Source organism: Bubalus bubalis, chromosome 21, assembly GCF_019923935.1.
Source record: "Bubalus bubalis isolate 160015118507 breed Murrah chromosome 21, NDDB_SH_1, whole genome shotgun sequence".
Classification (NCBI taxonomy): Eukaryota; Metazoa; Chordata; class Mammalia; order Artiodactyla; family Bovidae; genus Bubalus; species Bubalus bubalis.
Genome location: NC_059177.1, coordinates 8,213,398 through 8,357,576, shown reverse-complemented (window position 1 = coordinate 8,357,576; position 144,179 = coordinate 8,213,398). Strand labels below are relative to the sequence as shown.

General features: G+C 44.2%; 1 long non-coding RNA gene and 2 other non-coding genes across 8 annotated transcripts; 2 read left to right on the top strand and 1 right to left on the bottom strand.

Annotated features, from left to right (window-relative positions):
* Positions 1-29,211: 29,211 nt before the first annotated feature.
* Positions 29,212-29,284, top strand: TRNAE-CUC. Its single transcript has one exon. It is a non-coding gene; the product is annotated as a tRNA-Glu (tRNA).
* Positions 29,285-41,615: 12,331 nt separating this feature from the next.
* LOC123330966 lies at positions 41,616-111,546 on the bottom strand. Of its 6 annotated transcripts, XR_006547330.2 has the most exons (8): positions 111,336-111,546; positions 107,089-107,193; positions 89,418-89,485; positions 78,875-78,925; positions 69,875-69,939; positions 62,691-62,786; positions 44,183-44,241; positions 41,616-43,154 (listed from the first exon to the last, which is right to left on the bottom strand). It is a non-coding gene; the product is annotated as an uncharacterized LOC123330966 (long non-coding RNA). The 6 variants fall into 6 exon arrangements; XR_006547332.2 differs by lacking the exon at positions 62,691-62,786; XR_006547328.2 differs by lacking the exon at positions 78,875-78,925.
* LOC112581300 lies at positions 95,504-95,608 on the top strand. The gene has a single exon (XR_003105835.1). It is a non-coding gene; the product is annotated as a U6 spliceosomal RNA (small nuclear RNA).
* Positions 111,547-144,179: the final 32,633 nt, after the last annotated feature.

Sequence of the window (144,179 nt, the reverse complement as noted above, 5' to 3'; positions counted from 1 at the left end):
TCCTGTCTGTCAGTCCATTTTTCCCTTTCTCGTGGGCCAACTCATTGTAAAAGACCCTGAGGCTGAGAAAGATTGAGGGCAAGAGGAGAAGGGGCCGACAGAGGATGAGATGGTTGGATGGTATGTATCACCAACTCATGGACATGAGTTTGAGCAAACTCCGGGAGATACTGAGGAACTGGGAAACCTGGCGTGCTGCAGTCCATAGAGTCACAGAGAATCAGACACGACTTAGAGGTTGAACAACAACAACATGGGCCCAATCCCTCTCCATCTGTCTGTTGAGTTCTCTGTGTGTAGAGGGATGGGAGGAATCTGTCTACATTTCTCTGCACATGTACACATGAGTTTGTGTGTGTGTGTATGTGTGTTTCCCTGATGCTTTCTGTCTCCTATGGCTTCTGGGCCTCTCCTTGGTCACCAATTTCAGTTTAATCTCTCTAAGTAGAAAAGCACCCTGGAGTAGGGGAAGAACTCATGTTTATTCCCTTTCTGCTTCTGAAAAGAGGAAGTGTTGGTGGGGGCGGGGTGGGGTGGGGGGGTGCATGGGAGGGGTGAGGCAGCTCCCTGGTGATCCAGTGGTTACGACTCTGTATTTCCACTGCAGAGGGCATGGGTTCAATCCCTCTTCAGGGAACTAAGATCCCACTAGTCACATGGTGTGGCCAAAAAAAAAAAAAAATGAAAGAAAGAAAAGTGGAAGTGTGGCAAAGATTAATTCAACTCAGGACACAAGTATAGAGTCTCAACTGTGTGCTAAACAATGAACCGCAGATGAACAGTTCAATTCGACAATTATTTAGTAAGGGCCTCCTATGCACTAGGCCATGTATTCACTCATTACAAGAGACTCGAACAGGAATCAGATGGGTGCATGTGCTATAGATCCCAAGGTCTGGTAAGAGAGGCAGATGCATGCAAGCTGCTACAAAAAAGGAATCTAAATCAGGCTGGGGAAGAAGTTCATCAAGAAGGGCTTGCTGGAAAAGGGAATCCTCCTCCTAGACTGTTGGTTGGATGTAGTCACTATGGAGGACAGTATGGACTTTTCTTAAATAACTAAACAGAGTTACCATATGATCCAGCAATCCCACTCTGGTTCACATATCCAGAGAAAAGCATAATTCAAAAAGATCCCTGCACCCCAGTGTTCACTGCCGCACTGTTCAAAATGTCCAAGACACAAAAACAACCTCAATGTCCATCAACAGATGAAGGGATAAAGATGTGGTACATATATGCAGTGGAATACTACTCAGCCATAAAAAGGAATGAAATAATGCCATGTGCAGCAAAGTGGATGTACCTACAGATTATCATACCAAGTGAAGTAGGTCAGAGAAAGACAACTATCCCATGATACCACTTATACATGGAGTCTAAAACATGATATAAATGAACTCATCCATAAACCAGAAACAAAGAAAACAGACTTGTGGTTACTAAGTGGGTGAGGGGGTGGGGTAGGGATGGACTGGGAGTTTGGGATTAGCAAACGATTATATACAGAATGGATGAAGACCAAGGTCCTACTATATAGCTCAGGGAACTGTATTCAATAGCCTATGATAAACCAGAGTTGAAAGCACATTTTTTTTAAAAACAGAAGTACTTCTGGAGGAGGTGATGATGAATCTGGAAAAAAGGTAGATGCTAACCAGATGAAGATGTGAGAAAAGGCATCCAAAGCAGAAGGTATGTCATGAGCAACAGCATGAAGGCAAAAAATAAGCAGTTGAGCTCTGCAGGAACCTATAGCAGCCCAGGCATTGGTGCAGGTAGAGGAGCTAGGAAGTCTGGAAATGGTCGCATCATATGAGGTCTCAGGAGCCAGGCTGTGGGGGATCCTGTTAGCAACCCTGCCACTGCCCTCAGCACCTGCTGTTCCACATAGAGTTTCTCCCCGCACATACCTGCGCTCTCTGCCCACAAGGCCAGTGGATCCCACTGGGCACGGTGCAGGGCAGGTAATTACCACCCCTGGGAATATACTCAGCCCATGACCAATGGGAATCTGGGGAGAAAACCTGGGTTTATAGCCTTTTAGTAACAGTTCTGTGGCACATGCCACAGTCCCTCAGGTGCCCCACAGGTGATCTGCTCACAGGCACATTCTCCCCTTCCCCATCGCAGGTCCCCACCTCTCCTCCTATGTTCTTGTCATCCCCCAAATAAGCTAATGGCACTCAATTCTCTGTCTTAGGGTCACCCTACCTTACTCGGGCTGATGAGCCTCCTGTGGGTAGGAGGGAGACCCCGAAAGCCTCTAAGAGGAGCAGCACAGTCAGATCTGATTCTAGATGGACACTCAGGTGGTTGGTTTGGAGAGTTGGAATGAGGTAACTGCACCAGCCCACCTAGAAAAGGGGAAAATCCCAGTGGGATGAACAGAGTAGGGGAGATGAGCAAGGGCCAGAAATGCAGAGAAGAGAGGGCTCCTATCGACGAGGTGAAACCCTTTCCTTTAAGGGCTCAGCAGACTCCCATAATGCATGTGATGAACACCAAGAAAAGGTAGGATTCAGCACCAAGGAGTCAGAGCGAGCCATCTGCCTCCCCCAGGCAGGATGCCAGGAAGGAAGTGGCAAAGGCATCCCCAAGATGCTAGCACCAGGTGGCACTAGCAGTAAAGAACCCACCTGCCAATGCAGGAGACATGAGGCGCAGGTTCGATCCCTGGGTCAGGAAGGTCTCCTGGAGAAGGTAATGGCAACCCACTCCAGTATTCCTGCCTGGAGAATCCCATGGACAGAGGAGCCTGGTGGGCTACAGTCCATGTGGTCGCAAAGAGTCAGACACTACTGAAGGGACCTGGCATATGATAGGTGAGTGGTGAAGAATGAGTCAGAGCCTGGCAAGAAGGTAGGGACTCCGAGGCCCTAGTACAGGGGGCCCAGATTGGATCCCTGGTCAGGGAACTAGATCCCACACGCCACAACCAAGAGTTCACATGCCGCAACTAAAGATTGTGTGTGCTGTGCCTAAGACCCAGCACAGCCACATAAATGAACAAATATTAAAGATAAAGAAAGTGGAGGAAACACAAGCAGGGTGAAGAATGACTGCTCAGAAACCACCAAATAGTTGGGGTGGAGAGCACAGGGTGGGAGCCCCCAGGCAAGGCAGGAGGGAGTACGTCGCAGAATCCCCACCCCTACTACTCTTGCTCAGCCCAAGTCCAAGTCTGCACTGGGCTCCACCAACTCACGGGAGGCCCTATCCTGAGAACTGAGTGCCAGGAAGGCATGGACCAGACACTCAGAGACGCCAGCCATTCCCCCCGCCCTTGTGGGGACGCGTGTGCATGGCTGGGGTGCTGACTCCTCCCCCCATCAGACTGGGTGATCCTGCCAGAGATGCGAGTTCCAGCCCCTGTTTCGTTGGGACGAGAGCATCAGCAGAAGTCAGGGAATTTCACACAGCTCAAGATGGAAGTGAAGATGAGAGTCCAAAAAGGAATCCCACACAGTCCAAGGTGGTACTAGTGGTAAAGAACCCACCTGTAAATGCAGGAGACATAAGAGACTTGGATTCAATCCCTGGGTCAAGAAGATCCCCTGGAGGAGGGCATGGCAATCCACTCCAGTGTTCTTGCCTGGAAAATCCCATGGATAAAGGAGCCTGTCAGGCTATAGTCCATAGGGTCGCAAAGAGTCAGACATGACTGAAGTGACTTAGCACACACACACACACATACACACACACACACAAATACTCAAACAGATGAAATTCCTGCCCACTGAAATGTCCCTTTGGCTAAAACACAGTAGCATTGATTTATTGATTTCTCTCTTTGCTGAGCATCTATGGAGGGGGCATAAGGGACCCAAAAGATGGCCAGGAAAAGGGAAAGTGAAGAGAAGGCTGGGTGTGGATGAGCTGAGTACAGAAATCATCCCTCATAGGAAACTCTTCAGGGAGCACAGGCAGCTCATCTCCTTCCCTGACTGGTGCTCCATGAAACGGCTCTTCACGTTGACCAGCACCAGAAGACTGGCTTCTAAGAAGCAAGGGATTCTGGGAAAGGAAGAAGTTAGCATCTGCTGACAACTTTCTGCAACTGAAAAATTGCCAAATCTGCAAAGTAGGGGCTATGAGTCGCATTTTATAGATGATGAAACAGCCTCAGAGAGGCTTGGGAACTGGACTTAGACCACTCAACTTGTCAGATGCCATCAGAATTCACACTCACATCAGTGATACTAGGGACTTCCCTAGTAGTCCAGTGGCTAAGACTCTGCACAGTAGGGGGCCCGGGTTCAGTCCCTGGTCAGGGAACTCGATCTCACATGCCACAACTAGAAGTTCACATGCCACAGTTAAAGATCTCACATGCCACAGCTAAGACCTGGCACAGCCAGATAAATAAACTAAAATAAATAAATATATTTTTAAATGGTTCTATATTGTTTTTTACCCAGAATAATAAATTTGACTAGCCCTGGATTTGGAATATTAACCATCCTTCCCAACCTGTGTTTAAAATTATTTGTTGCACAGCAGAAACTAACACGATGTTGTAAAGTGATTATCTTCCATTGCTTCCCTCATAGCTCAGTCGGTAAAGAATCTGCCTGCAATGCAGGAGACCCAGGTTTGATTCCTGGGTTGGGAAGATCCCCTGGAGAAGGAAATGGCAATGCACTCCAGTATTCTTGCCTGGAGAATCCCATGGACAAAGGAGCCTGGCAGCTACAGTCCATGGGGTCACAAGAGTTGGACATGACTTAGCGACTACAACACCACCAAAAAAAAAAATCCTATGATAAACCATATTGGAAAAGAATATTTTAAAAAAGAATGCATGAATGTGTACAACCAAATCATTTTGTTTTAAAATAGGAATTAGCAATGAAAATCAACTATCTCAATAAAAATAAATAAGAAAAATTTGCTTGTGTAAGCCAGCTCATGGTCTAGTCCATATTTGCAAATTTTGTTAAAAGCCTTTTGTTTTTAAAAATAAATATTAAGAAGTACTTCAAAGAGTATTCTCTACTCTAAAAGACAGAAAAATCAAGTCTATTTTCTACATCTGCATCTCCATTCCTTCCTTGCAAGTAGGTTCATCAGTACCATTTTTCTAGATTCCATATATATGTGTTAATATACGATACTTGTTTTTCTCCTTCTGTCTTACTTTACTGTATACAACAGGCTATAGGTTCATCCACCTCACTACCACTGACTCAGATTTGTTCATTTTTATGGCTGAGTAATATTCCATGGTGTGTATGTACCACATCTTCTTTATCCATTTATGTGTAGAGAAAAGACTTGTGGTTCCAGCAGGGAAAGAAGAGGGTGGGACAGATGGAGCAAGCAGCATTGACATACACACCCCATCATGTGTAATAGATAGCTGCTGGAAGTTGCTGTATAATACAGGAAACCCAGCCTGGTGCTCCGTGATGACCTAGAGGGGTGGGATGGTGGTGGAGCCGGGAGAGGAAGTTTAACAGGGAGGGGCTATCTGTAGAATTATGGCTGATTTGCATTGTTGTATGGCGGAAACCAACCCAACATAGTGAAGCAATTTCCCCTTATTTAAAAAATAAATTTAAGGAAAAAAGAAGAACAACATAGGGATATATTTCAGTATATAGGCATACCTCCTAATGTCCTCCAATGGTAGGATTCCTCAATGAATTTTTTCTAAATCCCTCATTCCTCTTCCTATAGCATTTTAGGAAAAGTGGGCTTTGGAGTCAGACTTGGTTAAGATTATTGGCTCTGCCATTTCATAACTCTGTGGGACATGGGACAGTCACCTACCCATTCATGTAAGCCTAGAATTTCACAGGTTTTGTTATCAAGATTGAACATGAGGACATCAGTATGTGTCTGGCACTAGAAGACTATCCACTGATGCCCTGCCTGCCTCTTCCCATTCCCCACACAACTTTCCCCTCCGTGGACAATGCTGCCGCCTCCACAAGCAGTAATTTCAAAACAAAGATGACATAACCCTTGGCTGGCTTGTCTGTGAATCCCGTGTTACACTCTATACCTAAATGTGTCTAGAGGGTGTGCCCTTAAATTCTATTTGAATGACCTAAGCTTGGTCAGGGGCAGAAAAGAAAAGCAGATGTCAGCCTTCATGTGTGGGGGCAGGGGGGGTGGTAGTGGATTCCCTGTTGCAGAAAAGCTCTAGTGGACCAACTAATGTACAGGTATCAGGTGAGAAGCGGGCTTTGGCATAAAACAGAAAATGAATCACATGACTTTGTACCAACAGTACAGTAAAACCTAATAGAGAAAGTTTTAAGTCATGGGTAAAATTCTGCTTGATTCAGGGATATGAACAAGCTTGCTCAAAGGAAAGGAAGTTCTCCGTGGGTAAAATTCTGCTTGATTCTGGAATATGAACAAGCTGGTTCAAAGGAAAGAAAGCTCTCCATTAAGACGTGCTGGCCTTTGGAGGACCATGTAGAAGCTGGTTTTTCCTGGTGACCAGAGGGTTTGGAACTCACTGGACAAGGGCTGAGCCCCTGACATGGGTGGAGCTCTGCTGGACACAGCAAATTTGTGCCAAAAAAAAAGGCCTGGAGGCCCATCGAACCCAGATAACAGCCACAAAAAGGTGGCTAAAAATTAGGAATCTAACAATATGCAGGTCATATTTCAAAAGGCTCCCTCTGCCACTTCACAACCACTCAGGTAGGGTCACTGGCCATCAAGCTTTATCAAACCTTGGGAATTCCCAAACTGAGTCAAGATCAGGAAATCAGTAAGAGCAGAGGTTGGACACATTTCCATCACTCGCTATTCATCAGCAAGATCTAAATAAATAGGCTTTTTTTCTCTCCCTAGCCTGAGTCTGGGTGATCATGCAGGCGGGCTGAGAGTTGGGGGCACACATCTGAGACTGCCTGAGAATGAAGCAAACCTCAAGGCTGTGCCCACCACCTCCAGCCTCTGCTAAGCTCCAGCATGCTTGTCCCTCAAAGCATCTTCTACGTTGTTTTGAACTGATCGTTAGGGAAAGTCAGTGTTGGAAGGTGAGAAGACAGCACTATGGAAAACAGAGAGGCTTCCATTCAAATCTCAGCCCTGAAAGTCCCAGGCTTGTGAGCTGAGGCACTCACTCAGCCTTCTGGTAGCCAACTGTCCCTGTTTATCTGCAAGCAAAAGGAAATCCACCCCGAATACTCATTGGAAGAACTGATGCTGAAGCTCCAATACTTTGGCCACCTGATGCGAAGAATCAACTCATTGGAAAAGACCCTGATGCCAGGAAAGATTGAAGGCAAAAGGAGAAGAGGGCAAGAGGATAAGACAGTTAGATAGCATCGTGGAGTCAATGGACACGAGCTTGGGAAAACTCCAGGAGATAGTGAGGGACAGGGAGGCCTGGCATGCTACAGTCCCTGGGGTCACAAAGAGTTGGACACAACTGAGCGACTGAACAACAACAACAGAAGGATTCCCAGGATCCTTAAGGATGTCCTGCTGCAGGACAGCAAGGGCCAAAACCAAAATGTCCCAGGAAAACCAGGATGAACTCACCGCCCCCCCCCCACCCTGACTTAAACTCCGAGCTCCCATCTGTCTGTCAGGAAATGGAGTGAGGAGACCTAACAAGCATGGAGACACAAAGACGGTAAAGATGGGAGGCCTCGCTGGTGCCAGAAATGCTGTAAATCCTCACTACTCCAGCCTAGAGACGCTGCCTTGCTTTTTTAAGAGAATAATAAGAGAAAGGAAAAATAAGCAGGAAAGCCCCAGAGATGGGGAAAGAATTGAGAAACAATGAGGAAAAGGGAAAAGCAGAAGCAGCAGCAACAGCCAACAGCTCGCTATCTCAGGGCACTCCTGAATCCTGCAGGAATCCTGCATGGCTTCAGTAATGACTGTGAGACATGGGGCAGTGTGACAGAATAAAAATGACTCCTTCTTGGGGCACTCAGTTCAGAAATCATCAGAAACGAGCTCAGAGCACCGTCTGCTCTGAGACCCTTCTTTTCCTCTTTCTCCCTATATATTAGCACACCCCCCACCCCCACCGGCGCCAGTTCCAGAGAGCCGGCAGGAAGGTGGAGGGCGAGGTTGTTTCCTATCACGGTTGCCCAGCCCCCTGGAGCCAGAGCGCGGCCCTGAGGGCATCCACGTCCAGGTGCTCTCACAGGCGACACCCACCCTGCGTGTTCTTGCTCTCTGCCTGAGCCTAACAGCCGTAAGCTTTACCACTGCTTGGTTGCCACACACTGTCAAGCGGAGGTTTCAGCAGCTTCCTTTTGACAGAGACTTAATTGTTGTTGCTACCTGAGTGTCGAGTGCATCTCTCTAGGCTGGAGGGCTTTTGGGAAAATGGCACTCATTCAAACAGGAAAGGGGATCCAGCTAAATGAGGGGCCTCAGCAGGATCTCAGCAAGCAGGAAGGCAGTTGTTATCATCATCCCCAGGAGCTAAGAGGTCCCTTCACTTAGCTCTCTGGATGCCAAGAGTTTCAGGGGCATTGCTAGCAGGAATCTGGGAAAAGATCACTGGACCGGCAGTCAAGAGACCTTAATTTAGGTCCTGGGTCTGTCCCTACAGGGCTGTGTGCCCTTAGATGAGTTCTTGAAATTCCCCGTGAAGTTTTCTCATCCATAAAATGAAGATAAAGATAAGACTGTAAATTCCCATCTAGTCTACCATGCAGGCTCCTTGTGGGAGAGAGGGATATTAAATCAGTTTATAGACACTAAGATAGTTTTGGAAATGTTAAGGTGGCCAAAACTGGAACCAGTCTAATCACAGTGGAATGGTACATTCATACCATGAAATACTACATGGAAATTTTAACAGAACAAACAACTGCAACATACCATAGATGCATGAGTTTTACCAACAAAATAATGCATCAGAGAAGCCAGGTATAAAAGGCTATGGGTTGCATGATTTTATGTATAAGTGAAAGTGAAGTCGCTCAGTCGTGTAGGACTCTTTGCAACCCGAGGACTGTAGCCCACCAGGCTCCTCCTTCCATGGGATTCTCCAGGCAAGAATACCGGAGTGGGTTGCCATTTCCTTCTCCAGGGGATCTTCCCGACCCAGGGATTGAACCCAGGTCTCCTGCATTGCAGGCAGATGCTTTAACCTCTGAGGTTCAAAAACAGAAAAATGAATCTCTGGTGACAGAAATTAAAATAGTGGCTACTTAGGGTAAGGGCAAGGATTGACTGGGAAGAAGTACAAGAGAAACAGTCTAGGATGTTGGAGGTGCTTCCTATCTTGGTCTAAGCAGTGGGTACCTGGGCATTCACATATGTAAAAATACGTTCAGCTTTATAATTAGTATCTACATAGTGTATCTGCTTTAGTGTATGTCTGTAACACTTCAATTTAGAAGTCTCTTTAACAAATGGTGTGAGAAAAACTGGACAGCCACCTTCAAAAGACTGCAACTGGACCACTATCTTACAGAATACACAAAAATTAAATACAAATGAATTAAAAACTTGGACATAAGACCGGAAACCATAAAACCTAGAAGAAAACATAAGCAATAAGGACCTGGTAATTTTTTAAATCTGACATCAAAAGCAAAAGCAAGAAGGGCAACAATAAACAAGAGGGACTACATTAAACTCAAAAGCTTCTGCCCAGCAAAGGAAACCGTCAACAAAACGAAAAGGCAACTTACACAACAGAAGGAAATATTTGCAAATCATATATCTAATAAGGGGTTAATATCCAAACTATATAATGATCCCATACAACTCAACTCCATAGCAAAAAAAAAACAAAAAAAGCAAACCAATTTTTAAGCAAGAAGAAAATCTAAACAGACATTTTTCTAAGAACATATACAGATGGCAAAGAGGCACATAAAAAGATGATCTACATCATTAATCATCAGGGAAAGGCAAATCAAAACCATAAAGAGACATCACCTCACTATGGAAAACAGCATGGTGATTCCTCAAAAAACTAAAAATGGTACTACCATGTGATCCAGCAATTCCACTGCTGGGTATTTTTCCAAAGAAACTTAAAGCACTAAGTCGAATGCACCCCCATACTCATTGCAGCGCTATTTACAACAGCCAAGTTGCAGAAACAATCTGAGTTTCCATCAATGGATGAATGGATAGAGAAACTGCTTTGTGTGTGTGTGTGTGTGTGTGTGTATACATACAATTGTGTGTTGTTTTAGTCGATCAGGCGTGTCCGACTCTTTGTGACCCCATGAACTGTGGCCCACCAGGCGCTTTTGCCCGTGGGATTCTCCAGGCAACAATACTGGAGTAGGTAGCCATTCCCTTCTCCAGGGATCTTCCCAAACCAGGGATCAAAGCTGGGTCTCCCTCACTGCAGGCAGATTCCTTATACCATCTGAGCCACCTTATTCAGTCATAAACAAGAACAAAACCTTGCCACTTGCAAGAGCACGGATGGACCTCAAGGGCATTGTGCTAAGTGAAATAAGTCAGACCAAGAGAGACAAATGCTGTATGATCTCTCATACATAGAATCTTAAAAATGGAAAAAAAGAAAATTCATAGGTACAGAGAACATTATTGGTTGCCAGAGGCGGTAAGGAATAAGAAATGGGTGGACTGATTTTTTTTTCCCTTTTTAGCTTAAATAAGCTGAATAAAAATAAATAAAATATAAATTAATAAAGGAAAACTATAAAAGACTAGCCAGACACCTGAATCACTATACTGGGCAGATTCACGGTTATGAACTGTGTTCTATGTGGATTTGTCCTTCTCTGTGACCTCAATACATCCTGAACATGAAAGCGCAAAAACAGACAACATTTCAAAATGAGAGGCAGTGCCATCTACTATTTAAAAGCAAACGGCACACGTGTATTCACACACACACACCAAAGCTGCTGCCAGCTCGCGGCCACTAATAAAGATGAAAATCTCTAAATGATCTACTGCCAGGCTTGATCACACTGATCTGTTTCTGATCGGAGCAGAAGGAAAGCAGAGACTGCAGGAAGATGGAAAGTACCGCTCGGTTTGACAGAGGGAAATATGATTAGAATGCACCCAGGCGGAAATAATGACTCGCCTCCCCCCAGGACAAGCCCGCCTTCCCGTCTGTACCCATGACAAGCCCTGCATTGTTAACGACAGGGTGCCGGGAGGCTGGTGGCATCTCAAATCCCACCTGACTCATCATGCAATCAAATAATACACAACCTGAGAAGCCCAGACATTTCCCGAAGGATGGTGCGCAAAGGCACGTTGCACACTCACCTCAGTGCATCAGAATCTAAAAGGAACTCTCTCATTAGATGGGTGCCCCAGAGGAGCCTGGGAGGGAGATGCGGGGTGGTGTGGGTTTATTGAGAGGGTACTCTTGGAAGGAACTCTCGGGCAGTGAGGAGAACAGAGAGGTCAGGGTAAGGCAAGAAGGATGTCTGTGGTCTCAGCTTGACACAAGCGCTAGCCTTATCCCACAGAAATTTCTGGAGCAGGAATTACATCACAGATGGTCAATCATTCACCGGAGACTGTTCTCCCGTGGCGCAGGGATGAGTGGGTTCTCATGTCTACCAGGGAAGGTGGCCCCAGCGGCAGAGGACAACTCTCTAAAAGCAGGGGCACCTGTGGGCCATTAGAAGCTGAAGTTCACAGCAGCTGAAGATTTGGTTCTGGGGCTCTGGGATCCCCAGTCAAGGGCGTCAGGGTGAGGCACCAACAGACCTGGAATACCACCTGCATGCTGACAACCTCGGGTTCCTATCTCTAGCCACATCTCTCCCCAGAACTGCAGACTCAGAAACCCTATGGCCCGCCCAACATCTCCAGGTAACTGAAACTGAATTTGCCCCACACCCAGCACCTGGAGAAGGCAATGGCACCCCACTCCAGTACTCTTGCCTGGCAAATCCCATGGACAGAGGAGCCTGGTGGGCTGCAGTCCATGGGGTTGCTAGGAGTTGGACATGACTGAGCGACTTCACTTTTACTTTTCACTTTCATGCATTGGAGAAGGCAATGGCAACACACTCCAGTGTTTTTGCCTGGAGAATCCCAGGGACAGGGGAGCCTGGTGGGCTGCTATCTCTGGGGTTGCACAGAGTTGGATATGACTGAAGTGACTTAGCAGCAGCACCTGATCCCAAACCTGCTCCTTCTGCATCTTCCCTTCTCTGTGAATGCTTGATTCGACTCACCCAGGGGCTTGACCTTGATCTCTCCCTCACTCTCTCTCCAGTCCATCAGCAAATCCTCTTGGATCTACCTCAAAATAGAAGGCAGAACTGGACTACTTCTCAGTCTTTGAGAACCACCATCCTGATCCAAACCATAGTTTTCTTTTTTTCCCCTTTCTTTTTCTTTTTTTTGTTTATTGTTTGCATCCCTCAACTAGAATGGGAGCTCTAAAAAAGCATAGATTGTTTCTGTTTCGTTCACTGCTATGCCCCAGGTGCCGTCATACCTGTCAGTTAATAGTACATGACCTATAGGAGGCACTCAACAATCGTTGAATAAGTGAATGAATGATACAGCTCAGCTTAGGGATCTAGGAAATGAAATGGTTTGAGTCAATGACCTATGAATTTTCTTTCAAATATAACATCCTGAAATTAATCTGTTGATGGATTATTCAACTGATACTTAAATGACCTGTGAAGTTATTTCAAAACAGGATGTAAGAAAACCACAATATTCTTGCCTGGAATACTGCAGTGACTTCCCAAGTGGTCTCCTTGAGTTAAACTTGGTCCCCCCAAAGCTGCCCAAGGGGTCCTGCTTAGGAGGAGGAACAGTATCCCTCCTCTGTTCCAATGGCCCCATCTCATGCAGAGGGAAGCCAAGGTCCTTAGAAACCGTAATGCCCTGAGTAACCTGGGGTCTTACCCTCAAGCCCCTCCCTTACTGCTGCCATGACAGCCATGCTGCCCTCGACACTCAGGGAGGCCTGGTCCCCACTCAGGGCCCCCGCACTTGCAATGTCCCCTGCCTGGAACCAGACGTCATCATGGCTACCCCTTTACTTCCATCCCATCTCAGCTTAAAAATCACCTTCTCAGTGACAATTTCCCTCATCACCTCAAACCCTCCCACCCCCTCATTTCATACTCCTCTTTCCTGATTTAACTTTTTTAAAATTTATTTTATTGAAATATAGTTGATTTATAATGTTTTGTTAGTTTGTGCCATAAAGCAAAGTGATTTTATACAAATGTATATATTCTGTCTAGCATTCTCTTCCATTATGGTTTATTATGGGATATTGAATATCATTCCCTGAGCTGTACAGTGGGACCTTGTTGTTTAATATTTATTCTCTATGTAATCGTTTGCATCTGGAAGTGCCAAACACTCCCTGATTTAACTTTTTTATCCTTTAGTATTTGTCACTACCTAAAATATTTAACTTAAATTCTTGCATATGGTCTGTTGCTTCCAATAGAATGTAGGCTTCTAGAAGGAGGGGATCTTTCCAGGCCCCCTCCATTACTAAAACTCCAGTTCCTAAAACAGTGTCTGACACAAGAAGGGACTCAGTATATGTTGATCAAGTGAATGCATGAATGAATAAATGAATGAAATATATAAATATATTTATACATCATTTCAGTCACTCAGTCATGTCTGACTCTTTGCAACCCCATGGACTGCAAAACTCCAGGCTTCCCTGTCCTTCACCAACTCCCAGAGCTTGGTCAAACTCATGTCCTTTGAGTCGGTGATGCCATCCAACCATCTCATCCTCTGTCGTCCCCTTCTCCCACCTTCAATCTTTCCCAGCATCAGGGTCTTTTCAAATGAGTCAGTTCTTCGCATCAGGTGGCCAAAGTATCGGAGTTTCAGCTTCAGCATCAGTCCTTTCAATGAATATTCAGGACTGATTCCCTTTGGGATGGACTGGTTGATGCTCCCTGCAGTCCAAGGGACTCTCGAGAGTCTTCTCCAACACCACAGTTCAAAAGCATCAATTCTTTGGTGCTCAGCTTTCCTTATAGTCCACCTCTCACATCCATACATGACTACTGGAAAAACCATAGCTTTGACTAGATGGACCTTTGCTGGCAAAGTAATGTCTCTGCTTTTGAATATGCTATCTAGGTTGGTCATAGCTTTTCTTCCAAGGAGTAAGTATCTTTTAATTTCATGGCTGCAGTCACCATCTGCAGTGATTTTGGAGCCCCCCAAAATTAAAGTCTGTCACTGTTGCCATTCTTTCCCCATCTATTTGCAATGAAGTGATGGGACCAGATGCCATGATCTTAGTTTTCTGAATGTTGAGCTTTAAGCCAACTTTTTCACTCTCCTCTTTCACTTTCATCAAGAAGCTCTTTAGTTCTTCTTCACTTTCTGCCATAGGGTGATGTCATCTGCATATCTGAGGTTATTGATATTTCTCCCGGCAATCTTGATTCCAGCTTGTGCTTCATCCAGTCCAGTGTTTCTCATGATGTACTCTGCATATAAGTTAAATAAAAAGGGTGACAATATACAGCTTTGACGTACTCTTTTCCCAATTTGGAACCAGTCTGGTGTTCCATGTTCAGTTCTAACTGTTGCTTCTTGACCTGAACACAGATTTCTCAGGAGGCAGGTCAGGTAGGCTGGTATTCCCATCTCTTTCAGAATTTTCCACAGTTTATTGTGATCCACACAGTCAAAGGCTTTGGCATAGTCAATAAAGCATATGTAGATGTTTTTCTGGAACTCTCTTGCTTTTTCGATGATCCAATGGATGTTGGGAATTTGATTTCTGGTTTCTCTGCCTTTTCTAAATCCAGCTTGATAATCTGGAAGTTCATGGTTCATGTACTGTTGAAGCCTGACTTGGAGAATTTTGAGCATTACTTTGCTAGCGTGTGAGATGAGTACAATTGTGTGATACTTTGAACATTTTTGTCATTGCCTTTCTTAGGGATTGGAATGAAAACTGACCTTTTCTAGTCCTGTGGCCACTGCTGAGTTTTCCAAATTTGCTGGTATATTGAGTGCAGCACTTTCACAGCATCATCTTTTAGGATTTGAAAGAGTTCAACTGGAATTCCATCACCTCCACTAACTTTGTTCATTGTGATGATTCCTAAGCCCTACTTGATTTTTAATTCCAGGATGTCTGGCTCTAGGTGTGTGATCACACCATCATGGTTATCTGGGTCATGAAGATCTTTTTTGTATAGTTCTATGTATTCTTGCCACCTCTTCTTAGTATCTTCTGCTTCTGTTAGGTCCATACTGTTTCTGTCCTTTATTGTGCCCATCTTTACATGAAATGTTCCCTTGGTATCTCTTCTTTTCTTGAAGAGATCTCTAGTCTTTCCCATTCTATTGTTTTCCTCTATTTCTTTCAATTGATCACTGAGGAAGGCTTTCTTATCTCTCCTTGCTCTTCTTTGGAACCCTGAGTTCAAACGGGTATATTTCCTTTTCTCCTTTGCCTTTAGCTTCTCTTCTTTTTTCAGCTATTTGTAAGGCCTCCTCAGACAACCATTTTGCCTTTTTGCATTTCTTTTTGTTGGGGATGGTCTTAATACAGATAAAATATTTAGAGGGACTTACCAATGGAGAGGGGCTTCCCAAGTGGCGCTAGTGGTAAAGATCCTGCCTGCCAATGCAGGACACATAAGAGATGCAGCTTCGATCCCTGGGTCAGGAAGATCCCCTGGAGGAGGGCATGGTAACCCACTCCAATATTCTTCCCTGGAGAATCCCATGGACAGAGGAGCCTGGCAGGCTACAGTTCATAGGGTTGCAAAGAGTCAGACATGACTAAAGCGACCTAGCACACAACATGCATACCAATGAAAGGGCTTCCCTGGTGGCTCAGATGGTAAAGAATCTGCCTGCAATGCAGAAGACCCAGAGTCAATCCCTGGGTTGGGAAGATCCCCAGGAGAAGGGCATGGAACCCACTCCAGGGCTGTAGTCCACAGGATCACAAAGAGTTGGACACAACTGAGCAACTGACACTTTCACCTCCATACTAATAGAACTGTGAATAATTTTTTAAATCTTCTTAGTTTAACTCTCTCTTAGGATTGTTCTAGATTTTCTAAATTCAATTTTTATTACATATATAATTTTAATATTTGTTTATACTATTTTTAGAAATAATTCTATCCCAGAAAAACTTACTTTGTAATGTTTATCATTGTTGTTTCAGTTGCTAAGTTGTGTCTGACTCTTTGTGAGCCCATGGACTATGGCCTGCAAGGTTCCTCTGTCCATGGCACTTCCCAGGCAAGAATACTGGAGTGGGTTGCCCCTTCCTACTCCAGGGGATCTTCCCGACCCAGCAATCGAACCTGCATCACCTACATTGACAGGCGGGTTCTTTACCACTCAGTCACCAGGAACTAGTTAGCCAGAAATCCTCATCCCCAAAACAGTGGCCCCTGTGACCTGCCAAATATCAGATTAGCCTGTTTCTCCCTCAGCTCTTGGGAATCCAGAGTGATCAGCATAAGCTGATGTGTGGGAGATGGCGGAGGAGATGGCCTTGGGGCAGCAGGGCTAATTCCTCTCCCAGGTCCTTGCAGGAATCCATCACAGAAGACCACGGTCCTCCCCAGTGTCCTCACCTAAAAAGACGTTAGAGGGACTTTCCTGGAGGTCCAGTGGTTAAGACTTCACCTTCCAATGCAGGGGATGCAGGTTTGATCCCTGGTCAGGGAACTAAGATCCCACATGCCTGGTGACCCAAAAAACCAAAACACAAACAACAGAAACAATATTGTAACAAATTCAATAAAGACTTTAAAAAAAAATGATCTGCATCAAAAAAAAAAAAAGCTAGAAAAAAAATTCTTGGTTCTCACACCAAACCTATGGAATCAAACACTGGAGAAAGACCCCAGGAGCCAGGGTTGAACAAACCCTACAGGTGGCTCCAAAGCAAACTCAGCAGTGAGGTCACCAACCACATCTAACTCACTCAAAACAGGACTGCAGCTCGAACAGGAGGGTGGGAAAGAGCGTGGGGTCCACACAGGGACTGGGGCGGGGGAGGTGAGGGGGGGCGGAGGTTGGGGGGAGATCAGGAGAGGAAGTGTCTTCCTTGGTTGCGGCAGGGAAAATATGGCAACTGCTTGAAATGTGATAGATTTGTCAAAAGTATGTGAAAACGCCTCAAAGACCGGCCCAAGTCTGTGTTTTGCTCACACCGTGTATACTGTGCCTGGCACAGAGCCTAGAGCCTATTAAATATTTGTGACTGAATTAAAAGTGAATGTATGAATAAATTAGCTCTATAAATTATGTAACATGACATGCTTTCATTTGTGCTATAATGATAAAAATTGCAAATCTGTCTTCAGGATTGGGAATGACAACCCAGAAAACCTCTGGCCACCTTCTTGCCAAGGTGGCTGTCCCTCGGACATCCAAACCCTCAGGGCCTCCTCCATATCTTCAATTCTCAGATGCCTGAAGACCAGGTTGCCAGATAAAACTCAGGGTATCCAGTTAAATTTGAATTTTAGATAAACAATGAGTCATTTTCTAGGGTAAGCAAATCTCGAATACTGCCTAGGACATGCTTATTCTAAAAAAATTATTTGCTGTTCATCTGAAATTCAAATTTAACTGGGCATCCTGTATTTTTATTTGCTGAGCTTGGCATCTCTACCATGGACTCAACTGGTTCCTTGGAGCAAGCCAAGCAAAGCTTCTCCATACCCTGTCATTTGTGGGAACAGGGTCCTGCTGCTTCTTTCTTGGAAAGGTCCAGGATACCTCCCAAGGCTCAAGGCTTTGCTCACTTGGATAATAGGCCTGTGTCTTTATTCTATTTGCTTTGACTCTTTGTAAAATAGATGGGGAAACAATAGAAACAGTGACAGACTTTATTTTCTTGGGCTCCAAAATCACTGAGGATGGTGACTGCAGTCACGAAATTAAAAGACACTTGCTCCTTGGAAGAAATGCTATGACAAACCTAGACAGCATATCAAAAAGCAGAGACGTCGCTTTGCCAACAAAGGTCTATATAGCCAAAGCTATGGTTTTTCCAGTAGTCATGTACAGATGAGAGAGTTGGCCCATAAAAAAGGCTGAGCACCGAAGAATGGTGCTTTCAACCTGTGGTGCTGGAGAAGACCCTTGAGAGTCCCTTGGACAGCAAGGAGGTCAAGTCAGCCAATCCTAAAGGAAATCAACCTGAACATTCATTGGAAGGACTGATGCTGAAGCTGAAGCTCCAATATTCTGACCACCTGATGCGAGGAGTTGACTCAATGGGCATGAGTTTAAGCAAACTCAGGGAGATAGTGAAGGACAGGGAAGCCTGGCATGCTGCAGTCCACAGGGTGGCAAAGAGTCGGGCACAACTTAGTGACTGAACAACAACAACAAATACAGTACCATCCCTACCTCTAGCTTCCCATCCTCCTTTTTTTCAAAAATCAGAGTATAAATGCTTTTACAATACTGTCTTAGTTTCTGCTGTACAACAACGTGAATCAGCCATATGTATACATATATCCCCTCCCTCTTGGAACTCCATCCCACCACCCCCATCCCACTCCTCTAGGGGGTCACAAAGCACCGAGATGAGCTCCCTGTGCTATACACAGCAGCTTCACACTAGCTAGCTATTCCACTCTTGGTAGTGTGTAGATGTCAGTACTCCCTCTCAATTTACCCCCCACCCCAGGGTCCACACATTCATCCCCTACTTCTGTGTCTCTATTGCTGCTGTGCAGATAGGTTCATCTGTACCACCTTTTTAGATTCCACATACATACATTAATACATGGTATTTGTTTTTCTCTTTCTGACTTACTTCACTCGGTATGACAGTCTAGAGGTCCAGCCACCTCTCTACAAATGATCCAATTTCATTCTTTTCTATGGCTGAGTAGTATTCCGTTGTATATCTGAACCACATCTTCTCCATCCATTCATCTGTCGGTGCACATTTAGGTTGTGTCCAGGTCCTCTCTTCCTTTAACCCCCTCTTACCCTTTGAGACTCATTACCTCTCAGTGGAAACCTTCCCTGGAAAGCACACAGACACACACACGGAGAGTCTGCATAAAACTATTCCCTTTGTATGTACCAGCTTCCATCCTAGCAACTGCCCTTCTCGGGTGGGAAGCAAATATAGATGCCTCTGCCTCTTTATTTATAACACTGAGCACCTGTTTATCACTGCATTCCCAATACTCTGTCCCATACCTGGCTTTCAAAAGGCGTTTGATAAATAAGTGAAGGTATAGTAACCTCTTTGGGAAACCACATCCAATTCTTTTGAAAGCAATCAGGAAATAGTGGGAAGGGGACCTCCCTGGTGGTCCAGGTGCTAAGCTCCCAATTCAGGGGGTCTGGGTTCCATCCCTGGTCAGGGAACTAGATCCCATATGCTGCAACTAAAACCTGGGGCAGCCAAATAAATAAATATTTTTCTAAACTAATAAAAAAGAACTTGTGGGAAGAGAGGAGTCCTCACAGGTGTCTTGCCTTGTAAATCTCTCTCCCTCAGGACAAGTCAGTGGCCTCCAAGCCAGGGACTCACCCAGAGGACACACAGGTCCTCACACAGAGTCCAGGGTCTAGGAAAGCACCTTGCAAACAGATATGGGGTGATTCTCCCTGACCAGTCAGACAGTGGACCTGAGACCAGGCAACTAACCTTGGCCGTGCTCATGGGCCAGCAGCATTGCCAGCGCATTCTCAGAACTGGCCTTGAACTTCCTGGGGTTTTCTCCCCCCTTTTCACAGGTACTGCAACTCGCTGTATGTTTAGTCTAACCTACTGCCCATTAGATGAGGAGTCAGGTCCTGCTTTTCACTCAGCCTCCTCTCAACCCCTAGCTGGGGAGGGCATCTCTGTTGGATGGTAACCTGAACATTCATTGGGAGGACTGATGCTGAAGATGAAGCCCCAATACTTTGGCCACCTGATGCAAAGAACTGACTCACTGGAAAAGACCTGGGAAAGATTGAAGCCAGGAGGAGAAGGGGACGGCAGAGGATGAGATGGTTGGATGGCATCACCGACTTGATGCACCCGAGTTTGAGCAAGCTCCGGGAGTTGGTGATGGACGGGGAAGCCTGGTGTGCTGCAGTCCATGGGGTCACAAAGAGTGGGATGCAGCTGAGAGACTAAATAACAACAAACCTGGGTCTCCCACCTACTTGCTTGGTGGGTCCTGAGAACCTGTGCGTTAAGCCAGTCCATGAAACATTCCCTGGTGAAAGCCTCAGAAAATAGCGAAAAACAAAGCCCACCTGCAAATGGAGAACTATTCGTTTGACAGCAACAGCAATACCAGGTCACAGGGCTTGTCATTAAATCACTGACATCCAGTGATGTACATCCAGTGCTGAAAATAAAAGCGCACTTCTGAAACATCTATGGCTGAGATTTAAAACCCCTGGAACTGAGACATTCAGAGGTGAGTGTCCCAGGACAGCCTTCAGCCTGGCTCCAAGGCCTCAGCTCAGAACCCAGGAAGGCAGCTCTCATCTCTCTCCTGGTGATACCCAGGAAAGAAATGTGTCTGGAGGGGTGACAGAGCAATCCGTGTGGCTCCAAGATGAGGCTGGAGAATGCAGACACGTTTTGCTTCCTCTTTTACGCTTTGAGCATTAATTCTCATCTGCAGAGAAGAGGAAGGGTCCAGTTATCTGTAAAAAAAGTCGGGCTCACCCTCTTCTGTGTCTACACCAGGTTTAGAATGTGGTGTCAGTAACATGTGGGCTTCCCAGTGGCTTAGCAGTAAAGAATTCATCTGCCAAGGCAGGAGACGCAGGTTCAATCCCTGTGTTGGGAAGATTCCCTGGAGAAGGGAGCGGCTACCCACTCCAGTATTCTTGCCTGGAAAATCCCAAGGACAGGAGCCTGGAGGGCTACAGTCCATGGGGTCCCAAAGACTCAGACACGACTTAGCAGCTGAGCACATGTGCACACACATCAGGGACATGGTCTTGCCGCTGATAGTGGATCCCACTGGAATTGAGGGAAAATATTCTGCGCTCTTTTTAGGCGCGTTGGCCCCAAGATTAAGCACCATGAGAGCCACTTCCTAGTCGCCATTTCTTCATCTGGTGGTGGTCCACCATCTCCTTTTCCTTGGCAGTGTCTGCCTTTCTCTTTTCACTGGTTGACATATGCAAATTGTGTAAGTCCAAAATTCACTTGCTCTGAGATGCAGGACAAGAGAAGATGAATTCAAATAACACCACTGATGACAAGATATCTAACAAAGCCTTCCAAGGCTAGCGCTGCCAAAAAGAGATAGACTCAGGAAGGGGAACCAGAGGGACCTAGACCTCTGACTGCAAGTCAAAAGCCTCTGGCCTCTCACAGTCATCCCATGGATCCCCGTGGTTGGACAGGACCTGAAGCTGGTAGGAGACAGACAGAGGAAGCAAGAGATGAACCCTTTTCTTTCTTCCCCCGTTCCTGCTCAGAATGTGCAGTAGCGAACGTGGGGCAGCACACCCCTGCCCTCCATGAATACCATCACCAAGACACCCGGGAAGCTCCTAAGGATCTCCCGGTTGTACGAATCCTTCCGTTTCTCTTCTCCATACAATTTTAAGACCTAAAAAGGACATTGCTTCTAAAGACAAGTGCAGGTGGGTTGGGGCCTGGGGAGAGAAATCTCTCAGGCCATGTCCTGCTCTGCAGGTGGAAATGTCCTGCCATCTTGGAGTCGAAAGCAGACACACGCCACATGCCCTCTCATAGAAGCTTCCTCTCCAGCAAGAGCCAGAGGGAAATTTGGTGTCACTTGCTGATGCGTGTAAACCTCCACAAATGACTCAAGCCCCAAAAGACAATTTCACTAGAGGCACTTTTTTTTTTACCCCTAATTAACTATAAAATTGCTTCAAATCTCCATTTCACATTCACTCAAGGATATGCATTCCTCTTGTTCCAGATTTTGGGAACAGAGTGTCAGTCTGCTCATAAATCTAGGCTGTACCTTTCAGATGTCAGAGCTTCAGAGAAGAGAGACACCACCTGTCCCTCATCCCCAGACAGCCCCCTGCCTCCCTCTCCCCTTCCTCTTGCTCAGATGAGACACACAGTGGACCCTCCAGCCCACCAGGGAGATATTCTTTAGCTCCTTCAGAAGATGGGAGAGGGGACTTGCCTGGCAGTCCAGTTGTTAGGACCCTGAGATTTCACTGCTGGGGTCATGGGCTCGATCCTTAGTCAGGGGACTGACCTTAAGATGGCACAAGCCATGTGACCAAAAAAGAATGAGAGGGGAGGTGATATTCAGGGGCACTGGTGATGCACCAGTCACTGTGCTGGTGCCGTCACCCCCCTGCGACACTCAGTGCCACACGGCACCAAGAGGTATGGCTTACTGTCCCATTTTACAGGTGAGGAAACTGAGACGAGAGGTCAGCACTGTCAGCTCACAGTGGTCCAGCCAGAGGCTGACCTCAGGCTGGGGTGTGAGGAGGTCCTCTCCTGGAAGGCTCACAACTTATTTGGTGATTTTCAAAAACTCACTTAAACTCCCTGTGGGAACTATTAATATTATCAGTTCTCCTAAATTGGAATAATCTTGTCTATTCATCCTCTCCCTGTTCCCCGTTTCCCGGTCCTGCAGTGCTGCTGAATTAGATAATGTCTACAAAGCTCTCTAAGTTCCTTGAAGGGAGGTTTCGATAAACACAAGTTATTAACCTTCAAAGCACCCAGAGTTTTGAATGAAGAAGTTCTAAAAATTATCATAAAGTCCTGCTGGGGTTGGATAATGAAAGGCAGCTTTATTGAATTTTCAAACACTTCCTTTTCTGCCAGAGACCAAAGGTGAACCCCTCCAGCCAGAATGGGCTCTAACTCCAACACTCGTCCCTGGCTCTTCTCTCTTCTCAAGTAAGGGAAGGTCAAGTGCCTCTTTCCAGAGCCTTCCACAGTGGTTACATGGAGATTCACAGCAGCAGCTGCCTCAGGCTTCTGAACAATGTGGCTCCATCACTCTCTGGCTCTGCCTCCCCAGGCGCAGCTGAAATGATGCTGTGACAAGGCTTGATGGGAGAGGAGATGCCACCGCTGAGAAGTCAGGACCCAGAAACTCAGTATTCACAAGACGTCTACTCCTCGGCATCCCATCTCCCTCCTGCTGACAGTGTGGTTATCATGGGTCAGAGAAGGACCTAGCGTTGTCCACGCAAGCCACACAGGTGAGTGGGGGCCAAGCTGTGCCTGTTCTCTGAGCTTGCGCTGCGAGGGGGAGAAGGGGGAGATGGGAGGAGAGAGCTAACGGAGACTCCTCTAGGGATCCAGACAGCACGAGTGGCTCAGATTATGCAAACGCAGAGCAGGGAGCAGGAATGCAGGTGTGGGGAGGGGTGGGGGGTGGCTCCAGGCAAAGCCATCATCTCACTGTCAGTGGCCCCTGCCACACCCCTTTCCTTAGCCATCAGCTTGGTCCTGAGTTCACGATGCACAGACGCGGATGGTGGCTACTGGACATCTACAAGACCAGCCCAGCTCCAGACCGTGGGAGCTACAGAAGAGCTGGGCCCCTCCCCTACCTTCAAGGTCCCACTGAGCCAGCCAAGATCATCTTCTTGCGGTGAAAGTGTAAAGAAGGCACCTTGGACTTTCCTGGTGGTCCAGTGGTTGAGAATCCACCTGCCAATGCAGGGGACACAGATTTGATCCCTGGTTCGGAAAGATTCCACATGCCAAGGGACAGCTAAGTCCACAGGCCGCAACTAACTGAACCGGCGTGCCTAGAGCCACGCTCTGCAGCAATAGAAGCCACTGCCGTGAGAAGCCCATTAACCACAACTACAGAGAAGCCCCCACTCACTGCAACCAGAGAAAGCCTGCACAGCAACGAAGACCCAGCATGGCCAAAAATAAAGAAATAAAAAAATTTTAAGGCACTCAATCATCACACCAGACTCGATAGGTCAGACCTACTTGCCCGGGACACCAAAAATCTTATTTATAACTAATTTTTATTGGAGCATCATTCCAAATGTCTTATTTTCACAAAACCTATCTGCCCTCCTAGGATAAATGGCAAAGGGCAGTTTTGTGGACTCACGTGTGAACGATTCTTGAAAAAATAGAGTGAACAAAGACATCTCCTGTCTTTGGGAGAAATATAAATAGGAGAAGGGATTTATCTAGAGTTGGGGGTGGGGGGTGCGGAGAACTGAATTCAGTGGTCTGGGCTGTTTTCCTGAAACACTGGTTTAAGTTTGGCAGAGATGATCGCTTTTTTTGAAATAAATTTATTTATTTATTTATTTTTGGCTGCACTGGGTCTTCATTAATATGCTCAGGCTTTCTCTAGTTGCAGTTAGTGAGGGCTACTCTTCGCTGCAGGGCACAGGCTTCTCCCTGCAGTGGCTTTTCTTGTTGCAGAGCACAGGCTCTAGACCCTCAGGCTTCAGCAGTTGTGGTTCCCAGTCTCTAGGGCAGAGGCTCAATAATTGTGGCACACAGGCTTAGTTGCCCCGCAGCATGTGGGATCTTCATGGACCAGGGATCAAACCCATGTCCTATGCACTGGCAGCCAGATTCTTAACCACCGAGCTATCATGGAAGTCCAGAGATGACCACTTTTGAGGGCAGTATTTGGTCCCAGTTCTTTGAGAGAGACAAAGCTTTAAGAAAGTCTAAGGGTACAAGGTTTTCCCTTGAGAAGGCATAACAGAGGTACAAATCCTCTGCCAATCACAGCCCAACTAGACCTTCTCTGCTCCCCACCAAATAGGGTCCCCAGGCCCTAACACAGAGACCTGCATCCTCAGTAGCTCTAGGAAAGCTTCCTGGGCTCCCACAAGAGCACAGATGCTTTAGAGACAGAAGAGACTGGGGCCCGAGTCATTCTATCTGGGAAATGAGTCTATCCCAGGGTCAAAGATCACTGTGACTAGACCATTGCTGCTGTTGTTTAGTCGTTAAGTCACGTCTACTTGTCATGCAAACAGGACCGTGCCACGTGGCTTCTAAAACAAATATCTTACTTTCATCACCGTTGTGATTATTATTCGTCCTTGACTGTGTATGTAAAAACCTGAGAGTTTTGATATCACACGGGTGTGGATCCAGATGTTTCCATGCCTTGAGCAAGGTGCTGAGCCTCAGTTTCCTTATGGGTAAAATGAGGGTAGTAATAGCACCTCTTTCAGGGTCACACTGTGAGGGTTTGACTTGGTTAATTGCATAGAAACCACCCAGCCCAGGACACACAGTCACTCTAATTAGTGATGAAACAGCAAGCAAGCAATACTACCAGTGTGAGAGGAGTCTGGATGAAGGAGAAAGATGCTGGCTGAGAAAGGATACCCATTCTCAGGTGAGAACAGCTTTTTGAGTCAGAAGAAAAGGATGACCAAAACCCAGAAAATATGGTCACCTGGCCATGTGGAAGATGAACCAGGCCAGAATGAAAAGGATGAAGAGGCAAGAGAAATGAGGTTGCCTTGCCAAAAGGACCTTGAACTCAGGTGGAAGGGTTGGACCAGCTACAGGAGGCCACGGGAGGCCCCTGCGGAGGTCCAGACTCTGGGCCACCTGTATTCACCCATGGACAAGTGACACACATCCTGGGATGGAAGGGCCCACCTCTGGAGCACCATCCCATTCCCCATCCTCTCTTCAACCCTCCTGTCATGCGGAAGAGCCCAAAGAACATTGGGCTCCCCAAGACCTATCTGGGGACAGGCAGGATGCTGGGCAGGTCCAAGGCCAGAGCTCCCAGCAGGAGTCTCAGAGATCATGAAACCCTTGAGTCACTGCTTGACCTAAAAATAATTGCCAGACGGCCTTTTCGACAGCGCCAGCCCAGGGAGTGAGCGCCGCCTCTTCTCCAGTAACTACACAGCTCACCTGGAAACCCTACTCCTGGAGAAGGAGCCCATTTTCCTCCACCTCCAATATAGAAAAGCCTCTGCATGGGAAGAGAAATATCCTGCAGACGAGGGTGCCCAGGAGGGGGCCGCCTTGATTAAAGCAGGTTGTTCTGCCAAGAAGCCTTGAATATGCTCTCTTGGTTTGGGGCTGTTAGTGCAGCGTGGAGGCAGCAGGCGACATGGATTGCCTTTTATCTAATTGGAAAACTCCCACCGAGTTTAGAAGTATTCATTTAGACAGGCAGATCAATAAAAGAAATGGGGAGCGGATGACCGTGGAGATGTTTGGGAACGAGCCGGGCCTCTATACATCTGCTTAATAAAGATAAACTCCTCCAGGTTGCGGTGCAAGCCTGGGCTACCCTCTTGGCTCTGGACGCCAGCCTGTCCCATTTGTTTTCCACGAGCAGACGTTTCTCAGGAGCAACGGGCAAGAGACCCCTTCCCTCGCCTTCTCTTCATCTGAGTTCAAGAGCTCTGTTGAAGGGAGGGCAGAAACACAAAGAGGGGCCTTAGGACTTTGACTAGGATTATTCTAGCATCTTCCCCAAACGGTGAGGGCTTCCCAGGTGGCACTAGTGGTAAAGAGCCCACCTGCCAATGCAGGAGATGCAAGAGACCCAGGTTCAACCCCAGGGTTGCAAGGGTCCCCTGGAGGAGGAAATGGCACCCCACTCCAGTATTCTTGCCTGGAAAATTCCATGGACAGAGGAGCCTGGCAGGCTATACAGTCCATGAGGCTGTAAAGTGTCAGGCATGACTAAGCAACTAGGTAACCAAAAAATGGTATTCCCTTGACCCAAACTCAAATGGAACAGAACAAAAAGCAGAGATCCACAGGAAAGGGATAGAAAAAAGAAAGGAGAGATGAGTGAGGAGAAAGATGAGGCTCTCTTGCCATTTCATATCATTTTATTGTGTATAAATCCCACTGCACAGTAATGAGTACTGTCTGAGCATCTGTGTTAAGAACTCCCCAGCTGAAACCTTCTTTCCCCTCCTCTCTCTCTTAGTCATCATTGAATTAGGAGCTCTGAAATGTCTTCCTCATTCCCACATCACCACCCTCGTGACCTTTTATCCATCCTTGTCCTTGCTGTCAACCCCCCACCCCCATCCCCATTCTATACACAGGAAGCTGAAGCCCTCATTTCAAACACAAGCTTTTGTTCCTGGCCACAGTATAGAAGCTGAGTCCCTTCAAAGGGAAAAATGCTATGTGGCTAAAAGTCCAGAAATAGAAGGTGTGTTTGTGTGTGCGTGTGTGTGTGTACACGTGCACTTGTATGTGTACTGGTCTACAGGTACTTCACGAATGCTTGGGGAAATGTGATAAAGTGGGGAACCCTGCTTGGAATTGCTGCATCCCTCCTCTGACTCCTGCAGAAGTTCTTCCCCAGGCTGGGGCTGCAGGAAGAAACCTGCTGCCTCTCAGCTTTAACAAAGGACGTTCTCTTGCACCATCCCACTGCGAAGGCACAGTCTCATACCTGGGCCACGGATCGGTTGCCATGGAAATGACTGCAGAGTCACAAATAAGACGGTATTATGTTCTCTCAGCAGGACCAGACGAAAGCTAGAAGCTAGAGAGAGAAAGAGGGAGACAGAGCTGGAGAGAAAGAAAGAGTAAAAATACCTTCTATCAATAGCAAGCTGTAAGGGAAACACAAACAAAGTGATGAAATGAAAGGATGATGCTTGAGAGAAAGCAGCCTTCAGACAGGACAGGGGGATGGCATTGTTTCCTTTAAGGGAGGGCTCTCATGTCAGGAAGGAGGGAGGAGCTCATGCAGCCCCCCTCTCTTCTACTGGCTTTTTCTCTCCCTCTTCATTGGGTAATGTTGCAAAAAGCTAGAAAGGAAGGGTTGGGGGGAGACATACAGAATAAGGCAGGATGCGAAAGGGGGGGGTCTCAGGAGGTAAATCAAATCATTTCTCTTTTCCTCTCTCCCCACAAAACAGAAAGGCCCTGCTCTGATTCTCGACAGAAAACTTCAAGCCTCTTGATCTGTGACCCTCTTATCCATACACCCTTCAGGATCTCAGCATTCTTATTAAGATTTTTCTCCTGAACCCAGTGCCTCTGAAGAGAGAGGGATCCCATTGTCCTCCCAAGGTCATTCATTGTTCATTCGAATCTTCTTCAGTTTCCCTGCTGTGGATGCAAGTGTGAGCATCAAGGTCCAGATTTGGACTCAAGGAGCTAATAAGAAGCACCAAGCTTATTCCAGCTAAACTACTAGACTTTCAATAAGTCAAGGAACTTTCAAATTCTCCCTCAGCCACTCTTTTTTTTTTAATGGATGTGTAAGTATAGATTTCAACAAGCACAATGCTTTCAACAAAACATAAAAAAGTTTCCTGTGATCTCTCAATCCATTATCAAAATAAGCAGATTTTCAAAAGTATTGCAATCTTACACACTTTCTTGGAGCCTCATTCTTTTTGTGGTGGCCAGGACAGTTAGCTCTGCCTTAGTCGGGAGTCTAGAAAGACTGAGCAACTTCCTCTGTAATATTGTTTGAGTAGCAGTGAAAGTCTTGCCAACTAAAATGTTCTCCCCTATCAACTAATATAAGTGCCTAAAACCCCACATTTGTGTAATCCCTTTCTGTCTTCAAAAGGTCTATTCAAAAAGTCAGAAGTTAGGACAATCTTCTCTAACTTCTCAGTGGGAATCCATTTTCAGATTAGCTTCCTGAGTGGTGCTCGTGGTAAAGAACCAGCCTGCCAATGCAGGGGACTGTAAGAGATGCAGGTTCAATCCCTCGGTCAGGAAGGCATCACAACCCACCCCAGTATTCTTGCCTGGAGAATCCCATGGACAGAGGAGCCAGGCGGGCTACAGTCCATAGGGTCACAAGGAGTCAGACATGATGGAAACAATTTAGCACAAGGAAATGGGACATGGGATGCATAAATTCTGCTGCATACAACAGTGGACAGATAGGAGTATTTCTGTCCCCCATTATATGCATCAGAATTCAGTCATTAGAATGCTCACATCTGACCCTTGAGAGTCAAGGGAATGATAATATTTGTCCCTAAGGTATCAAGCTGCTCACTCCTGGGTCCTCCCAGGATGGGACCAGGAGCAGTTTCAGTCAACAGGGAAGCACCAAGAGTTTCCAAACAGCTGAAAGATCGTGAAGTTCTTTGCTCCCCTCTATAAAGTTTCCCTGGCTTGACACAGTGACTCTAGACTCCTCAGGATCCCCAGCCTAGTCTACTTATCTCCCTCCATTGTGGAGTGGGAGACAAAGTGGTGAACCTTGATCTAACTCAAAAGGTCAACAGCAGGGTCTCGGGGAGGATCTGAGGCAGGCAGTCGGCAGCGAGCTTTACTAAGCCCTCAGTTAAGGTCTTAACTGAGTAATAGAAGCATAGAGAAATTACCTTTCTGATTGGTAATGGTAATAATTCAGTCAATCAAAAACTTAGCTAGGGACTTCCCTGATGGTCCAGTGGTTAAGACTCCACACTCTCAATGCAGGGGGCCCAGGTTCGATCCTTGGTCAGGGAATTAGATCTCACATGCCACAACCAAAGTTCACAAGTCACAGTGAAAGATCCTTTAGGCCACAACAAAGATCAAATATCCTGATGCTGCAACTAAGACCCAGCACAGCCAAATAAATAAATATTTTTTTAAAAAAAACTTAGCTAAAGCAGGGAATTGCTTTTTAAGAAGTGATACAAACACCCTAAATAGCTCATTGTAACTTAAAATATAAACATGCTTTTTTCCTGCTAACTTTTAATGTGGAGCCAAGATGCTTTCTTTGAATATTAGAACACTGATAAAAGTTCTCCATCAATTTCTTCAAAAGCCACATTCATAATTCACATCTACAATTTCCAGTTTCCATTACTTTCAAGCAAAGTAAAATTTTAAGGACAATTATGAGGTAATCTGAACACACAATCCTTCCAAATTGTTTTGTATTTCTGCAGTCATTTATAGTTGTCTCACCCACACCCAATTCAATAGCAATTTTTTATCAACTCACATTTATTGAGTCTTTTCAAAGCATGCAATTTTGTTTTCATAGAAATAGCTCTCTTTTCATACTCAATGTTCATTGGTTTACATAATATTTAATTAAATTATGGATTGATGTAGTGAATTGGTTGAGTCAAGGTTTTTTAAAAGAGGCCCCACTACTATTTTTCCTCTGAAGGCAAATTCTCCTCCTAAGGAGTTTGCCTGAAATTGACCTTCAAGGAAAATCACATTTTAAATATCAGAGGTCAATTATTATACATTGATAACTCTTTGTGCAACAAATAAGAAAATAGTTTCTCAGGATACAAAAATAATTGAGGTAAGGTAGACCTCTGGCATGAGAGGAGGTCACCAAAGCCTCTCCCTGAAAGCAACTAAAATACAGAACGCTAGTAACAGCTCTTTCAGCACCCTGGACAGCAACCGAAAGCAAACAACAGGGACTGATGCTTCAAAAACCAGTGTTTTTGGAGAACAGTTGGAATCTACAGTGTATTTTCCCAGGGCTGATCCCATCAAGCTCCCTCACCCTCTCAGATCAGTTAGCATAGTTAGTTCTAACAGGCGGAACAGACTGGATGGCCAGCAGCTTCACTGCCAGAACGGGATGATTTAGTTTGGAGCTAAAGGTGAAACCCTGGTGCTCAGTGGATGACAGGCGACAGTCTCAGTGGTGACCACACAAGGAAGGCCAGGCGTTACAACAGTCTTCGAGGCGGCGATTCTATTTGGTGCAAACATCAGCCTAGCGGACTAGCCAGAAATTTAATAGGGAAATGCAAGAAGTGAGCACTCACGGAGGTACCTTATAACATTCCGCCTATCTCTGGCTGACCTGGAGTTGGTAGACATGGTGGGTTGGGGGTGGGACCAGAGGGAGGCTTATGAAGAACAAAAGCCAGAGCATCCTGAAAACAGCACACAGATCCATCAGCATGAGGTAGAAACCTGTCTGGCTAAAAGTGTATAAACACAGTCTCTGAAGAATCACTTGCTGGCCACTAAATCATGCAGACACAAAAACAAGACCTGGGAAACCAAGCTTAGAAATAATACAGTAACATGTTAATTTATTGTTATACTCATATATGTTTTTTTAAGTGAGAAAATATAGCCACATACCACAAATGAGATAGAATTCATAAGAAAGTTACTAAACAAACAAAAACCCTGAGGGGGAAATTCAGAATCCAATTTTGCTACTATATAGTACCTAAAATTTCAAGGTTTCAACAAAAAAATGATAAGACATAAAAAGAAATAGACAAGTGTGACCCACATGTAGGGAAAAAGCAGATAAAGATAACTTATCTTTATTAATTTGTATAATTAATGCACTATAATTTATTAAATTATGGATTATGTGCTATGGTGAGTGAGGTGTCACCAAATAATAAAATATAAACTTTTACTTGAAATTTAATTTTCAGCTTTACGTGAAATAGAATGGTGTGGATTCCTATAGTCATATACATAATGTGATGAATACTTTGAGCTAGATATTTGGAACTCTATAAACTCTGCAAGAAAATTAAAATGGTTAAATTTAAATTAAAATTGAAACCAACACTTTCTTGCCTTGTAAGTTTGTTATCCTGGTTTTTTTCAAGTATTTTTATTTCTGTACTTTCAAACTCTAGACCTAGATTTTTTTTATAACCTGACTGAAAGTCAAAGATATATACACACTCCTACAACAAGCCTCCCTTGGAAAACACAAGAAGATTAAACAGATTGTGAAATAAAAGCCCCATGTGTGCCAAACATGTGGGTGTATTCACTTCTTAATTTGGCATAACCGACACAATTTCGTCTAAGGTACAATTTCAGTGTGGGGAAAATACCAAAGAGAACTTCAAAGATACTCAGTACAGTCTCATCAGTTGACTGATAGTATTTCTTATGCTTTCTGTTGCCTTCAATAGGAAGACTTCAACTTTCTTCATAGTGTGTGTTGGCAAAGAAGAGAACATATTCTAATTACATCCAACAGAAGCTTCGAGACCGGAAGTGGGCGTGCAGATAGTGCTTCAGGGGCCAGTGCAGAGCTCAGGCCTAACCACCCTGCGAGTCTCCCCAAGAGGCACAGTGGCTGACCAATCTCTAGTCAGCTTCTCTCATTTTTTTAATTGGAGGATAATCTCCAATAAATATAAGCAGCTCATATAGCTCAATATCAGAAAAACAAACATCCCAATTAAAAAAAAAAAAAATGGGCAGGATACCTAAACAGCCATTTCTCCAAAGAAGACATACAGATGGTCAATAAACACATGAAAATATGTTCAGCATTCCTCGTTATTAGAGAAATGCGCATCAAAACTCCAATGAGGTATCACCTCACCCGATCACTCAGTTTCCCTTTACTAACAGCCCGATGATGCCCTGTGGACCTGGCCCCACCCTGCCCCTTCCACAGCATTCCTGCAGAGAATGACTCCCTACTCCTGCCAGAGACCTGGGCATGTGCACCAGTCACCAGGCTGACTTCCTCCCAAGCTACCAGTTGTAGCATCCACCTGCTGCTGCTGCTGCTAAGTCGCTTCAGTCGTGTCCGACTCTTTGCGACCCCAGAGACGGCAGCCCACCAGGCTCCCCCGTCCCTGGGATTCTCCAGGCAAGAACACTGGAGTGGGTTGCCGTTTCCTTCTCCAATGTGGAAAAGTGAAAAGTGAAAGTGAAGTCACTCAGTCATGTCTGACTCTTCACAACCCCATGGACTGCAGCCCACCAGGCTCCTTCGCCCATGGGATTTTCTAGGCAAGAGTACTGGAGTGGGGTGCCATTGCCTTCTCCGAGCATCCATCTACAACTGCTGATAATTCAACTACAGTAGAGAAACAGTTTCTCTTCTGTGATTCATGATTGATGAAGACTGTTCTAAAACACAAAACTGCCAGGCAAATGGTTAAGAATACACTCATTTACAAATCAAGCAGATCAAGAACATCCATTTGAATTCCAAAAGTCAAAGTGCTCATGTCAAATGAGTCCCATGGAACCATTAAAGGAAGTCTGGCAGCTCTCTATCAGCCATCAGGAATGACTGCAAGTTGGAAAACTCAATTTTTTAACAGATGTCTTGTGGTTTGGACTGCTGACCCAGGTGGGCCCTACCCACAGCTCTAGGAACCAGCTATATGCCTCTGCACAGCCCCTAATATTCAGTGAAACAACCACCCCTCTGGGTAGAGAGCTACTAGAGCTAATAAATAACTATACTGGTGAATGAGAGCCTCCCCCCAGCCCTCCACACATGGGCTACCCAGTCTTCTGCTTGCCAGCCTCACAAACCACTTAAATGCAGGAAAGTGAAAAGTGAAAGTGAAAGCCACTCAGTCATATTCAACTCCTTGCAACCCCAAGGACGATACAGTCCATGGAATTCTCCAGGCCATAATACTAGAGTGGATAGCCTTTCCCTTCTCCAGGGGATCTTCCCAACCCAGGGATCGAACCCAGGTCTCCCACATTGCAGATGGATTATTTACCAGCTGAGCCATAAGGGAAGCCCAAGGATACTGGAGTGGGTAGCCTATCCCTTCTTCAGCAGATCTTCCCAACCCAGGAATAGGACCGGGGTCTCCTGCATTGCAGCCGGATTCTTTACCAACTGAGCTATCAGGGAAGCCCTTAAGTCCAAGAAGCTCTCGGAATTCTCTTGAGCTGTCAGGCAAGCAGTCATCTCCAAATGAAGAAAGCTTAAATATGCAGCCTAGATCTATATTTTACTGAAATCCCCATGTTCCACTCAGAGCCCTCCTGGTTCCCCTGAAACCACTAAAGCAAATCTCAACAAACCCAGGGCAATGACGCCTGGATCACTTCATCCAAGTTTCTACTTTTCCTCCACAAACCTTTGTGGTAGGGTGAATTTACATGGGCATTTTTAAAAGCAAATGTTTCATAATTTTCAGATGTCTATACAATTCTCATTTCAAATAGTCTCTGAGAATAAATTGCATTCATTTGCAGATAGAAATTGTAAAAAGCTTTAACTGCTTAAGTTTATAGGATTCCCAGGAAGGAAGAGGAATGTCTGGGAGACAAACCAGGCAGGAGGCCCATCCCTGGCCTCCTCCACTCCTGCCATGAGTTCGTTGATCAGGGATTGAACCAGGGACCCCTGCAATGGGAGTGAAGAGTCTTAGCCACAGGGCCACCAAGGAATTACACATTTTAATAGCCACAAAAAATTTCATTCTATGGACATCCTGTAGTAATTGACTTCATTTCATTACACAAGCAATATTTGAAGTACATATTTTAAAAAGAGAAAAAAAGAAATAAGAATCACGCATTCTGCCAACACCAAGTTAGTATATTGGTAATTGCCTCTCTAGATTTTTTTAAGAACACAAAAGTACAAATAAAGATAAATGTGGATTCTTTATTTCTTACTTTGTCATCTTAACAACCACAACTTGTTGATCAGCTGTACTCCCAATACAAAATAAAAAGTTTTTGATGCACGATACTGGATGCTTGGGGCTGGTGCACTGGGACGACCCAGAGGGATGGAATGGGGAGGGAGGAGGGAGGAGGGTTCAGGATGGGGAACACATGTATACCTGTGGCGGATTCATTTTGATATTTGGCAAAACTAATACAATTATGTAAAGTTTAAAAAATAAAATTAAATTTAAAAAAAATAAAACAGAAAAAAAAAAGAACATACACACAAAAAAATAAATAAAGAAAAAGAAAAAGAAAAAAAAAAGTTTAAAGGTAAAAAATTTTTAAATAATGTATACTAAATGTTTTTTGTTTCTAATACTTGTTTTTCTTTGCTATTATTTTAGTTAATTATCATATTTCATTGCATGGACAGACTATGCTATCCTTTTACAGATATTTAATTGGCTTCAATTAATAGCCACTATTAACAATGCTCCATCTTTATACATAAATCTTTACATGCATACTCGATTCATTTACTAATAAAAAATCCTAGAAATGATAGTGTCAAAGAATACTTTTCATTTGTTAAGTATTCTAGGTCATATTGCCCAACTGTCCTTCCAAAAAATGACTCTGAGTCATTTGCCATTGATCTGCCATCAACAGTACTCAAATGCTCACCTTCTCACCTCTTAAACAACTCTTAACATTATGTTCAAAATTTTTTTCAATCTGATAGCCAAAATAAGGTCTTTCGCTATTTGAATGTGCATGTGTTTACCACGAAGATTGAGTTTTTTCAAACTCTTCTTCTTATTAAAATCATCCAATTTGTTGTTAGGTTGTCCATCTTTCTCTTGTTAGATTATAGACCTCTTTCTCATTGAGAGACGTCACCATTCTATCTTGTATATTACACTCCTTTGTCATTTGCCTGCTACATTTTTATGGCTTCTTTTTTAGTATTTCTGTAATAAAAAACAAATTTCAGGACTTTGGGTTCTGGAAACTGGGTAAACTAAGGCCTTCTCCCAGCTCCACTCAATACAACCCACATAGAACTTATAGATCAAAAGAATACAATTAAATATACAGCTTAAGTTAAAAGACAAGAGAAATTCCTTGGTGCCAAAAATGAAGGAGTAGGATAAAACCATGTGCAGAGTCACGACACTTGAGAGGGATGTCAAACTGAACACAGGCCTTAAGGGTCTTGTGTTTTAATAGTTAAATAACGGCACCCCACTCCAGTACTCTTGCCTGGAAAATCCCATGGATGGAGGAGCCTAGTAAGCTGCAGTCCATGGGGTCGCTAAGAGTCAGACACGACTGAGCAACTTCCCTTTCACTTTTCACTTTACCGCATTGGAGAAGGAAATGGCAACCCACTCCAGTGTTCTTGCCTGGAGAATCCCAGGGACGGGGGAGCCTGGTGGGCTGCCGTCTATGGGGTCGCACAAAGTTGGACACGACTGAAGTGACTTAGCAGCAGTAGCAAGAATGGGTGATAAGCTTTAAATCCACAGAAAGCAGAGAGCAAAAGCAGAAATTATTCCCTAACACCACACCATGGAAAAACTGTTAACTTCATAAAAGAGAAGACTAGCTCTTAAATGAAAATATACTCTGTAGCAACTCTTTCACAATCAATAACCCATGAAACTGCCACAAGAGGAAAGAAAGAAAAAGTAAGAAAAAGTTTTGCTGAAAATGTGCTCAAAATCCAAAATTACAAGCCATACTCACTATTTACTGTTACAGTATACAGAAAAAATGGCCACAACTGAACTTATGATAAAGAACAGTCTTAAAAGACTCCTGGATTATTATCTTTTAAATGATTAAAAAGAAGAAATACAAACCTACAAAAATCGAAAAATATGAAAAAACTTATTGGCAAATGAACTTTTAGAAACTAAAATTTTACTGTACAAGATCAACATAAGATTAAACATAACTGAAAAGTTAATTAACTGGAGGAGAGAGAAATGAAGAAATTAATGAGACAAAGAGGCAGAAAATGTCTAATAGAACTTTTTAAAAGGAGAGTGGAAAATAAAAGTAGGAACTCCCCTGGCAGTCCAGTGGTTAAGACACTGAACTTCCGCTGCAGGGCCTATGGGTTTGATTCCCGGTTGGAGAACTAAGATCCTACATGCCAGGTGGCACCGCCAAAAAAGGAAAAAAAGTAATATTTTAAGAGATAATAGATGAGACTCTTCTAGAATTAATGAAAGACATGAATCTTCAGTTTAAGTGTAATGAGCTTTAAAAATGATACATTTTTAAAACTCTACCCATAGGCTCATATAATGAAACCAGAACATCAAAGTTAAAATGAAACGCCATAAAAGAGACTTGAGGGGAAAAACAGATGATCTGTAAGAACAAAGAACAATAATTAAACTGACAGCAGACTTCTCACCAGTGACAACAGAAGCGAGAACACAATAAACAAAAACCTTTAAATGACTAAGTGAAATTATATATCACCCCAGAATTCCATATGCAGCTTATACATGCCTCAAGGAAGAGGGAGAAATAGTCACTTTCAGATAAAGACTGAGATTTACATATCATAACAGAAAAGAAAAAAAAGTAAAGAGAAAGTGTTAGTCGCTCAGTTGTGTCTGACTCTTTGTGACCCCTGGACTAGACCACCAGGCTCTTCCATCCATGGAATTCTCCAGGCAAGAATACTGGCATGATACCTGCTTCCACGGACATCACGGCTCAGTTTCTGTTGGCTGAGTTTATGCTGTGGTCCCACCATCTAGTCCTACCCAGCTCCATCTGTTAGGGAGGGGTCCTCATCACCTTCACTGACCCATTCCAGAATCTCTGGAGTTGTCCTTGAAATAGTCACTCAGCCGTGCCCAACTCTTTGTGACTCCATGGACTATAGCCCTCCAGGCTCTTCTGTCCATGGAATTCTCCAGGCAAGAATACTGGAGTGGGTAGCCATATCTATTAAAGGGAATAATACAGGGGGGGGAAATGAACCCTAAGATAACAGTGGGAAGAAAGAAGCAAGGATAAGTATGGAAACAGATAAATAAATGAGTAAAATTATGCAAGCATTGAATGAAAAAATAAAAGGTGTAACAATAGTAAGGACTTATTTGGAGGACTGAAAACGAGTAGAACTAAAATTCTATAAAAAAGAAACATGGGCATGGGGAAAGGAAAGATCAGAATTAAAATGTTCTAAAGTCCTTGAATTATTCAGGATAAGGTTATTGTTGTAGCTGTTGTTTTAATTAACTATGCACGTTAAAAATTAAAGTGTAACCAATAAAAGAATAGAAATAGAATGAATAAATTTCAAAACAGTTGAAGCTAAAAAGGGCAATAAAGAATATTTTATTAACCTAAAAGAAAGCAGGGAAGAAAAACAGCAGAGAAAAAGCATGGTAAATAGAAAACAGAAAATAAGATGGTTGGTATAACTTCAAATAGATTCATAATCTTATAAATTAATCAGATTAAATGTATTAAATGGAAATCCGCTGATTGAATGCTTATCCATTTGACCATATGCTATTTACCAAAGACTCATCTGAAACGTAATGACATATAAATGTTAGAAGTCTATGAATGGGAAAGATATGCTGGGCATATTCAACTAAAAGAATGCTGGTGTAACAACATGAGTATCATAAAAGGAAGACTAAACAAAAAAATACAGATATAGAGATATACTTATTTAGACAGAGTTGTTATCATTTACATAAGGATAAAAGGGGCAATTCACAAGTAAGAATAATAACTCACACTTATGGAACACTTACAATGTGCCAGACACTATTCTAAGTGTTTTTTAATTTCATTTTAATTTATTTATTTATCTGTGCCAGGTCTTAGGATCTTCAATCTTTGTTATGGCATATGGGATCTCTTTAGTTGCTGCATGTGGGCTCTAGTGGCTAGACCAGGGATTGAACCTGAACCCCCTGCATCGGGAGTATGGAGTTGTAGCGACTGGATGAGGGGATTCCCTCTAAGCACTTTTTATATGTATTAATTTATTTAATCTTCACAATCATCCCCAAAGCATTGCCCATTATACAGATGAGAATACTGAATTACAGGAAAGATCCAGAGCTCATCAACAATATAGTCACCATTCAAACCCAGCCAGTCTGGCTCCAGGGTCTAAACTCTGCATTTTTCGCTAACAGCATGACTTCAAAATATATGAAGCACCCACTTACAGAACTTCAAAGAAAATTAGCAAATTCACAATCATAATAGAAAATTTAATATGCATGCCTCAGTATCTAATTAAGCTAATAAAAAATTAGTGAAGACATAGAACACAATTAAAATACTTGACATACTGGCTCTATATATAAGGCATCATTCCCAACAATTAGAGAATACATATTCTTTTCAAGCAGCATGAAACATTTATAAAAATAGATCACATGAAAGGTTGCAAAGCCATTCGCTCTATAAATCCCAGAGAATGAACAGCACAGAGGCTATGATCTCTAACTACAGTGTAATTAAACTACAAATCAATACCAAAAAGATAACCCCAAATAACCCATATATTTGGAAATTCTGAAAACACTTTAAACTATATTAATGGTCAAAGGACAAATTGCAATGTACATAATAAAATCTTTAGAAAAAATGATGACAAAAATACTGCATATCCAAAGTTACAGAAGTACTAAGAAAGTGGTGATTCTATGGTCTTAAAAGTCTATATTAGAAATAAAGGAAGATTAGAAATTAATGAGCTTCACTGTGCAACTGGTTCCAAATTGGGAAAGGAGTACGGCAAGGCTGTGTATTGTCACCCTGGTTATTTAACTTATATGCAGAGTACATCATGAGAAACGCTGGACTGGATGAAGCACTAGCTGGAATCAAGATTGCCAGGAGAAATATCAATAACCTCAGATATGCAGATGACACCACCCTTATGGCAGAAAGTGAGGAAGAACTAAAGAGTCTCCTGATGAAAGTGAAAGAGGAGAGTGAAAAAGTTGACTTAAAGCTCAACATTCAGAAAACCAAGATCATGGCATCCGGTCCCATCATTTCATGGCAAATAGATGGAAAACAATGGAAACAGTGAGAGACTTTATTTTGGGGGGCTCCAAAATCACTGAAGATGGTGACTTCAGCCTTGAAATTAAAAAACCCTTGCTCCTTGGAAGAAAAGTTATGACCAATCTATAAATCATATTAAAAAGCAGAGACATTACTTTGCCAACAAAGTAATGTCTTTCTAGTCAAAGCTATGGTTTTTCCAGTGGTCATGTATGGATGCGAGAGTTGGACTATAAGGAAAGCTGAATGCCAAAGAATTGATGCTTTTGACCTGTGGTGTTGGAGAAGACTCTTGAGAGTCCCTTGGACTGCAAGGAGATCCAACCAGTCCATCCTAAAGGAAATCAGTCCAGAATATTCATTGGAAGGACTGATGTTGAAGCTGAAATTTCAATACTTTGACCACCTGATGTGAAGAACTGACTCATTGGAAAAGACCCTGATGCTGAGAAAGATTGAAGGCAGGAGGAGAAGGGGACGACAGAGGATGAGATGGTTGGATGGCATCACCGACTCGATTGGACATGAGTTTGAGTAAACTCCAGGAGTTGATGATGGACAGGGCAGCCTGGCGTGCTGCAGTCCATGGGATCGCAAAGAGTGAGACACAACTGAGCAACTGAACTGAACTGATTGTGTAACTAAAGGTAGAAAAATTCAAGAAGCTATAAAGGAGGGAGAAATGATAAAGTAAGAGTAACTAATACAATACCCCCCCCCCAAAAAAAAAAAAACACCTCTCATAAGTTGTTTCTAGAAAGTTTTATAAAATTTGTCCTGAGGAGGAAGAGTACAAGTCACTTCAAACCCAAGCTGAGAAATCAGGGTCTCCACTCACCACTGTGTGACCCATTGCCAGGTTCCTTAATCTCTCTGGGAGCAGTTTGTGCATCTATAAAATCAGTCAGTTAGGGACTTCCCTGGGGGTGCAGTGGTTAAGACTCCACAACCCCAATGCAGGCGCCCTGGTTCAATCCCTGGTTGGGGAACTAGATCCCACATGCAAGATCCCACATGCCACAACTGAGAATGGTACAGTCAAATAAATAAAATAAATAAGAAAAATAAGAAAATAAAATTAGATCAACTCAGAAACTTTGCTCTTCCAATGCTCACAGAGATTATTTACTAAAAAGAATATATATATGGAATTGCAAAGCAAATGGCCGTTATAGGAGAAAAGTCTTCAGTCCTGATGCAAACAATCTGAAAAAATACAATCAGAAAGTGAAGAAATGCATTCTGTGGGCAGCTTCTCCCTTGGTACCACCAGAGACTGAGCTAGGAAAATGTTAGCAAATTCCTAACTGAGTGAGGAAACCATGTTTATTCAAAAAGCCTGCTCCTGGAGAATTCATAACTCCCAACTGTAGAGGTTCTAAGACTATCGGGTCCATGTGAGTGTGAAATCCCAAATGTATGGCAAGTTTAGGACATTCACAGTAAAGAATAAACACTCAAAAATATTTTTTTTAATTTTATTTTATTTTTAAACTTTACATAATATTTTTGAATAAATGAACTAAGATGAATATGCAAGGTAATGCATGAAAGGAAGTGCTGATCCAGATTTCAGGATAAAGACAGTTTAATTAATCACTCAGTTCATTTGTTTAAAAAAAGAAAAAGTTGGACTAAAAGCCTAAGAGCCTACGGCTTTAAATTAGATTAAATCATGGCTGACAATGATGGATACATATCCTGATTAACTAGAAAAATGGACTTAGGTCTTTCCCATGTGCTTGTAGGTATCAGGGCAGGAAGGGGCCACAGACATCGCAGATAGTATGAATACAGCCCCGAAGTTTCTTATGACCTCTCTACCTAGAGAATGACAGATGAGTAGAATCCACACTTTGAGAAAAAGACCCTGACCATGTGGACAGGTTATTTGAAAAGTGGAATATGCTCTCGCTGTGTTTTATTTTTTCAGAGTTGCAAAGATCTCTTCTTTATTTTATCTGAGTATGGTGGATTTACAATGTTGTGTTAGCTTCAGGTGTACAGCATAGTGGATCACAGTTACACATATATCCACTCTATTTTAGATTATTTTGCATGTAGGCCAGTATATAGTATTAAGTAGGGTCCCCTGTGCCACCCCACTCCAGTACTCTTGCCTGGAAAATCCCATGGACGGAGGAGCCTGGTGGGCTGTGGTCCATGGGGTCGTGAAGAGACGGACGTGACTGAGCGACTTCACTTTCCCTTTTCACTTTCATGCACTGGAGAAGGAAATGAAAACCCACTCCAGTGTTCTTGTCTGGAGAATCCCAGGGACAGAGGAGCCTATTGGGCTGCCGTCTATGGGGTCGCACAGAGTCGGACACGACTGAAGCGACTTAGCAGCAGCAGCAGCCTGTGCTATACGTGCATACTCAGTCACTAAGTCATGTCCAGCTCTTTGTGACCCCATGGACTGTAGCCTGACAAGCTCCTCTGTCCATGGGATTTTCCAGGCAAGAATATAGGTCCCCATTATGAGTGCATCATAGCATCTAATTTGATCTGTGTTAAGTCAGGTTTGTGATAGGTCTTGTTTTCAAAGGAATAAGAAGGAAAATGTGTTCTAGTAGCACTGAAGTTAATCAATGCCCTGTTACACAGATTGGTGCACAGATGTGCAAAAAGCTCCAAAATGGTCAATCTATAATCTTAAACTCATAGAATAATGACAAGCATCAAAAAATGTAGGAATCGTGTAACTTCCCTGGTGTCCAGTGGTAAAGACCCCATGCTTCCAATGTAGGAGGGCACAGGTCAATCCCTGGTTTGGGGAACTAAGATCCCATATACCATGTAACAAGGTCAAAAAAAAATTCTCTTTTAATTTTTTTTAATAAATAAATATAGGAACCTATACAGAGCATAAAGTGGGCTTCCTGCCCTTTGCAAAAACATGAGGAAGCCCAAGTCAACCCACAAAACTTCAGCTAAGGGGGCTCGTCTTCTGCATGACTTACACGTGTGTGTCCTTCCAGGCCAGACCACTCCCCAGCTGTCAGTATTAACCACGGGGAGAGAGGCCCAGTTCCTTGTACCCTTAATGCTTCCCCTATGTCAGCACTCCCCTCGTTACGTGTGAGCTAATGTTAGAATGGAACATTTGGGGCAGAGCAAGAAGAATAAATTTGGCAGTTTTCAGTTTCCTGTCTAAGACCAGAACTGGAAAGTCAGAAAAAGTCTCCAGGGAAGAAGGCTGTGTAATTGTTTGAGAGATGGTGTGGCAGCTTCCTGGAGACTTAACCATTTAAGAAAACAACTCCTATCACTTCTATGAGGATTCTAAAATAAAACACAAGTGAACATATCTAAAAACAGACTCGATGGACATAGAGAACAGATTTGTGGTTGCCAAAGGAGATTAGGGGGGAGGGATGGAGTCGAAGTTTAGGATTCACAGAGGTAAACTAATATATATATATATATATATATTAATAGAATGGATAAACAACAAGGTCCTACTTATAGCACAGGGAACTATATTCAATATCCTGTAATAAACCATAATGAGAAAGAATGCATATATATGTGTATAACTAGTCACTTTGCTATGTGCCAGAAATTAACTTGTAAATTAACTGTACTGCAATAACATTTTTAAAAATAAATAAAACAGGCCTTGGTTGTGCCAAGCTTTCCTGAGCACTCAATCTACAATGGGTCAGCTCATTTGGAACATTAAGCAGGGGCCAAAGCATGCCACCCACCGCCCCTTCCAGAAGCCCGAGGACCAGCTGCTTCTTAGTGACATGGGTCTTGGTTGAGAAATGGGTCCATCTTTTCCTTTATGAGCATGTCTCTCTCTTGCTTCCTGCCAGCTTTGCCAGCTCCTCGAGAGGAGGGCTCCCTCTGCCCAGTGATACACGATCTCCTCTGAAATTCAGCCAGGCCAGCCAGAGAAAACAAGATCCAGGATTTCCTCATTCGAGAGAGAGAGAAGACAAGAGCTTGAAATTTTTCTCGTTCAATAAAGCCCATAAGTCAACATTCGCCCTCAGTTCCCTCAATATCCCTTCAAAATGCTGGAAACTAACTTGAATTCGTTTTTATAAGGCTCATTTTCTTACGCTAAGAAAAAAAATTCAAGTGTGAGAACACAAAAGAAGGGCGCTTGTTTGTGTCTCTGAGGCTCCCACTCAGCCTTCCTGCCTCCCCATCCCTTTTATCTCCAGATGTGTGCCAGGCAGCCAGCACAGCTCCAAATTCCATGGAGTCATGTATTTTTTAAATGTCGATCTTTAAAGGGCACCACTGCCAATGCTTCTGTCGCATTGCGGGCATTTAATTACGTAAATGAAGTACACTCAAAGAAAGGCATGTTGGACTTTTTTTGTTTGCTTCTTTCCACAACTCCACTTCAATTTGTATTTTTCCCCTTCTAATTGAAATTAATTTCCCTTGCTGTTTTGTGTTACAAAACACCTGGATGGGGTTATTTTTCTGGAAAGGTAATTATAAAATCAGAAGGCTAAGCATGAGGCAGGTTTCCTAAATCGCAGGTGGCAGCAAGCGCCGACGGAAGGGAAAACGTTCACAAATGCAGGTGAAATGCTCTTGCAAAAAAATCCCCCATGGGCCTAGCAACGCCCCCAAATCAGTCGATCTCTGAAGGCTTCCTTTGGGAGACACTGTCTCCCTGTAGGACTAATGTACACATTCCCCCTCCTGCGTGGAGGAGAGCTCCCGGCAGGCCACGCTCAGCTCTCGGGCCCCTGCGGCGACTGCCTCGCCCATGGTCACGCATACTTTTAAGAGCAGCTGACTCCACTGGCCGATCCTTCTGAACCTTCTCCTCCGATCTTGGGACAACTCTGAGGGGCGATCCCAGCTTCAGAGCTACCTGAGGCACCATTCTGAGGATCACTGATACTTCATCGCAGCTCAGCTTCCCCCTCTGCCCAGCCCTGCTCCTGCCCTTCCACAGGTATGGATCCCAAGAGCACTTACTAGAAAGCCCCCTGCATCAGTCAGCAGCAGAGCAAGCTTCCAAGGGAGCACTCTTTCCCCTGCAAAGAGGGGAGACAGAGATGGATTAAAAAAAAAAAACTGACCTGACATTCATGGCATCTTCCAATCAAGTCAATCTACACTAATTCACTTATTCCATGGCTAAGAGTTTTTTTAAGACCCATTAGTATCAGTTCACTAAAGGCTGCTTACATTAGCCCCAGCCTAAAGTCCAAAAAAAAAAAAAAAAAAAAAAAAAACAGATGACAGCCCTGGGAAGTCATCAGGAAAAGGAAAGCTAATTGGCAGCATGTAAGAACAGCCTCAAAAGCATTCACATCTTTTGACCCAATAAATCACACTTTTTATGGGACATGCTTGGATCCCATCTAGTTTCCCAAATTACTGGAGGCAGCTTACAAGAGTGCTTATTATTCAGCAAATCAAACTAAATAAATCAACAATTGGAGACAAAATAAAGACAACATAAAGGCAGAAATAAGGTGAGTTTACAAGAGTCGCTGTAAGAAGAGGCCAGATAAAGGCCTTTAGAGTCCCCCATCCCCAGGCAGGCAATTCACACAGACAATACTAGACCAAACACAAAATGTACATCCTGCATGGAGAGGAAAATAGCTCCTTCTCTAGATGTCCTGCTATTAAATTCTCCATGGGTATACAGAAAATGAAAAAGCAGTAAGTCTTCGGGACACCTAACTGTGTATGAAGGACCTGGTGGATAACCTAGTCTGCTGAGGTTTTATGTTGTTGTTGTTCCGTTTTACCCAGTCATGTTCGACTCTGCAACTCCATGGACTGCAGCGTGCCAGGCCTGTCTGTCCCTCACCATCTCCCAAAGTTTGCCCAAATTCATGTCCATGTCCCCCTTCACGGATCACTGCCTTATCGTGGTGAAGGGGCTTGCATAGCTCGATGAAGCTATGAGCCATGCCATGCAGGGCCACCCAAGACACATGGGTCTTAGCAGAGGGTTCTGACAAAATGTGGTCCACTGGAGGAGGGAATGGCAAACCACCCCCGTATCCTTGCCGTGAGATCTGCATGAACTGTATAAAAATGACAAAAAGATACGAGGTTTTATGCCACTGCTAAAGACAATCTGACTTTGGGAAGAACTCTGGCTGGTTAAGCAACACCGTGTTGGGTATCATCAATGAAAACAAGATGGTGGCTGAGAAGTGGCAAAGCTGCTCCAGAGGCTGTTGCCTGAGGAAGTGCAGGAAAGCTAGAGCCTCCTCTCCCCAGGGGGCTAGGAGCAACATGCCAAACACAACTCAGAGTCATTTTAAAGGAACCAGAACATAAACAATGAGGTCCTACTGCATGGCACAGGCGGAGAAGGCGATGGCACCCCACCCCAGCACTCTTGCCTGGAAAATCCCATGGACAGAGGAGCCTGGTGGGCTGCAGTCCATGGGGTCAGGAAGAGTCAGACACGACTGAGCGACTTCACTTTCACTTTTCACTTTCATGCATTGGAGAAGGAAATGGCAACCCACTCCAGTGTTCTTGCCTGGAGAATCCCAGGGACGGCAGAGCCTGGTGGGCTGCCGTCTATGGGGTCACACAGAGTCAGACACGACTGAAGTGACTTAGCAGCAGCAGCAGCAGCATAGCACAGGGAACTAGATTTAATGATATCTATTCGATGACTATCCTATGATAAACCAGAACAGAAAAGAATATAAAAGAAAGAATGCATATATGTGTATCATTTTGCTGTACAGCACAGGTTGGCCCAACCTTGTAAATCAACTATTCTTCAATGAAATTTTTTCAATAAAAAAAATAACTAGAGAGACCCAGAACAAGTTGGTGTAAGCTGTGGTGGTCCGACTCCATCCAAGAATAAAATGGAGAAATCCTAAAGGCGTGGAAGACCTGCACATTTGCCTTAGCTCAGGCTGCTCTGACAGAATCCCATACACTGGGTGCTTAAACAACAAACCTTTATTCTCGCTGTTCTGAAGGCTGAAAAGTCAGAGATTTGGTTCTTGATGAGGGTCCCTTTCCTGGCTTGCACTGTATCCTCACGTGGAAAGAAAACAGGCTGCCTTCTCTTCCCACAAGGGCACCAAACCCGTCTTGAGGGCTCCACTCCCACGACCTGACATACACATAACCACCTCCCAAAGGCCTCACCTCCACATACCATCATGCTGGCAGCTAGAGCTTCGACATATGAATTCTGGAGGGACACAAGCATCGAGTCCATGATAATATTCTTCGAGCAATCTGAAAACACCAGGCCTTGGACAAGATTTGGGCGGCTGAGTTTCCAGTTACATTTTCTGCCAAATAACTGGAGAGCAAAAGCCATCTGTCTGGGCAGAACTGGGCACGGACCTCAGGAGACCTGTGGGTGAGCTTGGAGATTCCAAGGAGAAGAGCATCTGGCTAAGAAAGGGCTCTCTCTTCTCCCAATTTTCCCAGCATGAAAATGAATGGATACTGCTGCTACTGCTAAGTCGCTTCAGTCATGTCCGACTCTGTGCGACCCCATAGACGGCAGCCCACCAGGCTCCCCCGTCCCTGGGATTCTCTAGGCAAGAACGCTGGAGTGGGTTGCCATTTCCTTCTCCAATGCATGAAAGTGAAAAGAGAAAGGGAAGTCGCTCAGTCGTGTCCAACTCCTAGCGATCCCATGGACTGCAGCCTACCAGGCTCCTTCGTCCATGGGATTTTCCAGGCAAGAGTACTGGAGTGGGGTGCCATTGCCTTCTCCGATGAATGGACAAGCAGGGTCTTAATACATACGGTCATGGAGTTCTATGTCACAGTGATTCATGGTCTCAAAAAAGCTTTGTAAGTCAGAATTACAAATTGTTAAACATGGACTTTAATGTTATTTATTTAGAGCTATTGATTAAGAACTTTAAGGTTATTGACGTATCCTTTAAGAAATCCTCCTAATGTTATTAAATGTTATCGATTCAGAACTTTAATGTTATTGATGTTAAACATCAGTAAAGCACCTATAACCCATAGATTATTGAATTTTTACCTCTAGGAATATATCTTTCAAGAAATCATCCTAAATGTCACAACATAATGTACACAAAGACATTCATTACAGGTTATAATAATGATAATTTGGAAACAACTTGAATAACCTTCAGTTGAGGAACACTTAAGTAAATAAAGTATTTAGTAAGCACAAATCAGATCAAATCAGATCAGTCGTTCAGTCATGTCCGACTCTTTGAGACCCCATGAATTGCAGCACGCCAGGCCTCCCTGTCCATCACCAACTCCCGGAGTTCACTCAGACTCACGTCCATCGAGTCAGTGATGCCATCCAGCCATCTCATCCTCTGTCGTCCCCTTCTCCTCTTGCCCCCAATCCCTCCCAGCATCAGAGTCTTTTCCAATGAGTCAACTCTTCACATGAGGTGGCCAAAGTACTGGAGTTTCAGCTTCAGCATCAGTCCTTCCAAAGAAATCCCAGGGCTGATCTCCTTCAGAATGGACTGGTTAGATCTCCTTGCAGTCCAAGGGACTCTCAAGAGTCTTCTCCAACACCACAGTTCAAAAGCATCAATTCCTCAGCATTCAGCCTTCTTCACAGTCCAACTCTCACATCCATACATGACCACAGGAAAAACCATAGCCTTGACTAGATGGGCCTTTGTTGGCAAAGTAATGTCTCTGCTTTGGAATATGCTATCTAGGTTGGACATAACTTTCCTTCCAAGGAGTAAGCGTCTTTTAATTTCATGGCTGCAGTCACCATCTGCAGTGATTTTGGACCCCCCAAAAATGAAGTCTGACACTGTTTCCACTGTTTCCCAATCTATTTCCCATGAAGTGATGGGACCGGATGCCATGATCTTCGTTTTCTGAATGTTGAGCTTTAAGCCAACTTTTTTACTCTCCTCTTTCACTTTCATCAAGAGGCTTTTGAGTTCCTCTTCACTTTCTGCCATAAGGGTGGTGTCATCTGCATATCTGAGTTTATTGATATTTCTCCTGACAATCTTGATTCCAGCTTGTGTTTCTTCCAGTCCAGCATTTCTCATGATGTACTCTGCATATAACTTAAATAAACAGGGTGACAATATACAGCCTTGATGTACTCCTTTTCCTATTTGGAACCAGTCTGTTGTTCCATGTCCAGTTCTAACTGTTGCTTCCTGACCTGCATACAGATTTCTCAAGAGGCAGATCAGGTGGTCTGGTATTCCCATCTCTTTCAGAATTTTCCACAGTTTATTGTGATCCACACAGTCAAAGGCTTTGGCATAGTCAATAAAGCAGAAATAGATGCTTTTCTGGAACTCTCTTGCTTTTTCCATGATCCAGCGGATGTTGGCAATTTGATCTCTGGTTCCTCTGCCTTTTCTAAAACCAGCTTGAACATCAGGAAGTTCATGGTTCACATATTGCTGAAGCCTGGCTTGGAGAATTTTGAGCATTACTTTACTAGCGTGTGAGATGAGTGCAATTGTGTGGTAGTTTGAGCATTCTTTGGCATTGCCTTTCTTTGGGATTGGAATGAAAACTGACCTTTTCCAGTCCTGTGGCCACTGCTGAGTTTTCCAAATCTGCTGGCATATTGAGTGCAGCACTTTCACAGCATCATCTTTCAGGATTTGGAATAGCTCAACTGGAATTCCATCACCTCCACTAGCTTTGTTTGTAGTGATGCTTTCTAAGGCCCACTTGACTTCACATTCCAGAATGTCTGGCTCCAGGTGAGTGATCACACCATCGTGATTATCTGGGTTGTGAAGATCTTTTTGTACAGTTCTTCTGTGTATTCTTGCCATCTCTTCTTAATATCTTCTGCTTCTGTTAGGTCCATACCATTTCTGTCCTTTATCGAGCTCATCTTTGCATGAAGTGTTCCTTTGGTATCTCTGATTTTCTTGAAGAGATCGCTAGTCTTTCCCATTCTGTTGTTTTCCTCTATTTCTTTGCATTGATCGCTGAAGAAGGCTTTCTTATCTCTTCTTGCTATTCTTTGGAACTCTGCATTCAGATGTTTATATCTTTCCTTTTCTCCTTTCCTTTTTGCTTCTCTTCTTTTCACAGCTATTTTAAGGCCTCCCCAGACAGCCATTTTGCTTTTTTGCATTTCTTTTCCATGGGGATGGTCTTGATCTCTGTCTCCTGTACAGTGTCATGAACCTCAGTCCATACCTCATCAGGCACTCTATCTATCAGATCTAGGCCCTTAAATCTATTTCTCACTTCCACTGTATAATCATAAGGGATTTGATTTAGGTCATACCTGAATGGTCTAGTGGTTTTCCCTACTTTCTTCAATTTAAGTCTGAATTTGGCAATAAGGAGTTCATGGTCTGAGCCACAGTCAGCTCCTGGTCTTGTTTTTGCTGACCGTATAGAGTTTCTCCATCTTTGGCTGCAAAGAATATAATCAATCTGATTTCGGTGTTGACCATCTGGTGATGTCCATGTATAGAGTCTTCTCTTGTGTTGTTGGAAGAGGGTGTTTGTTATGACCAGTGCATTTTCTTGGCAAAACTCTATTAGCCTTTGCCCTGCTTCATTCTGTATTCCAAGGCCAAATTTCCCTGTTACTCCAGGTGTTTCTTGACTTCCTACTTTTGCATTCCAGTCGAGAATAGTCAGTAACAAATATTAGTTACAAAGTATGCTATACTGTTTAGTAAAAAAAAAAAAAAAACTTACAATGAAAATTGCATTTACTGTAGAGACAAAATTGTTTTAAAAGTTAACAAAGTCCATGCACATAACAATGATTAGAAGGAGGACTTCCCTTGTGGTCCAGTGGTTAAGACTCCACCCTCCCAATGCACAGGGCCCAGGTTCAATCTCTGGTCAAGAACTAAGATCCTGCACACCTCTCAATGTGGTAAAAGAAAAAAAAAATTTACAAAAGTAAAGTAAAATGATATCTATTCACAAAAGTCACCAAAAAATCATTTTAAAAAATGATTAGAGGGATATATCTAAAAATGATGACAATGTTTAGAAACAATAATTATATATATTTTTTTAATTTCACATCATCTTTCTTAAACTTTTATTGCAGGAATATTTATATAATAAATTTTATTTTTTTTTAATTTTATTTTATTTTTAAACTTTACAATATTGTATTAGTTTTGCCAAATATCGAAATGAATCCACCACAGGTAAAAAAACAAAACCAGGAGTCCTGATGGATTCACATACTTTCCAAAATGGCATCCAGAATGGGGTATAAGGAGGAATTCGGGAATGACCCACTGATAGGTTAAGGTCAGCTGCAGTGCCTCGCAAGGCCCACCCACCTCAGTGAGAGGACCCACATTCAAGTGAGAGCTGACCTCCTGACCAAGGGAAGGATCTTCCTTCCCAAAGAAACAATCCCAGGATTGGATTCTAGGTTAACTGGTACCGGAGTCTCCATTTATTTCCTAAGCTATTGTCTGAATTGAACCATTGCTGCATTTCAATCTCACGAAAGCCTCTGTCTTCAGAGGAGGGGGGAAAAAATGCAGTCACTATAGAAGAAAAAATAATAAATGAAAAGGGCAAGTCCCACTTTCCCTGTGTGAAATCTCATAGCAATTTCTGGAATGGAAGTGGCAGTGTCTCTAAGTACCCCTGGCGAGCCTGAAACAGGGATGAAGTCCTTGTCCCTACAAAACACGAACTGCCTCCCAGCTATGAAGATATATTTTCAAAACCAAACTTCAGAACCTCTGCATTTGACGGTCAGGATGGACTATGTGCAGCTGGAGCTATTTCAGGGCTTATGAACAACCAGGACTTCTGATTCACACAGCTAATAGCCCTTCCTTGGTGGTGATCCAAGCGCTGCCCGTGGTGCTATATACGAAAAATCCAATAGCTGTATTTCTCCAAACTCTATAGAACATAAACGGACAAAAGAGTTTTCCATTACTTCTAGGTATGAGACAATGAGTGGTAGGACTTAGATGCCAAAATGGCAGTGCTTCTAAAATATTTTCAGGATTTGTGTGGATGATGCAACAGAAAGTTTGAGAGCTGTTAAGGGAAATCCGAGCTGAGGAGTTGTGTTAGTCTCAGCTCTCATTACAGTGCTGTAACGGGAATGGGGAACTCAGGCGATGCTTGAAGTGCTTCCTTAGGGCTGAATTTCTGAGGCAATGAGTTCACTGTGAACAAAATTTATCCCCCAAGTCTCCACCTTTTACATCCAGAGTTCTCCGGTGTGTGCTTGCGTGCTCAGTCTCGTCTGACTCTTTGCAACCCCGTGGACTGTAGCCCACCAGTCTCCTCTGGATATGGAATTTTCCAGGCAATAATACTGGAGTGCATTGCCATTTCTTTCTCCTGAGGATCTTCCCAACCCAGAGATTGAACCCATGTTCTTGCATTTCCTGCCCTGGCAGGAAGATTCTTCACCACTGTGCCACCTGGGAAGTGGTCTCCTTCCATCAAACTATTGTCTCCAAACTCCTCTCCTAACCACTGAGAAGCCAGCCTTGGTGTTTGGATCTTTCTTGTGATGTAAATCCCCTAGGTAAGATACCAGTTTAAACTGTCACTATCCCCTTCGCATTCAAGATTTCTGAGAGGTAAAGAGGAGATATAATGAGAACACCAATTGTCTGAGAGGCTTGTGGACACAGAATCACGGAGGACACACAAAGGGTCCCATGGTGGGCAGGACTGGGGCACTAATTAGGCTGGCTCTCACTCATCCTGTTGCTGGACCTGGCTTCCCCACCCTGCTCATCACAAGCAGGGAAAGGACCTCTGGGCCTGCATTCGATACCCATCTCCACCAAGACTCTGTGCTGCTTCCTTCCAATCTGCCTCTGGGGCAAAGTAAATACGGGATGACTAACGACTCAGATGGTAAAGAATCCACCTGCAATGCAGGAGGCACAGGTTCAATCCTTGGGTCGAGAAGACCCCTGGAGAAGGGAATGGCAATCCATGCCAGTATTCTTGCCTGGAGAATTCCATGGACAGAGGAGCCGTGTGGACTACAGTCCATGGGGTTACAAAGAGTTGGACACGACTGAGTGACTATTTCAAGAACTCCAAAGATTCTGGAATGGTTCAATGAAGGTGATGAGGACCCCTTCCTAAAAGATGGAGCTGGATAGGACTAGATGGTGAGACTACAGCATAAAACTCAGCCAACAGAAACTAAACCGTAATATCCGTGGAAGCAGGCATCATGCCTATTCATGCACCACTGTACCCACAGCTCAGGGCCCGCTATGGAGAAGGGTCCCTATGGAGCTACTGCAGGAAAGGATAAGTCCTCTTGGCCTTCAGGGTCGGTTACAGCTTCCTTGTTGTCCCTGTGGTCCCTGCACCCACTCCAGAAGCTGCTGCTGTTGCAGAATATAGATGCTCTTTGCAGAACACCAGTCTGCTTTGTTGCCCCCAAGGAGAGACCCAGTCTTCTTTGGGGGATTGTAGAAACTCGAATACTGTGACTCGGAGTTACAGGGACAGGGTGAGAGTCCAGACCCTTCCCAAGCCCAACAGAGGACCTACAGACCCCAGAAGATAGAGGTGGTCCTGCCACAGCCCACCTCTCAAGGTTGCCTTCAAAATGTCCCCAAGGTTCTGATTTCCCAAGGTCTCAAGTATCATCCCCACAGCCACCATCCAGCAACCTGCCTGCACTCCAGCAAAGTTCACACAAGACTTTGTCTTTTCTGTGTTTTTTCCAAATTTTTATAATAGGCCTGCACTGATTTCATAATGGGAAAACCCACTCTATTTTAAATTGTTTAAAATAAATTCAAGTTTTCTAAGGTGAAAGAGAAACTTTGCTCCAGCCTTACTGCTCCTGGCTGTGAATCCAGGGAGTTTATTTTGGTCCCATCAACACCCACTCCAAAGTCCCATATGGTCTGTGCATAAGTAAATACGTTCTACTTTTTTAAAGGGCCATACACAGTTTCACTCTGCATTTCAAATAGAAATATAAACTTCTCAGTTGTTTTAAGGGGAAAAAAAAAAAAACTACCCAGGATCCATGGAACTAACCCTTCCTTTCTTCCATGTTTCCTCCCAAGGACACTAAAATCACTTTTTCAAGGATTTGGCCATCTATTTATCTGAACTGCTTCACTCTGACCTCTAAAGTGCATACTCAGTCGCTCGGTCATGTCTGACTCTTTGCAGCCCCCTGGACTGTGGCCCGCCAGGCTCCTCCATCCACAGCATTCTCCAGCCAAGAATACTAGAATGGATTGCCATTCCCTTCTCCAGGGAATCTTCCCGACCCAGGGATCGAACCCGAGTCTCTTACATCTCCTGCATTGGCAGGTGGGTTCTTTATCCTAGGCCACCTGGGAAGCCTATGACAGGCACCCCCTACAGAGGCTGCCACAAGCCTGTGAAATGCCCAGGATTTGCTCCCAGAGCTCCCCTTCCACACCTAGCCCCCTTATGATGCCCCTTCATTGTTCCTGTTTTTTGTTTTTTTTTTTAAGAAACTCCTCTCCTCTTTATTTTTTTTTAGCGTTTAACTTTTTATGTTATTTTAATTTAAGAGGCCTCACGATGTGGAAGGTGGGATCTCAGTCCCCCAACCAGGGATCAAACCTGCACCCCCTGCATTGGAAGCGTACAGTCCTAACCACGGTACCACAGGGAAGTCCCTCCCCCTTCGTTCTTACATTCGTGCAACAAATGATCCAGTGCCAGCTCCTGGCCAGCCTCTGGGGACACAGTAAGGAATAAACTAATCAAAAACTTCTCCACCATACAAAAGCCTGAATCAGAGACAAGAGAATTTCCCAGGGAGAAACCCTCAGGGATATATAAACAGGACAGCAGGCAGCTAGGCAAGACCCAGGTCTGTCCAAGGTGGCTGTGTGTTGGGAGGAACCCTTATCCAAAAAGCTGAGTCTGTGATGGAGAAATTTCAGGACCAGTGTCGCCCACCAGGGCCAGCATTCAGGACACGGGGCCTAGCCCACACACCAGGCTGCCCTCCAGGCTAGCCAAGTCCAGGCTTAAGGCTCACACAAAGCAAGGATACCAACACTTCATTCTTTAAAACATTCACAGCTTCTATTTTAAAAGAAGCATTAAGGGTCATGTGGAAAAGCAGAGCTTGGCTTGACTTCTTAACCCTAACTATAATTTAATTTTTTTTCTTTTTATTCAATTAAGTAGAAGAAAAATCATACACATTTTAGCTCTTTGGGTATCCAAAATTACTCTTGATATGGCCTTCGTTTCATATTAACTCTTAAGAGTGGAGGATTGTATGTCATCTTTCACTTTTAGGTATAAAACCGACGTCCCCAACTACTGACTACGTTATTTTAATTTTTTGGACTCGCCAAGTGGCATGCGGGATCTTAGTTCCCCAACCGGGGATCAAACCCACGCCCGCTGCTTCCAATAACAAAAAGCTTAATACTTCTCCGTCTGCCCTAACAGATGCCCTCCCAGCTGAAGCTTTGCCTTTAGCCTGGCCCAGACAGCTGCCTATCTACCAGCCTGAAATGAGAATTGTAAACCCTTCTTCCGCTCAGACTCCCTCCTCTCAGGAGCTTATATCCTGGCTGTTTTCATTTGCATGCAAATCTTAAATAAATAGCTTGCCTAGAATAAACTTGGCCTTTAAAACACACAGATATTCACACTTTTCCTCAGTCCCTCTGCCTCTCCCCTCTTCCTCTTCCCTCTCCTTCTTCTCATCCTCCCCACATGCCTGCCTCCCACTCTGTGCCACCCTGTCCCTGAACATGGAAGAAGCATCCTCCGGACGCCTGGCCACCCTGCCCCTGCTCATCCACAGCAACTCTCCAGTCTCTCCCTGTCCTTCTGCAACTCAACTTCTCAACCCATGTGCTGCCTTTCTGGAGTTGCCACACACTCACTCCTTACCACCCTCACGGTGGCCACCCCCCACTCCCGCCACATCCAGGAAAGCAAGGCCATCTTGCTCATTCAGTGGCTTCCTGGCCATTGAATCCAGCACCTCTACTCAACCCTGAAATTCTCTGATAATCCTGACACAACCTCGAGTCATGACAATAGCCACTGTTTACTGAGCTCTTATGTTCTCCATGGGATGTTAAGCCTTCCGTGTTCATTATATTATTTACTCTTCAACAATTAAAGAGGACTTCAGCACACTCCTGGTGCTCCAGGGGTTAAGAATCTGCCTGCCAATGCAGGGGACACAAGCTCGATCCCTGGTCCGGGAACTAAGCCCGTGCACTGCAACTACTGAGCCCGTGCTCTGCAGGCCGTGCTCCACAACAAGGGAAGCCCAAGCACCGTAACTACAGAGTAAACTCCGCTTGCACAAGTCCCACGTGCAACAATGAAGACCTGGTGCAGCCAAAAATTTAAAAAAAAAAAAAAAAATTACAAAAGAGAGATACTCCATTGAGAGGTAAGGGTGTGTCTCCTTCCCCTGAATCAAGAGCTACTTTGGCCAATTGAACCCACTGGGAGTACAACTACTCCAGCTCTCAGCCCTTGACCTTAATAGACCGGCAGCCTCTGCTTTCTGTCTCCTGGAACTCTCACTCTTGGACCTCTGAGGGGCCATGATGGAGGGAGCACACAGGCAGGCCCCCAGACCCCAAGCAGAGGGGTGCCCAACCCACCCAGCCTCTCCAGCCAACCCAACACAGGGCTCAGATCTTCTGGAGAAGAGACATGTTGTCCCCCCCTGACCCAGCCCAAACTGCAGATTCACAAATACAACAAATGAGCATCGGCCTTTTAAGACATTAAGCTGTGAGTAATGCATGCCATGATAGATACAGAGCATAGAAATTACTATCATACCACTTCCATTTTTTTAATGATTTTACTATTATTTACCACTGGAAATGGAAGTGTTAGTCACTCAATTGTATCTGAAGTCACTCAATTGTATCTGACTCTTTGCGACCACGGACTGTAGCCTGCCAGGTTCCTCTGTTCTTGGATTCTCCAGGCAAGAATATTGGAGTGAGTAGCCATTCCCTTCTCCAGGGGATCTTCCCAGTTGAGGGACAGAACCCAGATCTGCATTGCAGGCAGATTCTTTACCATCTGAGCCACCAGGGAAGCCCTTATTTATCACTATCTTATTTATTTTATGCCGAGCAAACAGAACCTCAGAGATGTTCCAGTGGCTGCCCGAGGTCACAGAGCTGGTCCTCTCAACCGTTCAACCCCATCCTTGCCGGAGCATGCTCCACTTTGAAGCTTTCCCTCTCTCCATCCATCTTTCTTTGGGGTGTGCTGCCCTGTAGGGTGAGGACAGAGATGAATACTGCCTGGCAGCTATTCCACACCCGGTACCACATAATCAGCAGTGAACAAAAAGATCTGCAGATAAACATGTCTTTACCCTTGTTGATTGCATTCCATCACTTGGCCGTCTAATTCTAAGGAGAGATGATCCAGGTGCCAGCCCACTTGCCTCTGCTGAGCAGCCAGGGAGCTCTGTCCACTTCCATGCTCAGCTTCATCCCCACCCTCCACCGCCAACCGCCCACTGAACAGATCCCCTGAGGATGGTCAGGTCGCGATGCACAGACGAGAGTCTCTAGACTAGACATCGGTCCCAATCCTCTTCAGACTGGAGCCTGCCTCTCTGGCCCATTTCTCTCATCGGCAATGCCAATCTTCCCATTTCCATGCATGAAAAGAAGGCAAGTTGGTCCTTATCAGTCATCTATTTCATAAGGACCTACTGTATAGCACAGCAAACTGTACTTAATACTCTGTAATGGCCTGTATGGGAAAAGAATCTAAAAAAGAGTGGCTATATGTATATGTGTAACTGACTCACTTTGCTGTACAGCAGATGCTAACACAACATTGTAACTCAAGTATACTCCAATAGAAAGGAAAACAAAATAAGAATAAACCAAAAGAAACAAGGCAAGTTAAGCTCTTACATCTTTTTAAGCCCTGATGTCCAGACACCAGGTCTGTTTTGCAGCTTTCTTTGCAAAATCTATCCCTCTTCATCTCCCCATCTCATAAGAATGCCATGTTGCTGGAACCATCACCACCCCTACCTCTGGTACCTAAGTCTCTGTCCTCCTCCTTCGGCCCCACTTGATTCTAGTTCCTTCACAGAGTCACATAACTAGTCTCACTAAAATATAAGGTTCTTAGATTGCAGCTGTCCTCTAAAACCCCTAGGGCCAGACCCACAGATTCCAGTTCAAAGTCCTCAACTTAGTGCTGAAGGGACTCCTCTCTGGACCCATCTTACCTCCCCTGCCCATGTTGGCCTCACTACTGTTCAGCAGGTCCCTTCTGTACATCCCCACCGGCCTTGCAGAAGTCCCTTGTTCTTTGGCAGGATGCCCTCTCCCACCAAGACAAAGTCATGTTGGGGAGATGGCAAGAGCTAGGGTGGAGCCCAAGATCCAGGACACCTGTCTACCTCATTCATGAGGCTGCCGTCCACTCCGCACCTCCCTGATCAACCTTCCCTTGGACCTAGGGAATGTGGAGTGCCAGGAGAGTTCATTTTGCCACTTGGCACACACACTCATCTTATCTCTAATATCCAGAGAAAACATGACTCATTGTTTTTTCAACTTAGTACCTTGGACAATAGAACTAGGCAAACAGCAGGTAGTCCATGTAAAATGAAATGAGAATTGAAATAGTCCATCCTAGTCTGCCATCACCCCTATTCATTCTTATCTGGAAATGTGAAATAAGTCAATGGATGTATATGCACCTGATTCAGACATAGACAACTGAGTGGGAACGAAGAGTTCTCTCTCCTACAAGGAAGAGGGAGGCAGTAATCAAGAACACTGATCATAGACTCAACATCCTTATATTTGCTGCCCTGTACCCTCAGCATATATTTCTTCCTCAGTTTCCACTATGGTTGCCCTATGCCAGCTGACGCATCTGCATCCCATCGGACAGGAATGAGGGAAGGAAGTACAAAGCATGCCCCTTCTCTTTCACTTACATCCCACTGGCCAGAACTTAGTCATACCGATATCTGCGCTAGAGGCCAGAAAATGTAATCTTTATTTAAGGAAGTCATATGTCCAACTGAAAACTAAGGGCCTAGAACTAAGAAAGGAGGAGCAGATGTTATGAAAAAACTAGCATCTCTGCTACAGAATCCATTCCTCTCCTTTAGAAATCACATGGTTTGTGAGGGAAATAAGCATCCCTCTATCTGTGCCACTAGAAAGACTTCCAATCCAGGAAATCCAATTAATCACATTGTATTCACAAATTTAATGAACATTTAATAATAGAATGCAAGAAGCACATAATAACTAGAGAATCAGACATGAGTCTTTCCCTCAAAAATCTCACTTTCTTGTGTTTGTATCAGCTAGCTATCACTGCACAACAAAATATCCCCAAACTTAGTTGTTTAAAACAATGCGTATTTACTATTGTTCATGAGTCTATAGGTTAATGGTTCTACATATCTGAGTCAGGCTTATCGGAACTTGGCTACACTCACTCATGTGTCTATAGCTGGCCGCTGAGGAAAGTTTTGTTGATCTTTGATGGCCTCATCTGAAATGTTCAGACTGACTTGGTTCTAGTCCACACTCTTTTGCATCCTCCAGCAAACTAGTCTGGGCTTGACTACATGGGTGGAAGATAGAATCCAAAGAGGAATAGCTGACAGTCCAAGAACTCTTGAGACCTAATGGTTCAAAACTGGCAACCATTATTTCTACCAAATTTTACAGGAAAAATGAGTGATGAGGCCAGTCCAAATTCAGAGATGGGGAAATGGACTTCATCTCTCAATGAGAGGAGTTGCAAAGTCACTTTACAAGGGGTGAAGACACAGAGAGAGGTGGGTAATAGGGAGCCTTTTTGCAATCTACCCCCAGAACTGTATTTCTTCATTGTAAAGGTCCTCCACCATAATAATGGAATCGAATCAAAAGACTTGTCTGCTCCTCTAGGAACCAACCCAACAGCTGATTTTGTTTTTGTTTTAATCCATTCTGTCCTGTCCTAGAGAAGGGAATGACAACCCACTTCAGTATTCTTGCTTGGAAAACCCCATGGACGAAGGAGCCTGGCAGGCTACAATCCAAGGGGTTGCAGAGAGTCGGACATGACTGAGCAACTAAGCTCATACTCTGTCCTGTACATAAGAGTCACTAGAATCCTCAGGGGACTTGTAAAACAACAACGACAAAAAATTAAGCATCATTGTTGTATCGAGTATGAACTCCTACATGGGAACAAAGTACACCAGAGTGGAACTAATGATTTCTTCTGGAAGTCACTTAGATATTTCAACCAAGACACTAATGTTCCACCAGGGAACAGTTTTCAAGCTCATATATTTTATGCATGCTTATTAAACATATTTTATTCATGTACATATATATAAGTAACCATATTTGGTACAACAGGACAAATGTCCAATCAATATAAAAGCCAAAGGAATAAACAGAAAATCAATCTTTTGTGCTAAACCTTTGCCTAAATAACCATGGATAAGATTCTGGAATAAAGAGGAATGAATGCCTAGTTTCAAGATATACTTTGTTACTTGACAAACACCATTGAAGTTGGCATCCATACTAAAACACCCATTCCAGTTTCAAGGCTATCTCCAGTTTTCCCATTATCCATTCCAGTTTTCAAGGGATAATCATTTTTCCAAACAAACGATGCATAAAAACTAAGATTAGCAGGCCCAGGACAACTTTCAGAGAAAATTTTTTCCCTGTTTCATTTATCATTTTTTATAAATACTCTACTGAGAAAGAAAAAGTTGCTGTTGTTTAGTCACTCAGTCGCATCTGACCCTTTTGCAACCCCATGGACTGTAATCCACCAGGTTCCTCTGGTCCATGGGATTTTCTGAGCAAGAATACTGGAGTAGGTTGCTATTTCTGTGTCTCCTGCATTGCAGGCAGATTTTTTGCTACTGAGCCACCTGGAAAGCACCCCCTCACACAACGAAAAAGACAATATATAACCCTTTAACTTGGAAAGGGGCTTCCCTTGTAGCTCAGTCGGTAAAGAATCTGCCTGCAATGCAGGAAACCTGTGTTCGATTCCTGGGTCGGAAAGATCCCCTGGAGAAGGAAATGGCAACCCACTCCGGTATTCTTCCCTGGAGAATCCCCATGGACAGAGGAGCCTGGCAGGCTACAGTCCATGGGGTCACAAGAGTCGGACACGACTTAGTGACTAAACCACCACCAAACTTGGAAAGGATGAAGTCTGCTTAGAGAAGTGAGTGGCTTCTGAACACAATAAATATTCAGAGAATGAATTCTAAGAGGAAGAACGTAGACCAGAGGAAGTAGAAGGGACAATAGTATTTGCAGGCTGACCTCAAAAACAAGGCCCAATGTGCCGAAAATCAAGAGTCGGCTAAACTATAGAGGAGTGGAAGTTTGGGGAGCGACTTTGAAGTCATTTACATGAATCAGAACTAGACACTTGTTCAGATCCTTTCTCCCCACCTTTCTGGTAAGAGTGGAGTAGTCTAGCCATTACAAATAATGAAATAATGCCATTTGCAGCAACATGGCTGGACCTAGAAATGATCATACTAAGCGAAATAAGTCAGAAAGAGAACGACAAACACTATTTGATGCCACTTACATATGGAATCTGAAATACGACACAAATGAACCTGTCTATGAAACAAACAGAATTAGGGACATACAAACTAGACTTGTGGTTGCCAGGAGGGAAGGAACTGGAGGATGGGTTGTCTGGGAGTTTGGGATTAGCAGATGCAAACTATTATATAGTTTGAGAACTGATAAGTAACCAGGTCCTAGGGAGTTCCCTGGTGCTCTAGTTATTAGGACTCGCTGCTTTCATGCTTAGGCCCAGTTTCAACCCCTGGTTGGGTAACGGAATGAGATCCTTCAAGGCCCATAGCACAGGAAAAACAAAAACAAAAACAAAAAAAAAACAAGGTCCTACTATATAGCACAGGGAATTATATTCAATATCTGGTGATAAACCATAATGGAAAATATATTACATATTACATATATTACATATATACATAAATGCTGAGTGAATGAATGACTATCAATTAATATAAACATGGACCCGGCACAGGGAACTCTACTCAGTGCTCTTAGTGATCTAAATGGAAAGAAAATCTTAAAAAGAGGGGATGTATGTATACATGTAACGGATTCACTTTGCAGTATAGCAAAAACTAACACAACATTATAAAGCAACTATACTCCAATAAAAGTTAATAAGAGAAAAAAAAGAAACATGGATCCAGTAAGAGCTCTGGAAATTTCCAGTTTGCAGGAAGTTTGTGTTTCTCAAAAGAACTTGATATGATCCCATTTTACTTAATGTATACATACTGTATGGATGAATGAATGAATTTGCATATCCACACCCAAAGGGAAATTGTCAAAGACTGCAAATGCCAAAGTCCAAATGCTTTCTGATGCCAGGTACTCAATCTCATCCCCTTGGTAATAAAGAACCAAAGAATTTCTCATCAGGGACTTCCCTGGTGGTCCAGTGGCTAAGACTCAGAGCTCTCAATGCAGTGGGCCAGAGTCCCATCCCTGATCAGGAAACTAGATCCCACATGCCAAAATGAAAACCCAGCATGGCCAGATAAATAAATAAAAATAAATTAAAAAAAAAAAAGAATTTCTGACCAGGACCACCAACCCAGTGGTGGTCCAATCAATGGCCTTCGCAAAGAGCTCTGCTGAGAACCAGAGAGCTTGGCCAACAGCTGTTTTGGAACTTCAGGCAAGTTCCCTCTCTGCAAGATTCCCATTCTTCCCTGCAGAACTAGCACATTGGAACTAGATTCTTTCTGAGATTCTTTCCACCACTAAGAAGCAATTTGGTGATTCCAGCCACTCATAAAATCCCACACTTTGACTGAAAGCTGCTCACTGCTCCTGAAGGAGCACCCCCTCAGCCACCAGCCCCTCCCACAGCTGGAGTCTCAAGCCCCAGCCTCCCTGCCCACCACTGCAGCGGGGGCGCCCCATGTGTGCAGAGCCCTCCGACCCTTCTGGAGCTCCATCACCTCAACGTACATTCACGCCTTTGTTTGGCTTTGTGTCTCCTTTGTGTGGCTCGAAAGAGCACTTAAAAGAGTCAAACTCGATGACAAAGTTTTCTTCCTCTCATGGAGGAAAAGGTTGGCACCTGGTTTTTCAGCTGACCTAGAATTGCTAATTTTGCTGATTTTCTCCTGTAACTGCCTCCTCATTTACCACACAGTGGAAATCGGATTCCTTCCTATTGAGACAAGTAGTTTTGGCTGCTCCTTTGGAGTTTTAGTATTCTTTCAAATTATTCTGATTGATATAGACCTCTATCCATGCTAATTATGCAGAGCTTCTCTTATAGAGTGTGGTTTCCATGGCAACAGCGGAGGGAGAGCAGGTGTGCGGAAAGCTGTGATATATTAAATGACAGTTACCCTCTGCCTCAGCCATGCAGATTGCTTTTCTCTGCGTTTATTTATAGCAGGCAGTAATTAATCTGTGTGAATCGTCACTGGGGGGTGGGGGTGGGGAAGGGGATCCAGAATGATTAACAAGAGTCCTAATTATCTGCATACCTTTGAATCCGAGAATCTGGTCACCCTCGGATAATTCCAAAGCTGAATTGTCGGACTTTCACTTGCACAGAGAGGCCGCTGCCTCCACTCCATCACCTGGAAAAGGAAGCATTCTTCCAGCAGCCCTAGGGCTGAGGTGGGCACCTGTGTCACGGCATTCGGCAGAGGGCTCGCAAAGTGGACCCTCGGGCTCTCTCAAATGACCAGTCAAGGTTGAAAAGTACAGCAGGTCAGTGACCCAGAATCCAGGGAGAGTCTGGCCCGACACATTCTGCAGCAGAAATACCACCAGGAAGCAGAGAGCAAATGCAGGAAAGCATCCTGCAAGGCCAGCCTCCCTCTGGGCCCAGGGTGCTGTGAACAGGGGAGAATGTCCAGGAAGTCAGCCAACCTCAGCTCCAGCCACTCGCCAAGACCCACTCATTATGACCTAGGTCATTTCCCCTGTCAAGTGGAATGGTGTTAATGGTGTTAAATCAGAGAATCTCCCCCTTTTTTTTTTCTAGTAAGCGGCCTGAGATGACCTCTAAAAATGGTTCGCAATTCACTTTGCCCAGGAACCCCCCAAAATCATGAAAATCAAGAGGTTCAAATCTTCGTGTTCACTTTAAGAACACTCATGAAACTACCCAGGCCTGTAAGGGTGTGCATATCCAAAATGCCACCAATCACGTGGTCATACAACAGAAACTAACACAGCATGGTAAAGCAATTATGTGCTGGGTGTGTGCTTAGTCACTCAGTCACGTCCAACTCTTCATGACCCCATGAACTGTAGCCCTCCAGGCTCTTCTGTCCGTGGGGATTCTCCAATTTAAAAAGGAAAAACAAATGAAAAGCCACCAAATAAGTGCAGGATGTCCCTTTAAGAAGCAAAGGGTGCCATTCCATTGTTGCAACGGTGGTATAGTCACTAAGTCGCTCCGACTCTTGCGACGCCATGGACTGTAGCCCGCCAGGCTCCTCTGTCTATGGGATTTTCCAGGCAAGAATACTGGAATGGGTTACCATTTCCTTCTCCAGAGAATCTTTCTGACCCAGGAATCAAACCCAGGTCTCCTGCATTGCAGGCAGATTCTTTACCTACTGAGATATGAGGGAAGCCCTCATACAATGGTGGGGTTGTCCAAACAGTGGGGCTGGATGCAGTGTCAGTGACCTAAACAGAGTGCTGAATTTTCCCTGCACACCTACTCAAAAATGCAGAGAGTGATGCTGAAGAGCTTAGATGTAGATTCTCTGGTCACTGAACATATCCAGGCGAACAAAACCCCTAAGATACAGAGGAGGACTTACAGAGCTCATGGTCAGATCAAACAGCCACACTAAAATGATCCTTACTGAAAAAGAGTAGCTCTTCCCTAAACCAGAAGAGGAGGCTGCACAGAAGAAAAAGATATCCCAGGAGAAACTGAAAAAACAAAAACTTTTGTCCTGGGAATAAATGCCACAAAAAAATTAATGCAAATAAAAGTAAAAAATAAAAAATAAATCAGAGACTCTCCCAGAAATAGCAATCTACATCTCCAATTGAGTTAAAGTTTGCTGCAGAAACAGATAGGCCCAAAATGTTAACAGCTGAAAATAAAGCTTTTTTTCTCCTACTTCATGGCCGTCATGGGTCTCTTGGCTTCTCTGCGTCATGATGTCACTTGAGGACCAAGGGTGGCGGAACAGCCATGGAGAGGATGTTCTGAGGGATCAACAATTAAATGATCATCGGCCAGTTCTGGTCACAAGTCCTCACTTAACCTCCAGGAACTGTGAAGTACAATCCCAACAGGAAGGCAGAGCGCTGGAAAAATGTTGTGAGCAACATTAATGATTAGGATTCAGCCCTTGCTAAGCAACTCTGTCCTCTGGGTGGACCACTGTGGTAACAATAAAAATGTTGTCAACCTCATCTAAAAATAGGAATGGGGGAAAATGCATGACAGAATACACCAGTGACTGGAACAGTGTGCTGGGGTGGTCAATTTATGAGGGATTCTTTCCCTTTCTCCATCTGATATTTATCAAAGCTTAGGACAATGCAGTCCAATTGTGCCTGTCATTTACAAGATCAATGTCTTTGAACTCAACATATATGCATTGAAGGCCTATTTACCCTGAGCACAATGCTAGGGCACTGTGGGAAATGCAAACATGATTAAGTCAGGCTCACTAATGACTATTTTCCACATGTGAGTGTGTGGAGCTGACAGACTGGCAGAGAAAAGTTAGGCTGCTGGAAGATAACAGTCAAGAAACAGACAGTGGGGCAAGAATTGTCGAAATACTACAGAGGTGGACCCAGAGGCAAAAAAGGTAAAGAGGACCATCGAAAGGGGAAATGAAAGGAAGAGAAGGTGATTTGGGGGACGACAGTCTTGGTTTGGATCCTACTGATACACCAAAGCCAGAGTGAGTCTCGCCTGGAGTACACATTACCGCTGGATGTGAGGATATTCACAAATAGTAGATGCGCAAGGCTCCCAAGGGGAGGAGGACGGAACAGGATGTCCATGGGCAGGACTCAGGCAGGGATGGGCAGAAGAGTCAATTACATGGCCAGGAGAGATGGAGCCAGGAGAGCTCTCCACCATGGAAGAAGATAGACAGGAAAGCTACAAGTGCCCTGGCATGGTTTTATTGTTTCAATTCTTGATTCTATAAAAACCCTCCTGGGGGCATGCACAGCTGGGGCAAATTCTGGACAAAAGATACAAAGAGACCAAAATCCCAACTGGCACTTTTGAAGAGCCTGGAGCAAAAGCAGGATGTTGGGAGCAAAAGCTGGGTACTGGGTATGCCCCCTGCACTCAACGCCACCGGGGGGGGCCACCTCTGCCAGCCCTCCAGCCCTGGACACACCCATACCCTCGCCGCATATAAGGAAAAACCTCGCCACCCCCACACTCTTGCCGCTCGGGGGAGTGAGCAAGTGAGCAAGGGAAACTGCTGTTTGTCTTCGATCCTCTCTGCTGCAGCAGGAGCCCCAATAAAGCCTTGCCTGAAATGAAGGGGAAAAAAATGCCCTTTATTTCTATAGCTTCTTTAATTTGGTTCCATAAATATAAGTAAAGTTTATATATACTCTGAATTAGATTATAAAGAATTTTGTCTTTGAACTTCAAATCTTTGGGGGCTCATGTCTAGATGCTCTGCATATATTTTCTCTAGTTTTAAAATAATACACATGTGGTTATCTATTAATTGTCTAGAACTGATCAACTACACTTACTTTACCAGGATATGTGTCATGATATAGTAACTTCTGTGTTGTATGCAACTGAAGGGCAAGATGGGTTTTCATTTTATCCTTCAACTTTAAATGGAGTGAATATGGGATAAATCAGCAGGATTTTTTAAGTCAGGCCATGGAAGTCACAGAAGGTGCAAGTTTCAAAAGGGGGTTACCCCAGTCTTTTCAAGCTGTGAGCAAGTGCAAGAGGGTGAAGACTAGGATCAACCTGCGAGTGGAGCAATTTTAGTGCTGCTTAAAAACATCTGAAGCAGCTTCAGGAGGAGAGAGCGAGGGTTAGACGGCAAAAGACTGAAGCAGGAATGGCTGGTGCAGACATGGAAACAGTGAATGTAACCAACTCTTTCTGGAAGTTTAGCCGTCAGTGTTAGGAAAAGGAAAAGATGAGTTTAGGACATGCAGGGGAACCTTGGTGTACAGAAGCAGAAGGGGAGAAACAGAGGGGAGGAACAGATTGAAAATGCTCATGGGAATAGAAAAATATACATCTGAAATGCCGGTATTTGAGCAATTTTAACTTATGAAAACAGCAATTTCATGTGATTCAATCTAATAACACAGCAATAAAAGCTAACTATTCACTTGGAAAAGAGCACATTATCCAGGTTCGGCTGGCACTGGCAATGTGCCAAATGTGTATCAGCGATCTTCCTGCCAGACTCTGAAAATGCTAGACGGATGGTACCCAGCTTGGGTTCTACAGAAGTTTAGGGAACAGACAAGAAACAGATCATATGGATTTGCCATCATAAAAGCCACATGGGTGTCACTTTTGACAGAGAGCAAGGACTTCCAGGGAACCAGGAAAAATCTAGAAGAATGTTAAGAGAATGCCCAGGCTGGGCGTCTGGTCAGTCTGGAGGGACAGAGAACATTGCTAGTGAATGATGGGGAAGGAGCCTGCATCCCAGGCAGTCAGAGGGCATGGGGAACTCAGGAACTATGTGTTTTTCGATATGGCTGATGTTAAAAGTCTAAGGGAAGATAGTCAAGAAATCAACATGGAGATGAGACAGGAGCAGACACGGAGGTCCGGTAGGTAATACGAAGGAAGGGCTACGATCTACTTGCTCTAACAGCATATTCTTAGGGGGCCTCTGAAGATCCTGATCTCCAAGCATGTCTGCAGCTCTGACTCAAGGCGCTGAAAGGGGCTTAGACTATTGGCAGAACTATGAACCAGTGGGCAGTATTTGAATCCCTGGGATCCTGGCGGTCAGACACAGATGATCATACGTGTGTGTGGACACAGCACAGCATGATACTTCAGAGGAATATTCTCGAAGCTACCTGGCTCATTTTGAGTCACATCTCTACTACCAACCATCTGGGTAAAAAAGACAAAAGAAGCCTGGTGCTTCGATTCCCACATTGGCCAAATGAGGCCAGTAATGCTACCTATACAGTAGCTCCCCTGGTCGCTCAGATGGTCAAGAATCTGCCTGCAATGTAGAAGACCGGGGTTCAATCCCTGGGTTGGGAAGGCCCCCTGGGGTAGGAAATGGCAACCCAGTTCAGTATTCTTGCCTGGGAAATCCCATGGACAGAGGAGCCTGATTGACTACAGTCCGTGATGTCAAAAAGAGTTGGACACATCTGAGCAACTAACGCACACTAAAGGGATGTTTTCAGTATTAACTGAGATGACAGATGTAGATGTACTCTGTCTGAGCCCTAGCAAGTACTTAACAAATGCTGGTTAACAGTAATAGGTATGGTTTGAGTCCTTTCAGCAGAAAGTGTGAGAGCATGGGACATTGTGTCTCCTGGACTTCGGGGCCCAAGATGCAGCCTCCCTCCAGGATAGAAACCCAGAAACAGTCCAAGAGATCCCAATAGTGTAAGGAGGGTGTGAGATGCAGTCACAAAAAGCATTCCTGCTCATGGGCATCTTTTGAAATTCTCCCAGAAATGTGCTAACGGTGTTCCTCCCTCTCCAGACAGATAAAAGTAACAATAATTAATTGCTTGAGTCCCCTGTTCCATACCGCATAGATTCCATCTGCCACTCATGTTTTGGACTAGGGCAAAATAAAAGTAGACTGAGGAGTGGAAATGAGTTGTCTCACCCCGAAACTCCTGGGAAGCACCCCTAAATGACGGGTGATGCCACGTGTGTGGTCAATAGGAACATCGGAGAACGTGGACCCGAGGAAAAACGAATCTACTACTACAGCCAGCAGACACATTAGGACCCACACTGTGCATTTAGAGGCTGCCAAGGCTGAAAACCTGGACCCCTCGTCCAACCCCTGCAACCTGGCTCTCTCGCTTCTTCTGTAAGGTCCATCACAATCATCCTTCGTTAGATGAGTGAGGGCCGAGCCAGACCACAGCAGTTACCAGTCCAAGATCCCAGTACCTAGAGTTCATCAAAGGAGGAAGTGGGCTTCACAGAAGGGAGAAGACATGCAAGACTTCCAACATTTTCAAAGTCTCTATATCACTGATATTAATATTTATGATAAAAGCCCACAGAGCCCTAAATAAGTCCTAATCTAAGATCCATGAACTGAGTCATGAGAGATTCCTCTTTACATCTGAAATGAAAACATTTTACAGTAACTTCTGGAAGCAGCTTCATCTTTAGGGTGCAGGGAGTAAGGCCCAGAGAGGTGAAGCAGGTTTCCCAAGGTCACCCAGCAGCGCCTTAGGTGAAGAACTGGGCCTTACATCCAGACACATTCACGCTCTTTCCAAAAAAAATCCACTCCTTTGCACTGCCTCCTTTGAAGATGAAGTTAGAGCTTCTGTGACATGATAAGAGCCCTACTTGCAATTCCTCTGTTACTCTGAAGCTTCTGGGAGTCAGTGTAATAGAGCTGATAAAGTTTTGATGACCTAGTAATCAAATAACACCAGGTAAAGAAACACTAGCCTCCCGCGCCAGCCAAGAGAATAATTCTCATGGGGAGACAACACGTAGATTGTCTGAATCTCTGACTCTAGTGGTTTTATTCCCCCATCTTTTTTATTTCTAAAATGACTTAGAAAAAAGTAATAAAGAACACGGTAGCAATAAAAACAAAAGGAGAAAATAAGGACCCAGTACACACACTTGACTAAAAACGAAACTTGACTTCAAAGTTAGCTTGCTGTGTGCTTTAAGAAGAAAAAAAAAAGAAAGAAAAGGAAAAAATAAAATTCATGCAGAGTTTTTAGCATAGAGTTTTAGCACAGAATGGGGAAATGCTGAAAATATATAGACCATTCTCAGTGGATTTTCCAAGCACCACAAGAAACATCAAAAAATTATTAAATTCCCAATTACTGCCATCCATATAGATGTTTTTCACAGCTGGAAAACTAAGTTGAAAATCAGCCAGGATAAGTGAGCCCAATATAGATGCACTGGAAGCCCTTCCCAACCCATGGGCCTCAAAGGGGTCAAGCAATTCAAAAGCTGGGCTAACAAGAGCAAGTTTCCCATGGGGAAATGCCTGCTGGAGGTACAGGGAACATCGCTTGCCTGCCAGTCCTCGATACCTTCAGAGAGGCAAGGGTCCAGGCTCAAAGCTGCCCTGGACAGCACACAAGCAAACCAGAAGTGGCCGGTACCAGGCTCCCTCACTCCCCAGTCACTGACACACACAACTGCAGAAACTCGCAAGGGTCAGCTCGTTTTTCTCGTCTCTGACTCCAGTACCCAGAATAGAACAGATTTAATACAGGTTTTAGGGAAACTTAGGATAAAAAAAAAAAAAACTGAGGTTCTGACAGGTGAAGTATTTTGTCCAAGGTCACATGGTGATCAAGCTGTGATTCCTTGTGTTCTGTTCTCTCCTGTTGTTTGAACCTGTCTGCTCCGGGTTAAAGTCACAACTCAGGCAGATCGCACACCCAAACCACCACATTATTAACCACTCAACTTCTTGGAAGATCCCAGAATGAGCACTAACCCAGTGTAGACGGCTTGTGATCGTTCTGTCGCTTCCCTCACCTTTTCACAACGTTATTTTGCAGCTCCTCACATCAGGCTGGCCTTGCCTGGCATCGGGCTTTTACCTACAGAAAATGAAAGAGGAGGCGTTGAGACCTGGCTGCCTCTGCTCACTGTCGCAGAACCCTATGCCTGCCATGTGAACAAGCCCAGTTTAGCCTGAATGCCTACCCCTTCCACCAAACTCAGATTTGGTGACTCAGTTTCCAGAATCAGAGAGGTTCGGTGACTTGCCCAAAGGCACACAGCAAGTTTTGATAAAAGCAACACTCCGTATAGGAAGCTTTTCTTGACTCATCTGTAGTGTAGTGCTTCTACTGCTGTAACCTACCAAAAAAAAATGCCATTTAACAAGGCTAAGCAAAGACCACTGGATTTAAAAAAACGAATCCCCAAACAGAAGACCCTCACAATTTTATCTGTACTCTGCACTTGTCACCTACAGGAAATGGGCCTGCATTTCCAATCAGTAGAATAACAACCCTGCAACGACCCTCCTTTCCTCAAATCCAAGTCAAATCATAGATCCACAAATCCAGCATCCTGGTTTGGGCTTCATTATTGTTGTTTCACGGTTGTTGTTGTTTTTTTCATTTTCCTGGGAAGAGAAGTGAAAGTTAGTTGCTCAGTCATGTCCAACTCTTTTCAACCCCATGGACTATAGCTCACCAGGCTCCTCTGCCCATGGAATTTTCCAGATAAGAATATCAGAGAAGGGATCTTCCTGACCCAGGGATCAAATCCCAACTCAAGTCACTTAAGGGGTTGTGGTAACTTTCCTAAGACAAAGGCAAAATTTGCTGCAAAGAAATACAAATCTCTTTGACCTTAACTTCCCTACAATTAATTTGCTGCCTAGAAATAGTTTCCACGGAGGGGGAAAAAAAAAGAGGGTGTTAGCCTAACCTACATCTCTGGAGAAACAGCGAGTGCCACTTCATGGAAACAGAACCTAAAAATGTATCTGCAAGTTACAGGATGTAGCTTTTTCAGATGTGACATGCCACAGGAAAAGCACTGGGAGCTGTTGTGTTTCTGCAACTTATTATACTGTTTAATTAGAATTTGTCTGTCAAAGAAGCAGCTTAAGCAGCAGTTATCAAAAGGGCATAAGTATCTCAGTATCAATGCTTCTGCCCCAGAATTTAAACCGAGTTTTTTTAAAAGGCAAGGAAAATGCCAGGGTGCGGTGGTTACCTTATCATATGAGCTGCTGGGGTGGGGGTCAAACACCCAGGCTCACAGACCAGCCCAGGGTATAGGCATGTTGACAGATGTCAGTCTGGGGAGATTCAGCCACTCCCCAACACCAGGGCAATCAGTTTATTGTTCCACTGAATAGGCCCCTACTTTTCATTAAAATTCACACTTAGCACAATTTCTCTGGCCAAGAAAATCCACAGGTGACAACAGTAGATGATCTTTTGCCTGCATGACAACTTTTGACCTTTCGTAGCTAAAGCAACCCTAAAACAACAGAGCCGGGGATGGTTCCGTGACACTGGATTGTTGCGGCTGCTCCTTAAATGGGGAAGTGGGTCTTCTTTGCTCCACAGTGCATCACTGCAAGGGCTGTCTAACAACATTTTGTGCTTTGGGTTTTTTTTTTTTAATATTTTATATTTATGGAGTATGGGGCAGTGGTAAAGAATCTGCCTGCCAATGCAAGAGATATAAGAGATCTGGGTTCAATAGACTGGCTTGGGAAGATCCCCTGGAGTAGGAAATAGCAAGCCACTCCAGTATTCTTGCCTGGAAAATTCCATGGACAGAGGAGCCTAGCGGGCTACAGTCCATAGGGTTGCAAAGAGTCGGACACGATCGAGCAACTGAGCACATACTCGCACCGTTGATGTACAATACTGTGTTAGCTTCAGGTGTACTGAAAAGTGGTCCAGTTATGCATATAACTATGCTCATTCTTTTTTAGATTCTTTTCCTATATAGGTTACCACAGAATACTGAGTAGAGTTCCCTGTGCTACCCAGTGGGTCCTTGTTGGTTATCTACTTTGTTATAGTAATGTGTGTGTGTTTATCCCATGCTCCTGATTTATACTTCCACACCACGTTTCCCTTTAGGTAACCAAACATCTGCTTTTTAAAAGTCTGTTTCTATTTTGTATATAAGTTCATTTGTATCTTTTCTAAAACGCAGTTCAGTTCAGTCAGTCATGTCCAACTCTTTGCAACCCCATGAATCACAGCACGCCAGGCCTCCCTGTCCATCACCAACTCCCAGAGTTCACCCAAACTCATGTCCATCAAGTCGGTGATGCCATCCAACCATCTCATCCTCTGTCATCCCCTTCTCCTCCTGCCCCCAATCTCCGCCCAGCATCAGGGACTTTTCCAATGAGTCAGCTCTTCGCATGAGGTGGCCAAAGTATTGAAGTTTCAGCCTCAACATCAGTCCTTCCAATGAACACCCAGGACTGATCTCCTTCAGAATGGACTGGTTGGATCTCCTTGCCATCCAAGGGACTCTCAAGAGTCTTCTCCAACACCACAGTTCAAAAGCATCAATTCTTTGGTGCTCAGTTTTCTTCACAGTCCAACTCTCACATCCATACATGACCACTGGAAAAACCATAGCCTTGACTATGGAACCTTTGTTGGCAAAGTAATGTCTCTGCTTTTTAATATGCTATCTAGGTTGGTCATAACTTTCCTTCCAAGGAGTAAGCATCTTTTAATTTCATGGTTGCAGTCACTATCTGCAATGATTTTGGAGCCCCCAAAAATAAAGTCTGACACTGTTTCCACTGTTTCCCCATCTATTTGCCATGAAGTGATGGGACCGGATGCCATGATCTTAGTTTTCCAAATGTTGAGCTTGAAGCCAACTTTTTCACTCTCCTCTTTTACTTTCATCAAGAGGCTTTTTAGTTCCTCTTCACTTTCTGCCATAAGGGTGGTGTCATCTGCTTATCTGAGGTTATTGATATTTCTCTTGGCAATCTTGATTCCAACTTGTGCTTCTTCCAGCTCAGCATTTCTTGATGTACTCTGCATATAACTTAAATAAGCAGGGTGACAATATACAGCCTTGACGTACTCTTTTTCGTATTTGGAACCAGTCTGTTGTTCCATGTCCAGTTCTAACTATTGCTTCCTGACTTGCATACAGGTTTCTCAAGAGTCAGGTCAGGTGGTCTGGTATGCCCATCTCTTTCAGAATTTTCCAAATTAGATTCCACAAATAAGTGAAATCATCCAATATTCATCTTTCTCTGTATGATCATCTCTAGGTCCATCTATGTTACTCCAAATGGCATTATTTCATTCTTTTTGTGGTTGAGTAATATTCCATTGTCTATATACACCACTCTTTTTTATCCATTCATCTATTGAGGGACATTTTGGTTCTTCCATGTTTTGGCTATTTTATATAGTGCTGCTATGAAATTGGCATGTATGTATCTTTTCAAATTATGGTTTTCTCAAGATATATGCCCAGAAGTGGGATTTCTGGATCATATAGTAGCTCTATTTTTTGTTTTTTAAGGAAGCTCCATACTGTTATCCACAGTGGCTGTTACCAATTTACATTCCTACCAACAACAGAGGAAGGTTCCCTTTTCTCCGCACCCTCTCCAGCATTTCCTGTTTGTAAACTAACAACATCTTGTTTTTTGAGTAGCTCAGCAAAATCTGAGGTTTGCAGAGCTGGAAACTAAATAACAAGTTTAAATAAGAAGACTGGGGCATTTCTCAATTGCAATCCCAAGACCCCAATCCATGATGCTCCAGATTCAAAGACAGGACAGCTCATTAGGATAACTTCAGGGGCTCCAAACAAGACCCATAGCAGGGAAAATCAATAAAACCTGAGATTTAAAGAAACTTTTGTCTGGGATGGGAGATGACAGTGTAACATTAGGGCCAGCGTGTGACTGAGGGCACACTGGTCCTAGCACAGTGAGACCCAGTACTGGACACACGTCCCCACACAGAGACATGGCATTCTTTTTGCTTGCTGTCTGTGGATGGTTCTGCTCTACAAAGACAGAGTTGGATATCTGCAGCAGGGACATTGTGGCTTGCAAAGCCTGAAATATTTACTACCCGGCCTCTTCCAGGAAAGGTGTGCTGGCCTCTGCCTTACAGCATGGTGGCTGAGCCTCTGATATGACGGGGGACCTGTGACTTTGGGGTACCATTAGGCACACACTGGTGTCTGAACCACCAAGGACATCACTGCCGTGTCACAATCGTACGGCTGGTGAGTGGCAGAACGGGGGCTCCGGCCCATGTCCTTGTGATCTCAAGTCTGCAAACCAAATGGATATGAACTCCATTTCAGCAGGAAAGGACTGAGTACAAATGGTTGCTGCCAACCCAAGCCTGCATCCCAGAGCTTCCTCCTGGAAGGACTGACAAGGTTGTCATTCTCTTTGAAGGAACCCTTTGTGCATCTTTCCAGCTTCGCAGCCCATGAAGCCTCTTTGAGGAAGGTTGTGAAAGACAAATATTTTCAATGATTTTACAAGATGGCCCAGATGGTGGGCCATTGTTGAAATATCGTTTCTAAGCTCCAGATTCACTCTTCAATACCTGCCCTCTGATAACAGAAGCAGTTCTCTACAGTGAGCACAATGCTAATGTTTGCCAGTAGAGAGCGCTGCCAGGACATCGCAGGAGGCGGGGACTTCTCTTGCTGATTCAACTTGCTCAGTTTTGCTTTTTCTAGCTCCACTTGCACCTTCTGCCCTATTTGCATGTCCACAGTAGGCCATCCCCCAGCAACGTTGCCACCCTCCGCCCCCACCAAGGCCCAGAGACCACCTTCCTGCAGCCCCTCTGGTTGTAGACCCTGCCAGATGCCAGATTCCACCCCACAGTGGCACCTCCCCAACTCCGTCTGCACTCTGAACTTCCAGCCTCAGCACACCCACGCCGCATAGGATTGTTGCTGTTTGTCCAGCTACCATGGACCACCTCTGGCTCCTCCAACCTAGCAAACTCTCCCATCATCCAGTGTGCTGCAACAAGACCTTCAGTTCTATGAGAACTGGACTCCTCCCTTCCGTGTCTGTCAGTCCATGGGTACTTTTTAGTGTTCTTTTTTTTCCCCATCTTTACACATACTATCTTATCATAGCCTTAAAATTCTTTACATTAAATTTCCCCAGTGTTGAAATCACTGAATACAGTGATTGAATGGAGTTGAGTTCAGAGAGGAAAGTCAGCCAGGGGCCAAGACGTGCTTTTGCACTTGTGAAATCCTCTGGACAGACTGTATGTTTTACTTCTTTGAATAGCCCTCAGAATGTGGACACATATGCTACCAAAAGCTATTTACTGATGTATGGACGAATGCATGAACAAATAAACTATCTCAACTATGATTAAGAAACAAAATATAATGGGGATTAAAATGGGTAACCTAGAAAACAGAGGCCAGTCTGACACAGAAACTCAGGAAATTTTACTGACACCATAAAACACTCTTCACAACATCAGTATTTTTGTCTAAGTGTGTCTAAGCGATGCCTGTCCACATTAGAATATCCACTTCAATCCTCTTCTAATTCAGCACCCTTGTGTCGCCATAGCAACCCACAGTCCATTTAATAAACAATCAGTTTTTATTACAAAAAATTATGAAAGGAAAGCTTTTGATGTTTTTGTCTAATACTCTTATTTCCATTATGAAAATCTGGTATTTTATAAGGTGCACTTTCCTGCATCAGGCTATGTGAGGTCTCCATGCAGCCAAGAGTCCAGTATTGTGATGCTGGAGTATTCAACTTCAACTCAATTTCACCCTATTCCAACATCAAAACGGACCATCAGGGACTTCCCTGGTGGTCCAGTGGCTAAGACTCCATACTCCCAATGCAGGCGGCCCAGGTTCAATCCCTGGTCAGGGAACAAGATTCCACACACTGAAACTAAGGCCTGATACAGCCAAATAAATAAATTTTTTTAATTACACATCAAAAGTCTCACATGAATGCTACACAGCAAATAACAGCATGTGTAGAATGCACCTTGCCCTCACCATATGCTCATTCCAATCTCCAGAGGCCATGATGGTAAGAACCTTCTCCCAGGTTTGAGATAAGGAAGCATAAGGTCGAGGGAGAGCTAAGGGCTCCCAGGCACAGAGCTGTCACCCGCAAACCAGCCACATTGCCCATTAGCACCAAGACTCCACAGTGGCAACAAGTACGTTATTTTCTTCCTTTGAGATGAAGAAAGCGGATGTTTGTAGGGCTCTTACTAGATCACAGGCCCTGTGCTTGGTATTCACGTGATTACCTCTCATCTTCCCAATCGTTCTTCAAAATAGGCATTGTCATTCCCATCTCACAGACAGAAAACAGATTCAGAGAGATTCGAGAACTCTCCTGAAGAGGGGCAAATCTGAACAGCCCTGAGACTCATTTTCTCCTCCCTTCTTATGACTCAGCAAAGAGCCAGATGAGCAGGACTGAGTTCTTTCAACAGAACAGGTCACTACCCACCCAATTCCAGGCTCCCCATTCTCCCTCTTCCTGGTAACACCAAAGGGCACTTATTGCCATGGAGACATGTATGAACTGTTGAGCAGTTTCTGATAAAGTTGAGGGTATGCCTATCCCGTGACTCCACCATCCCATTTCTAAGTATTGATTCAAGAAAGGTGAAAACTTAAGTCTACAAAAAGATGTGTACCAGAATAGCTATAGCACTATTTACAACAGCCAAGACATGAAAGCAACCTAAATGTTCAGTAACAGATGACTGGTTTAAGAAGATGCAGCACAAATGGGCTATGACTCAGCCATTTTTAAAAAAATGAAGTAGTACCATTTGCAGCAACATGGATAGACCTAGAGATTATCATTCTAAGCAAAGCAAGTCAGGCAGAGAAAGACAAATATTACATGATATTACTTACATATGGAATCTAAAAAATAGCACAAATGAATCTAGGTACAAAACATAAACAGACTCACAGACATATGAAAGAAAACAAACTTAGGGTTACCAAAGGAAAGAGGGAGGTAGAGAGGGGGAAATCAGAAGTATGGGATTAACAGATACACACTGCTATATATAAACTAGATAAGCAACCAGGATTTACTGTATAGCACAGGGGAAAATATTGAATATCCTGGAACAACCGGTAATGGAAAAGAATCAGAAATATATATATAAACGGAACCACTTTGATATACACCTGAAACTGACACAACATTGTAAATCAACTATGCTTCAACTAAAATTTTAAATTAAAAAATATCTATAGAAACTGCACTCATAATAACCAAAGTTTCAAAACAGCCCAGGTGTCTGTGAACAGGAGAATGGATAAACAAATTGTGGCACACCCATACAATGGAATACTACTCAGCAATTAAAAGGAACATATTACTGATAGCACAGCACCTTGGAGAAATTTCACAGACATTTCACTGAGCAAGAGAGCTGACACAAAAGGATACATGTCTTGATGGAGAATGGATACACGTATATGTATGGCTGAGTCCCTTTGCTGTCCACCTGCTATTACAACATTGTTAATCAGCTATACTCCAACATAAAATACAGTTTTTTTAAAGGGTGCATGTCCTTTGATTGCTTTTTTGTGGGGCTTCCTTAGTGGCTCAGACAGTAATTAATCTGACTGCAATGCAGGAGACCTGAGTTCGACTCCTGGGTCGGGAAGATCCCCCGGAGAAGGGAATGGCTCTCCACTTCAGTATTCTTGCCTAGAGAATTCTATGGACAGCAGAGCCTGGCAGGCTACAGTCTCAAAGGTCACAAAGAGTCAGACACAACTGAGCAACTAACACTTTGACTTTTCACATGTCATTTGATTGCTATTATGTGAAATTCTAGACCAGACATAACTAATTCATGGTGTCAGAAGTCAGAATAGGGTAACTTTGAAGGGTTATTGATTAGGAAGGGGCAGGAGGGGGGGTTGTGGGGTGGGGAAAATGTTCCATGTCTTGATCTGGATGGTGCTCACTTGGAGCGTGTATTTATAAAATTTCATCAACCTGGACACTCAAGATAATCCATTTTCCTGCATAAATAAAAAAATGTTGTATGGCTCAGTGGGTAAATAATCTGCCTGCAATACAGGAGACACAGAAGACACGGGTTCAATCTCTGGGTTAGGAAGATCCCTTGGAGTAGAAAATGTAACCCACTCCAGTATTCTTGCCGGCAGAATCCCATGGACAGAGAAGCCTGGCAGGCTACAGTCCATGGGGTCACAAGAGTCAGACATGACCAAGTGGCTAAGTGCATGCGTGTGCGCGCACACACAAACACACACACACACATCAATTACAGCAAAGACTGTGAAGAACAGATGAAATGCTAGCCCACAACCAGTGGTAGAGATGAGCTAGGAGCCCAGGTCTCGTGTTCTCTCCACACCAGCAGCAAGCAGGGGTTTCTCAACGCACAGAGCAAGGCAGTGGCGAGGTGGGCTTGTTTCCCTCCTATCATCCTGAATCCCTGGCTCAGCAGGCCAGGTGGAATTCGGGGTATTCGTTTGGAGAGTGAATCATAGCTCCAGGGAATGAGAGTCCCCAGCAGCTCCAGAAATAATGATGTGTCAACATCTGCCTCCAATGACTCAGATTTAATCTCCACGGTGACCTTGTAAGCTTGTGGGATTATTAGAGCTGGCAAACGGACTCAAAGAATATTAAAGTTGTTTGTCAAAAACTGCTCTGCTTCTGTCAAGGAAAACTTCCGGAACAGAGGAACACACATGCTCCAAACAGAAGGGAAATGGGAGGAAGAAGATGCTGCTTAAGTCTATTTTGCCAAGAACTATCACTTGGAGAGAGTAAATTTCTAATGTTTCCAGGTTCTAAAAAAATTCACTATTTTTCATGTTCAAAGAATCACTGCTTGCCAGCACTTTAAGATTAAAATGACACAACTCTCGGACGCCCTTGTATCTTCTCCATCTTGTGTTGAGGTCACAAATTCCAAGTGACTGCCTCCAGTCACATCAGATTTGGTGTCCAGGAACCTGATTTCTTACCCTGGCTCCTTAGGTAAGCCACGTCAATTCTCTGAGCCTCAGTTACCCCATCTATAAAATGGAAATACGTGTTAAGGGAATAATATAGAGTTTACAGAGAGGTCTGACACACGTAATGGGCACTAAGGAATCATGAGCTACATTTGATGCCTTTCCACTTCCCAGCCTGAAAGCCAGCCCCAGAATATAGCAACCTCCCACTGACATTTGGTTTCCCAATAACAGTTTTGAAGAGCTCCACTTATATAAGTGCCTTGGACCTGTTCCCCACCCCTCATAGGTGAGCCCCTGGGTCTCCTTGGTAATAAGGAAGAGTGGCCAAAAGGGTGGAAGACCTTAACTTGAGATCTGTGATTCGCAAGGAAGCTGTCCCGTCTTGCAAATGAATGAAGAAGGAAACATACACTCTCCTTGTTAGGCACACGGCTATTCTAATACATAAGTGTGCACTTTAACAGTTCAGGTTGAACATACCCATCAAACCAGAACCCATGAGGAAAGACACCTGTGTACACTGGTATGTGGACCACTGAGCATCCTCCAAACAAGGTTCATTATACTTTTATTTTATGAACTTTGTTGCCTGACATCTCTCCCCACCCAGATTCTAACGTGCACAAAGGCATAGGCCACATCTCTCTTGTTCAGCCCCGTAGGCCCAACACCAAGCTCAGGACTGTCAAATACCAGGCACCACAGGGATGTTTACTGAACAAATAAATGAATGAGGGATTTCTCAGCTCGAACCACACCAACACTGAGTAGTTACGGGCCATACCTGTCTTGTTTATCTGTATATCCCAGCTGCTGTATAGGAGATGCTCAGTAAATATTTGAGGAATAAATGAGGAAGGGCAGGGAGGGCGAAACTAACGACCTTGGACTAAGACGAGGAATTGCACTCACATCGATGATGTTTTGCTGTAGTTATTCACTCATGCTCTGAAATGTCCTCGATTTTGAGAAACCCAACTGTCCCCAGCACTTGAGCAAGTTGCCTATTTTATACTTGTTAGTGGCAAGATGATCACAGCCACTGAGAAACAGTTGACTGGAGAATTAAACCTCATTAGCAAAATTTCTCAGCAAGGACCAATAGCCAAGGAAACAATGAGAATCAGAAACCTGTAAGTTTCAAATAAAATGTGGTTTTAAGAAAAAGTCACAAAGCGATCTGCATGTTATTTTGACCTTAATGACTATGTCTCTGGACTTCTCTGGTGGTCCAGTGGTTAAGAATCCACTTGCCAGTGAAGAGGACACTGGTTCGATCCCTGGTCCAGGAAGATCCCACATGCTGCAACTAAGCCCGTGCCCCACAACTACTGAGCCACCACTCTAGAGCCCACAGCTGCAACCACTGAGCACCTAGAGCCCATGCTCCACAACAAGAGAAGCCACAGCGATGAGAAGCCCATGCCCTGCGACTGGAGAGCAGCCACCATTCACTGCAACTAGAGAAAGCCCACCCACAGCAACCAAAACTCAGCACAGCCATAAATAAACCTTTTTTTAAAAAAATGACTGCATCTCTGCCTCCGGGTTCCTCCCCAGGGTCTCATCTTGCTCCTTCCTCTCCTCTGCTCTCCTCCACCCCCACCCCCAACAAGTCAAGTGAAATCTGGAATGGTCTCTCTTGTGTTTTATCTTGGAGCTGCCTCTCCTGGCCATGTCTGTAGGATCACTGCAGCCTGTCCACATCACTCACCTCCCACCTTTGCTCACAGCCTCCTGGGCCAAGATGCAATGATTCAGCTAAAGCTGCCCACAGTGCTGAGCATGAGGAAAGAGCAGCCTGGGCAACAACAAAGCCTGTTCTCAGTGAGTCACCGCTCCCCTGAGATCCTGCTCCACTGCCGAGGAGGCGGACCAACTCTGAGCAGAAGTTGTCTGCCTCCCTGCACCGAGCTCCAGCCACCGGCCAGCACACGGTGGGCGTCACTGCCTGGGTGCTGAGTTAAGATCAAGGTTGAGGGGCCCCCGTGAAGACACCCACTCTGGGACACTACTCAAAACTTAGGGGGCCCAGCAGGTTAGTCATTCTAGATACTAAACTTTGTTTTGAGCTTCAAAACAAAGCTTGACCAAGCTTTGTTTTGGTCTGAATGACAACCTGCAGCTTCTTTAAATAAATGCCATTATTTTAAGCCACTGAATTTTGGCTTGGTTTGTTACATGGCATTATCACAGCAGTAGATAACTGATGTACTGAGGAAGCTGCATTTGGATCAATTACCCCACAATTTATTATGAAGCTCATCAGAAACCCCACAGCCCTGCCCTCACCAAGCTTCTCACACCCTGCCTTGAATGGCGGTTCCCTGCGGCAGGTCGGGGGGGACTGGTCTCTGCCCTTCCTGAACACATAGGAGCCTCTGGAGGATGGAGACCCACTTGGGGTCTTTATTTGTGTATCCTCCAGAGCTTTTCCATGGAGACTAGACTGGAACAGAGAGAAAACAGAAGCGCTAACTTGTACTGACCCCGATCAGGGAGCAGCTCTGAACAGTGCACTGGAAAAAAAGGGGGGAGGGAAGTCATAGACAGAGAGAAATTAAAATGAAAAATTTTAAGAGAACCGCCCCCCTTTTCTTGGCAGCACAATTAGCCAGAGGAGCCCTCAGTGAGGCTGTTTCAACACTCTGATAGGAAGGTGCGATTGACTGGAGGAGAATCAGATGGAAAACAACGCTTAGCATTTACATGATTTCTTACAGGTACCTTTTTCCCTTTTGTGCCTCACAAACATGAACTAATTCGTTGTCAGAGCACCCCAGACTAGACGGTAAAGTTTCCTGCCTGCATCTTACAAGGAGGGAAAGCCAGCACTTGGTGGACGCCAATGCAGCCCCAGGTATTCTGCTTGCATCTCTGCATCTTTCCACCACCCTCCAGGCTCGCGGTTTTTTATGTCTTTCCATCCAGAGTTTTGGATTCCTATTTATAGACTTAAAATACTCGGATATTTGAACCAGAAGCAACATTAGGGAAGCGCTGATCCAAATCTCTTATCTTAAACATGCTGAAAAGAAGCTTATTTCAGCCAAGGACTATCTAAGGTCACAAAACAATTCAGAGAAGAAGCAAGATCAGACCTATTTTTCTCAGGGTAGGTCAACTCTCCACATCCCCAACTTCCAGAAGATAATAGTTATTAATGTCAGATTCACAAATGACTTCCGCCCAACCTGTGTTCACAAATGATGTGATGTGTGTGAGTCATTCAATCATCAAACCGTTATGGAGCATGCATCCTGGGGTTTGAGCACGAGGGATTCAAGAATGAATTCAGCTTGTTTGAAGCTGGGTGTGATGGGCAGTTGGTGCTGGTAATAAGCAGAACTCAGGAAAACTCCGTCCCACTGAAGCCACAGAAGCCCACAGGCTGGGGCACCACAGCGTTTCTCAGCCATACATATTGTTCTGAGCACATAGTAGGTGCTCAGTTAATATATAGTGGCTGGTCACAGTGGGTATATTCCAGGCTAGCTCAGAAGAGCCGAAAGCAGGAGCCAGGGAAGCTTTCTTGCCCAGGAGAAAACTCACCCACTGCTGCTTTGACTCCTGCAATCCCATCATTGGGTATTTTAATTCATCATCATCCCACTCCCAGCAGTTGCCGTTGCGATGATTGCACCTTCACCCCTTCTTAAGGCTGATCTTCTTAAGGCCTTTATGGCAGGGTCTCGGTCAAGCTCCTCAGCCATCTCTCTGACCTCAAGTCAACTCCCTACCCCTGACTTCACTCTCCAGTGTATTAAACTGCTCGGACGACCCTGGACCTGACATTGTTCGGACCCCCAGCCTCTGCACAAACTGTTCCGTCTGCCTAGAAAGCCTTCACCCAACTTGTTTGCCTGTCGAACACCCCCAGATGCTCCTGGCTCTAACCCTGGCCCCAGCACAGCAAAGAGCACCTTCCTCCTGACATCTGGTGTCGCGTGCCCACACCTACTCATATCAGGCCTGCCTCCTTCATACAGCTGTGATCCCTGAGACCCCAGCAGCGAGCCAAGGGCTCTGCTCATAGCAGTGTTTCACACGCCTGAACTTTATTTTTAAATTGAATCCTGGACTTCCCTGGTGGTACAGTGGGTAAGAATCCACCTGCCAAGGCAGGGAACAGGGATTAGATCCCAGGTCCGGGAAGATCCCACATGCCAAGGAGTAACTAAGGCCCACAGGCCACAACCACTGAGCCTGTGCTCCTCAGCCTGGGAGCCACAGCAAGATTAGCCACCGCGGTGAGAAGCCTGTGCACCGCAACTAGAGAAAACCTGCACACAGTAACAAAGACCCAGCACAACCGAAAACAATAAACAGAAAGCTAAAAAAAATAAATAACATTGAATCCTACTATTAAAACAATCTTTAAGATGGAGAGACTGAAGCATGGGCAAGTATAGTCAATAGCCTGTAACAACCTATAATGGAAAAGATCTGAAAAAGAGTGTATATATAATGTATATATATTTGTGTGTGTATATATGTATGTGTGTGCATATATATGTATATATATGTGTGTATATATATACACGCATGTATATATATATGTATACACACACATGTGTGCACACACACACACACACAAACACATAGCATTGTCCAAAAAGTGTGTCCATATGGGAAACCCCAAATAAACTTTTTGACCAACTCAGTATATCTGATTCATTTGCTATATGCCTGAAACATTATAAATCTACTATAGTTCAATTTCTTAAAAAGATGGAGAGAAGACCCCTACAGGTGTTAACAAGGAAGGAAGAATACAGGGGCACCCAGAGTCCCTGCAGGACTCACTTCCTCCCTGTTTACCCTGAGCATCCCTGAGATCCCCCAGACCCTCGCCTGGCTGTTTTCTGGGCAGATTCATTGCTTTATTAATACCACCTTGCAGCCACAGAGCCCTAAAAGATGGCAAGGAGAAGTTTATGCAGGTCCCCAAGCTGCTCCTCTTACAGACAAGAGATGTTCAACCATCACTCAGCGCAGGAAGTGATCACAGTGTTTTCCCCAAAGCTGACACCTCCTGGGTCTTGCTGGCTTCTCCACGGCTCAGAAGCCTGGTGGGGATGGTGAGCAGTTCTCAATAAACTCTGAAATCTCTCTCCTAAGTATCACCTGCTCCCCAGTCTTCTGAGACACTGCCCTGTCCCTCCCTTCTCTCCACTGACCTCTCTTCCAGTCCCTAACTCCCAAAGTGATCCTCCCAGCCCTGAATACATGCAAATGGAATTTCAAGGAAATTAAACAGTCAGGCTCTCTCAGTACCTGTTCTGTTCACACAAAGAGTACTGATTTCCTGCTGATGGAAGTAATTACTCAGCTCTAAGATTTCCTCGTTTCTCTCCCTCCAAAAACGGCACAGCAAAACTGTCTTCCATGAGACATTTGAGGGGTAGGGAGAAGAAACCTACCATATAATTTGTTTTAAATAAACTTTTTAAAGGCATATATAACCAAAAAACGAGAACACTGAAGACTTGCCCTTCCATGATTGCCTGATTCTCACATTTGTCTCATCAAAGTCTCCCAAGGCTGTTCTTTAGTCAATGAACTTGACTCGAGACCATGGAGTGAGCACAGATAACTAGGGTCCCTGAGGTGGGGGAACCCAGGGCACTCAGGGAATGTTGTGCTTACCTCCTCCATGCCAAGGATGGTGCCACCCTGCGGGGCTGAGAAGGACAACAGGTGGACAAGCCCAGGTTCCTGCCTCAAGGAGCCGGTGGAGGAGATAAGCAAGTGAAGAGTCAATGACAGGGACATCCCTAGTGGTCCAGCGGTTAAGATACCATGCTTCCACTGCAGAAGGCACGGGTTCCATCCCTAGTTGGGGAACTAAGGTTCCACATGCCACACATTAGTGTGGCCAATAAAATAAAGTAAAATAATAAATGTAAATATCTTAAATTATACTATTAATTAAAACAGACTTGTGGTTGCCAAGGAAGGGACGAAGAGGAATGGACTGGGAGTCTGGGGTTGGTAGATGCAAGCTATTACATATAGAATGGATAAACACTAAAGTCTTAATGTGTAGGACAGGGAACTGTATTTGATATCCTGTGATAAGCCATAATAGAAAAGGAAACTAAAAAATGTGTATATTTGTAAAACTGAGTCACTATTTTGTACAACAGATTGGTCCAACATTGTAAATCAACTATAATTCGATTAAAAAATTTTATTTAAAAAAAGAGAAAGAAGAGTCAGTGGCAATAAGATGACAGTGAGATGGCCAAGAGACTAAGGGGAAGGCACAGCTAACTCTGGCTGGATGGCCCAGCCTTCAAACAAGAAGGAAACATCCCCTCCAGGGACAGGAGCCCTCGTGATGTGCTGGCATCTCAACCAGATCCTTTTTGCCATATGGGTGCTCCCACACCCCTGCTGCTCTGAATACTGACTGCAAAGTGCTCACAGGTGCCTTCTCCAGAGACTTGCTCTGGCCGAAGCATCTGCCCTGTCCAAGAGTCTACAGCCTTGGGTCCCCACAGGGACAACCTGCAGCCAATGACTGACTTACCTAGGGGTACGAAATACTGCCTCAAGAGTAAGGACTTTCCTGGTGGTCCAGTGGCTAAGACTCCTGGCTTTCAATGTACGGGGCCCACGTTTGAGCCCTGGTCAGGGAACTAGATTCCACATGCCACAGTAAGGCCTGGCACAGCTAAATAAATAAATATTAAAAAAAAAAAAAAAAAAGCTCAGCAACCTAAGTACTCATCAGTAGGGGAATGGTTGAGTAATATTTACAGAGTGCAGTACTTTAAAACAGTTCAAATTAATTAACTGCATCACCTGATTATGCAGATGAATATGGGAAACAATGTTCAGTGAAAAAAGATGCAAAAACATATATAATATATTTATGGAAAATGTAAAAACATGCAAATCCAGAACCCTATATTTTTTGGCCATGGATACACGTGCTTCCTGGGTGACTTGGACGATAAAGAATCTGCCCACAGTGCAGGAGACCTGGGTTCGATTCCTGGGTTGGGAAGATCCCCTGGAGAAGGGCACGGCCACCTACTCCAGTATTCTTGCCTGGAGAATCCCATGGACGGAGGAGCCTGGCGGGCTGCAGTCCACGGGGTCACAGAGAGTCAGACACGACTGATCAACTGTCACATTCACAAGTGTCTGTGGTAAAATTAAACACACAAACCTCAAGGCAGTGGCTACATTTCCAAGGGACAGTAATGAGAGGGCTGTAGCTTGTGTTTCAATAATAGACTAAAAATATTGAAATTAAAAATAATATCTGAAACAGGGACTTCCCTGGCAGCCCAGTGGTTAAGACCCTCCATTGTTAATGCAATGGGTGTGGATCTGATCCGTCATCGGGGAACTGAGATCCCACATGCCGTGTGATGTGGCCAAAAGACATAAAAATAATAATATCTGAAGCAAAATTTTAAAAAAAGAAATGTTCAGAACACGAAGCCACGTTCCTTCCTGCGACCTCCTCCCAGGTTGGCACCTCCAAGCACACTCTCCTCTTCTTGCCTATGAAGATTACCAAAATTCAGTTCAGAGAGGAAGAAGAGAAGGAAATGTAGGAATCCTCTGTCTGCTTCTGGTGCTGGTTCCAAGACATTCACAAGAGATGACCCGAGAGCTACATCCTCCAGAATCCTGTCAGGGACCAAGCATGTACACTACCTGCTGAGGCACCAGAAAAGGAGGTGGATGCCTGGCTGCAAATACACCCTGAGTCTGTCATCGAGCAACTGTCCAGGGACCAACTCAGCTCCCTTGCAACCACTGACCTCATTTCCAGCAAAAGCTGTGGCTTGAGCCAGAAATCCCAGGACTGGGTCCTTGTTTCTCTCCCCAGACTCTGGGACCCTTTCAGATACACTTTATCTGCAGACTTCCAAGGACGAGGACAAGGTTATTAATTCGCTATTACTAAAAATCAGAATGAGGAGTCACAAGACATTTGATTCAGTAGCATACTCAATAAATCTGAGACAAAAGTCTGGATCTTTGAAGGGATCTAATGTTATTAAATTAAACTCCAATGGGTTCACTTGGGAAAGTTCAAAAATAATTATTCTGGACTTCCAAGAGTCAATATGGTCTCTGGTGTTTCCTGTAATTTTTTTCCATGAGTTACTAAGAATTACTGAAATCTTCTAAGAGATTCTTAGCCGAGGCCATGATGGGAACCATCTTTCACCCAAGAGCATTTAGCAAACAAATATAAGACCCTTCTTACTGTGCATTCAAACCCAGATTATTTAGAAAACAGTTTTACATAATAAATCTGAACTACTATATATGCCATGAAACAAAAGAATTGAAAAATCAAACAAAACAAAGAGCTAAGTCAGAGAAAATCACGTGGAACATGGACTTTAGATAAAATCAGTGGAAACAGCTTGCTGAAGAAATGACATTTAGCTGAGATTTAAAGGAATATAAGGAGCTAACCAAACAATGAGGGATGAGGAAAACCTTTCTAGGTAGAATGAGCAGTTTGTTCAAGAGACTAAAAGACCAGTACAGGAACTTTCCTGGTGGTCCAGTGGCTAAGACTCATACTCCCAATGCAGAGGACTTGGGTTTGATTCCTGGTCAGGGAACTAGATCCCACATGCCACAACTAAGATCGAAGATCCTGAGTGCCTCAACTAAGACCCAGTGCAGCCAAATAAATGAATGAATTAAAAAAAAAAAAAAAAGATCAGTACAGCTAGATGGAGGTGAGAAATGATAAGGGCCATGTGCAATAAGGCACCTGAAGACAACAGAGGCCAGGGCAGGCAGGGCCTCATGGGTCATTGGAAGGGGTCTGGATTTTATTATAGGGACAGAAGCAGTGGAAGGATTTAAAGCAGGATGAACAGGATCTACCCTGTATTTTTTTTAGAAGTGCAGTCTGATTGTTGGGTAAAGGACAGCGAGAAAGGAAGGGCCAGCTAGGAGGTTTCTGCAATCATGCAAGCAAGAAATGTTCACAATCTGGGTCAAGAAGATGGTATTCATCTATTTGATGGACATTAAGGTTTCCATGTCTTGGCTTATTGTAAATAGTGCTGCTATGAACACTGGGGTGCATGTATTTTTAAAGAAGGTGTGGTATGTATACATACATACAATGGATAATCACTCAGCCATAAAACAAAAGAATGCAAATATTATTTGCAGCAATATGGATGAACTTAGAGATAATCACACTAAGTCAGAAACAGAAAGAAAAACAAATGTCATGTGATATCACTTATATGTGGAATATTAAAAAATAATACAAATGAACTTATTTATAAACACAAACAGACTCACAGACATGGAAAACAAACTTTTGGTTACCAAAGGGGCAAGGCAGGGGGATGGATAAGTTAGGAGTTTGAGATTAATATAGATCCATTGCTGTATATAAAAGAGATAATCAACAAGGACCTACTGTGCTCCTACTATATAGCAAGGGAACTATGCTCAATACTTTATAATAACCTATAATAGAAAGAGGGGCTTCCCTCGTAGCTCAGTTGGTAAAGAGTCTGTCTGCAATGCAGGAGACCCGGGTTCGATTCCTGGGTTGGGAAGATTCCCCGGAGAAGGAAATGGCAACCCACTCCAGTATTCTTGCCTGGAAAATCCCATGGATGGAGGAGCCTGGCGGGCTACAGTCTATGGGGTCTCAAGAGTCAGACACAACTGAGCGACTAAGCACACGCACATAATGCAAAGAATCTGAAAAAGAATATATATATATATATATAGCTGAATCAGTCTGCTGTATATCAGAAACTAACACAACATTGTAAAGGAACTATACTTCAATTAAAAAATAAAAAGAAGACAGTACTGGACTTCCCCGGGGGGCCAGTGGGAAAGAATTTACCTGCCAACGCAGAAGACACGGGTTTGATATCTGGTGGTCCAGGAAGATTCCATATGCCATGGGGCAACTAAGCCTGTGGCCCGCAGTTACTGAAGCCCACGTGCCTGGAGTCTGTGCTCCACAACAAGAGAAGCCACTGCAGTGAGAAGCCTGCTCACCGAAACTGAAGAGCAGACCCTGCTCGCAACTAGAGAAAACCCGTGGGAAGCAGCGAAGACCTGGCCCAGCAATGCCAGCACAAAATGACACTGAACCTGTAGGAAAGGGTGACGTCAGGCAAAAAATGCAGAGAGGGGAGAAGAAAGCCCAGACTAAGCTGCGAAGACCCCCCAGCATCCTGTGGTCTGGATGATTAAAGGAGACAGAGAAAAAGATAAAGAGGACCTCACAGAGAAGGGTCTGCCAGGACCTGACCTGGTTTGCACCATCACCCACCCCACTGAAAATGACATGCCGAGGCCACCGAGGGCCTCTCTGCAGCCGAAGCTGAGGACCACCTTCACTGCCCATCATCTACAGACTCCGTCACTGCTGGCTTCTGGAAACCCTCTCCCCTCTTGGCCTCCAATAGGTTTTCAGCCACAATTAACAACCACATCAAACCAAACAAAGAAAACTATCATCTCACAAAACAGGAAGCATCTCCAGAGGTAAGCCAGCCTTCGGGGCTGGTTGATTCATCACCTGAATGACGTCTTCAGGGACACAGTCTCCTCTGTTTCTCCGCTTTGCTGCTTATAGAACAGCAGCCTCTGAAAGGAAGGGATAAAAGAGAGAAGAAAAGCAAATGGGTTTTCTGTTCAAAAACAAGTTAGAATCCTCAGATTTCTCCCCAGTTTCATTTGACTGTTCTCGAGAACAACGATTCTAAAATGCTTAGTCTCAGGACAACTATACTCTTCAAAATTATTGAGGACCCCAAAAAGATTTCACGAGAATTGCATATACTGATATTTATCATGTAAGAAATTAAAACTGAGTCATTTAAAAATATTTATTTATTTAAAATAGAGGTAACAGTATTTATACATTAACCCAAATAATATATTTTATGTAAATATAACTATATTTTCTAAATCAAAAAAAATTCCTAAGAGCAGCATTGCTTTACATTTTTCAAATCCCTTTAACAGTTGGCTTAACATAAGATATTTAGTCTTCTATGTACTCTTGCATTCAGCCTATTGTAATATCACATATCACATAGCCTCTGGAAAACTTCACTGTATACTCATTAAAAAGCAAGAGTGCAAAAGGCAAATGAAGTGTTTGTATTATTAAGAAAACTTTTTTTTTGGAGGCTAATTACTTTACAATATTGTATTGGTTTTGCCATACATTGACATGAATCCGCCATGGGTGTACATGTGTTCCCCATCCTGAACCATTCTCCCACCTCCCTCCCCATCCCATCTCTCTGGGTCATCCCAATGCACCAGCCCCGAGTATCCTGTGTCCTGCATCGAACCTGGACTGGTGATTTGTTTCACATATGATAATATACATGTTTCAATGCCATTCTCCCAAGCCATCCCACCCTCGCCCTCTCCCACAGAGTCCAAAAAACTGTTCTATACATCAGTGTCTCTTTTGCTGTCTCGTACACAGGGTTATTGTTACCATCTTTCTAAATTCCATATATATGTGTTAGTATACTGTATTGGTGTTTTTCTTTCTGGCTTACTTCCCTCTGTATAATAGGCTCCAGTTTCATCCACCTCATTAGAACTGATTCAAAAGTATTCTTTTTAATGGCTGAGTAATACTGCATTGTGTATATGTACCACAGCTTTCTTATCCATTCATCTGCTGATGGACATCTAGGTTGCTTCCATGTCCTGGCTATTATAAACAGTGCTGCGATGAACATTGGGGTACACGTGTCTCTTTCAGTTCTGGTTTCCTCCGTGTGTATGCCCAGCAGTGGGATTGCTGGGTCATAAGGCACTTCTATTTCCAGTTTTTTAAGGAATCTCCACACTGTTCTCTATAGTGGCTGTACTAGTTTGCCTTCCCACCAACAGGGTAAGAGGGTTCCCTTTTTCTCCACACCCTCTCCAGCATTTATTGCACGTAGACTTTTGGCTCACAGCCATTCTGACCGGCGTGAAATGGTACCTCATTGTGGTTTTGATTTGCATTTCTCTGATAATGAGTGATGTTGAGCATCTTTTCATGTGCTTGTTAGCCATCTGTATGTCTTCTTTGGAGAAATGTCTGTTTAGTTATTTGGCCCATTTTTTGATTGGGCCATTTATTTTTCTGGAATTGGGCTGCAGGAGTTGCTTGTATATTTTTGAGATTAATTCTTTATCAGTTGCTTCATTTGCTATTATTTTCTCCCATTCTGAAGGCTGTTTTTCACCTTGCTTATAGTTTCCTTTGTTGTGTAAAAGCCTTTAATTTTAATTAGGTCCCATTTGTTTATTTTTGCTTTTATTTCCAATATTCTGGGAGGTGGGTCATAGAGGATCCTGCTGTGATGTATGTCAGAGAGTGTTTTGCCTATGTCTTCCTCTAGGAATTTTATAGTTTCTGGCCTTACATTTAGATCCTTAATCCATTTTGAGTTTATTTTTGTGTATGGTGTTAGAAAGTGTTCTAGTTTCATTCTTTTACAAGTGGTTGACCAGTTTTCCCAGCACCACTTGTTAAAGAGATTGTCTTTAATCCATTGTATATTCTTGCCTCCTATAGACACCTTATCTTTGTCAAAGATAAGGTGTCCATATGTGTGTGGATTTATCTCTGGGCTTTCTATTTTGTTCCATTGATCTATATTTCTGTCTTTGTGCCAGTACCATACTGTCTTGATGACTGTGGCTTTGTAGTAGAGCCTGAAGTCAGGCAGGTTGATTCCTCCAGTTCCATTCTTCTTTCTCAAGATTGCTTTGGCTAATCAAGGTTTTTTGTATTTCCATACAAATTGTGAAATTATTTGATCTAGTTCTGTGAAAAATATCGTTGGTATGTAAAGCTTGATAGGGATTGCATTGAATCTATAGATTGCTTTGGGTAGTATATTCATTTTCACTATATTGAATAAAAAGGTTTTAATTTTGCTGACCCCCTGAAAGGGTCTGAGTGCCTCCTAAAGGCCCGTATATATCTATATCTCTATACTTTGAGAACCAGTAATTTAAAGAAGGTAAAAGTGGTCTCCCTGGATGGGGTACACCAAGGAAAATTGAGGGATAACTTAAACTGTACCAAAATATGAGCATTAACTAAGAGAACCACACTGATTGTTAACATTCCACTTTTCTTCCCTAGACTTACCCACCTGCCTCAGCTTCCAGAACACTGTCAGGATAAATCCTCCAACCAGGAGACTAAAACACCCCTGAGAAATCCGACCAGCCTAATAGAAAAGGTGTAAGAATACTTATCCTGGAGAAGGGAATGGCTACCCACTTCAGTATTCTTGCCTGGGAAATTCCATGGACAGGGGAGCGTGGTGGGCTACAGTTCATGAGGTTGCAAAGAGTTGGACACAACTGAAGAGACTAAACACGCACTCAAAGATACTTAGTAAAGAAGCTGCAATACATGTATACAATGGAATATTATTCAGCCATTAAAAGGAACAAATTTGAGTCAGTTTTAGTGGGGTGAATGAACCTAGAGCCTATTATACAGAGTGAGGTAGGTCAGAAAAGAAAAACAGATACCATATATTAATGCATATATATGTAATCTAGGACTTCCTAGGTGGCGTAGTGGTAAAGAACCCACCTGCCAAGGCAGGAGACATAAGAGATGTGGGTTCAATCCCTGGGTCAGGAAGATCCCTTGGAGGAGGGCAGGGCAACCCACTCCAGTATTCTTGCCTGGAGAATCCCATGGACAGAGGAGCCTAGTGGGCTACAGCCATAGAGTCTCAAAAAGCTGGACATGACTGAAGCAACAGAGCATGCACACATGTGGAATCTAGAAAAATGATACTGCTGAACCTATTTGTAGGGTAGGAATAGAGACAGAGACGCAGAGAACAGACTCATGGACACAGCAGGGGAAGGACAGACTGGGCTGAATTGAAAGCAGCCTTGATGTATATAAACTACCATATGTAAAGCAGATGCTAATAGCTAGTGGGAAGCTGCTATATAACACAGGGAACCCAGCTTGGTGCCCTATAACATCCTAGAAGGGTGAGTTGGGGGTGGAGTGGGAGGGAGGCTCAAGAAGGAAGGGATATACATACAGTTATGACTGGTTCAAGTTGTTGTATGGCAGATTTCAACATGACCTTGTAAAGCAATTATTACCCAATTTAAAAAAATTTTTACTTAAAAAAATAAAATATAAAGATACTGCAATCAGCAGTTACCCAGTGAAACAGTCTGATCTTCACCCTACAGTGAAAGCCATGAAGAGCAACACAGAAGTCAGATGAGCTTTCTCATGTTCCTTTTAATGACTAACAGACAACCAAAGATAACAAGAAATTTGAGGAAACCTAAAATGAGTGATAAAAATTAAAACAAAAATATTGGGTTGGGGGAGATTAGAGAAGCAGAGAGCATGCAGAAGATAAAACCTTTCTTTAAACTATCATTAATATCTCAGAGAAAATATATTTATAAAACAAGACCAGATACATTTTAAAATATTCAGAGACTCCAAAAAGGAGCCCTTTAAAGAATAAAATATGACAGTAGAAACTTAAAACCCATTAGAGGGAGTTCCCTGGCTGTCCAGTGGTTAAGAACCCACATTGCAATTCAGGGGATTTGGGTTCGATCCTTGGTCAGAGGGATCCCATGTCTAAGATCCCACAAGCCACGGAACAACTAAGCCCGTGCAAGCCACAGCTACTGAGCCATGGACCCCAACTAGAGAGTCTGTTCACTGCAGGAAAGATCCTGAGTGACGCAACGCAGATCCCACATGCTGGGATTAAGACCTGATACAGCCAAATCACGGAAAAAGGAAGAGAGTTCCAGAAAAACATCTACTTCTGCTTTATTGACTATGCCAAAGCCTTTGACTGTATGGATCACAATAAACTGTGGAAAATTCTGGAAGAGATGGGAATACCAGACCACCTGACCTACCTCTTGAGAAACCTATATGCAGGTCAGGAAGCAACAGTTAGAACTGGACATGGAACAACAGACTTGTTCCAAATAGGAAAAGGAGTACATCAAGGCTGTATATTGTCACCCTGCTTATTTAACTTCTATGCAGAGTACATCATGAGAAACGCTGGACTGGAAGAAGCACAAGCTGGAATCAGAATTGCCAGGAGAAATATCAATAACCTCAGATATGCAGATGACACCACCCTTATGGCAGAAAGTGAATAGGAACTCAAAAGCCTCTTGATGAAAGTGAAAGAGGAGAGTGAAAAAGTTGGCTTCAAGCTCAACATTCAGAAAACGAAGATCATGGCATCTGGTCCCATCACTTCATGAGAAATAGATGGGGAAACAGTGGAAACAGTGTCAGATTTTATTTTTCTGGGCTCCAAAATCATTGCAGATGGTGACTGCAGCCATGAAATTAAAAGATGCTTACTCCTTGGAAGGAAAGTTATGACCAACCTAGATAGCATATTCAAAAGCAGAGACATTACTTTGCCAACAAACGTCTGTCTAGTCAAGGCTATGGTTTTTCCAGTGGTCATGTATGGATGTAGAGTTGGACTGTGAAGAAAGCTGAGCACTGAAGAATTGATGCTTTTGAACTGTGGTGTTGGAGAAGACTCTTGAGAGTCCCTTGGACTGCAAGGAAATCCAACCAGTCCATCCTAAAGGAGATCAGTCCTGGGTGTTCTTTGGAAGGAATGATGCTAAAGATGAAACTCCAATACTTTGGCCACCTCATGTGAAGAGTTGACTCATTGGAAAAGACTCTGATGCTGGGAGTGATTGGGGGCAGGAGGAGAAGGGGACGACAGAGGATGAGATAGCTGGATGGCATCACCGACTCGATGGACATGAGTTTGGGTGAGCTCCGGGAGTTGGTGATAGACAGAGAGGCCTGGTGTGCTGCAATTCATGGGGTCACAAAGAGTCAGACACGACTGAGCGACTGAACTGACTGACTGAACTGACAGCCAAATAAATAAATATCTTTTAAAAACTACTAGAAGTGTTGTCAGATGAAGTTGAGGAAACCTCAGTAAGCAGAGCAAACATATAGAAAAGGGAAGATCCCCTGGAGAAGGAAATGGCAACCCAGTCCAGTATTCTTACCTGGAGAATTCCATGGACAGAGGAGCCTGGTGGGCTGCAGTCTATGGGGTCACAAAGAGTTGGACACAACTGAGTGACTAACACTTTCAATTTCAAGAAGTTCAACTCCAAACAGCAGGCACTCTAGAGAGAAAACCTGTTTCCACACTGTTTCCATACTGAAAGACTCACAAAGTTCTCAGTGCAAGAGATAAAAATAGACCCACACTGAAACCCATCATTTTTTAAATTTCAGAACTGGGGACAAAGAGAGGATGCTAAAGTTCCTGAGCAGTAAACACACACACACACACACACACACACACACACACACACACACACACACGTACACACAGTACCAAAATCAGAAGAGTCCTGAACTTCCCAACAGCATCAGTAGAAGCTAGAATTCAATAAGCAATGCTGTTGGATTGTAAGGGAAATTATTTCCAACCAAGAATTTCATATCCAAACTTTTCATTAAATGTGAAAGTCCTATAAAGACATTTTCAGATATAGAACACTCACAGTAAAATTTCTATCATTTCTCAGAAAGCTACAGGGGGATGTGTGCCACAAAAACAAGAGCGTGTGCTTGCTTCAACAGCACATATACTAAAACTGGAGCAATGCAGAGAAGATTAGCATGGTCCCTGCCAGGATGACATACAAATTTATGAAGCATTCCATATATTTTATGCAATGGAATGTTACTCGGCTTTAAAAAAAAAAAAAAGAATGCATTTGAGTGAGTCCTAATGAGATGGATGAACCTAAAGCAAAGTAAATCAGAAAGAGAAAGACGAATACAGTATATTAACACAGGTGTGTGGAATCTAGAAAGATGGTACTGATGAACCTATCTGCAGGGCAGCAATGGAGTCGCAGGCATAAAAGAACAGGCTTGCGGACACAGTGTGGGAGGGAGAGGACAGGATGAATCCAGAGAGTAGGACAGACACATATATATTCCCACGTGTGAAACAGACAGCCAGTGGGCATCTGCTCTGTGACACAGGGAGTTCAACCCAGGGCTCCGTGACAACCTAGAGGGTAGGGAAGGTGGGAGGTGAGAGGGAGGTTCAAGAGGGAGGGGACATACGTATACCTGTGGCTGATTCCTGTTGCTGTATGGTAGAAACCAGAACAATACTGTAAAGCAACGATCTCCCAATAAATTTTTTTAAAAAAAAAGAGAGAGAGTATCCCAAGAAAGAGGAAGAGGTAAAAACCCACAAATGCAGGAAAGAAGAGAAGAAAACCCGCAGAGTGATGGTGAAGGGAGACCTTGGACGACACCTGCCCTGGACAGCAACCAGTTCAGTTTGGAGCAGGACAAAAACTGGAAGATATTTCTTTTAAAAGAAAAGTAATCGAATGGCTAATGTGACTGGGGAGGGCTTTAAGCTAAACTGGCGATAAATACGGAGAAAACTATGCATGGCTAATGAGAGTGTCACATGCATGCATGCTCAGTCATGTCTGACTTTTTGCAACTGCTTACACTGTAGCCCACCAGGCTCCTCTGTCCATGGGATTCTCCAGGCAAGAGTACTGGAGTGGGTTGCCATTTCCTTCTCCAGGGGATCTTCCCCACCCAGGGATCAAGCCCACGTCTCCCATGTCTCCTGCATTGCAGGTGGATTCTTCACCACTGAGCCATCAAGAGTTTTTCTAATGAGAAGGGTACACAGCTATAGAATTTAGGAGATCAAACTAGTGAAATTAAACAATGCTCATATTTTATGACCCAACATTTCCACTTTGGGGGACATATCCCAGAGTAGTTCTCACTGGGGAGCATAGGTACAGTGTTGCTTATTGCAAAAAATCTGAAACCACTTGGGTAGCCACCAACTGAGAAATAGATTATTGAAAATTGAAAGTGAAAGTCGCTCAATCATGACTGACTCTTTGAGACCCCATGGATTATACAGCCCATGGAATTCTCCAGGCCAGAATACTGGAGTTGGTATCCTTTCCCTTCTCCAGGGGATCTTCTCAACCCAGGGATCGAACCCAGGTCTCCTGCATTGCAGGAAGATTTTTAACCAGCTGAGCCACAAGGGAAGACCAGATCATTGAAAGGTGTAGGTATATATGATAGAATATTATGTGGCAAATATTATTAATACTATGTTAATTTCTAGTTAATGAAATTGAATAGATACATACAGCAATATGAAAAGACCTCAAAAACTGAAGTTGAATGAAAAATTTAAAGAGAACAAGATCAACTGCACAATACCACTAATAAAAATACTTTGAAATACAACAAACATGGATATGTGCATATAAACAGACATATGGGAAGTGGAATGGAATAATATATACAGAAGATAAATACACGAAAATGGAAATATATGGGAGGTAGGGGAATTGGATTGGAAATGAGAGATAATATATTTAAAAATGTAAAAGACAGCAGGCACAGACCAGCAATGATATAATAAATGGAGGAGAATGATCAATTCAATTTTGTGCACACAAGATACAATCACATCAGCAAAGGTGCACACATCTACTTCACAAATATATCTCATCCAGTGCCATCCTCTCTACTCACTGCTCCAGCCACTTATGCCAATTTTCTATTCCTTGAACACCCATGCTCATTACCACTCCAAAGCCTTTTTGGACTTCTGGTTTCATCTTCCTATATTTTCCGCCCCTGGCTCTTTGTATGGTCAACCCTTTTTCACCTTTCAAGTCTCATTCAGCATTTCACATCTCAGAGAGGGCATCCTTTGCCCTTCAATGCAAACTCGCCCCCTCAACCCTGTTATTCCCTATCCAAAACAGCCTCTTTATTCCTTTAATATCAACTAGCAAAATGAAGTTTTCTTGTTTGCTTATTGCTTGCACTTCTCTGAGCGTATTTATAATGTAAATTTCATGAGGGCAGAGATCTTGTCTACCCAATTACTTCTATAACCCTTGGAGCTAGAATAGTGCCTGGCAAGTCATCCGTGCTCCATCATTTATTGGGAAAATTAAAAGGTCAATAAAGATGAGATCAGGAACTGAGAGGCCATGGTGTTGGGTGAGTCATCAATATGGATGCTAAAGACACTAAGAATGAGGACGGTGTTCAGAGGAGGAATAACAGGGTCAGTCAGGTACTGAATTCTCCCAAGATGAGGGAAAAAGATGATGCATAGGAAGAAAGAAGAGCACTATTGGATGGCATGAGTTTCAGAGGAGCAGATTTTTGTGGGAAGAGTACAAAGGCCTGTTCCAGTGCAGTGATGAGAAGCAAGGAGGACAATTTCTTCACCTCCTGACCTTCAGGTTGGTAAGATGCAGGAGAAGAAACAGTCCCCATCTGAGACAACCCAGGGAGAACCAAGTTTCAATCAGAGAAAAGAAGTCAAGCAGGAAAAGCCAGAGATGATAAGGATGAGGTTCCTGGTGACAATAGCAGATGCAGGTTATACTAGAGCAGTGGCATATGCATTTGGAACAGTGTATTTCCAAGGGTGCATTTGGAAATGTCTAGAGACCTTTTTGGTTGTCATAACTGAGGGGTATTACCAGCATCTAGTGAGTAGAGGCCAGGGCTGCTGCCAAACATGGACAGAACTGTCCTTCATAACAAAGAGTTACCCAACCCAAAAGGTCAACAGTGTCAGAAACCCTGGGCTCAGACACCCAGGAACAGAGGATGAATGGAACCAGAGGGGATGAACGTCCAGTTGAGAGAATGCCAGGACACTCAGGCATTTAGCGGTCACTGAAGCAAACCAGTGGGTGGCATGATGAGTCCTGATAGCTTCTGGCATGGGAATGCAAAACCACATCTGTTGCTGAAGTTGAATCTGCTTATCTAATGCGATGGCAGCTCCCCAAGGAATCTGCACGTAGCCTGACGGAGATTCCAGGCAGCAGCTTCCCGAGACCAGCTCAGTGTAACCGAATGCACAGGTGACGTCTCAAGAACATTCGCCCTGACCCAGCGCCCAGGATGCTCAAGCTCTGAAAGTTTGTGTTGTCTTCTGAGGAACTCAGAAATCCTTGGAAAACGTTAACAGGCAAGATGCCTTGGGCCCTCTGATTTGCCATGTCGTCTACTGGAACTTTCTTCTAAAGAAAGTTCTTTTCACAAAATGGCAAGATGGGAAGGTCATAGCAAGCTCCATTTTAAAGTGACTTTTCTTAAAGGTGCATATCAGTTAAATCAGGAACCAAATAAGGAAGAGTGAAACAATGTGTAGGGAACCCTTCAGATATCAGGTGTTTGCTCAGATATTTAATAGTACTATAAGAAAGGGATTTGGAAACCTTAATAGCTGAGCAACACGAGGCCAAGCCTGAGTTTTGTAGATTACACAACCAGCACAAATTTGTAGCTAGGATTCTAACTCAGGCCGGTGTGGCATTAAAGCTTGTGGGATTTCTACTCTGCTACGCAGATCCCAGCAGAATCATGCCTTCCATATGCAGGCACGTTAGAAACACTGGATGGATGGATGGGTGGATAAAGAGATTGATGATGGGCAAAGCACCTATATGGTTCGTTCACTTTTTTCCGTCCTACCTCATTTCCTAGTTGTGGTTTTTTGTTTACTTTGTTCTGTTTTGGCTTTTCTTTTTTTAAAAAAAAAAACATGATCCATTTCTTGATTACCCATGGTAATAGAAGAGATAGATAATAGAAATAATCAAAAACAGAAGACAATCCCAAAATAATTTCTATTTAGTCTGAGGATTCTGTTCATGCCCTTTCAAACAGCAGATCTACCAACCTAATTATATTTTATCTTGGCAAATATTAAAATTATTTTTCATTCCTTAAACACACACCAACCAGTGGTGAGTAAGGTAAAGTGAGACACAGCTGGATGGCAGAAAAAAGGGACATAAAACTTCAGAGCAGAAACTCTACAAGCTTTATTACCTTCAAGAGAGTGATGAGGAATTTATTTATAACCCCAGAATGAGCCCTGTAAATGTAATAGGAAATAATGAGTCATTTCTCTCTGGATGTTTTTCTGTAGCATCATCTGTAAAAAAATATCATTCAGAATCTCTTCAGAGAGATTTTGACTTGCCGGGTTCCTTCAAGGGGGTCTACCTTTGGGTGAGTACGTGGAATTATGAAAGAAGCCAAGTTGGTACAAGTTGTCTTCATGGTCCTCCTGACCTCTGGGCATCGAGTCAGTCCCCCTCTGGTAATACTGTCCACTTTCTCTCCCATTGAACTGTAAGTCAGAAGCCTCCCTGCTTTTCTAATCGATGAGCCAGCAGAAGGTACTTAGATCCTGGAGACAAAGGCCGGAAGAGCTTCCTCTTTGTGGACAAGTGCTCAAGGGCCATGCAGGGGCGCTGCCAGTGAGGTGCGGCATGGAACGGAGATGTTGGAACACAGATAAATAAGCACGGAGTGCAGAGGACGGGTGGTTCTCTGGGAAAATGGCGAGGCTCTCCCTCTAGAGAAAGGCTGAAGAGCATCATCTGGATTCTGAAAGCTGTTGTGCAGTCCAGCCGGCAGTGTGGTCATTGCTGCATTTGCCTGCACTGCCCCAGGGAACTCTCCCCGCTCCTTTCCCACACCTGTGCTGAGGGTACTGACGGTTCAACATCGCATCACCGCACGAGGCCGTGCACCTATGGCTTGTCCCCCGAACCAGGGAGGGAGAACAGCAACTGGCCCCATTTGGGGCTGCTCAGGTCCAGGCCCAGGGCTTGAGTGTGGACGTCACCCTTTTCTTCCCCTGTAACACCTGCCCAGCCCCAGAGCCTGACCATGGGATGGGTTCAGGGAAGATTTGCTGGATGTCTGGCACAAATCTGGGTCTTGGCCTGGCAGAGCTCATCTCAGTTTGGGGGTTGTTCGAACGCGTGGCACAGCGAGAATGAGCCAGCCAGACCCAGTGCAAGTAAGAGACAACTCTCTCCCCCTGCTCCCTGGACATGACATGGTCTGAGACGCCAGCTCACTTGCCCTCCAACTCATGGGCGAGGTGGAGACGTGCCAAGACCAAGCAGGTAACGATGAACACTCCAGTAGAGCAAGGCTTCTGGGGTCCAAAGAGGCCATCCTGAGGGGACTTCAAGGAGGCAAAAAGACAAGAGAGAGCATGCCAGAGGAGGTTCTGTCTGAATGGCATATATACTACTCCTTATCACATTCTTGTTCTGTTGATCAGATTTACCTTCAGGTTGAACATGATCAGGATGCATGCCACTGTTGGGGCCACTCCCGCCTGCCTTCCAGACCTCTAGGGGTAGTAACTGCCTCTCGCCAAGCCCCCCACCTCTAAGTGGTGTTGATGGGGTAACAGCAGCCTCTGTCACTCAGCCAAGATGAGATGCTCCAGTGAAGAAAAGATGATGGACAAAGATGTGGCCCCAACCTACCCTGGGGATGGAGCCAGGAAGTGGGACCCGGCACCGCCTCCCCTGTTTTTGCACCTGGGTGGCAAGTCCCCTGTGTCACTAAATCGTTCATTTCCTCAAGATGGAAGATGGGTACACAACCCCTCTACCCTGCTGTTTTGTTGGCTTCCTTCTTTTTTTAAGGTTACCTCTTCTTTGGACTTCCCTGGTGGTCCCGTGGCTAGGACTCTGTGTTCCCAATGCAAGGGGCCTGGGTTTGATCCCTGGTCAGGGAACTAGATCCCACATGCAGCAACTAAGAGCCAGTGCAACCAAATAAATGATCATTTTTTAAGTTTACCTCTTCACTTGGCCCCTAAGCTTGCCCTTTGCACACAGCCCAACCTCACCAAACAGCAGAGCACCACCCAGGTATCACTGCATGATAACAGAAGGACGGTGAGAGCCCCGAGTATGACTCTGTGGGCAGCCGTGCATGGGGCTGGCGTGGGAGCCCAAAGAACCTGGAGTCCAGAGTCAGAAAACCTGCCTCCAAGTCTCCCCTTGACTGACTGCATGACCCTGGAAAACCCCTGTCCCCACTTCTTAGGCCTCGTTCCCTTATTTATAAACTGCAGATAATAATACCCATGAGCAGATGACATCCTGCATGCATCTGAAAGGCTGGGCTAAATTACAAAACCAATAAATAATGTATGAGGTCAGTTGCAAATGGCACCTCTGAGACAGAATGTTTCCTGTGCCAGCTGCAAAGAGAGAAACAAATTAGCTTCATTTGTATCCATGGTCTTAATTCAGAACACAAACAATCACATCAACAAAAAGAAGTATCTGAAGGTGGGTGCTGCAGGCACTCCACTTGGGATCCAGAAAATAGAGGTTCAGAGAGGTGACAGCTGACAGCCCAGATCCCAGGACTGGGCGACCCTGGCCCTAACAGCTCACCAACCTGGTGGCTGCTCAAGTATTAGTCTGATGCCGTTAAACACTGGGATCCATCGTGGTCCATTGTCAGCAGGGAAACATGATGAATTGATTACTACATCGTTTCCTCTTGGAGAAGGGGCTAGTTGGGTGTTCAGTCTTCTTCAGTTTCACTCTGGAGGTTCATTATAAGGCATGAATAAGACCCCAAGCGAGGGACCTCCCTGGAGACTCCATGCTCCCAATGAAGGGGGCCCAAGTTCAATTCCTAGTTGGGGAATTGGATCCCACATGCTACAACAAAGCACCTGCATGCCACAACTAAAGATCCCACGTGCTGCAACTAAGACCCAGTATAATCAAATAAACACACAAACTAAAAAAAATAAAAATAAAAAGACCCTAAGAGGAAGTACTTGATCTACTCCTCAGTGCTGGGTACTGCATGGACACCCTCAAATGCTAAGCGTCACAGGGCCCATATAAGGGCAGGCTTTTCCAACAGCCAGGACATCTGGGTCCGACTGCCTTGTTCCTACAGGAGCCCAAACACCTCAATGAATCCTGACCATGGAGAACTACAAAAAGGACTGGGGAGTCAAGGTCTGCTGGGCGCAGGAAGAGCCATCTTTCTGTGCCAAGACCCTGCTCGCCCACACCTCCTTAACCCATTCCGCCACAAACACACCACCAGTCTATCTCCAGTTCAGCTAATCACGTGCCTGCTAGCTTCAATCTAATTCTTCTTTAAAAAGAGGAAGTCTGATTAAAAACCCTGCCAACAATTAGCTGCCAATTCCCCCTTCCAATTTCTGCACTAATATTCCTCTTGAACTCGTGGCAGTCTCTCCTATAACTCCATAATCTCTGATCCTGGGTTCTGGTGTTCTAATTTCCTGAATATCCTTTGGAAGTTCTCTGTAGTAATGAAATCTGCTTGCCATATGAGAACAATTTATAAAACCCCATCTCCTCTCTTGGATCCAGAACCTAAAATTCAGAGCTCTCCTGAATAATTAAATATAAGTCAGCTTTATCTAACCACATGGTGATGTATTTATTATTTAGAGTGGATCAGGAGTAGGACCCGAGTTTGGACAAAAGCAACCGCAGTGTGACCCAGATCTAGCCTCACCCATTCACTCATTCAGCTGTCACTCAGAACCTCCCAGGCTCCTATGTCACAGAGCCTTCACTGACCTCTAAGCAAAGAGAAATGAGGAATTTGAAACCTGTCTCAAGGCTTAGCAGCCTGGCAATCAGGATCAAATCCCGCCTCTGCTACTTGCTAGTTACCTAACCCTTCTGTGCCTCTAGTGACTAAGTTTCTGAGCCTCAAAATCTTCGAAGATGAAAACATTGTCCACTCAAAAGAATCTTTTGTGAGGATCATATGAGAAAGGTCTTAGCAGAATGACTGCTGAACAGTACAGATTTCATAAATGTGAACCATAAATACCACGTCTGCTGCTTCTGACAGGGCCCCCAGTGATCTTCATCTCATAGACTTCATGACTTTGTGTAACCCTCTCTCTACTGGGATATGCTGACCCTAGCAACTTGCTTCTAAGCCAAAAGAAACAGCAAAAGGTGACAGGATTAGATAACAAAAGACTGTGACCTCCAGGCTGTTGGTATTCTCTCTCTCTTGCTCTTATGCTCTCTTGGATGAGAGGCACCCTTGGCAATGAATGGAAAGTGATCTCAGGCCAACAGCCACCAAAGAGCCAAGCCCAAGAGGAAAGGAATCCTGCCAACAAGCAAGTGAATGAGCTTGGATGCAGATCCTGATCCAGCTGAACCTTGAGAGGATTATAGTTCCAGCCATACCTTGACTGCAGCCTTGTGAGAGGAGAAACCCAGCTGAGCCACACCCGGATTCCAGACCCACAGAAGCCATGGACCAACACTTAAAGCTTTGGGGTAACTTATTACTCAGCAAGACATAACGAATACACTTCTGTTCCTCAAGTTTGTCGTGTACTTGAGGGACATGGAGGAAACTGTACAACAAGGAGCAGGAGGAGGGATGTGGAAAAGGAGGTAGGTTTACAGCTAGATCATCAGGCGCTGAGAATCCCATGCTATTAAGGGATTCTCATGGTGACAATGGGAAGGCATCAAATGTTCTCTATGAAAACCAAGGACTCAAATTTCTCTTCAAATAATAAGACAGATTGGAATCATAAAGAAAATATCTTTCAAGAGAAAGAGCCAGAATAATGTCTTGAACTAGTATATTACCCAGGATATATATTTGGAAAATTTCCAGAGAACTGAGATCTCTTATTTTTAGCCCCTTCTGCTGCTAGGCAAATCAGTTTGGGATTTATATCACCAAGTTTAATGGTGAAGAAAAGAAACGAAAGTGAAGTTACTGAAATAAACAATTTCATTAACTTCAAAATCAGTGAGTTCAGAATCAATTAAATTTGTAATACCCTTATTTAGGACACAAGTAGTGATTTAATAACAGTGAAAATTAGTTTTTTAGGAATACAAAGGGAGCGAGACTTCTGCAAATAACTTTTGACACTGCAGTTTCCTAAATCAATAAAGATACATAATTTTTCACTTCACATCTTCTTTTAAAATCCTGAATCAACTTCACAAACAACTGCCCTTGGACCAGTCCCGTAAATCAGTTTGAAAGTGACCCAGTTTTTTCACATGAGCCATAGTATGCATGTATCTAGGTCTTGTGGTTATAAGACAAAGGGACTGATATTGCTACTAAGTCGCCTCAGTCGTGTCCAACTCTGTGCGACCCCATAGACAGCAGCCCACCAGGCTTCTCCATCCATGGGATTCTCCAGGCAAGAACACTGGAGTGGGTTGCCATTTCCTTCTCCAATGCATGAAAGTGAAAAGTGAAAGTGAAGTCGCTCAGTTGTATCCAACTCTTAGCAACCCCATGGACTGCAGCCCACCAGGCTCCTCCGTCCATGGGATTTTCCAGGCAAGAGTACTGGAGTGGGGTGCCATTGCCTTCTCCAAAATAATAATAATAATAAACAAAAGGGAAATACCTCTGAGGTATTTACAGAAAGAGGCTTGAAGGAGCTTAAGGGATGACGAATTTGATTTGTAAGAATTATTGCTAACTTTGTATCCACAAAACAAACAGTAGACCTTACTATTGATAGAGTTGGTAACAGGGAATTCCCTGGCTGTCCAGTGATTAAGACTTGGTGCTTTCACCTGAGGGTCCAGGTTCCATCCCTAGTTGGGGAACTGATACCCCACAAGCTGACAGAGTGACCAAAAAAAAAGTAAAGAAAGAGTTGGTAACACTTATCTCCTAGAAATTCACACAGTCATTGTCTTGACTCGTTTTTATTGAGCACCTACTTTGTGACAGACACTACGCTGGACCTCACCTCAGACAACTCCCTCTTGATGCTGGCATTGGAAATCTCTGGAACTGTGATTTGGTTTTTCTTTGTCTCCTTGAAAGCATAATTAGACCTTGTAGGAGAAGAAACTCAATTAAAAGTGACCAATCTGAGCTTAACCATTAATTTGATAAACTGTTGCTCATTCTGTCTCTCTGGGGCTCATGAAAAAAATGAAATTTTTATATATATATATATATATATATATATATTCGTGTGTGTGTGCATGCTAAGTCACTTCAGTCATGTCTGACTCTTTGCGACCCTATGGACCATAGCCAACCAGGGTCCTCTGTCAATGAGATTCTCTAGGCATATACATATATATATATATATATACACATACATATATATACGTATATATATATACACATATATATATACATATCCCCTTGAATGTCCAAATTTGGCTCATTCTCAAACTACAGATTCCCTGATGGAAAAGGAGCCTGTATCTCACCATCCTGACAGCCCCGCTTCACGAAATGAGACTCAGGACCTCAGGACCACGCTAAGTGTGTTCTATCACCGAAGTCTGGCACTGCCCAAGTAATCCCACAGGATTTTTACTCAGGATAGCTGCTGATGGAGGGAACATTTGGAAGTGGAGGACCTAGAGCCAGAAAAGCAGCCACATCCTTTTATTCTAGAGATGAGTCAAGTGTGGTCCAGAGAGGCTCTCTGACCTGCACCAGCTCACAAAGGGCATCTACCTTCTGACTGGACCATCACCTCAGCAATAGAGCCGGTCTCAAGCTAAAGCATCTCTCTAGATATTGTCACATCTGGTGATTCTGGTTCTTATCCCTCCAAAACACAGAAATGTCCCAGAACCAGGGGATGCCAAGGCTCCTCAATCAACTTCTTCTCCTCACATTTCACAGAAATGAACATCGAGGCCACAGGATTCAAGTGCTGGGATGTTGAGCAACAGATCGAAAGCTAGAACTCAGGTCGGCATTCAGTCCCAGCCTTCTTCTGCACCTGCTCACTCCATACTCACCTATGGAGTGTCCCCTGCATGCCTAGTGCTGTGACCAGATTCAAAGACCCCAAGCTGAAGCCTGTCATTCTGAATAGCTGTGGCCAGGCAGAACCGAACCTGAGCAACGCTGGCTCTGAGACAAGTCCCAGTGAACAGAGAAAATGATGACAGATCAAAAAAAGTAAAACCGATTCCTTAAATAGCCCAGACAATTCCTTCCAAGAGTTGAGTACCCCTTGCTCCGGTTTACATCTTTCTCCTTTCCCTATTTTTCACAGCAGCAGGTCAAACCTCATCTTTGCAGATTCCGCCAATGGGTGGAGAGTGATGTTAGCTGATGAGCTGGAATTAGTTAAACTGACTCCTTGGGTGTGTAATGCACTTTACTAAATCAGAGATAATGAATTCCATAGAGAGCACACAAGGGGAAGGAAAACATAAGCACACAGTCTAAATACACTTCATTTCAAGGGGAGCCAAGGGACTGTCACAGAAAGTTCATCCTTCGAAAGGGCCTGCTCTTCACAGCTTACCTGACTGACAGCAGTCTCTCCTGGCCATCTTCCCTACTCAAATCTTCTGTGTCCTTTCAAACACCTTTTGGCTTTTGCCTCGCAAGTATGAGCATCAGCTTCAGGCTGTGTGAGAAGAGAACTTTCTTACACTGGGGAGCAAGGCCTCGGTTACTGAGAAGTCATTTTCCCCAGCATTTCTTGGAGTTGTTTCCCCAGGGTGGGGACTGTGTCCGCCTCAGAAATTACTGAAGAGGGAAAGAATGCTGACTGACCTCAGGAGGAACCCTTGAACTACAGATACAGTGGCTCTAATGTGTCTGCCAATCCCTTGACACCACTCCCTTAAGGAAAAAAAAGCTAATTCTCCTCCACTTGAAAGCAGGTCATACCTGGGGATTCATGGCATGGGGAGAAAGTGGTGCTGTGTGACAGCTGAGTTGTTGTTGTTGTTTAGTCACTCAGTAGAATCCAACTCTTTTGCATGTCCATGGACTGTAGCCAGGCTCCTCTGTCCAAGGGATTCTCCCGGCAAGAATACTGGAGTGGGTTGCCATGCCTTCCTCCAGGGGATCTTCCTGATCCAGGGATTGAACGCATCTCCTGCATTGCAGGCAGATTCTCTACCACTGAACCACCAGGGAAGCCCCTGATTTCTGAGGGGAGGCAGTAAAAAGGATAACTTTCACCTGGCTCTTGCTATCTTGGCTTGCTTGCTCTGGGAGAATCCAGCCACCATGCCACAAAGACCCTGTGTAAGGCCCTCCCAGGGAGAAAGTGGCCTCCCCGCAACAGCTGGCATCAACCTGCCAGCCGTGTGATGCATCATCTTGGATAGGGGCTCCTCCAGCCAAGGTCAAGACTTTTGGGGACACCAGGTAACATCCTGACAGCTTCATAAGACCCCTGATCCACAACTACCCAGTCTGGCCACTCCTCCATTCCTGACCCAAAGAAATCATGAAAGACAAGAAAGATTTATTGTTGTGTCAAGCCACAACGTTTGAGGAGAATATGTTACACAGTACTAGCTAATGAATACAGTAGTTGACCCGGACTCACTCTCACCTTGGGAAGATCCCATGCCTGAGAGGAGTAGAGAATGAGAAGAGGTTGGGTGGAGAATACGAGAACAAAAAGGAGGGCAGGGAAGAGAAAGGAGGCGGGGATGGAGGGCAAGAGGGAGTCAAGCAGCCCTCTCCTTCTGCTCTGGTTCCTACTTAGCTCTTCCTTTTCTGACTTTCCATCCCTCCCTTTATCTCCCCATTTGGACAGCTGGCTTCTGAAGACAGGTACAGGGCTCCTCTTTCTTCTCTGTGGCTCGCAAAGCCTGGCAGTGTCCTCCAGAAAGGGAATTAAGACTAACGGGTAAAACTGGCCGGCCAAAGATGAGTCAGTATCAGAAAGAACATTCTAAGCGAGTTTGGCAAAGAAGTTGTGGCGGGACATGAGGCTTCAGACAGGGGCTCAGCGGTGGACCCTGTTTTGTGGACAGTGGTTGAAGGGCAGATTCTTAGAGGCGCCAGCAGACTGCTACTGTTGCCACCACTTTGATGGCCCCCAAAAAACCACATTAATGTCTTCGGGCAGCCCTCTCCCACATTGCCTCTGAATTTGGCCACATGACTACCTTTGTCCAATGGGGCAAGCATGATGCACATGATAATCTCATAGGGACGTGCCCATGTTTCCCTGCCCTCTAGTGCCTCCACCCAGGACAAGACCCCATCAACTCAGCGCTTCCTTACAAGGAAGTCGCAACTCCAGATCAAGTGATATTTGAGGTTTATTTGTGAATTAAGAAAATGTAAGCGATTCCTTGATAGTTCAGTTGGTAAAGAATCCGCCTGCAATGAATCCACCTGGTTCAATTCCTGGGTCAGGAAGATCCCCTGGAGAAGGGATAGGCTACCCACTCCAGTATTCTTGGGCTTCCCTTGTGGCTCAGCTGGTAAAGAATCCACCCACAATGTGGGAGACCTGGGTTCAGTCCCTGGGTTGGGAAGATCCCCTGGAGAAGGGAAAGGCTACCCACTCCAGTATTCTGGCCTGGAGAATTCCATGGACTGTATAGTCCATGGGGCTGCAAAAAGTCAGACACGACTGAGCAACTTTCACTTTCATGCCATCCCGGACCCTCTCCCTTTCCAGAAAAAACAATCGTGTCCATCTTCTAAGACCCCAGAATATAAGTAAACAGAACTCTCCTCTCACTCAAGAGATAGAAGATATTTTGTGACATAACAATAAGAGGAAAGGAGGAGAGAGAGATGCAACTAATGACAGACATATTCACAACAATCTGTATTATGAATATATATGTATATTTGTATCTCAGCAAGCCCTGCAGAGTTATAGACAAGCTAATTAAAATGCTTATGCTTTTAGCAATGATACTTATTGAAATCACTTTATCACCATCCAAACTGAGGTTTGTTTTCAGCTATAATGCAATCCTACCTGGAGTATTCTGACCTAAATTATTTATGTGCCTAAAAATAAATTGCCATCCCCCATTACTATCTTTGTGGATATGTCTCAGGAGGTGGAAATTTTTGGTCAGCTCATGCGGCTCTTAAGGCTTTTCTTGCATCTTCTTTGCCTAAGAGAGGGACTGGGCTCTCTATAGAGAGACTATGACTCCATAGGACTCCTATGACGGGCCAAGAGGTTGAAATAAACTGAGAGAAAGGCTAGGCCTGGTTGGATGCTCCTGAATAAAGAAGGACTACTGGTCAGACAGTTGGGATCCAGATGGATACCTGCTCTGTCTGGGTTCAGTCTCCCACCCTTCTAGCTCTGTCAGGAGTGAAGGGGTTGGGTGTGACTACAAAAGATTAGCACAAGGAGGACTTTGTGAGGGGTAATGAAGCTGTTCTGAATCCTAAGTGTGGTGCTAGTCACATGAATCGAGAGGTGTTACAATATTTAGACCCATATTTTGACCCAGACACCCAAAAAAGTCCATTTTATTGTATGCTGAGAAGTCTTTTAATTAAGAGAAAAAGATAAACAATATTTGGTCGGTTCAATAAAAAACCATTCTACCTGCAAATTTCATCTTGAATTGGTCTACCTGCCTCCATCTCTATTACAAGCAGCGTCTCTCTCCGGGACTCTTGCAGCAGCCTCCTCAGTAGCAGTACCTTCTTCCATGCTCGCCCCTCTAGACCATTCTTCCTGTGGCAACTGGAGACTTCATGTCACTTCCAGGCTTGAAGCTTTCAAAGATTTCCCCGTGTGCTTCGGCTTAAACCCAAGACCCTCCCCTGCCTGCAGGGCTTGGCGTGATCTGCTTCCCTCTGCCATTTCATCTTCAGTCCACTGGACTCACTCCACTGCTTTAAATGGCCAGGCCCAGGAACTCTTCTACACTGTTGGTGCGAATGTAAGTCAGCACAACCACCACGGAAAACAGGGTGGGTGCCCCTCAGAAAACTAAAAACAGAACTGTCATATGATCCACCAGTCCTACTCCTGGGATATATCCAGACAAAACTATAATTCAAAAAGGTACATGCACCCCTGTGTTCAGAGCAGCGCTATTCACACCAGGCAAGACATGGGAACAACGTAAAGGTCCATCAACGGAGGAATGGATAAAGAAGATACACACAGACAATGGAATACTACTCAGGCATAAAGAAGAGTGAAAATACGCCATACAGAGCAACATGCACGGACCTAGAGATGATCGTACTAAGACATACAAAACAGAAATAGACCCACAGATGTAGGAAGCAAACTTATGGAAAAGGATATATATATATATATATGTCTGTGCTAGTTGCTCAGTCATGTCTGACTCTTTGTGACTCCATGGTCTGTAGCCCACTATGCTTCTCTGTTCACGGAATTCTCCAGGCAAGAATACTGGAGTGGGTTGCCATTCCCTTCCCCATATATGTGTGTGTATGTGTATATATATATATATATATATATATATATATCACTTTGTTGTATACCTGGAACCAACACAACATTGTAAATCAACAATATTGAAATACAAATAAATAGAAAATAAAAGATATTTACTATATTAAGTGGGCTTCCCAGGTGGCTCAGTGGGTAAAGAATCCACCTGCAATGCAGGAGATGCAGGTTGGATCTCTGGGTTGGGAAGATCCACTTGCAGAGGGCACAGCAACCCACTCCAGTATTCTTGCCTGGAGAATCCCATGGATAGAGGAGCTTCGTGGGTCACAAAGGGCTGGACATAATTGAAGCAACTGAGCCCGTATGCACTATATTGAGTATTAGGTGCTTACCTTACCAAATCCCAGAAGTGCTGGTGAAACAGAAGATGCAGGCCTACCACAAGACTGCTGAGTTCGCCCTGGAAGAGTGACCCAGAGGCCAGGAAGCTGTTCCCCTCAGGGCTCCCGCCACAACGGCCTGAGAGACCCAGAAGCTGAGGACCACACGTGGAACTGCTGGTGCCTCCAGGCATGCGCAGTTTTATGACCTCATTAGCCAGGAGGAAAACGAACTCTGAATCCCTTCCACCTTCTAGTTTTCCACAAGTGCATCTAATCAGCAGAACCTAATTGGTTCTCAGAACCAACTGGTGGCAAGAGTCTTGGGAATGGGGGTGGGAACCTTCCAACATCTACATCTGGCAAGAAAGCAAAGTGTCCATTGAGAGAACCAATCCACCCCACCGACCACAGTTTCCACCCCTTCAGCACTCCAAATACACCTGACACATATGTAAGCTTCCAACAGCAACAATGTCCAACACGAGCAGCTATCTCTCATACAAACAGATGCATCTCACCTCGCCCCAGAAGGGAAGAGCCAAAGCCCCGTCCATCACTGAGCCATCTTCAACTATCCTTCAGTTCTGCCAGGTTCCCACCTTGGGTTAAATTGTAACCTGAGGATTAAACTGTGTGGTTCACTACCAGCAAGACATCTTAGGATAGTAAAGGAAAGAAAATGGCTAAAAAGTAAATACATGCAAAACAGAGCAAGCAAGAAAATAGAAGGAGCTGCTATACACCTTGTTTCTGTCACTGGTCATGAGGCCAGGGATGGACTTTTAGCTTTCCTACACCAACTATTCCATATTCCTGTAACTCTTCTCAGGCTCAGTTGGTTTAGCTGGTGAGATTGCTCTACTGCAATATGCATATATATTGCAGGGAAGCCCATATGGGCTTCCCTGGTCGCTCAGATAGTAAAGAATCCACCTGCAATTCAGGAGACGTAGGTTCGACCCCTGGGTTAGGACGAACCCCTGGAGAAGGGAACGGCTACCCACTCCGGTATTCTGGCCTGGAGAATTCCATGGACAGAGGAGCCTGGCAGGCTATAGTCCATGGGGTTGCAAAGAGTTGGACATGACTGAGGGACTTTGACACATACACACACACACACACACACACACACACACACGGGCTTCCCAGGTGGCTCAGTGGTAAAGAATCCACCTGCCAATGCAGGAGATGGGTTTCAGTCCCTGGGTGGGGAAGATCCCCTGGAGAAGGAAATGGCAACCCACTCCAGTATTCTTGTCTGGGAAATCCCATGGACAGAGGAGCCTGGTGAGCTACAGTCCAAGGGGTCACAAAGAGTCTGACAGGACTGAGTAACTGAGCACACACAAACACACACACATACACACATGTATATATAGACACACATGCATACATATACACAGAATACTATGTGTGTGTGCATGTGTGTGTGTGTGTATAAATTTATATGTGTAGATGGGTAGACTTAGTCCATAGGGTCACAAAGAGTCAGACACAACTTAGCGACCGAACAACAACAATATATTCATACATTTTCCCCTTTCTATGGCGCGTACACATTTCAGTGTATTGATTAACCTCTGGACCACAGTATCCCAAGGCCCCAGAGGAGACTCATGTTTACAGACACTCTTCCTGACACATGACTGTGTCCCCTGGACAAAACAGGTCAATTGCCCAGCCAGGCCATCTGCCCCATCACCAAAAGACTGAGGACAGGACAGAACAAACCCACCTTCTCCAGCCTCAGAATGAGGGGGTGAAGGGAGAAGTCAGGGGAACCCTGGAAACAGCTCCTCTGCCTCAGAGTACTTCCCCTACAACTGTCTTCAATATCTGAAATTCCAGCATGAGGAAACAGTTGCTTTTTCAGTCTTTCTGAACTTTCATAAACTTTCTAACAGTAACAGCTTCTAAAAAGGAGCTGTTTGGGGGACTTTTCTGGTGGTCCAGTGGCTAAGACTCAGCACTTCCAATGCAGGGAGCTGGATTCAATCCCTAGTCGCAGCACTAGATCCCATATGCTTCAACTAAGAGTTCACACTCTACAACTAAAGATCCTGGTGCAGTGAAATAAATAAATAGCTAAAAAAAAAAAAGAAGAAGAAGAAGAAGAAGAAGCTATGTTGCCACAGGATTCTTTTACCCCAAAATTAAAAACTGCAAAATGGGCAGGTCAGAAACTCAGGAATGACTTTGCACCGGTAAATAGAAAAGTAGACGGCAGCTTCATGCCCCTTGGGGCAGAAGCCCACGAGTGGAATAACAGTGAGAGCAGAAGAGAAATCCATCCCTTTATTTCCTTGGAGACAGCAGCACAGAAGCCTGGAATTAAAGGTGACAAGCCCAGATGTCAGATGGCAGATTAGCTTTGTTTGAGGGATCCAAGAAGACTAAGGGATTTACCCAGAGTGACAGTCCACGGGCAGTGGCTGGTACCAAATGCCATCTACAGCTCCTGCTATCTTGAAAGCAGACTCCAGGGAAAGACCTGCAGCAGGCAGCCTGAACATCAATTACGACCACAGTCATAGGTTATAGTGAGCTGGGTCCTCTGTGAGTCCCTCGTGTTTGGAAAGCTTAGCGTTCAGCCAGAATGTGATCAGAAACTCCAATTCCACTGGCTGAAGACCCTTCTCAAACTAGTCCTAATAACCTTGGAAGTTTATACCGTTATTAAGATTTCGTTTGGCAGTTGTAATTCACTGACATTGCTTAGTATGGGAAAGGTGACAGGCCTTGTCAAGTGACCTATACATCAGAGAGAGAGAATCTGGACAGAAGAGCATTGACATATACAGACTACCGTTTGTAAAATAGACAGCTAGTGGGAAGCTGCTGTCTAGCACAGGGAGCTCAGCTCGGTGTTCTGTGATGACCCAGAGGAGTGCGATAGGGAGAGGGCAGGAGGTTCCAGAGGGAGGGCATCTGTGTATATTTACGGCTGATTCACATTGTTGTACAGCAGAAACTAACACAACATTGTAAAACAGTCACACCTGATTTTTAAAAAGGGAAAAATAAGTAAGGAACCTGGGCCAACAGCTTAACTTTCTCCCTCGATCCCTTGCCCAGGGGTTCCACTGCCAAGGGAAATGGAGCCTGTTCTAAAAAGGGAAACCTCACAACTCCTACAAAACCTCCTATTTGGTAACCTCAGTTGGCCCAGATTGCAGTCAACTCTGTGCCCTAAGTCAGCCCAATAATTTAATACTTGTAACACCCCCCACACCCCGATTATAATGTGCAGAGAGGGGCTGCCTGATTCTCTACAAGTACCTAGCCACCTCCGCATTTCCATAATTCTGTTTTACTGAAGTATCTCCACCCCAATTCCCTGTGTTCCTCCCCCTTGAAATAGACTCAAGGCTTCTCTCTTCTAGAAATACAAATCTGACCCTTTAAGAAACATAACACAGCAGACGACCCATACTCATATCCAGTTTACTTCTTACCTTTGACAAAGTTAACAGGAAAAGCAGTCGAAGGCAACAAATTAGGCCACTACTTAATGGCCTGGAATTCCAATTAAGTCAAGGAGCTTTATGAGGCTGCCTGACAGTGGGAAGGAGTGTCTGACCTAATCTCAGAGCCCAGAAAGGCCACCTGAAGAGGGAAAGCAATTGCCCATCAGATTTGCCGTGGGTGGAAGGAAGCCATAAACTACAGGGAGACTGGGCTCGTTAAAATGGTAATGCTCCTGTCTCTACCATGAAAGCACTCCCCGGACACCTCCAGAAATGACATTTGGAATGCATTTGGAACGCTCAAGGAACCGAGCATTTCCTCCCCTCATCCAATCTAACTATTGTCACTTTATGTATTGCTGTGCAACGAGGCCATTAAATTCGGACTCATCACTGCAGAGTGCAGGCTGTGATTCACAGACACCTGCAGGCCAACAGAAGACCTGGAATCTCAGCTCAGATGGCTAGATGGGGACGTCAGGGCCCTGTCAACAGACCTCATCCTCACTAACATCCCGCACTTCATTTGAAATGTCCTGAAACACTAGGCACCTCCAGGAAACCACACTATGTGTATTTAGAGGGGTGGAGACAGGGCGTGAAATCAGGGCCAAGAAGAAACCACAGGATGAGTCAGTGAACATATACAAGAGAACCTGTAGTATCTAAAGTCATCATATTCCCCCACAGTGACCCATCATCTGATCAGTATTCAAAGTCAGAATCTTGATCGTCATCCTTGCCAGCTAAGTCGCTTCAGTTATGTCCAACTCTTTGTGACCCCATGGACTGTAGCTCACCAGGCTCCTCTGTCCATGGGATTCTCCAGGCAAGAATACTGGAGTGGATTGTCATGCCCTCTTTCAGCGTATCTTCCTGACCCAGGGATGGAACCCACGTCTCTTACATCTCCTGCACTGGCAGGCACATTCTCTACCACTAGTGCATTTGGAAATCATTCTTGATTTTGCCAAAGTCATCTTTCGTTCATTCATTCTGGTGTTTTCAGATCACCCATCACTCTCCAGGCACTGGGCCAAGGGCTTGAGGTGCATCAGTGAACATGCCCACTGGTTCTGTCCACGGGTTCTGGTGATATCCGCCTTAGCTGGGGGGCTCTAGAATCAGATTCTCAGATAAGGAATTGCAAGCACACGTTTCATTGGGAAGAACTCTTGGGAGATACATCTAAAGGAGGGAAAATGACAGGATTGGGCAGAGAGAGAAGCTGGGCATCCAAACAAGTTGAAATGAGGCCTCAGCTGACCCTACACAGGGCTCTGGAGCTCTAATGGCCCTTCAGTGTTGTCCTGAGTTGAAGTCTTTGTATCCCCTGTCAGCCATTCCATCAGTGGATGCCTAGGGTGGGGTGTCAGCTGGGGATAACAGTTCCCAAGGTCACTGAGGGTAATTCCTGGAGGGCACAGTGGTAACCATAGACACCGGATATTCCCAACAGCTGTGTCAGCATAATGAGCAGTCATGGGTGAAGCCCCCTCGGTAGCTCCCACCCATCTGTCTACTGCCAACCTGAGCCCAGTCCCTGTTGGCCTTTAGGATGTCTTGTCTCAAACTCCTTGCTCTTCTCTGCCTTCCATCTGGTGACCTTCCAGTCTTGTCCCTAAAAGCATCCTAAATACCTAAATCATCTCTGGAATAACATCTGAGTTCCCGGCTGGAGACCTTGGAGGTCTTCAGACAAGGACTTTAAAATCTTGGTAAGAATATTTTTCCTCTTTTCATTTTAATAATACCTACAATTTTTAATGTCATTACATTCTGGATCATCTGGATTTCCACTTTAAACCCAAGCGCTACCTTGAAATTTTAGTGCCCACATTTGCACTCGTTAACAATCACGTGGGCTCCAGGTAGTAGGAGTTTGATTTCCCCAGGCTAATGAGGGACAGTTCAGAGACAAACAGGGAATAAATGATGCCTCTGGGCCAAATGAAGGTTGAACTACTTCACATACCTGTCCAAATTAAGCTTCCAGAGTGTTTAAGTCGAGAAGGATGGTGAGCTCTGGAGTCATTTCTAACATACAGTACAAGTAGGTCAAGTTCAAAGCTCACGACTGACGCAAGCGCCATTGTCACATTGAGAGTGGCAATGTTGCTTCCCCAAAACAACTCGACCTGACACACAGAACTCATTTTTTATTTTATTTTCTGTTTAGATTGCAGTTTTACTTGAATACGATTTACAAATTTTCTTTGGTTTCATAGTTGTGTAAGACTTATAAATATGACTCTAAGCCTGGTTTCAGGGTTGTATATATTTAGGCTAAATTACAGTGAAATCATTTGTCAACACTGAGAGATTGTGAGAATTTTTTATCTAAAAGATAAAGTTAGTTCAGTTCAGTTCAGTCGCTCAGTCGTATCCAACTCTTTGTGACCCCATGAATCGCAGCACGCCAGGCCTCCCTGTCCATCACCATCTCCCGGAGTTCACTCAAACTCACGTCCATCAAGTCAGTGATGCTATCCAGCCATCTCATCCTCTGTCATCCCCTTTTCCTCCTGCCCCCAATCACTCCCAGCATCAGAGTCTTTTCCAATGAGTCAACTCTTTGCTTAAGGTGGCCAAAGTACTGGAGTTACAGCTTTAGCATCATTCCTTCCAAAGAACACCCAGGACTGATCTCGTTTAGGCTGGACTGGTTGGATCTCCTTGCAGTCCAAGGGACCCTCAAGAGTCTTCTCCAACACCACAGTTCAAAAGCATCAATTCTTCGGCGCTCAGCCTTCTTCACAGTCCACCTCTCACATCCATACATGACCACAGGAAAAATCATAGCCTTGACTAGACGGACCTTTGTTGGCAAAGTAATGCCTCTGCTTTTTAATATGCTGTCTAGGTTGGTCATAACTTTTCTTCCAAGGAGTAAGCATCTTTTAATTTCATGGCTTCAGTCACCATCTGCAGTCATTTTGGAGCCCAGAAAAATAAAGTCTGACACTGTTTCCACTGTTTCCCCATCTATTTCCCATGAAGTGATGGGACCAGATGCCATGATCTTCGTTTTCTGAATGTTGAGCTTTAAGCCAACTTTTTCACTCTCCTCTTTCACTTTCATCAAGAGGCTTTTGAGTTCCTCTTCACTTTCTGCCATAAGGGTGGTGTCATCTGCATATCTGAGGTTATTGATATTTCTCCCGGCAATTTGGTTCCAGCTTGTGCTTCTTCCAGCCCAGCATTTCTCATGATGTACTCTGCATATAAGTTAAATAAGCAGGGTGACAATATACAGCCTTGACGTACTCCTTTTCCTATTTGGAACCAGTCTGTTGTTCCATGTCCAGTTCTAAGTGTTGCTTCCTGACCTGCATATAGCTTTCTCAAGAGGCAGGTCAGGTGGTCTGGTATTCCCATCTCTTTCAGAATTTTCCACAGTTTATTGTGATCTACACAGTCAAAGGCTTTGGCATAGTCAATAAAGCAGAAATAGATGTTTTTCTGGAACTCTCTTGCTTTTTCGATGATCCAGCGGATGTTGGCAATTTAGGGGTATCATAAATTATTCGGGTGAAAAACAGATCTATCCCTTGCATGTGGCCTTCATGGTCTGGTCCCACTTTTCCTATCCAACCTCCTCCTCACACTGCTTCCAGACAACAGAAGTTAGGAAACCGTCATGTGAAGTCTAAACTGACTGGTGGGACTTCCCTGGTGGTCCAGTGGCTAAGACTCAGTACTTCCAATTCTGGGGGCCCCGGTTCAACCTCTGCTCAGGGAACTGGATCACACATGCCTCTACTAAGACCCCGTGCAGACAAGTAAATAAATATTTTTTCTGTAAAATTAAACTGACTGGAGCCACTTTTGCCTTCCAGTGGGAAACGGAGCTGCATTTTTGGTAAAGGAAAGAATTAGGCATTTGTTCTGCTCCATCTCATTTACAGAAACTAAGGCTGGAACAAAAATGGAAAGATTAACATTTCAAAACCCCACCTACATCTTTCTGTGCTTCTACTGGGTGAAGATCTGAGCATACAGTCCATTGGGTTGTGCTTAGTAAGTGGGTTTCCATGAGGACAAACAGAAACTCCAAAAGACCACAGACTCTAACAAATAATTCATGATAATAAGTGTATTATCAACATGTAGGAAAACCACACTGATATAACCAGATTCAACATGCACATGCAGAAAGCAACTTTCTTCCTTGCCTCCCTTTGGTGGTTTAATCACTAGGTCGTATCCAACTCTTGAGACCCCATGGACTGTAGCCCACCAGTCTCCTCTGTCCATGGGATTTCCCAGGCAAGAATACTGGAGTGGGTTGCCATTTCCTTCTCCAGGGGATCTTCCCAACCCAGGAATCGAACCCAGGTCTCCTGCATTGCAGGTGGATTCTTTACCAACTGAGCTAGGAGGGCAGCCCCTGCCTCCCTTTAAAGTCACTCAAAGATGAGTTGTTCCTCTAATAAGGAGAGAAGGGTGCCAAGTGGCTGACTAATGCTCAAGAACTCCTCTCTCACGGACTTCTCCCATAGGTTTCAAGGGAGTTTCCACTCGAGGACACTAGATTGCTCCTCTTACTAGAGGCAGCCCTGCTTTCCTCCTTCCTCCACCTCTGGGCACCAGGCAGTTGGTCCACACCTTGCCCAAGGCTCCTCAGCCCTTCCATGAACCCATTCATCCTCTTGAGTGAACTTCAAAATTCCACTACCCCATCAAGGCAACTTTAATGACCACTGACATTGGTGGAGAAGTGCTATTTCCCAAAACCACAATCTTTCTTCCCTCCAATGCCAGCCAGGCTGCTCCACCTGCCTCTCCTGTGCTGCCCTTTCAGGCATGAGTCAGCCACCAGTCCACTGGGGACCCTAAATTCCAAAGAATACATGGTAAGGCTCCAAGGGGTCTCCTTCAATTACCTCTCAGTACACATAGGCATTGTTTCCCGTCCCCCAACAGAGACATAGTGGAGAAATGCCAGAGCACTCCATCACATTTCTTCAAAGACATTCTCTCACTTAGCCTTTTCAAACTCAATTGCATTTTATCCTTGAGTTGGAGGTTGATTAAGGATCACAACACTGGTTCCCAATTACCTCTTCACAACCCTACTGAGGTGGTCTAGCACCTCACTTTAGAAAGGAGGTGTAGCATCTATTATTTCTGTGCCTAGATTTTCGTCACCTCTATGGAAACTAAGAAAGAAAGAGTCCTATTTTAACACCCTGTTAACAGAAGTGTAAATTCTACAAAATCTGGGTATAAATGGAGTAACAGAAGGCTGTCCTCTATAATTAAACAGACGATGATTTCAGAAGGCTCAAGATCCCTTTCTTTAACTCAAGATGAAAACTATGTCTCTATGTGGCCATGAGACCCTGCCATAAACTGTCAGCATAAGGATCCCTTCAGATCATCCAGAAAGAGAAAAATCTACTAAAATGATGGTGGTATAAGGGAAGGAAAGGAGATCATTTGAGCAGAAGGTAATTTCCTGCTGGGCTGAGAAGGAGGCAAGAAGTATGGCACAGAAGCAACAAGAACTCAACACATGAGCAGCATTTCTACACACAGCGTGGCTTCTAATGATGCACAAAGCAGTAGAGAAAGAGATTGATGGCTCAATCTGGGAAGACAGAAAGCAAAATAGGCCTGGAGAAGCATGTTCATAACAGTCCTAGAGAAACGAGTCTGAACAACAGAGGTTCTCTGCACAAAATAATAAAATAAAGAAACTGAGGTTTACACAATATCAAACACACAACTACACCCAAAGGGATAAATGAGACCTCTGACTTCCCTGAAATATTCATCTGAGCTGCAAATATGTTCATTAATTAAATTTTTCACAATTCCTAAGTACTACCATTTTGGCTTTTTGAGAGGACAAATTTCTATGGAGTCAGGGTCTACACTTAAAGTTGTATAACAGAAGCAAAGGACATTTAACTGTATTTTTCCTATTTCGATAGATTTTTATCCATTGAAATCACAATGAACTATTGATATTTCTTTTCTGTAGAAGATGCTTCTGGTCGTCCATTTCTTCGTGTTTCCAAGAAGAGACAACTGTCTAGCTAAATGTTTATGCTGGTCCTCCGTCAAAGAATCAAAAAAAGCTAGAAAGAACCTAGCAGCTCAGCCCTCATCATTTTGAAATCACATTATCACATCATTTCATAAGTCACAGGGCAGGTGACTTATCCAGGGACATGACATATTTGCTTCCAAAGTATTTTCTGAAAAGAGAGGCATGCTTCAAACAGAGACTTCATCTCCTCATGTGTTCCCATGATGACGGCAGTAAGAGAAAGGAAGATGGAGAGCCATACACTGGCTCTGAAAACGTGTGCCCAGAAGTGATGCATGTCTCCTCACATTTCATTGGCCAAAACAAGTCACATGGCCATGTCAACTTCAAAGGGAGTGAGAAAGTCCAATAGTACCATGTGCCCTTCTTGGAAGGTCCTCTGCAATGAAAGAGATGCTGAATTTCACCTTATTACTCTCAAGTGTGGTAGTAAATACTGCTGGCAGAGGGCTCAAAGACTTCTCCAGCCTTGAGCCAATGATCTTTCCTTATCCTTCACTCCTTCTCCTAAGCCCAATTTAAATCCAGTCATCAAAATGTCTTCCTTGTTACATTCAACCCAAAGTGGTTTCAGAAGCCTCTAAACTCCTACCCAGAGCATATGCTGTGGATACATTCACCAGGTTGCTTCTGCAAAAGACCTCATTTGGGTGTGTATGTCCATTGCCCAATTAAACAGAAGCCTCCTTGAGGGCAAGATGCCTTCTTATGCCTAAGCAAGCCATCCAGTGAACAGAGACAGTAAGTCACAGAAGGATATCTGTGAGAGACTCCTTGGAAGCACCCAATTCACATGTAACACAGGCAACCACAGGTATTAGACCAAAGTTTCAATCAAGTACATTATGCACAAAATTAACAGCCATCAAGACCAGAGAGGTTGCAATTGCCCTCAATCACACATGTAAACTGAACTTCAGGACCACATGGAATTAACCACAACCCCTTCACTCTGAGAACAGATCACTCCCTGCAAGATCACTCAATCAGCTTGAGATGGACCTGGTGAAGTTGGGTTTCCTAAAAGCAAAGACCAAGACTGCAATTTGTGTGCAAGTGACTTATGGTGGAAGTCTACAAGGAACTCCCAGAAGAAACCTACAAGGGAGCAGGAGGAGAAAGATGAGGCAGAAACTAAGTAAAATTGAGAGTTTCAGATGAAATCTATCCTTAACTCCACCCCACAAGGAGCTCTGGAACATAAATTGGACCCTGAAGGCTGCCCTACCTTGAGGCAAGAGAAAGGGATTTTGGAAGCTCCCACCCACCCAACCCCAATAGTCAGTCTTCACTATCTGCTGCTCCAAAGTAAGGCGGGAGGATATGATTTCAAGGCATCTCCAGGTGAGGTTGCTCTACCCATCTGGGAGCAGTCCTCAGGTTAGCAGCTGAAGATGGGCAAACAAAACTGATAAAAATGTAACCCAGTGAATCTGGAGAGAGACCATTACCATATTCTGTGTCCTAACAACCACACTACACATAGAGAGGCTTGACCATTACCCTTCACCTCCAGATGATGAGTAGGGACTCCTCCAAGGAGGAGTAAGGACCCAGCTGTCAGCTGAGTGTATACAGCTACATCATTCTCCTGTAGAAAGATCCTCAGTAAGTTCGTTCATTAAGGGTGTCACTGGGGACTTTCCTGGTGGTCCAGTGCTTAAGAATCCACCTTACAATGCAGGGGTCGAGGGTTTGATCCCTGGCAAGGGAACGAAGATCCCACATGCCACGGGGCAATTAAGCCCATGTGCCACCACGGCTAGAGAGAAACCCATGCACAACAAGGAGAGATCCCACATGTGGCAGCTAAGAGCCAACACAGTCAAAAATAAATAAATTTTTTTAAAAAACAGAGAGTCACTAATTTGAAATCACTGAGTCAGACAGACTCACCACTCTGCTCTCTTCCTCTTCAGACAACCACAGCCAGCTAAGGTCATTCTGATCCTGATAGTCCATCCTGATTGCTAAGATGACAGCAGAGGGCTTTTGATGGGGTATTCAGTGAAAAGTGGGATGAATCTGCCTTTGGGTGGCCACAGAGGATTAGCCTCCATTGTGAGGCCGCGCTGAGGGATGGTATTTTGAGAGGATGCCTGGAATTGATATCTCACAAGGCTTCTTCTGAAGGGATGATTTATACATCACAAGACAAAGAGGATTTGTATTCAAGAAAATGGATTTTTTTCCTGAATGGCTTTGAAGCAGATGGATGGCTTCTTGTAAACTGCAGTTCTGTGTCTGTGAGCTGAGTGTCTCCAGAAAATGACTAAGGTAATGTGGCTTGTGGGGCCCACTACAGCATCCCTGCCATCCTGTGTGTGTGTGTGTGTGTGCGCGCGCGTGCATGTGTGTGCATGTGCTTGTGCACACATATGTAAACGTGGCCACATAGTAGTTACCTAGTCAGGCTGCCCTCTACTGCATAGCTCTACAGAGAAAAAATACTATTAACCAGATTACATATGCATGTAAATTGATGATACTGATGACGGAAATGTTTGACTTACTAAGCAGTTTTCACTGTTACTGTAGACATAATTACCCACCAAATTCTTCCCATAAAAGCGTGCTCTTGTCTACTAGAAACTTCATGATAAGGGTCATTCTCCGTGTTTTAAACATCTCTGTTAGATTTCCACATGATCTTGATACCAGCTTTCATGTCCATCGGATGAAAAAGATCCCAGCATCTAAGATTTGTCAAAAATCGAGTAAGGGGAAGGTTTATCATTGCTATTAGGGCCTCAGTCCCTGACCACTGGGGTGGCTGGAAGGTTAGAGAAGAAATAAATAGGATCATAGACAGTGAAAAAATTTCCAGGAGAAGTGAGACAACTTCCACTGAGAAATCTAGGAGGTTACCTAAGGGGTTCTAGAACCATGGCATCAGCCTTGAGAAAACAAGAACTATAATCCCCTTTTGTTGAGGGGAACCAGCTATGGGGTCCTCAATTTCATTCCATCCTTAGGGTGATTCTCATCCAGTGTGGTGTTGGTAAGCCAGGTCAAGAGAAGGGGGGAAAGCTCTGATGTGTGGTATTTGCTGACCAATATGGTATAAATACTCTCATTGTGGCCAGTTAGAAACTACTAGTGTGATATCACAGAGAAGGCGATGGCACCCCACTCCAGTACTCTTGCCTGGAAAATCCCATGGATGGAGGAGCCTGGTAGACTGCAGTCCATGGGATCGCTAAGAGTCGGACGTGACTGAGCGACTTCACTTTCACTTTTCACTTTCATGCATTGGAGAAGGAAATGGCAACCCACTCCAGTATTCTTGCCTGGAGAATCCCAGGGACGGCGGAGCCTGGTGGGCTGCCATCTATGTGGTCGCACAGGGTCGGACACGACTGAAGCGACTTAGCAGCAGCAGCAGCAGCAGCAGCAGTGTGATATCACCAGACAAGAAATTGGAAAGAAATGCACACAATCAGTTCTCACCAACCAGAATCAGCTGGCTCTAGATCAGCACAAAGAGATGAAGGGTTGAACTGTGCAAAAGCATCTGTTTCTGCCTTTGCATCTTCCACCTGCATCACCCAAGAAAACACCTTCGAGTTACTCTCCCCGAGTACAGAAAAGTTGGATCACTGCACGTGTGAAGCCTTGTAAGATACAAGGAATGCACCAAGCCCATCTTTGTCCATCATAGGAAAGAGTTCTTTGGGTTGCATGTTATCAAATCCTATATGATTCACATGCCTACCACAGTGCTTTGCCCGCATTGACCACTCAGTGATGATTACTGAGGAAATGGTTTAATGAGCCTTTTTTCCAAATGTCTCACTAAGTCTGATCACCCAAATCCAGCCTTCCCAGACCTGAGGATTTTTCCCCAAAGTTATTAATATATGCAAAGTTAAAGATATTGACATTTGGAAGGGACAATAAATCCAGCAAATAATCTTTTCTTCTGTCCCTCTAATGAGTGGGGGATTTTTTGTTTGTTTAATCAAACTGTGGACTGTGGGCTGTAGCCCTCCAGGCTCCTCTGTCCATGGAATTTGCCAGGCAAGAATACTGGAGTGAGTTGCCATTTCCTTCTCCAGGAGATCTTCCTATCCCAGGAACTGAACCTGCATCTCCTGCATTGGCAGGCAGATTCTTAACACTGAGCCACCAGGGAAAACTATCACAAAGATCAGCACTTTGTATTCTGATTTATAATATAATAGAGAACAGGACAGCTTGTTTTTCATTTAAGTCATTTATATCTGTCACCTCCACTTACATCAAAGTTCAGTGATACTCTAACAAAAGCTGCTTTTGAAAACTCATCAGTCACAAACTGAAGCAAAACTACACTAGGCTCTAAATACGCCATCCAAGACCTCTATGGATCTCTTTCTGTGGTTTTCCCAGTAAGACTAGTAGAAGCTTTGAGTGTTTCCCAGGAAAGAGCAACTAGGGATACATTATCATATCATCATAGGAGTAAAGTTAAGAGATAAAGATGTCTTACATAAGATGTCTTTTAAGCAGGAAACAATCCATCTGGGGTCAAACCAAAATGGGAATAGTTTCTTTTTAGTTTGCAATAATCTCAAAGAGGGGGGAGGTTTCGCCTGTCCTTTTATAATGTCATGATCCTTTATGATATCCAAAATATGTTGGAATAGCCACCTGCAGGCATGCTGAGAGCAATTCTAACAAAATTCAGTCTAACTCAAGTAACTTTTTAAAAGAAAAATCCATCTCAACGTAGTGTCAAATACTTTGCTGAAATGTTCTGCTCAATGAACCTGGCTTTTCTCCACCTCGCTCCTATGTGTTACCAAATATTCAATATATTAAATTTATTTTCACTTTGCCCACTGATTTTATAATTCCATCAGTGAGAGGCTATCACGTTTTGGGGGCAAGATTCTTTGTTTTCAGCTCTCAGCTTGCCTGTTGCTGATGATTTCATTATCCTCCATACAACTCCAGATTTCTTTTCTCCTGGTATTTGCTCCATTCTTTTACAAGGAAATTTAAATCTATTCAAGAAATATTCACTTTCAGTTTGCAATATCTTTGCCATTTTTCAAAATCTGTCATTATAGTTTTCAGCTTCTTCTTCACTTCACGACCGCTTCACCATGATTGTAGGAGCGGATGAGCCAGACCTAGAAAAACTCAATGCCCTAGTTCATACCTTCTTGGACATATCCACAGACTTTGCTTTGTTAGGGTTTTTGTTGTTGTTCTTTTGTTTTACTGGTTTTCATCGATGTTCTTAGGGGAAGGAGTTTTCCATGGATGGTTCAAATTCCCTCTCTGTCTTTTTTCACACAGTATGAATCCTCAGTGTTTGGACATTCTAACACATTCATTTATTTCATTTCCCCCTTTTTCATATATTTCTTTCTTAATTTTCCTTGAGGAGGAAGAGGGAAAACTCACCAGAATTCTGATTTTCATGGGTTTTGGAATTATAGACCTGGGTTCAGATCTCAGCTTTACCACCTACCAGCTGAATAACCTCTGATAGGTCACTGATCTCTCAAAGCACTGTTGTTGCCTGGAGCACAGATAGGGCACCATCATGTCCCCCTACCCAGGATCATTTGAGATTACATGAGTTAGCCCACATGGAAGCCCTTGGAAACCTAGCCCTAAATCTATCTTATCCTCTCTTAATTTTATTTAATTTTCTATTCCCTCAGATGCACACAACTCCATCTCATCCCCAAATCCTTACTCCAAGTCAGCAAAGAATCCTTCTAGAAACCTCCAGAAAAACCTTTACCTAGCCACCACCTCTCCAGCCTGTCTGCCACCCAAATAGCATCTCAGTGAGATCTGAAGCCCACCAAACACCAGAAATTTCTCAGTGATCTCATCAACTGAAGAACATGTCTGCAACCCAGGACTATGAAAAGAGATGGGACAGGGATTTTCCTAAAAGACCCTGGTTCTGACCTAGTGTATAGGTCATGGAACTCTGCTCAACTCCTGGATGGGAGGGAGTTTGGGGGAGAATGGATACATGTATACGAGCGGCTGAGTCCCTTCACTGTTCATCTGAAACTATCAGAATGTTGTTAATCAGCTATGTTCTTGTTATTCAGTCTCCAAGTCATGTCTGACTGTGCAGCCCCATGGTCTGCAGCATGCCAGGCGTCCCTGTCCTTCACTATCTCCCTGAGTTTGTTCAAACTCATGTCCACTGAGTTGGTGGTGCCATCCAACCATCTCATCCTCTGCCACCCCCTTCTCCTCCTGCCCTCAATCTTTCCCAGCATCAGGGTCTTTTCCAATAAGTTGGCTTTTCGCATCAGGTGGCTATACCCCAATACAAAATAAAAAGTTAAAAATAAAATAACATCAATAGAAAAAAAGAAAATTTTTAAAAATGCGTTTAAAAAGGCCCTTGTTCTGTCCATTCAGGTCTTTAGTGCCCTAATCAATCTGTTTGGGCCTTGAGTCATCATTGTCAAATTGCCTTGCAGGAGAGAATTCTATTTGTCTTTGTTCTATTTTGTTTTTTCAAGAAAATTCAGAGCCTTGATTCCCTGTTGAAAAAAAGTTCTTGCTTCTTTTTTTACCCCATTCTCCATCTTTGAGCAAATACAACCAGGAACCCATTTTTATCATCATGAATGCCCATAGTTCTGCAGAGATAGTGGGGTTTTTTAAACTCCATGATTATTCCCACACTTCCAATTAATTCTTTATCTTTTCGCTCTAAAGTTCAGATGATTTCCCAAAGGACTGATTCTTCTCACTCTGGAACATATACTTGCTGTCTTTAGTGCTTATTATTTATAATCCTCATCTGCTTCTCTAGTTGATGAGTAACAAAATCACTATGGAAGATCTTCTGGCCAAGAAACATCTTAAAATATACTCACGGGGCCCTGAGAATTATGATTTGGAGGTGAGATCATGAAAACTACAGTGAGGAATTAATTGAGGAGGGCAGCTAAGGTTACTAAGTTAGGCAGATGTTACCGGACTCATCCCAGCTTAGAAAGAAATATATCATCATCCTCTGTCAAATGACTGTTCACTATGTCATAGTTAATAGTGCCTGTAAAATACAGCCTGTGTTGTATTTTACATGCACTATTTCATTCTGTCCTTAGAGAAACTTTATGATCTAATTATTACTACTAGAAGATGTTTATAGATAAGGAAACTAACGCTTTAAAATGCAAAATATTGGGACTTCCCTGGTGATCTAGTGGTTAACACTCTGCACTCTCAATACAGGGCGCCTGGATTCAATCCCTGATCCAAGAAGAGATTCCACATGTCATAACTAAGATCTGGTACAGCCCACCCCCCCAAAAAAAGGCAAAATATCAATAACTTGCCCAGTATCACACAGCTAGCAGCAACAGACCCAGGATTCAAATCCAGATCTGACTCTAAAACTCAAGCCTTCAAGCCCAATGCTCTAACATATCTGAAAAAAATCCAGATCACTTCATAATGATATTCAGGAATCTCATGAAAATCCATCTAAGATTGTATACCAATAACTGACCTATAGAGAAAAAGAGTAATTTCTCTTTAATGTATTAGATGCAAGAGTCTATGATACAACTCTAGGAGCTCAGAAACGAATTATAGACTGCCCTCAGAAGAGAGAGATTGCATTATGAAAAGTGAGCACTCCACAAAAAACAAATGACCCAGTCAAAAAAATTGTCAGAAGACCTAAACAGACATTTCGCCAAAGAAGATATCAGATCAGATCAGATCAGATCAGTCACTCAGTCGTGTCCAACTCTCTGCGACCCCATGAATCGCAGCACACCAGGCCTCCCTGTCCATCACCAACTCCCAGAGTTCACTCAGACTCACGTCCATCGAGTCAGTGATGCCATCCAGCCATCTCATCCTCTGTCGTCCCCTTCTCCTCCTGCCCCTAATCCCTCCCAGCATCAGAGTCTTTCCCAATGAGTCAACTCTTCACATCAGGTAGCCAAAGTACTGGAGTTTCAGCTTTTGCATCATTTCTTCCAAAGAAATCCCAGGGCTGATCTCCTTCAGAATGGACCGGTTGGATCTCCTTGCAGTCTAAGGGACTCTCAAGAGTCTTCTCCAACACCACAGTTCAAAAGCATCAATTCTTCGGCGCTCAGCTTTCTTCACAGTCCAACTCTCACATCCATACATGACCACAGGAAAAACCATAGCCTTGACTAGACGGACCTTTGTTAGCAAAGTAATGTCTCTGCTTTGGAATATGCTATCTAGGTTGGTCATAACTTTCCTTCCAAGGAGTAAGCATCTTTTAATTTCATGGCTGCAGTCACCATCTGTAGTGATTTTGGAGCCCAGAAAAATAAAGTCTGACACTGTTTCCACTGTTTCCCCATCTATTCCCCATGAAGTGATGGGACTGGATGCCATGATCTTCATTTTCTGAATGTTGAGCTTGAAGCCAACTTTTTCACTCTCCTCTTTCACTTTCATCAAGAGGCTTTTGAGTTCCTCTTCACTTTCTGCCATAAGGGTGGTGTCATCTACATATCTGAGGGTATTGATATTTCTCCCAGCAATCTTGATTCCAGCTTGTGTTTCTTCCAGTCCAGTATGGCCAATAGGCACATGAAAAATCAAAACCACAATAAGTTGCTTTCTCACACTTCTCAGAATGGCCATCATCAAAAAGTCTACAAATAACAAACACCAGAGGCTGTGAAGAAAAGGGAACCCTCCTACAATGCAAGTTGGTGTACCCACTATGGAGAACAGGATGGAGGTTCCTCAGAAAACCAAAAATAGAATTAACATATGATCCAGCAATCCCACCCCTGGGCATATATACAGAGAAAAACATAATTCAAAAAGATACATGCACTCCTATGTTCATAGTAACACTGTGTAAAACAGCCAAGATATGGAAACAACTTAAATGTCCATCTACAGTAGAATAGATAAAGAAGATAGATAAAGATACATAAGTACAGTGGAATACTATTCAGCCGCGCAAAGAATGAAGTTATGCCATTAGTAGCAACATGGATGGTTGCTGTTGTTTCGTCGTGTCTGACTCTTTGTCACCCCATGGACGGTAGCCTGCCAGGTTCCTCTGTCCATAAGAAGGACCCACAGACTATCATACTGGGTGAAGTAAGTCAGAAAGAGAAAGACAAATACCATATGACATCACTTAGATGTGGAATCTAAAATATGACACAAATGAACCTATCTTCAAAACAGAAACAGACTCACAGACACAGAACAGACTTGTGGTTGCCAAGGAGGAGAGGAGGGATGAACTGGGAGTTTGGGATTAGTAGAGGCAAACTAGTCTGTTCAAATGGATGAACAACAAAGCCCTACCGTATAGCGCAGTGAGCTACATTCAACATCCTGTGGCAAGCCATAATGAAAAAGAATACGTGTGTGTATGCATGTAAATGAATCACTTTGTTGTATGGCAGAACTTAATATAGCATTATAAATTGACTTTGATGAAATATACTTTCTTAAGGTAATGCAAAGATCTGCCTGTAATCAAACAGGAACATATCAATGATTTCTATTGGTGATGTCACACAGATGCTGTGAACACTTAATGGTTTGTTTCCAACATCTGAAATATAAGGAAAAGCTAAATTGTAGAGATTAGTGAAAATAAAAGTATATTTCTGCCCAAAACTATAATAAAATAAAAAGTAATGCAAAGACCTGACAAAGGACATTCTGGCTGCAGAAAGCAGAAAATTCTTTTCATTTCATTTTAAATACCCCTTCTCCCTCCCCATCTCAAAAAAAAAAAAAAAAAACAGTTGGTTTGTAACCTAGACCAAATGAAATGCTAAATGACAAGTATTACGAATTTTTCTCCAGGCAATGTAAAGTCATAAGGCAAAAGAACCCTACTTTTTTGCTGAATACACAATATTTTTTATCCGTCTGAGGTCGGGCTAGTGTGGGGTCAGGAGGCAGTGCAAGACTAGCAGGCAGATCCATTGTCCACCAGGAATTCCTGAGGACAAAAAAAGAGGCAACTGATGGAGCCACAGACAGCATCAAGATCAAAGGTAGGTCACTATCTGCCAGCCAGGAAATCCTTGCATCCAGCTGTCATCGGGGACCTGGAAATAAAGGGGAATATCCACTTCGGACCTCTCCTTTTTTGTATCTCTCCAAACCCAAAGTTATATTGAAAATAGTCATAAATATCACAAATGTAGGACACACGTCTCATGGCCCATCTTGCAATAAAGTTTCTGCTTTGTAATAAAGTTCCTAAAGTGTTCTTTATGGAAACTGTCCTTTTTTCTGTTGCTTTTCTTTTGTCTTCATAATCTCAGTGGTGACATGTTATGAAAGGGCTGGGTGCGCGGTTAATAAAAGCCTTGCCGCTCGGGGTTTGAGTGACTGTGCTTGTCTCCAGGCTGCTGGCGGGTTAATGTGGCGAGGTGCCAACAGTGCCTCGAAAAATAACAATAATGTGATTTAGGTCTAGTGTCGTTAAACTTGATTAGCTGAGTGAGCACATGAAAATCCATAATTAACTAGAAAAACAAGAAGACAGATGTTTCTGCCAGGAAATTGAGAACCTGGTCTTCTATCAGATTGGTTTTCTTCCCACCTGAGGACCCTGGCTCTGTACCCCTCTCTTCCTATTCTTATGCAAGTGAGTATCCTAAGCGTGACTCATCTCTTATCTGATCATCACTACCTTTCATGGGGAGGTGGAAGGAAAAGAAAGACCATTCTTTCAAAGGTGCTGAAGCTCACCAAAGTGAAGTATCAATAGGGAACTGTGGACTGAGCTCCTCACTCACACTTTCAAGTCCCCTGTGCGCAGTGCTTCTCAGCTGGGGCTCATTCTATCCCACTGGGGGACATCTGACAGCACCCAGAGATAGTTTGGGTTGTTACTACTGGAGAGGCTGCTGCTGGTATCCAGTTGGTAGAGACCAAGAATGCTGCTGAATGTTCCTATAATGCACAGAACAGCCCTCACCTCATTTGGGTCAGGTTCTCTGATGCAAAATGTCAGCAGCTCCAATGCTGAGCCAAAGGCAAACTCAAAGAGGACCATCCTCTGACCCAGACCAGGCCAGACCAGACCCTTTCACTGAGGAGCCGGATCCTCAGATCCCCAGGTCAGCCCTGAGCCATGCATCTTGGTGATTCTAAGAAACAAGAAACACAAGTAACAGTCTGCAGGAGCCCAGCAGAGGTTGGAAAAGAGTCATCATTTTTGGAGAGCTGGCATCAGCTTCAGAACGAGGCCTTTACATGAGGATCACTCCTTATGACAGTATTTGTTATAAAGGTCATGACCTCTCATATTACACTCTGCTCAACTCCTGGGGAAAATGGCTTTTTATCATGTTCTTTCTCCAGTTTCTCATTTTCAGCTCAAGACCTTAAAGAGCAGGAGGAGGTCAAGAAACCACAGACTGAGTCATGGGAGGACAGGTTCCACGTATGGACTTTTATTCAACTTGGTACAAGTAAAGTTTGAAACCTAGATTTCCCCAGGCACTAAAATAAGACTGCTTATAATCTTTCTGTCTCATGGGTACAATTCAGAGAAGTGAGGAAAGACTTTGCAGAACCACTTATTAATGTAGAAGGTTGAACCTTATGAAATGGCCATCCTCATAGCACAAAACTGGTTGACTATTAGCATTTTCTTTTGGTTCAACTTCATTAGGTTAATGAGGGTTCTCCAGAGAAACTGATCCAGTAGGATGCATCGGGATACAGAGAAAGAGATGTATTATGAGGAACTGGCTCCTGCAGTTATGGAAGTCAAAAAGTTCCACAATCTGCCATCTGCAAGTTAAAGGCCCAAGAAAGCTGGGGGTGTAGTTCCAGCCCAAGTCCAAAGTCCTGAGAACCAGAGGGGCCAATGGTGTAAGTCCCAGTCCTGGTCTGGAGATGCAAGGACCAGGAGCATTAGTGTTGAAGGGCAGGAGAAGATGAATGTCCAAGTTCCAGCAGAAAGAGAATCTGTCCTTCCTCCACTATTCTGTTCTCCTCGAGCCTCTAACAGGTTGGCTGATGCCCACTCACACTGGAGAAGGTGATCTTCTCCACTCTGCTCACTAATTCACATACTAATCTCTTCTAGAGATGCCCCTCAAAGACACACCCAGAAACAATGCTTTACCAGCTATCTGGTCATCCCTTAGCTCAGTCTTCAGTTCAGTTCAGTCGCTCAGTCATGTCCGACTCTTTGCGACCCCATGAACCGCAGTGCTCCAGGCCTCCCTGTCCATCACTAACTCCCAGAGTCCACCCAAACCCATGTCCATCGAGTCAGTGATGCCATCCAACCATCTCATCCTCTGCTCTCCCCTTCTCCTCCTGCCCTCAATCTTTCCCAGCATCAGGGTCTCTTCCAATGAGTCAGCTCTTCGCATCAGGAGGCCAAAATATTGGAGTTTCAGCTTCAAAATCAGTCCTACCAATGAACACCCAGGACTGATATCCTTTAGGATGGACTAGTTGGATCTCCTTGCAGTCCAAGGGACTCTCAAGAGTCTTCTCCAACACCACAGTTCAAAAGCATCAATTCTTCGGTGCTCAGCTTTATAGTCCAACTCTCACATCCATACATGACTACTGGAAAAACCATAGACTAGATGGACCTTTGTTGGCAAAGTAATGTCTCTGCTTTTTAAAGTGCTGTCTAGGTTGGTCATAACTTTCCTTCCAAGGAGTAAGCGTCTTTTAATTTCATGGCTGCAATCACCATCTGCAGTGATTTTGGAGCCCAGAAAAATAAAGTCAGCCAATGTTTCCCCATCTATTTGCCATGAAGTGATGGGACCGGATGCCATGATCTAGTTTTCTGAATGTTGAGCTTTAAGCCAACTTTTTCACTCTCCTCTTTCACTTTCATCAAGAGGTTCTTTAGTTCTTCTTTCACTTTCTGCCATAAGGGTGGTGTCATCCGCATATCTGAGGTTATTGATATTTCTCCCAGCAATCTTGATTCCAGCTTGTGCTTCTTCCAGCCCAGCGTTTCTCATAATGTACTCTGCATAGAAGTTAAATAAGCAGGGTGACAATATACAGCCTTGACGAACTCCTTTTCCTATTTGGAACCAGTCTGTTGTTCTATGTCCAGTTCTAACTGTTGCTTCCTGACCTGCATACAGATTTCTCAAGAGGCAGGTCAGGTGGTCTGGTATTCCCATCTCTTAAAGAACTGTCCACAGTTTATGGTGATCCACACAGTCAAAGGCTTTGGCATAGTCAATAAAGCAGAAATAGATGTTTTTCTGGAACTCTCTTGCTTTTTTGATGATCCAGCAGATGTTGGCAATATGATCTCTGGTTCCTCTGCCTTTTCTAAAACCAGCTTGAACATCTGGAAGTTCGTGGTTCATGTATTGCTGAAGCCTGGCTTGGAGAATTTTAAGCATTACTTTACTAGCATGTGAGATGAGTACAATTGTGTGGTAGTTTGAGCATTCTTTGGCATTGCCTTTCTTTGGGATTGGAATGAAAACTGACCTTTTCCAGTCCTGTGGCCACTGCTGAGTTTTCCAAATTTGCTGGCATATTGAGTGCAGCACTTTCATGGCATCATCTTTCAGGATTTGAAATAGCTTAACTGGAATTCCATCACCTCCACTAGCTTTGTTCATAGTGAGGCTTCCTAAGGCCCACTTGACTTCACATTCCAAGATGTCTGGCTCTAGGTCAGTGATCACACCATCATGATTATCTGGGTTGTGAAGATCTTTTCTGTACAGTTCTTCTGTGTATTCTTGCCACCTGTTCTTAAGATCTTCTGCTTCTGTTAGGTCCATACCATTTCTGTCCTTTACTGAGCCCATCTTTGCATGAAATGTTCCCTTGGTATCTCTAATTTTCTTGAAGAGATCTCTAGTCTTTCCCATTCTATTGTTCTCCTCTATTTCTTTGCATTGATCGCTGAGGAAGGCTTTCTTATCTCTCCTTGCTATTCTTTGGAACTCTGCATTCAAATGGGTATATCTTTCCTTTTTCCTTTGCTTTTTGCTTCTCTTCTTTTCACAGCTATTTGTAAGGCCTCCTCAGACAGCCATTTTGCTTTTCTGCATTTCTTTTTCTTGGGGATGGTCTTGATTCCTGTCTCCTGTACAATGTCACAAACCTCCATCCATAGTTCATCAGGCACTCTATCTATCAGATCTAGGCCCTTAAATCTATTTCTCACTTCCACTGTAGCTCAGTCTAGTTGACACATAAAATTAACCATCACACTAATACTACAGGTATTTAATTAATAGGAAGTACTCAGCTTTTTATAGTTCTCCAAACACTCAATCCTATCCCATCTGAATTTGCAACCACCTGTGAGAGAAGTGTTCGTTTTAATTAACATTCTCATTTTATAAATAAGGAAACTGAGGCCAGAGAGGTTCAATAACTAGTCCAAGAGAGCACAGTTAAGATGCTGTAGAACTAAGACACAAACAGAGAACTCCTAAGTTTTTCTCACCAGCTTCTCAGCCTGAAGTAAGGACAACACGTGGCCATCTACTATTTGATGGGACCTTTACACTCTGCAGTAGAAAAACTTTACATCTTGCCCAGGATTAAAGTCAAGGTAGGAGTTGGCTTTCTTCTTAATCAAGAACCCTTGCCAAGAGGAAAGACAGGTCCTGTACAGGCTCACGTAAGTGCTGCATTAATTCAGAAGAAAAGGGAACCCCAGGTTGGGAAGAAAAGACCTCAGCAAGAGCATCTTCACTTTCTTAGCTCCCCGGGCCTGATGCACTCCATGCGCTTGCCTCCCAAGCCCACAGATGCACAAACGTTTTTAATGAGCTTGGTGTCAAACCACAGGCGTCATGGGAGCAGGGCCCAGGCTCCTGATCAATGTGAGCAATATTTAGCCTTCCCGGGGCCCTGCTGGTCGCCCTCATCCATTTAGCAGTTCTGCAGTGCTATTTTTAGTGTGTGAAGTTAATAGAGATCCCTGGGGTGATGTGGAAAGGGGAAAGGCACTGGAGAAGTGCTGCTAAATTTGTAACCCAACAGAGCTCTCAGCTGGAGTTTCAGGAGGGAGATGATGCAGGGACGAGGTGAACAGCCCACCATTGATCAGTGCAGGTCTTAGCCAAGGGATCCTGTTTCAGGCTGCCCCCCAGGAGGGGCAGGGGGAGGAGAGACCAGCACAATCCTCCTTCCGCCTCAGGGATAAAGTAAATAAATGATGTGGGGAAGGGGTAGATTGGGAGTTTGGGATTAGCAGATGCAAACTAGTATATGAGTGCTATATAAGTTGCTTCAGTCATGTCCAGCTGTTTATAACCCCATGGACTGTAACCTGCCAGGTTCCTCTGTCCATGCAATTCTCCAAGCAAGAGTACTGGAGTGGGTTGCCATTTCCTTCCCCAAGGGATCTTCCCAAACCAGGAATCGAACCCGTCTCTTAACATCTTCTACACTGACAGGCAGATTCTTTACCACTAGCGCCACTTGGGAAGCCCAAACTAGTATATATAAATAGAATGGATAAACAAGGTCTACTCTACAGCACAAGGAACTAAATTCAATATCCTATGATAAACCATAATGGAAAAGAATATAAAAAAGGACGTATATATAGGTATAAATTTTTAAAAAATAAAATAAGGGAATTCCCTGGCAGTCCAAGGGTTAGGAGTCAGCAATTTCACTGCCAGGGCCGAAGTTCCATGCCTGGTCAGAAACTAAGATCCCACATGCTGCGTGGTGCAGGCAAATAAACAACAACAGAAATGACAGCCTGCTCCATGAGCTTAACCTTTAAAATAAAATATGAAATAAAATAAAAATAATAGTATTCAGAGAGGAAAATCAGCCCATAAGCTTACGTTACCTTAAAACATATGTCAGGAAATAAAAACCATTCCCTCTTAACTGATGTCAAATCTTTGGTTTCATATTTAAATAACCTCTACCCTGAGATTCCCTCTGGAAAGCTGTCAGTATAATTAGAGCTATAACAAAGGACATATAGACTTACCCAGGAAAGAAAATTATGACAGGCTTGATCAAAATTACCCCATAAATATCACTTTGCTGTTTTAACTACCACGGTTTAGTTCTAGGGCCATGAAAATGAGTCATATGCTACCAAAACCAGGCGTGAAGTGTGATTCACTCCTTTCACGGCAGCCACACGTACAGATGCATCCGCTGGGAGACTTGCCCTGTGATTAATGTATATAAGGTTCCTGGTGGGCAAGTCCATAAATGTGAAAGTTACACTGAAACGAAGCCTGCAGGAATAAAAATAGAAATCGAGAACTTTTTCTCCACCTTCCCGCCGCTAAGCCATGAACATCCCAAGTGAGGTTTCCCTGGACACAGGGATGGTAAAAGATGGAATAACTCTTGGCCAAGGAAAGTGCATTGAATGCCACCATTTAACTGCTCAACCTTGCACATCACTCTGTTTTTGTTTTTGTTTTTAAATCCTTGACAACTTTAGAGGGTTGATGGGTTTTCACCAAATTTGGAAACTATGCCAAGAAACACAAAGGCAGTTGTAGGGAGGGTGGGTAGGGAAAAGGAAGAGAAAAAAAAAAAAATACAGTTCCATGTGCCTTCTTGGAACAATAGATTGACTAGTGAACATTTTCAAATGAAGATTTTTTCCTATCATTTTTGATGTCGCTTATTGAACTTCACTATGAAGACTGAAGTTACAAAGGAAAATGTCTTACAAAGAGGAGAAAATGACTTATTCCCATCATAAAATCGAATGGAAGAAGCGTCCCTAACACTTACTACATCATTTCATAAAAACAGGCTTTTTTACCTTGTTTCTGACTAAGGACACAGTCAGAGACCACTTCCTCTACAAGTGGGAATCAGAGGCTTTGAAACCTGCTCATTGTTGCAAGATTGGTTGCTGTCTGACTTACCAGAGGAAAACATGACATTTTTATCTCTCTTGGGTCTACAAGAAAAATACTAGGCTCTCTTTTCATAAAGACTTTTGTATAAAACATCAAGTATTGGGACTTCCCTAGTGATCCAGTGGCTAAGACGCCACCCTCCCAAGGCAGGGGGCCCAGGTTCAATCCCTGCTCAGGGAACTAGATCTCACATGCTACAACTAAAGATCCTTCTTACCGCAACTAAGACCCATCACAGCCAAAGAAAATAAAATGATTTTATTTTTAATTTTAAAACCAAAAAACAGAAAACAAATAAAATAGTAAATATTAACATCAAAATTAAGAGGATTATTAAAATAAAGATTTAGAGTTTTCAGAACTGCTGGTTCAAGACATGTGAAACATCGCAAAGGTCAATACAGGTAATTTATTAGTCTTCTGGATTTGTTTTGATTCTACAGGGATCCACTGGCCATCAACTCTGTTCTTCTTTGGGAAGCTAGAAGGAAGGGGTGAGAACGTGTCCCAAAAGTCACATATACTCAGCTCTATCATACGGGAAAGTGGGGTGTTGCTCTTTCTAGCGGCTGCCCTGAGGAGCCCCAACTATAGAGGAAGGGAAGGACAAGAGGTCATGAGGCGGGGATGGCAAAAGAATATTCCCAGGGACAGGAAGATCAGCCAGGCAGGATGAGGAGGTATAACCCCAAACTAGTCAGAAACTACAGAAGGAGCCCATCATTACAGAGTGAAGTAAATTGAAAGGAGAAAAACAGACATCGTATATTAACGTATATACATATGAAACCTAGAAAAATGGTACAGATGACACAGGGGGCAGGGAAGGGTCGGACAAACTGGAAAAATGGCACTGACATATACACACAGTTATGTATAAAAGAGACAGCTAGTGGGAGGCTGCTGTACAGCACAGGGAGCCCAGCTCGGTGCCCTGTGATGGCCTAGAGAGGGGATGGAGCAGGAAGGTCCAAGAGGGAGGGGATACATGTGTATAGAGCCGATTCACTTTATTGTACAGCAATTATACTCCAATTTGAAAAAAAAAAGAAAGAAACTCTGTTCTTCCCTTTTCTACAGAGTAGGATTTTGGACCAACACGTCACCATCACTGAGATAACTTGCATGTTTTGCCTTTATCATCACAGAGGATTTTCAAGCATCATCCAGGACAACTGTCGATCTGTCCTCCTGAGGAATTGCTGGTTTTGCCAACAGAGTGTCTACTCTGTCTGTTTCCATCAGACACTGGCATTTTGGTTATAACAGTTAGTGAAAGCCAAGCACTGATGTTCTAAACCAATTATTAATATTATCTCTGTCTCCTCAAAAGCCATATTGTAAGCCCTGTATCTGATGAGCACCCTTTTTTCAGTGAAAAATTGGAGATTGCCACTGTCCCTAAGAACATAGAGGAGCCTCTGCTCCCACTGAAGCCACCCCCTAACCAGATTAAAAAACTGGAGAAGCGCTGTCCCTGCTGCCTCTGTCCTAGCACGCTCAGCGGACTAACCTGCTCTCCTAATCCACCAGTAGGGACTTCAACCTGGGTCCCACACACATAACAAGAGGGTCTTTTCTAACAGATGGATCCCCCCCCACCCCGCCCTCTCCCACTCAGGCCCTGAACTCCAAAACTGGGGAATACAACCTGACCTGGCCACACTATCATGTGACTTTCGGCATTTCGTGTTTACATTTCTGTCTGAATCGCAACTCTGGGGGGCAGGGAGGAGGGGCGGGTGGTGAGAAGCCAGCATTAGATTAATAAGATTCACAGGGAAATAATGATTCCCTAATTTAGCAGCAAAGAGAGAATGGGAACAACCTTCAAATGTCATCATCCGAGGCACTGTTGAAATGCCTCCCTTTTCTGACACAATTCTGTCAATTAGCTGAGCAGAGCAATTACCATTCCTTTCTCTTTTTTATTTGCAAAGAACCAAAACTTTATAAGGATGATAAATGACTCCCTGGAAAATTCAATGCTGGTTCTGCTAAATTTGCACTTTCCATATTGTAAGGGTTTTGGTGGATTTTTTTCCCCAGTTATTTCTCATAATCAATAGGGTGAGCAGCTTAAAAAACAAAACAAAACCAAAAAAAACCATGCTGTGTAGAATTCAGACATGGGGCCTTCCAAGAAATCAGACACACTCGGATCCATCCAAGTGACCAGCAAACGAATACCGATCTCAGCGTAATTAGTACAGTCGAGGACGTTGTTAGCCAAATGATGAAGTAAATCTCATTTTAATTGTTTAGAATCTTATTCCCATTCTCCTCAAAAGAAGAAAAGGAAATGTATTCAGATTATGACCTTTGAGAATTCTGGGCTCATTAGCGTTTCATATAACATGGCACAGAATTGAAACGGGAGCGACTCCACAGTGCTCCCCTCACTGCGGCATGTACCTCGTTAATGGCACGAAACTAAGGAGGTGTCAGAGTTGGTCCCAGGTCTCAGTTGACTATGGCTTATAAACAGTATCTTCAGTCCAATATAATAGCCAGCTTACAGTGGTTAAACCTGTTCATTTAAAAAAAAGACAAAGGAGATCTAATTTTGCTCCAGTGCTGGGACAGGGGACAAAAAGAATAGGGAGGTGGGCACTGAGGCATACCCTGAACCAGGTGCCAGAATGTTCTGGAGCTTGGGGGCTCCCCACAGCTGTAGGAAAGGAGGAGGCTGGAAGGAAGTGAGGAAAACCAGGCACAGACAGGGACCAGGGAAGGGAAGGTAAAGGAGAAAACCCAAGAGTAGAGAGACAGGGAGAGAGAGGTCATCCCGCCCATCACTGCCCCTTGAGGCCACCAGCATCCTCGAGACAGACTGCCCTCCATAGGTTACGGCCAAAGTCAAAGTCAAGGAAGAGGTAACGGGAGAAATCCGGCAGGCAGAGCTGCCCAGAGATGGCTGTTTCCAAGGCTCTCCACCTGGAAGAGCCCAGCCCAACTCCGGACATCATCTGGCTGAAGAGGTCTCTTCCATTATCCGTGGCTGTATCACAAACCACCCAAAACCATTTATTCTTCATGGTTCTTTGGGTGTTTTGAGTTTAGCTCCAGCGGATGTAGCTGTGGTCACTCCTCTGGCTGCATTCATGCGGGTGCTTGGCTGGGTTGGGACTTCCAAGATGGTCTCTCTCTTTTTAAAATCTTCATTTTTTTATTTGGCTGTGCTGGGTCTTAATCACGGCACTCGGGATCGTTGATCTTCATTGAGGCATGTGGGGCCTTTAGCTGCAGCGTGGAAGATCTTTAGTTTCAGCATGTGGGATCTAGTTCTCTAACCAGGGACTGAACTCGGGCCCCCTGCATTGGGAGCACAGAGTCTTAGCCACTGGACCACCAGGGAAGTCCCTGCAAGATGGTCTCTGAGTACAAAGGCTGTCGGTACACGTGGCATCTCATCATTGGCTAATCAACTGGAGCCTGCTGGCCGACAGCCAAGAGAGGCTCCCAAGAGAACCAGTCCTCAGAATACTAGCACTTCTCTAGCCTCTGTCTGCTTTCTGTTGTGACATTGGCCAGAGTAACTCACATGACCAAGTCCTGTGTTACCGTGGGAGGGGCCACCCAAGAGTCTGCATTCCAAGACCCACGGTTCACTGGAGAATACCAGTCTCCCACAAGGACACAAGCCATCTCAGAATCCAAGCCCTTTCTAAGACTTCACCTCTATTCCACCGAGGCTGCTGGAAGGCAGATAGCGCAGCAGGGTTGCAGGAACTGCCATGGGTTTGAGGTTTGCTCACACACATGTGTGGGCTCCTCTGGTGGCTCAGCGGTAAAGCACCCACCTGCAATGCAGGAGACTATCTACGATTCAGGAGACGCCAGTTCAACCCCTGGGTCAGGAAGATTCCCCTGGAGAAGGGAATGGCAATAGGTCAGGAAGATTCCCCTGGAGAAGGGAATGGCAACCCGCTCCAGTATTCTTGCCTGAGAAATCCCATGGACAGAGAAGCCTGATGGGCTACAGTCCATGGGGTCACGGTTAGGCATGACTTAGCGACTAAACCACCACACAGGCACATACACCCCACAGTGTTCCTTGGCTCTGTCAGTGGCACCATGACCCATTCCTTTGCGCACATCAGATCCTTCCCCAACATCACCTCTGCCTCCTCACATCCTAAAAGTCCATTACCAGGCGCCCTTCAGGAAAGGACATCACTTTGGGGAAGACACTGTTCAACCCGACAGTACAATGAGCACTAAGCATGAGGCAGCAGCTAACAAAGAAATGAGCAAACGAGCAGAAAATGTGAGCGTGGATGGTCAGCCAGGTGAAACCAGCCACCATCGTGTGCCAAAACCATCAGAGCGGCCTTTACAAGTCCCGGTGGACACCGCTCTGTGAAAGGGAAAGGCTTTGCTGTTCATATCTTGAGCCCCTGGCCTCTCTTTGGGGATGAATGTTCAAAACACAGTGTTTTTCAAAAGTTTCCAGAAAGCACGAAGATGCCTCTCAAAATGAAAAGGCAATGGTGCTCCCAGTAAGGAGCCTCCAGGCTCCATGGAGGGGGATCTCAGGAGCCACAGCGTTTCTGACAGGTGGCCCACCCTCCTGGTCTGTCACACACCGCCAAACTCAGTTCTCCCAGATTATCATTTTTCTTAATTAGGCCTGAACTGGGGTTCATCCCACACAATGACAGGTGCCCAGAGAGGGCCCACCTTATTTCCCTGCTCAGCCCTCATTACAAGTCTCAGCTGAGAAACTGCTGAGCCCTGACACTGCACATTTATTTAGAATTGCAAACACCTGTGCACTAGAAAACCAGGCCAGCCAAAGTCTAGCCTCTCGGGCGCCACCCCCGGCCCCAGCAGCCTCTATTCTCAGGGGCGGCCGGTCCTCCCGCACCCCCTTGGAAGCCAGCCAGAAGCCGGAAGGCTCAATGATTCGTGCACTTAATGAAGGCAGCGCCCCCCACACACCTGAGCACCTGGGCAGAAAGCCTCAGCAGTGCGGACCCTTCCCACACGACGGTGCTTCCCACCAAGGGTTAAAAAAAAAAAATCATTATTTCGGGTCCGGGAGGCTTGGTAAATAGCATTAGCCTAAGGAGGAAGCAGATTTCCTGAGCCCAGCTGAGAAATACAATTAAGTTGTAATATTTTGTCAAGGCTTGTCCTCCTCCTGACTGTTTATCAGTGTTAAGAGACAATTTATACTTTGCAGTTCTCTGGGATGGTGAGTATATCTCACAGCAGGCAGGTGAGATTAAACTGTCACGGGGTGCCAGCCTTCCTGTGTTGCTGCGGACCAACAGCCGGGGAGATGCCAGCCCCCGGCCCTGGCGGATCTGCTGACTGGAGCCACAGTAGCCAGGAGAAGGACCTACCATCTCCTCCTCAAAGCTAACAATGACTGGGAAACAGGAATCCGGACCAACAGGAAGACTCAGGACACAGTGAGAGGGGAGGTGGTCCCCTCTTCAGAACACAATATGAGATCTCTTAGCCTTACTCCCAAGGGTCTCTGATTCCCCAGTAAGTTGAAGGTGGGGTCTGCTGGAGGCCCCCATTGTGGCAGGGAACTCTGTCACTAAGCTGAAGGCACCCTGATTAGGCCATTTCCTCACACAAGCTGAAGGAACACAATCAAGTAAGGGCAGGTATCTCTGAGATGACATATTCAGCCTGTCTTGAAATGCAATCAGCCTTGGATGTCTCTCTCTGTTATAAAGGGTTTCAGCACATTAAATAACTGAAAATCTGTTGACTCTCTTTATCGTCCTATGTTTTATTCACTTGAAAATGAGTGCTCATGTCCCCAGAAAGACTTGCACAGGGATGCTCACTGCATCTTTTATTCAAAACAGCCCTAAACTAGAAACAACCCAAGCGTCCGTCAACAAGAGATGGGATAAACAGGCGGTGGTGTATTCGTACAATGGAATACTGCTCTTCAGTAAAACACGACAAGCTGCTGACATATGCGACAATGTGGATGATCCTCACAGACATCATGTGGAGAGAAAGAAGCCAGATCCAAAAAAGTACAGACTGTCTGATACCATTTCTATGAAGTACAAGATCAGTCAAAATTGATTTTGGTCACATGTCACAAGAGTGGTGATCTCCGGAGGTGGGTATTGACTGGAAGGGTGTTCTCTGAGGTGACAGAAATGTTCTAGTGGTCACACACCTTGTAAAAAGTCATCAAGCTGGACACTTAAGATTTGTTCTTTTTAATGCATGGAAATTAAACCTCAAATTTTAAAAGCTTCTGAAATTCATTCATGGTGTAATTTAACTTGAATTAATATCTCCCAACCTACCAAACTGTCCCAACCTTCCAGTAGTTTGCTGAAAATTAACTTCTCAACACCCGGGGACTGTTGGCTCCTCCACCAGACCATGAACTCCCAGCTCTTCATGGGGCCCTCAGATGGTTGCTGGATGGATGGATGTGTGGATAGAGGAATGGATGGATGGATAGATGGATGGATGAATGGGTAGGTAGTGGGAGATGACCAGTCAGCATGAGACTATGTGA